This window comes from Gracilinanus agilis, chromosome 2 (assembly GCF_016433145.1).
Source record: "Gracilinanus agilis isolate LMUSP501 chromosome 2, AgileGrace, whole genome shotgun sequence".
NCBI lineage: Eukaryota > Metazoa > Chordata > Mammalia > Didelphimorphia > Didelphidae > Gracilinanus > Gracilinanus agilis.
Genome location: NC_058131.1, coordinates 630,570,315 through 630,714,493, shown reverse-complemented (window position 1 = coordinate 630,714,493; position 144,179 = coordinate 630,570,315). Strand labels below are relative to the sequence as shown.

The 144,179-nt window shown below is 34.9% G+C and overlaps 1 protein-coding gene across 1 annotated transcript; it reads left to right on the top strand.

The window, feature by feature from the left end:
* Positions 1 to 37,409: 37,409 nt before the first annotated feature.
* Positions 37,410 to 111,240, top strand: RAB11FIP2 (RAB11 family interacting protein 2). The gene is made up of 5 exons (XM_044662592.1): positions 37,410 to 38,079; positions 47,725 to 48,167; positions 49,334 to 49,802; positions 99,587 to 99,632; positions 110,850 to 111,240. The coding sequence occupies exons 1-5, from the start codon at positions 37,727 to 37,729 to the stop codon at positions 111,075 to 111,077; spliced, it is 1,539 nt and encodes a 512-aa protein (XP_044518527.1). The 5' UTR covers positions 37,410 to 37,726; the 3' UTR covers positions 111,078 to 111,240.
* The last annotated feature ends 32,939 nt before the right edge of the window (positions 111,241 to 144,179 follow it).

Here is a 144,179-nt window from a genome sequence, read left to right as displayed (position 1 = left end):
CTCCTGGCTCTGATGACTCTGCTTAGCTAATTTAGTTAATTTATCTCTAGCTCTAATATGATATTTCTGGTCTCTGCTTGAGTAGTGGCTTGCTGACTGACTTTTTCTCATTCCCTGGATCAGTGAATTTCAACCTATACCATGTGGGACTCTCAGCTCCCACCCACTGCATTCAACTGACCATAGGCTTAGGAAAGTTAAAAGAAATATGTAGGATAGTAAGGCTACAGGCCACCAACAGCCAGACTAGAGTCCCTAAAGCTTTAAAACCATCTTTTGATCATTGTTGGAAAAATATGTACATTGTTTTCCATATGAAGGAGGTCATTATCTCTGTATGTTCATCAAAATGTGTAAAACAAATTTCTGGAGTCTAATATTCATTTACAAAACCATTTAATTAAATTTTGTTTTAGTTGACAATAGAAAGTAATAAAATACTAGCTTGTCCAAAAAGACATATTTATAATAGCCATATTATTCCAATAAAGCATGAAATCACAAAGCAAGTTGAAGTCTCACTTTTCAAGAGCACTTTGTTTTAATTTACATTTTGAATGCATGCTAAAAGGCCTTGTTATCTTTTATGTAGCTGCCATTTACTATGCCAAGAAGTCATAATGCAATCTACTGAGTTAATGTTCTACATATCATATATGTTGTTCATCCAATTCTATGTAACAGGCTGCCTTCTGAGCATTCAGTCACTTGGAATTGAAGACATGGAACATGCATTACTCACTAAATGTATTAAATTATACAAAGTGATCTATAAACTGTTATTAGGAATTTCTGGGACAAAATGGAAATCATCTTGAGTGACAGGATCGTTGGTTGAAGAATGTACCCAGGTGGCATGAGCCAAGGCCAAAAGACAGTAGGAACCAACCCTATAAATACCCATCATGCACAGCACAGAGCAGCTCATTCTGAAGCATTCTCAGGTGGAGGGAGGTTCAAGAGGGTGGGTAGGCCTTTGTACCTGCAATCTAGCTTCCTTGCCTGAGAGACCTAGACAGCTGTCATACCTGCTGTCAGTAGAGCTGAGATAGAACAATACTACAACCATCTACAAGAACATTAATAGCCTTCCCTATCCTTTGGGTTGGCTCTGGCCTGGTTAAGCCAGGGTTCGTGAGAGGGTGAAGAAGCACCAGCCTATCACTGATCTACCAGCATCACCAATTTCTGATCACTTACTCTAAATTAGCTTAGATTTAGCATCCCTGAAATCTCTTACCTCATTCCTTGTTCCTGACCAAGCCTTGTTAAGTGAGAAAGAAACCTTGTTACTAAGTTCAACTAAAGATTGGAGTACCTTTCCTAATTAATGAACATCCAAAGCTATTAGGAAGGGGAACCTTATTTCATGCAGTCAGAATTTCAGTGTTATCCATCTGGCATTAATACCAGCCCGTACCAACAACAAACTCACCCCCAAGTCAAGAGGCTAGAGGAGTTATCAACACACTCCCAACTCCTTCTTGGCTACTTGGCTTGGACAACTGTTAAAGGGGACAGCTTGGCAGGCTCAGTCCAGCAGAGCCTGTCAGGCTGAGGGGAGCATAACCCTCTTCCATTACATAGTACTACAAAGCTGCTGGGCCTTATTGGGCTTCCCCTACCTTTTCTCCCTGTTTTAACAAAACTCATGTCTTTTTCTAAGTTCCTATAATTATAAAGTCTATGGCGGGAGCAAAAACAAAATGAAGATAGCATAAGATGTTTAAATGCATTTTTTGATGGTTGTGACCCATATTGTTTATAGCAAGAGTGATCAGAATATAGACAAAAAAAGAAAACATATTGGGATGCAGGATATGTTAGGAAGAGCTATGCATTAGAAGAGGTTTTAAATGGAAAATGTGAACCTAACCCTAAAAGAAATAGAATCGAATAGATCCAATTTGGGGTTGAGGAAAATATAACAACCTGTCACTATATACTTCACTAGTGACATTCCCATCCCCCCATGTATTAAATCATTGAAAAGTTTTAATTGGATTGTAGACTTATTTGATGATACCTGATGAAAAGGAAGAGTACTTGACAAAATCCCTTTTCTTGGCATATAATTTAAGGAGATCAAAGACAGAAATAGTCTATACAAAATTATTAATAGTAACACTTTTTTTGACAGTAAGGAACTGAAAACAACAGAAGTATTCATTAATTGTAGAACAGCTAAACAAAGAGTGGTAAATGAATAGAATGGAATATGTTTGTGCCTTGAGAAACAACAAATAGGAAGAACTCAGAAAAGCATTCATAACTCTGTATAAACCAATGCTGGGTAAAGTGAGCAGAACCAAAAACAAACCAAATAATAATATGCACAATAACTATATCATTGTAAATGGAAAGAACAAAAAATGAAAGCTGAGTCTTATATAAATATAATGCCCTAGGCTGGCCCTGAAGAAGAGTTACAAAAATATATCTGCTTTCTTTCATTTCAGAGGTGAGAGAGTATGGTTGTGGAATATGAAATATGTAATTGATATATGGATTCATTTTTATGAATTTTTCTCTTTCTTTTTTCATCTTTGTTTTAAGGAACAACTTATTGGTTAGAGGAAAATGATATATTTAGAAATGAATGTAAAATAGAAATAATAAGCATTAAAGATAAAATATTAGAGCAATAATTATTAAAGGGGATGTGGAATGACAGAATCCTAGTATATTATTGGTGGATCTAGGACTTGTCTCAATCATTTTTGAAAGCAATTTGGAATTATGTAAAAAGAATGAGTTATTATTATAAAAGAATGGCTCTGTCTGAGAGGTAGTAGGATGGATACATTGGCAAATGTAAATGATATAAAAATAGATCAATAAAAGTGATTTTAAACATAAAAACATGGAAGAGCCAAAATGACAGAGAAGGTACAGAGATCCAACTGTTATCTACCAAATCACCCTCCAAAAAACTATGATATAATGCTTTGAAATGAATTTTGGAGATGCAGAATCCACAAATAATTTTTCAGGTGAAATAATTGTTTAGTCCAAAATAAATTAGAAGGCTGACACAAAAGATCCAGTGCACCAGGGTATAAGTGAAATATAAAAGAGCACCAAGGCAGGTTCTGCCATGGCAATGGGTCTTTAGCACAGCTGAATTAGTAGCAAAGGCTTCCAATTCTTTTAGCCACAGACAGTAGTAAAGAGGAGTTGGAAAACTGCTCAGAAGGAGATTACAGGGTTCCCTTTGTTAGCTCTGGGTGCATTATTCCTGTTGCACTGCCCATATGTGGAATTGGGTCATGCCTGGGGTGAGGCACAGTCTCCAGGTGAAAAGGAGTATTAGCAGACACCAGCACTTTTAACCACATGGGAGCAGGGGACCTTTGTCGCTGTTTGAAGGGGGGTAGAGTATTTATGGTCACTCACAAACCAGAGCACAGACTAGGAGAATATTCATCATAACATCTTAGAAGAACTGAAAATAGATAGATTCTAAGAGCCAGTTCTGAAGGCAGGTGCACAAAGAACCTAAAGCTTGGAACAGTGTTCACTTCACCACAGTTACAGACCCAACTTTAACAGTTTGAGAGTTTTTTTAAGTTAAAAGAAAAGAAAAAGGCTATAAAATGATCAAACAACAAAAAAGAAACTCAACATAGAAAATTATTTTGGTGACAGGGAAGACCAAAACACAAACTCAGAGGAAGACAACAAAGTCAATACTAATGTATCCAAAGCCTCCAAGAAAAATACGAATTTTTCTTAAAGTCCAAAAAGAAATAATGGAGGAAATAAAAAGGGATTTAAAAAATCAAATAAGAGAGGTAGAAGAAAAATTGGAAAAAGAAATGAGAATGATATAGGAAATTCATTTTTAAAAGTGTAAAATCTTGGCAAAGGAGGCACAAAAAAAACCTGAAGAAATTAATAACTTAAAAACCAGAATTGGCCAATTTATAAAAGAGACACAAAAATTCAAAGAAGAGAACAACTCCATAAAAAGCAGACTAGGCTAAATGGAGAAAGATATATAAAAATAAACTGATGAGAAGAGCTTAAGAGGCAGAATTGGCCATATGGAAAAATAGATACAAAAATTCAGCGAGGAGAAGAACTCTTTAAAAAGTAGAATTGGCCAAATGGAAAAGGAGGCACAAAAATTCACCCAAGAAAATCGTGTCTTAAAAATTAGAATTAGGCAAGTGGAAGCTAATGACTCCACAAGACATTAAGAAACAACCAAAGTCAAAAGAATGAAAAAAAAGAAGAAAATATGAACCTATCTCGTTGGAAAAACAACTGACCTGGAAAATAAATCTAGGAGAGGTGATCTAAAAACTATTTGACTACTTGAAAGTTATGATAAAAAAGTGTAGACATCATCTTTCAAGAAATCATCAAGGGAAACTGCCCTGATATTCTAGAGCCAGAAGGCAAAGTAGAATTTGAAAGAATCCACTAATACCCTCCTGAAAGAGATCCCAAAAGCATAACTCCCAGGAATATTGTAGCCAAATTCCAAAACTTCCAAGTGAAGGAGAAATGTTGTGAGCAGCTAAAAAATAAACAATTCAAATATTGTGGAACCATGGTCAGGATAACACAAGATTAAGCAGCTTCTACATTAAAGGAATGATGGGCCTGGAATACAATACTCCAAAGGGCAAAGAAGCCAGGACTTCAATGAAGAATCACTTGCCCAGAAAAAATAAGCATAAACCTTCAAGGGGAAAAATATTCAATGAAATAGAGGATTTTCAAACATTCCTGATGAAAAGACCAGAGCTAAATGGAAAATCTGACTCGTAAATACAAGAGAAACATAAAAAGTTAAATAGCAATGAGAAATCAAAAGTTATTCATTAAAGTTAAACTGTTTACATACCTACATGGGAATATGATTCTTGTAATTCCTAAGTCTCTTATTATTGGGGCAGTTTAAGGAGTACACATAGAGAGAAGGCAAGGGTATGAGTTGAAGATGATGAGATGATATAACAAAATTAAGGCACAAGAAAGAGGAATGCAACAGAAGGAGGGGGAAGGGCAAAATAGAATGGGGTAAATTATCACACATAAAAGAGGCATGAAAGAGCTTTTACAGTGGAAGTGAAGATAGGGGAATTGGAGGGAGGAATATGTGAATCTTATTCTTAACAGAATTGGTTCAATGAGTGAAGAACATACACAATCAATTGGGTACAGACATTTATCTTACCCTACAGGAAAGCAGGAGAGGAAGGGGATAAGAGAAGGGGGATTGAGGCTGATAGAAAAGGAGGGAAATTAGGGGAGATTATGGTCAGAAACCAAACAGGAGGAAATAAGATGGAAAGAAATACATAGTTATCATAATTGGTGCAAAAATTTGTTTACAAGTCTCTCCAATAAAGGTCTCATTTCTCAAATACAAAGAGAAATGAGTCAGATATATAAGAATATAAGCAATTTCCCAATTGATTAATGGTCAAAGGATATGAACAGGCGGTTTTCTGACAAAGAATTAAAATTCTCTAAAGTCATGCAAAAAATGCTCTAAATCACTATTAGTGAAATTCAAATTAAAACAACTCTGAAGTACCACCACATACCTATCAAATTGGCTATTATGTCAGAAAAGGAAAATGACAAAATTTGGTGGGGATGTGGAAAAATTGAGACACAATTGCACTTTTGGGGTGTTATGAACTGATTTAATCATTCTAGAAAGCAATTTAGACCTAAATTTGGCTTTAAAATAGTACATTCCCTTTGACCTAGCAACATCATTACTAGGTTTGTATGCCAAAAGATAAAAAACAAAAAAGAAGAGAACATCTCTCTATAAAAATTTTTTAAACAGCTCTTTCTTTGGGGGCAAAGGGATAGAAAATGAAGGGATACTCATCAAATGGAGAATAGCTGAGTAAGTCATAGTATATGATAGTAATAGAATATTATTGTGTGCTGTAAGAGATGAAAAGCAGGAGGAACTCAGAAAAACCTGGAAAGACTTACACAAACTGAAGAAGGGTGAAATAAGCAGAACCAGAAGAACATTGTAGACAGTGACAGGAATACTGTACAACGAACATCTGGGAATAACTTAGCCATTCTCAGCAATATAATTATCCAAAACAATCCCCAAAGCCTCATGATGAAAAAAGAATGCCACCTGCTTTGGGAGAAAAAACTGATGGAGTCTGAATCCAGACCAAAGCAAAAATTTTTCACTTTTTCTTTAAAAAATTTTTTAGTTTCCTTCCACAAAAGGATTAATATGCAAAAATGTTTTATATGATTGCACATGTAAAATCTCTATGAGATCACTTATCTCAATGGGAGAGCAGACTTGGGGTGGGGAGGGAGGGAGGGAATTCTAAACTCAATATTCTTTAAAAATGTTGGAAACTGTTTTTACACAAAACTAGGAGGGAATTAAATTAAGTACACAAACATAAAAATAAAAAATAAAAACATTAATAAAAATAACTTTTAAAAGAACAAAATATCAAGAAATTTAAAAATCTTATATTTAAAAAAGCATTATAGAGGGATGATCCAGAGAAAGAATCTGAAAGAATCTTTACAAGAGGGAAAGGGACTTGTTAAGTCCTAGGGAAGACAGAATAAAGGATAGGGGGAAAATGTCATGGTAAAAGTTCAGAGCAAGGAACTAGGAAATCTGGATTTTAATGACACTTATTTTCCCAGCTCACTTGTGTGACCTCTGGCAAATACTTTCTGAGCAAGAGCATGATATAACGGACAGAACACTGGACTTGGAATAAGGATGACTTGGTTTAAATTCCACCTCAGATACTTTCCATATAATCCTCAATGTAACCTCTCTCTGGGCCTCAGTTTCCAAATCTGTAAAATGAGGGAATTGGATTATATGATTTCTGAAGTCCCTTTGAGCTCTGAATCTATGATTCTTTGATGTGAGCCTCAATTTCTTCATCTATAAAATGAAGCAGTTAGACTAGATAACCTTTTAAAATCTCTTCAACATAGACTATATTGTATGATTCTGTGGCTCAAAATAGAGAAAGAAATTTTAATGGGAAAATTAGAAAATTATATAATAGAGTCAACTTAGAGAGAGAGAAGATAAGAGGATGAGAGGGTTCAATAGGATCATAGATTTAGAGCTGGAAAGGAACCTAAAAAAAAAAGAGCAGTCATGTAACCCAATTTTCTCATTTTAAAAATGAGGAAACTAAGTTACAAAGAAGTTAAGGGATAACCAAGTTAGTTCAAATGGTGAGTGAGAGAATCAAGATTCAAGACCAGGGCCTCTGAGTCTAAATCTGGAGGGTTTTTTTTACTGTTTTTCTAGTGACAATTTATCTTTTTTTTTTTTAGCCAAGATAAAAATCACCCAACTCATTCATATGATATGATAGTCAGTATAGTATGTTTTAGTAAATTTGTTATTTGCTGTTATTTTAATTACAGTGACTGCATAAAATGGAAACTTTATTAATTGCTAGAAAATTCATCATCATAATGACATAATAAAGCATAGCATTCTGTTGCATTTTTCTGATCCCATCCTATATACTTCCAGTGAACTGACAATTCAAATACTTTATTCCTTACTATTTAGTTGTTCTTTCAAAGTTTGTTTTCAAGGGTGCATTTTGAAGGTAAAAGTTAATAAACTTTATAGGTTTCAGATTTTTTTATTTTAAAAAAGTTACAGTTGAAAAAATTGAAACTAATAATAATGCCACACCAAGTGATTTTAGTTCGGGAAAAATATGAAATTACTCAGAAGTTTAAAAAAACTATAGAAAGTAGAATGTGATTTCTGAAAAAAAAAACTGTTCATAAGCAGGCATGCATAGTCACCAGTACAACAAATGCATTTTAGTAAAATGTTTTTTAAATTCTGCTAATGTATATATGTATCAAAATACATATACACATTAGCAGAATTTCATATAAACATATGGACATATTTCATATATGCATATATACACACAGTTGTGATACATATATTATCATTAATGTTCCTGTCAATTGGTTTCATGTTTTAGTCATGGTGGAAGGAATGTTGGAAAAGAATTCAGGTGGCTTAGCTCTGCAATTCATTAACTGCATGATTGGATGATTCAAAAGACTTACCTTCTCTGGGTCTCAGTTTCTTCATTTGCCAAATGAATAGGTTGGATTAATCAATTTCTAAGGTTCCTTTCACCCCTGCAGTTCTAGGTTTCCAAATGCTAACTTTGTGTATGAATGCTGTACCAGAGTTCTATCATGTCAGACGTACAGGCAAAGATATCACTTTTTTTAAAAAAAAAAGTCCTCCCAACTAAAAGAGGTCTTAAAGGTCATCTATTCCAATCCTCTCATTTTATAGATGAGAGAATAGATGAGAGAATAGAGAAGGTGAATAACTTCTCCAAATCCACACAGTGAAATAAATTCACAATAATAAAATTCACAATAATAAAATGGCAGGGTCAGAACTGGACCCCCCCGCCCCGGTCGTCTTGATTCCTATTGCCTATATTCCTTCCACTTTGCAAAGTAGAAAACACTTTAAATAATCCCATATTGAAAAATGCATTTTAAAAAGTTAGTCCTTGTTAAACAGATGAGAACAAGAGATGCAAAAGAAAGGTGAAACCCCCATTATTATACACTCTTGCTGTTTGCGATGCCATTTATAGGAGGTCAATTGCGGCACTTTTAATTTTTTCTTTCTGGAGGGCAGCTTATTTTTTAAAATGCACAAAATAACTAGGTGTAATGGAAGGATTTATGTCACAATTGTCCCGCCAGTACATTGGCATGATCCAAGCAGGAACTGAAAGCCACTTATGAATGCATACAGTCTCTCTGTATAAAAGGTTACACTAGCTCTAGTTTCACGAACAAAAGGATAACAAGCTATAAGTGGTTTGCTATACAATTCCCATTTATTTAGTCACAGTTAAAATCTTTTAACGTTGTTGCATGTAACTCATATGCCGATATGACCATTTGTTACTGCGTTTGGTGGGTTTTATTATGACAAATACTGGTTCTGTATAAAGAAGCAGTGTTTTAAAGGCTAGCTAATCATGCTTCGTTTACATCTGAAAACCTTTTCTTTGAATGAAAACATGGAGTCTAGAAATAAGGATTCATTTCTAAGGTTTGGATGGTATAAAATATGCACAGTGTGCATGGAAATTCTATTTGGACGTTATGTTTCTCATCAATTTTTCCCCTCTGATTGTCTCAAGTTAATAAAAATGCCTTGTAAAAATGTACCTACACTGCAGTAGTTCCACAAACTCTACTAAATAAAATACATCTTCTTGATATAGTAAAGTTTCGAAGGCTCTGAGTTTTCTTTCCTATAAATGTATCATATTACATTTTACCAGGTAATAAAGTCTCAAAGAATGAGAGGGCCCTTCTTTTCACAATTTGAGCCTTTGTAAATGTACATGAACTTAACTCTGATCTCTTATGTGAGAAGATGCTGGAGACAGGAAAGAACATGTCTTCTTTTAGTCCTGGGCTTAGGATCAGCAGCAGCTGACTGTCAAGAGAGGGCAGCAGGGAACAGAAGGGACAGCTGGACATGCGAGGTTCCCCGCTGCTCTCTCCTACAAGCTCCTGCAGGTAGAGTTAATGAGGTTAATAAACCATGGTCAAAGCAAAGAAACCTATGGAGCTGAGTAGAACTGAAGAGGATATATAAATAGGGGCCAATTACCAGAATATTGGTCCACAGGGTTAGAACAAGAGCAGATATCAACCCCAAAGGTGAGAAATTTGGAAATCACAGGATTTAGAGGTAGTCTGGACCTCAGAGATCATACGGTCCAATCCCCTCAGGTTACAGAAGACAAAGTTAAAGAGATGCAGGGAGGGGAAGTGATTTGTCCAAGATCATACCTGTAATAAGTTTCAGAGATCTAATTTAAACCTAAGTCTCTTGACTCTAAGACATCCTTTCTACTGTACCATACTATGCTGTTTTGCCTACATCAAACTACCTGAGGAATTGAACTGAAATATGTCTTACAGAATATGAAACATAGGGAGCAACTCCTTTCAGGCATTTCTTGGCCTTTCTTATTAGCTATTGGGTAGTTAATTATATTTTGTTAGTGGAGAGCCTTAGGCTTTAGATCCAGCCCTTTCTGGGTTGCCATACCTAAAGAAGGAGTCTGACAGACTTATGTAGCCCCCATTTAGTTATGCTTGATGTTCCTTTCCTCTAAATTCCCCTAGAACTTTGTGCTTCTTGGATGCAATGATTATTTTCCCATCTTGTATTACGGTTGTTTTTGTATGTTTTGTGACTCCCCTAAAAGGTCTTAGCAGAAGGAGCATATCTTGTTTTTTGAGAGGCAGCATGAGGTAGAAAGAAAATGGGATTTGGAGTCCAAAGAGCTTGGGGCTTATTTCTCGAGATTTGAATGATTTTTAGCAATTCACTTAGTCTCACTGGACCTCAGTTTCCTATTCTGTAGAATGATGGAGATGGATTAGATAGCTGCTAAAGTCCCTTCTTACTCTAAATCTGTGATCTTGTATGAGAACCTTAAAACTAAGACCCACAATACAAAAAAATAATCCTCCTCAGCGTCTAGCACAATATCTCAAACATAGTGGTTGTTCAGTTGTTTTCAATCATGTTTAACTTTTCATGACCCTTTTTGGGGGTTTTCTTGGCAAAGACATCACAGTGGTTTTCCATTTCCTTCTGCAGCTCATTTTACAGATGAAGAAACCGAGGCAAACAAAGTTAAGTCATAGCCAGTTATTGTCTGAGGCCAAATTTGAACTCAGATCTTGATTTCAGCCCCTGGTACTCTCTATCCACTGCACCATCTAGCTGCCCCAAACATAGTTGATAAAATATTTAATAAATGTTGAATTAATAAGTGTACTGAATGTTGAGTCACTTGCACTAAAACTTGTATGCTCCACAGAATTAGTCACTTCACTGTACTCAAAAGGAATGTTTGAAGTAATAGTTCCCATGGAGTTTCATTTACCACTTACAAAAGCTTTTGCATTCAGCAAGTGGAATGGAATATCCTATACTCAGCTCAAAAGGGCTGCTCGTGGTCATGAAAGTGAAGCATATTGCCAGAAGGTGCAAAGCTCAGGAATCCTCTGCCTTTGATCCAGGTCTCTGTGTATCTTCCAGTTGACAGGTTGAACTTCCCAAACCTGATTCTTAGCCCAATTCTTCCTAGGAAGTTTGCTGCCTTGCAATTGAATTCTGCTACACTTCATGAGCACATTCATCAGGAGTTGTGCAGAAGGGACAGAGAAGAGGGTGTAGTCATCTTCTGATTTTATTTCTCAGGTCTTTTTTTTTAACTCTTCTGTCTTAATATCAGTTTTAAAACAGAAAAACAAGGGCTAGGCAAACAGAGTTAAGTGACTTGCCCAGGGTCACATAGCTAGGAAGGATCTGAGGTAAAATTTTAACCCAGTCCTCCCAGTTCGAGGCCTGATGATTTATCCACTGTGCTACCTTGCCACCCCAACTCAGGTCATTTTAAAGCACCGGTTGATAGAACAACTTTGTCTTACTTCCTTAAGTCACTGCCCCATCAACTTGTTGGGTTTCCCAAAGCACTGGGTCAAGACATTTTTCATTTGAGTATCCTAGATGAGGCTCTAGGTGGCACAGTGGATAAATCACCAGACTTGGAGTCAGGTAGACTCATCCTTTTGAGTTCAAATATAGCCCTAGATACTAGCTGTGTGTCCCTGGGCAAGTCACTTGAACCTATTTGCTTCAGTTTCCTTGTCTATAAAATGAGCTAGAGAAGAAAATGGCAGACCACTCCAGTACACTTGCCAAGAAAACGGGGTCACAAAGAGTCATACGTGACTGAAATGAGTGTACAACAAAGGAGAAGGCTTCAGCTCTAGCAAAACCAACATGTAGTTAGGGGTAGCAACACTGGCTAGTCTTACATTTGTTTCCATGAGTTGTCTGTTGCTCACAGACTCGGTAGTTTGCCAAAATCTTTGTGCAGTTAGGAAAGTATGAACTTTTTTTTTTTTAAAGAAAAAAATTTAAGCATAAAAAAGTTTCCCAGCAAAAATCTGCTTGGTGTGAAGTTGTGCCTAAATAAACATTTTTATAATGTTTGTGTCTCAAAAATATTTCACATTGCTGATATGTCTTAAATAATAATGACTAAAATTTAAATGGTACTTTAAAGTTTACAAAACACTTTCCTTACAACTGTATGTGGTCGGGGGTGCAAGTATTATTATCCCCATTTATGGATTAAGGAACTGAGGCTCAAAGAAGGCCCTGACTTTTCTGTGGCCACACAGTTAATAAGTAACAGAGCTGGTTGGACGTAGGTCTTCTGGCTTTGAGTTTAATGCTATAAAAGCACACTAAGTTGCTTCTCAGAATAGCTAAGATTTTATTGTGTCACCCATCATTTAAGGTCCTGATTAACACAAGTTTAATTGATGCAAAATTCTATTTAGTGCAAATAATATCCCGTGATGTCAATTACATTTAAGGAGAGCCAAAATTCAATTAATGTGACCTATGCAAGCTAGTTGAGGATTTCCACACCCTGCTATGTATTCAGTCTACACTTGCCTATGTTGAACATCATACTGTTCATTGCACTACGTTACCAATGGTGGTGTGCATTTGTTTAAAGTCATTGTTTAGTCATGCCTGATTCTTCATGACCCTATGGACCATACTGTCTATGGGCTTTCTTTGGAAAATTTCAATCAAAAATGCATTTCTCATAGTAAATCAGCCATTCAGACAAAAACTTCAAGTTTTTTTTTTTTTTGCAGAAAAAAAATAAAAAAGAAATGAAGTAGTTGGTTTTTTTTAAAAAACCCTTACCTTCCATCTTAGAATCAATACTGTGTATTGGTTCTAAGGCAGAAGAGTGGTACGGGCTAGGCAATGGGGGTCAAGGGACTTGTCCAGGATCACATAGCTAGACAGTGTTTGAGGCCAAATTTGAACTTAAGACCTCCCATCTCTAGGTCTGGCTCTCATCCATTGAAATACCCAGCTGCCCCAAATGAAGTAGATTTTGAAGAAACTTTTGCCATAAACTTTGATTGGTTCCGTGCCTTTAAAAATTAATTTCAATTACAAAATGTTGAAATGTTTTCAATGGTGCACCATTTACTTTTCTAGTGGATTATGGCAAGCAGAGGTTAGGTGACTTGCTCAGAGTCACAAAGGTAGTAAGTGTCTGAGGCTGGATTTGAATTCAATCTTCCTGACTCTAGGCCCAGCACTCTATCCTTCTATACAATGAGCTTCCCCCTATTTTAAAAAGCCCTTAACAAAATGTACAAAAGAAGAATACTTCAGATGGAAAAGCACCAAAATAAGAATCATTATTACATGAGTACAAAATTCATGAGTTATTATAGAACTATTTTATTACATGAGAACAAAAATTTGGAGCAATTGAATGTCACGAATGTAGTCATAGTAACTTGTTAAAATAGGATAAGATGTAGGAATGTCTGAGTCTCTAGTATGGAATATTATAAAACATGCAAGTGAAATCAAAGAAAAAGGCAGTTGCATCAGTTTTTTGTGGTTTGCAAACAACTACAAGGAAGAAAAATGTTTAAATGATAGAAATGGAGCATCTTTTTGCTGTATGAATTGAAAACTGCAGTCAAAAACCACATTCCTTTTAGCAGAGAAGCCATTCAGACAAAAGCTTCAAGTTTACGTATTTTCACAGTGAAAGAAAATGGAAATGAAGTGGATGTTGAAGAAACTTTTACTGTAAGCTTTGTTTGGTCCTTTGGCTTTAAAAACTAAGTTCGGTTACAAAATGTTAAAATTATGAGAGAGGCAGCCTTGCTAAGTATCTTGATGTTTTAAAGAAAATAATCGAATAAGATGACTACTCTGATCAGATTTTTAATGTGAATGAAATAAATGTGTCCTAGAAAAGGACGCCTTCCAGAACTTACATTTCTAAGAAAGAAAAGAGCTCAACCTGAATTTAAAGTGTCTTAGAATTGCCTAACACTTTATTGGGAAGTAATGCAGAAGGGGAATTTATATTAAAACCAGTACTTGTTTATTGATCTCCAAAATCCTCATGCTCTGAGAGGCTGCTACCATCAATCACTTCCAGGCTTTTGGTAGTCAACTAAGAAAGCATAGGTGACTAAAGAGGTTTTTGAAGACTAGTTTTCAAGTTGTTTTTTTCCCAGCTATTGAAAAATATTGCAAGGACAACAATATCATGTTTAAAGCATTACTGATTTTAGATAATGCTTCAGATCATCCAACTCTACTTGGCTTGAGTGAGAATAGAAGCATAAAAATTCACTGAGATGTGGATAAAACTCTCTGACACCTAGAAGCATATATAGGAAGATATAAAGAAAGGGAAGACAAGTCGCTCTGTGCTGCTAAAATATTTTAAAGAACATTAACAATATTTTTATCATATCATTGTAGGTTTACCTATAGGTATGATATTCAGTAATTTTTAAATTATCACTATTGCTTTGTAATAAACTTGAATCAGAACTACATTTTTTCTTATCCTTTTCTGCTACATTATGATAATAAACAGATAAAAAACTTATTTAAAATTTTTTTCATTGCATTCTTCCATTAGGCTGGAACCAATTACCATATTTTACACATAATTATAACTTCAAATAGTGTAAATTCAAATAATGAGACTACTTCATTGGATTTATTATTAGCATTACTTAGGACCCAGCTGCAAATAAGTTTTTGTCAAACTCTGCTATGTGCTTATCATGCAAAGTGCTTTGGGAGAGTTGAAAAAATTATAAGAAACAGTCCTTACCTTGAAGGAAAGTTTCATAGACTATTAGAACTGGAAAGTAAAGCAATAGTCCAACTCCCTTATTTTATAGGTGAAAGCGAAACCAAGAGAGGCTAAGTATCTTGATCTCCATCTTCTAGTGAATGAATGAATGGCAGAGCTTGTGTTAGTCATTGCTTTTGACTGATCAAAGTATAGTTGAATATTAGAACTCAAAGAGACCTTAGAGATAGTAGTTCCAATCCTTCATTTTATAAAGTGAAGGAGCTAAGGTCCATAAAGGAAAAATAACTTCCCAAAGTTCCATGGATGGTAAGTAAATGAGGGAGACAGACCTAGAACTCAGATATTCTCACTCTTTTCACTGGAAAGTTTACAATGCTTTTGAAGAAATAGGACACAGAGAGAAAACAATGCAAAATATATAATCGGGTATAATTTGTATAATCATACAAAAGCACAATATGCAGAAAATAAAAAGATACTGAAAGGGAAAATTTTGTTTTCAGAGCTTTAGTTACAAATGAAAAGAATAGAGGGAGAGAGAAAGGAATGGATAGAACATATTATGCCCTGAGAAAAGAAAAAGTCTACTTGGTTAAGTACTGCACCTAATAGGACAGTTGTACTATTGGATGTGATAATATGGAGTCTAAATTTCATATTTTAAAAGTGTAAAATAAAGAAAAATTTCCCTAAATATTTATACCTCATAAAAAAACCTGGTAGTTTTTAGAGTGCCTATGCAGTTACCCACAATCTTGAAATTCCAGTGAAGTATCAACAATGAATTAACTTTTGATCCAAGAGCAACTCTTTATTTTACTCTTTTTGTATAATGATTTAATAGTATTTCAATACAGTCTCAAAAAAATAGGCACTTCACCATTGATGTGGTTAGGTTCTGTTCAAGGTGTGAAATTAGTACGTGACAACACCAAAAGGGGATATTTCTTTTAATATTGTGCTTTCGTGACATGTCTAAAAGATTATTGTTCTTTGGGAAGAATCCAAAAAAGCATAGTGAGAAATATTTATAGCATATGAGTATAATAAAAAGTATTTAATCATAGACTAACAATAGCTTAAACTAGTAGGACATAGTTTACATTAGATCACAGGAATGAATATCAAAAATACAGGCAATATTTGAAACAACAACCAGCAGTGAAAAGTTTATTTATAATACAAACCAGATACTTCAAAATAATTTGTGGTTTGCTTAATTCTTACCGTTCATCCTATATTCTTTTGAATATGCCAAAGGAAGGCACCCGCGTAACTGCATCAGATGGTTTTGATTTAAGGTCCTGAATTTTCACTGAGATGAAAACTCACTGCATGAGAAAGAAAAACACATAATTTTTATAAACAGATTTTTCTCATCTAGCAATATTAATTGGGGGAATTATTATAATAAATCATCATTTCAGTATTCTATCATTATTTCTTAACGAATTATTGTATGTCCTACCAAAGACCTACCATTGCCTTGTACGAGCTCTGCAATTTGCTCTCATAGAAAATCATTAGAGTAACAAAACCAGCTGTATGTAATAGAAAACAAATGATTTATGATGTTACTATAAGAAACTACTTTATTTTATATTATCATAAAAAAAGCAGAACTGAATATTTGCATAACAAACATAAGAATCCAAGAAATTTCAAATCTATCTCATTTGGGAGATATTTTAATAAGAATTAACATTAGCAGGTGAATTGAAGAGTCTCCTGTGCTAAGAAATATTTCTAGTCTGCATAGCAATATTATTAGCAATTAAAACTTATCAACCGGCTCTTCATTTCACTGAAAGAGAAAAGGTCTAAATATTGATAGAAAATAGAAGATAGGAAGGAGTTTTTAGAGCAATATTTCTTTCTTTCCTATAATACTTATTTTCTAAGGATCTGGCATTTGATAAATTTGAGTTCAGCATATTTTCCCCTTACTTTCATCAAGAAAAAAAGATATAAGCATATTGTAAATTTCTGATTGAGGATAGAGTTTGCATTTGAACCAAACAAAACATATGCCTTTAAGATCAACTGTATTTTTAAAGCAGTTCTCCAAAGTAGAGGACTATTGGCTTTAAGCCTTTAGGTCCAGACATATGATTGAGATTAAGAGGACTCAAATATTTTTCCTCTCATATTGAACTTCTAAAATGACACCATAGCTTTAGATCAATCACGGGCATCTTGGATCATTGATCATTTGAACCTAGAACAGCAACTATACACCAGAGGTCAAGATCTTTGGCATTTTCTATGAACTGAGGAACATAAAAAAGCCCAAACTTTTTGTTATATAATTATAAAGAGGGATCCAGCTATTGTAGTAAAATCTTTGGCTTCTGGTCTTTAATTACAGTACTCTGGTATTATATCTACAAAAGTATTTGCCATATCAATAGTTGACTGTATAATAATGCTATAAGATAGGAGGTCATCATTCTGTATCTTGTAGAGACTGGTGTTATTTGGCCCAATAGTTAGGATGCTGGATCTGTAGTTAGGAAGACCTAGCCTCAGACATTTATGAACTGTGTGACCCTAGACAAGTCACTTAATGCTGTTTCCCTCCATTTCCTGAATGGAGGAAAATAATAATAGCCCATACCTTGCAGGGTTGTTGTGAGGACCAAAAGACATAATTTGTAAAAAGTGCTTAGTGTGGTGTCTGGCACATAGTAAGCCGATCTCTAGTAATGCTTGCTTCCCCCCTGCTTTGAACTCTACTCAGTAACATGGCTTATAAAGTGGCTAACTATCTTTCCCTCCTGATAACTGATCATTTCTAGTTAGATGTTTCAGGGCTACATCTGTCAAGTAAAAGTCAAATGACTCAAATAACTTCTTCCTTTTTTTTCTGAATCTCCATTTTTTTCACATACTCGTAAATCTTGAGCTTGATGTTGGATGGAGATACTTCATAAAAACATCCTGCCAAGAGGAAATATACTGACTCTTAATGAAGTGTTAAATTACTTTTCTATGCCTAAGATGGATATCACCTGAAGGTTATTTCTGTGACAGACTTAAAGATGAGTACAATAGCCAGTGATCCTCTTTAGTCGTTTGAGTCTGAGAAATTTACTTCGTTTTTATTCATCAACCATTATAACTCACATTCACATAGGGTTTTAAAAAGCACCTTCCTCAGAAAAACACTGTGGGAAAGATATTCTAAGTATTTTTGCCCCAAATTTATAGAAAAGAAAATGAATATTCATAGAAGTGAAGGGACTTGGCCAATATCATCCAGTGAGTAACAGTAAAGGCTAGAATTCAATATCATTAGCTCACATCTGGAGTATCAGAAGAGGTTTTCCTCACCATGGAGTTCTCATTTCCCCAAGGTGTAGTTAGTTTTCTGTTGGCCGTGTCACCAGTTTGAAGAAGTTATCATGCCAGGCTGCCACTCGCTGCTGAGGGGCCAGACCCCTCCTCTGCTGGGTCAGGTTATTAGATGGCTGCTGGCACTCTCTTTCCAACTCTGCCCTTCTGCTCAGGTGCAAGGGAAGGGTAAGATGGAAACTGATGCTTCGTTCGACTGTGGCTGAGGAAACTGAGGCAGACTGAAGTTAAGAAATAACGTTTTCAGATGAGAAGGCCCACAATGTTTTTGCCTGGGTCTATCTCTCAACATTGATGCTCAGTTACTTCTAGATGATGGTCACTGCTGCTACTTGTCTTTGGTGGATTCTTTTAAAAACTCTAATTGCTAGTGGACCACTAAAGGCACCTCTGCATCTCCTGAATTCTCACGGTCACCCACCCACCTCTTTTGGCATATTCATTCACCTAAAATCAGGAAATAAATAAAGAGACTAAGGTGTCAATGTGCTCACAGATAAATGATGACCAAATCAGGAATGTAGCCAGCTGTCCCTTCCCAGTCCAGCAGTTGTCAAGAAAGAGACAGAGATAGGTAGGTCACACCTTCTATATGTGTACTCAGGTCTATCTCAGGAATCTTCTGTGTTACCACTTCTTCCAATTCTGCAACCAATTAGAAGATGTTTCATCTTTACACAGAATCAACCCCTAAGTCATTCATGGCTGGAGACAGAGAAAATCTATGTATGTTACAAGGACTAAAACTAGACAGGTCGTCCACATATGTTTTAAAGATGGCTTTCATAGGCTATTTGTGCCCAGACAACTCCCCTACCCCTACCTCTAACCTATGTCAATTCTCTGTGCCTCAATTCCTATCCTAAGTTTGAGAGAATGCCTTCCTGTTGTGTCCTGGTGCATGCGTGTGTGTGTGTGTGTGTGTGTGTGTGTGTGTGTGTGTGTGTGTGTATCTATAGTAGGAGTAGGAGTGTGTATATATCCTCGGCTTCTAGTCTGTCTGGGGCTGGAGAGAAAATGCTAGAGAAGAACAGTTGTGGTGAGATGGATACTCCTAGACTTAGGTAAGTATTATTGTTTATCGGAAGGTTTTTTCCCTTCCTCTTGAAGATATGTCTATTTCTGAGGTCTTCATCCCTGACAAAAGTATTTATAGACCGAGTTTTTCTCAACAATTTTTTAAATAAGTCTACAGTCAATAGAGCTTGTAAAAGATTTTAAATCTGAAGTCTTGGTTTCCAGGTTCCTTGCTGAAAACTTGACATTAGAAATTATATTGAGGAATAAGACAATCAAATATTTTCCATTCACTTTGTTGCTGATGAATTGGGCAAGATATTTTAAACTAATCTAACTAGGGGCAGCTAATTGAGCAGTGGATAGAGTACTGGTTTTGGAATGAGGAAGACAAGTTCAAATGCAGCATCTGACTCTCCCTGACTTTGGGCCCCTGGGTAAATCACTTAATCCTTCTTTGCCTCAGTTTCCTCAACTAGAAAATGTTGATAATAACAGGACCTACTTTTTAGGGCTGTTATGAAGATCAAATGAGATAATATTTATACAATATATTGACATAGTGCAAGGCACATAGTAAGCACAATATAAATGCTTATTCCATTCTCTCTTACAGTGAGAAAAATGGCAATAAAATGGTTTCATATTAAGTAAGGGGAAGCTCTGAATTAATTTTCTTTATAATTGAACAACATGCTTAAAGGTTTTATATACTGGTAAATGGGAATTTATTTAAAACTGATTAATAGAATATTTAGATTATTGAGTGTGCTAAAGAAACTGCTTTTTCAGTAGCCAAAATTCACTTAGAAAATGGTTAAATGCTAAGTACCTAATGAATTAAATGAAGATATCTTGCATTATTCCTTCCATAATTTCTTATTCATCTTCCTAAAGAAATAGGAGGCATATAATTTTAGAGTCTTTGTTATTTTTCTACACATCCAGAATTTATGGTAATTCTTGTACCTTTCTTCCTATTCAGCCAAAAGATTTATATAGTAATATATGTATATATTAATATACATATGTAAGTCAATTTGAAATTCTTAAGAATTTATTTGTTTTTGTTTTAATGAGTTTGGCTTAGGAAGAAAAAGTTCTAGTTCTTTCTCTTATTAGCCACGTGTCTGTGGATAAGTAACTTAGAATCTCAGGACCTTATTTTCCTCATATCTAAAATGAAGCACTTGGCCTAGATTATATATTTCTAAGGACATATTGAGTTTGGAAGGATTTATGACTATAAACATGGTGTCAGGAAAGAATAACCTGAACAGCTACACTGAATTAAAGGCGAGGCAATAATGAAGAGGAGGAGGGGGAGGAGGGAGATTACTAAAATTTTATAGGTCTTAAATACTTATTAAGTGTTTTCCTCATAGTTCTGAAAGGTAGGTTCAGGGGTACTCTGGTAAATGTTTAACAACTTGCCCTCTAAAGGGAAAAAAAAGCATACTCATGATGCATTTTTAAGTTTAGTCTGAATTATTAACTCTTCTCAAGCTTAAATAATCAACAAAACAATAAATCAAGCCCTGATTTGCAGTGTTTGCAAGTATCCAATAAATGTTCTCATGGTCTCATAACTACAAAGTGGAAAAATCAGAATTCAAACCATAGTCTTCTGATTCCAAAAGTTGATTATTTAATATATTCAGATAGCAATGTATATTGGATCAGCCATAGCTAGAGATACAGACTACAATAAATCTACATACTTACTATGTAGTACTACAAACTTACTATGATTCCTAACTTCAAAAGATATTTACCGTTAGGACAAAATCTAGCAATCAAAAGACTTCTCCCTGAAAGCCCAGAGGATGATATCTTTGGAGAAGGCTTTCCAACTGAACCTGCAGTAAGTACAGGAGTACACAAAAGACTTAAATGCTCTGTAGCTTAGGTAATGATTTGACTTTTCTTTGGTGCTTTAAAAACCTAACTTCTACATGCTTCTTTCCAAGCACTGAATTCTTTTCTCCATTTGTAACATTTCCAAAGTATACACAGCAAAAAAAAAGGTGGTCTGTTCAATTTTCAATAATGATTTTCTGACATTTTGCTGTGTTCTCTCCCTTCCACCCTTTCCCCTTGCCCAAAATGGCAGGTAATATGATATTTATATGTATGTTATTTAGGTAAATCTGATGTATATGTGTTATGTTATATATATTTCATGTTCATCATGTTGTAAAAGAAGACACACATTGCTTACTTTAGGTTTAAATTCATGAAGGAAATACAGTGAAGAATGGCATACTTCAATCTGCATTCAGACGCCATTAGTTCTTTCTATGGTAATTTTCATCATGGTAAATATTTAACGACTTGCCCTTTGGAGAGAAAAAAAAAGTAGACTCATGACACACTTTTAAATTTAATCTGCATTATTAATCCTTAGAGTTGTTCTGTATGCTTGCATTTCTGATAATAATTGTCATTCACAGTTAACTGATCCTCATATCATATTGTTGTTTCTGTGTACAGTGTTCTTCTGGTTCTGCTCATTTCACTTTGTATCACTTCATATAAATCTTTCCAGGTTTTTTTCTGATTGATACTTGTCATTTCTTATCTTTTTTTTGAATTCTTAATGCATTGTTATTTGGTAAAGTGGATAATGAGGGAAAGTTTTTGATGCTTTCTTAATTTTAAAACTTAAGATAGTTGTAAACTTAAGTTTTCATGCACAAATAATTCAAGCTATTAGCCTCTTAGCATAGTAGACAGAATTATGAACTTGGATTCCAGAAGACCTGGATCAAATACCAGCTTTGACATTTAGTTTCTATATAAAGAGCTTTAAATGAAAAAAATGAGTGCTGATTCCAAGCCTCTGAACTATTACATTAATAGGCAACTAAGTGGCCCAGTGGATAGAGTACTGAGCCTGGAGTCGGGAAGATTTGAATTTAAATACAGTTCCAGGTTCTTACTAGCTGTATGACACAGGGCAAGTCACTTAACCTTTGTTTGCCTCAGTTTCTTCATCTGCAAAATAGAGATAATAATAGCCCCTACCACCCAGGATTATTGTGAGGATCAAATAAAATATTTTTAAAAGTGCTTAGCTTCATGTCTGAGACTCAGAAAGGTTGACTTGTTCATGATTACATATCTACAAACTGATAGTCAAATTTCAAACTTGTTTTTCTGATTCTAGAGCTTTCTGAGCTTTTTTTTGGGGGGGGTCATCTATAAAATGTAATAATCCCTATAAAATCCAACCTCTCAGAGTTATTAGGAGTCCTAGTGAGATATATAAAAGCTTAGTGTTTTATAAATGTTAATTACTATTTCTACTATCATTACATAAAATGAATGCTTTGGAACATTTATTCATTGTTTAGTCTTGATTCTTGTAACATCAATTTCTGCTAAGCAAAATGGAGAACAGGATGAGTGACACCCAACAGTTTTAGAATTTAGAACCAACACGGATGCCATGAACCAGAGGGAAAAAAAGCAGTTACTACCAGGACTATAAAAGAGAGTAACCAGATCAAAACTCTCTCATTCTTGAGGAGACCTGAGTGGCTGGATGGGAAGACCAACCAAACCTGTTTCAACAGTTCTCATATCCTCAACTTCTGGACAAAGCTATTCTGTATACTAATCATTTGAACATCAAGGAAGATTAATATCATCACTCAACTAAACTGGTTAAGGCCAAAGGTGCCTGGCCTGGGCAGAGTGCCACAGGTAGGGGAAACCTCTCCGGCAGACAGTCTCAACCTGATTGCCCTATGATTGACAACCTGATCATCAGTAGCCTAGTGAAGTTTTCCCATCAGTAGCCTAGTGAAGTCTTTCCGTAACCCTGATCCTTTCCCTAAATTTGTTATAATTAAATCTTAAAGCTTACTTAGGTGAATCTCTTTATTGTCATAAGGATCATACTTTATATCCTTGGATCTGAGGGAAAGGGATTGCTTAGCAAATTCAAATCGCAGTCACCTGCGTTATCCACTCAATCATATATTTTTATCCATCAAGCTAAATCCAAGATAAGAAGTCAGAGAAGCTGTGTGATTCAATTCACAGCTTCTTACTTGATCACGTAGTCCTGGGCACTATTAGGTGGGAGGTGGTGATTAGCTGAGCTTCAAATACTTTGTGGGACCTGGTGTTCATCTAGGCTTCTACCTTCACTCAGCTCAGGTCCTCATACCATCAGAGGACTTTGGACCATTCTCTACTAAGCCCTGTCCAGTATCACCATACCACCCATAGCATTCTCCAAACAGAGAACATGATTGCTCAGTAATTCAAAATTTCCAAGAAGCACAATGTGGGCAGTGTGAGACTACATAGCAAATTTAAAGTCTCAGAGCCTACTAATAATAGCTCCAGTTAATTTGTGTCAAAAATTTATTTCATTTTGATTCTATTCAATCAATGATCTCCACCAAAGTGACCTTGAAAGTACTTCATATTAATTTTTATCTACTTTCTTAAAATATACCTTGTATTTATTTCATTAAATATTTCTTAATTATATATATATAATTTTAATATTCATTTAAAAATTATGAGTTCTGAATTCTCTCCTTGCCTCCTCCCCTACCCCCACCCTTTAAGAAGACAAAGATTATATCTATTATATATGTGAAATCATGCAAAACGTATTTCCATATTAGTCATTTGCAAAGGAAAACATACACAAAAAGACCCGAAAAGAGTAAAGAAAATTTAAAAGTATACTTCAGTTTTCATTCAGAGTTCATTAGTTCTCTCTCTGGAGCTAGATAGCATTTTTCATCATGGCATTATCTTGGATCACTGACTTGATCATAGTAGCTAAGTCTTTTACAGTTGATCATTCTTACACTATTGTTATTACTATGTACAATGTTCCCCGGTTCCGCTCACTTCACTTTGCATCAGTCGGTGTAAATCTTCCTAGGTTTTTTAAAAATCATCTCCTTCCTCATTTCTTATAGCACAAATATTCCATCAGAATCATATACCATAACTTTGTTCAGCCTTTCTCCATTTGATAGGTATCCTCTTAGTTTCTAATTCTTTGCCAACACAAAATAAGCTTCTAAAAGTATTTTTGTCCATATGGATCCTTTTCCTTTTTCTTTGATATCTTTGGGATATAGACTTAGTAGCACTATTGGTAGGTCAGAGAGTATGCAGTTTCATAGCCTTTTGGACATAGTTCCAAATTGTTCTCCAGAATGAAGAGATCAGTTCAAAACTCCACCAACAGTTCATAAGTCCATCTATTTTTCTCCAACCTCTATAGCACTAATCATTTCCCTTTTCTATCATGTTCACCAATCTTATGGGTATGAGGTGATACCTCAAATTGTTTTAAGTTGCATTTATCCAATAAATAGTTGTTTGGAACATTTTTTTCATGTGATTAGAAATAGCTGTGATTTCTTTTTCTGAAAACTACCTATTCATATCCTTTGTTCATATCAACTGGAGAATGGCTCATATTTTTATAAATTTGATTCATTTCTCTATGTATTTGAGAAATGAAGCCTTTATCAGAGACATTTTTTAATTTTTCATCATTTTCCTTCTAATTTTGGCTGCATTAGTTTAGTCTGTGCAAAAAAAATATACTTATTTTTTATTTTCTTATCTGTATACTATATCTCCCCAAGATAATATAAACTCCACTGAAGGAAAGACTTTCATTTCTGTCTCTGTATCTTCAGCACTCAGTAGAATTTCTTGCATATAATAGGGGCTTAATAAATGCTTGAATTGAATTAAGACTACTTTGGTTAGAGTAGATAATATTGAAGAGTTGATTCTCTCCAGTTTTCAGCTGCTTATCTGAAACATGTATACCATTCCTCTTGGAAGCTATGTTGAGACACCTACTGTATCTGGTGCCCAAGTTCTTTACTTTTAGCCTTATGAAAGTTGGAGGATACCATATTTTTTGAATCAAACAAAAAAGTGTTTTTGATATGAATATTTGAAAAATTTAGCCAAGATTGGTGGACAATTATTTAAATATCTTAGAGTACCATAGCCTCTCCTAATGGCAGATCCTGAGATTTGCAAGGGAAAAGCTTTATTGAGTGCTATAGAAACGAGCTATTAATTTTTTAAAGCCTTTAATCTTATCAGTAATATCTGGTGACCATTTGTATTTTCTGTCAGAAAATTTGACCTATACCTGAGAGCCTCTCCCCTCACTCTGAAGTGGTTTATTGCTAGTGTGGGGCCTGAGATGAAATTTGGATCTAGAAGTATGGTTGGTTTCTTTCCAAAACAGCTGGTTCTAATTCTTGCTCTTGCTACTTAGCAAACTCCTTTTTATGGTTCAAAAAGATCGTATAAGATGAGCACGAGGGCAATGTATGTGCAGTGGAATTCTCTCATTATTATGTTTTGATATCTTGATGTTTTCACATCATATTTCTATTTGATATAAAATTATCTCTTGGAAAGATGATGGGACTGGCACTGGATGGTCATGTGGCCTAACTCCTTAATTTTACAGAAGAAGAAATTAAATAATCAGAGAAGCAAAATGACCTGGCTAAAATCATATAAGTCCTAAGTGGCAAAGCTAAAATAGGAAATGAGATCTTCTAGATACCCGTTCCCTTAGATAACCTTTGGTTAAATATATTTGCTTAGAGTAGATAAATAGTAGATTTGGGTGATATGGGTATTTAAGATTTTATGCCAGTGATCAAAATTTCCTGATGATACTAATAAATTGCAAATGCTACCATATCAAGCTTGGCTAATAGAGAAATATAACTGAGCATTTACTGGATTCTTCTTTCTTAAAGTTGAGCCCCATCCAACAAATCCTATTTGGGAGATAAGTTCCCAAGGAACATGTTAGGACTACATGCTAGGCATGCTCTGTTTTTATTTTTAGTGTGTTTTTTAAAGAGAGTAATATGTAGAAAAGGTTAGATTTACCTCATAGGACAGCAAGGTAAAGTGGGAAAAATATTCTTTTGGGAATCATTGAACCTGGATTCAAGTCCAGAGTTTATCACTTACTATGTGTGACTTTGTATGACCTTAGGTAGATAACAATCTACCCAAACCTCATTTTGTTCTTCCATTAAATAACAGTTGTAAAGCTCCAACTCAATGATTCTATTTTAAATTAAGGACAGGAAATGTAAAATTTCATTCAATAAAGGACAACATTTTAAAATGAGGCCATTTTCAGTGCTTAGCACAGGTCTCTTGATTTAAGTTGTATTTTTGGAATGAGAATATGGACAATACAGAAAGGCAAAGGGAGAAAAGTGTTGGAGGCAAAGGACAAAGGAATGAAGCAAGGAAAGAAACATGGAAGTATTAGAGAGAAGTGGAGACAGGTTATGAAATGTTGGTCAGCTCTTCTTCATTTTCTCTTCATTAATGTTTACTTGGACCACAGGCTTCTGAATACAAGTCAGTATCTTCGGCAATATGATAAACCTAGTTAAGAACCAATCACAGCTTTGTGTTCTTTTTTTCTAAACAAACAAACAAACAAACAAATAAATCAGAAACTGCTTTGAAAAGGATAACCATGGCAGACCACCAAGGGGGTAAATTAATTCTCAAAGTGATGGGACAGTTACCAAACTACATTGCTGGAAGGCCCCTATTCACAGTTTTATCCAAAAACTTTGAAAGTGGTCTCAGATTTCTAATTTTAGAGATTTTTCTGATTTTTTGCCTGAGTTTCAAATTTATAAATGTGTAAAATGAAGAACATAGTAGTTGATCTACTTTGACTTATAAGATGTCACAGTTGACATAGTAGGTTATACACACACACACACACACACACACACACATATATATACTTTACAAACATTATATTATTTATTCTTAACAAGAACTTTATGAGTTTTGGTGCTGTTATTACCTCATATTTTCAGGAGGGAATTGAAAGAGGCTGAGATTAATTGTGACTTAATCAAGGTCACATAGATAATGTTTGAGGCAAGATCTGAACCCAACTCTGAATTCAATCCTCTATTCAATATACTAGCTACTCCTTTTATAGGTAGTATAGTCCACTGTTCTTTAATAGTCCTGCTAGCAGGTGAAGAACAGGACCAGCTTGGGTAACTCATCTAGTGCCTCAGAGAGATCTGTGGAGGAGGGAGGGGATTGTCTACAGTGAATAATTTGTACAATCTGCCAAGTATAGTTGCTCACTAAGACCCCATTTTTTTGGTCAGGAAAAATTTAATAGGTGACATAAGAATGGATAGGGCTTCAAAGAATGAGCAGTGATCATATTTAGACAGGTATTTTTAGTATCATCTTTGCTGAAACCTTAATTGGCAGTTCACCCAATCTTTAAAGAGTTGCTAAGTACTTTATGCTTTTTTGACACTAGAAAGTTCCTAGTTTCCAGTAAGAAATATTAAGCTGAATAAACTATTGCCTTCTGGAGATCTCTTTAGGCTGAGCTCTTCTAAAAGCAAGAAAAGTCATCTTCCTTGCATCTACTGCATTGGATCCCCGGAAATGATGCTCCTATAGAATAGCTTGACATTTGGGTCAATGAGGCCATTGAGCAGAGGATTAGTTTTTAGATTCTGGTTTGAAGGTTTAGTGCTAATGTAGAGGTATCTTATTTTGGAAACTGACTAGTACTTTCTTATTTGTAAATACCAGCTTCTGAGGGAAGGGAATTTTTCAAGGGTCTGGAATGGAAAACATTTTTCTTTTCTTTCTTTTCTATCACGTTGAGCTTCTAGCCTCAATTTATACTTTGTGTCATCTTTATGTTTTGTGTCTGTTTTAGGAATTAGTCTTTTCTCCTATCAGACAATAAACATAGATTATGTACTTACTATGTACCAGGCACTGAACTAAGTGCTGGGGATACAAATTAGAAAAAAGAAAAATGATCTCTACCATCAAGAAGGTTACATTTTAATGGGGGAAGACAACTCACCAAAGGCTACCCAAAGTAGAGCAGCCAAGTAAGAAATGAATTTCTGATCTGAAATCCCTCCTTAAATGAAGGCTGTAAGTTCCTGATAGGTTATATTTTGTTTCATATAGAGGATGTAAATGAAAGGAGCAGTAATAGCTTAGAAAATATGGCCCAGTAACTCATCCTAGATAACTCAGAGGCAGTTGCAGATTGAATATAAGAAGTCCTAACTTTAGATGGCCTGGGGTCCTATTGGTGAGTATGTGGATTTTCATCAACTTGTGTACTATGACAATAGCTATGTAAGTAGAATAGAGGGCTCAAAATCATGTCTTTGGCATTTATTATTTAGTGGCCTTGTGCAAATTATTTAGCCTTTGGACCTCAGTTTCCCAAAATGGAGGGTGGAGTATTGAATTAACTAAGTACTTAATATATGAGGAGCACTATGGTAAGTACTATAGCTATAAGTTTAAAAAGCATGGTAGCCCCTGTCTCAAGAAGTCCACATTATAATTAAGGGAGATAACATATCCATAGGACCTCTGTAAAGCTGAGATGTCAAAGTAGGTACCACTTAAGATCCCTTTCAGTATTAAATGTAAAATCTGAAGAAGCTTTAAAGACCTAGTAGCTTCAGTATATTTTTCATATAAGGTAATATTGTTTAGTGGAAAGACTATGATGTTTGGGTGTAAGGCCCTACGTTTGAATCCAACCTCTGCTACTTATACTTCTTTGCATGATAGTGTGTATTTAATCTTTTGGAGACTCAATTTATTCTAACAAAATGAGGAGGTTGGTCTAGATCATCTTTAAAAGCCTTGACTAGTTCTAAAATGCTTTGAAGGTCTTTCTCAAAGTATTTCTTTTTGATGCTAAATAAAGCCAAAAAATCAATTTAGTGGGGAAAAATATCAGTGCTAATATATTGGTAGTACATAAATAAAGACATAGTTTAAAGATTTGCAGTATTACCTTGTGACAGTCTTCTTTATTCCTCTGAATAGTCACCTGGAGAATAGCAATTTCCACTATGAAATGTGTGTGGGAAACTTGAAATCCCTGAATCAGCAGGTTATTTGCAAGGTATTGTTAAACAGCATTTATTGCCAAGTGGGAAATGCTTCAGTAGTGTGTTGCATAGGTTCTCTTGGGAACTTTCATAGTGAAAAGTATGATATTAAGTAAATATCAAGAAATGTGATTGTTGTTCAGGAATACCTATAGTGCCTCTAAAAATTTTCCCTCTGAAACTCTTTTGACTGCTAGTGAATCAATTTATTGGTTCATTTTTATTTCTGGTTCAACCATTCTCATTCATTTCAGCAGAGATCTTACACTAGTAAGTTAAGTATTAATTTTTTTTCACTATAAAATACAGAATTTTCCCAAGCTCTCTTTTTTGGAATGGTCTCAAAAATTCCAGGACATATCATTAGTCACAGAATAATATTACTCTTTTCTATTTTGGCATCTTGTTATACATGCCATTCCTTTTCCTTCTTAAAATACAATTTCCTATGTATCTGAAATCAATAATCAGTGTTTTTAAAAGTTGGAAATGCAAAAGAATTTTGACAAACTTCTTTTCAAAGTGACCTGACACCAAAGCAGATATTTTGGCTGCCTTTCTAGAACAGTCTCTTTTACCCTGGGAAGTTTAGTGTAGTAAGTAAACTTTGAGCTGGTTCCAAAGACTACCCTGCCCTGCCTATCCAAGGAATCTTCAGGAATTTGAGGCTATGTTGAATACATTAAACACTCAATTCTCACAGGCCATTTTCAATCAAGCCACTGAAATAATTCAAGGGTGTATGAAGTGGAAGTTTAAGGGGACCTTGAAATATTAAGGTGTACCCTCTTTAGCCACTTTTTCAAAATATGACAGGGGAGAATCATCAATTAAAATGCAATGCTTTGGGGGCAGCTAGGTGGCTCAGTGGATTGAGAGTCAGACCCAGAGAGGAGAGGTCCTGGGTTCAAATGTGGTTTCATATACTTCCTACCTGGGTGATCCTAAGCAAGTCCCTTGACCCCCATTTCCTAGCCTACAAAGCCTTGAAACCAATACACAGTATTGATTCCAAAATGGAAGGTAAGGGTTTTTAAAAAAAATAAAATAAAATAAAATGAGAGAGAGAGAGAGAGAGGTGGGACACTGCCTTAAGTCATTGACCCAAGACAAATGCCCCAAAACTTAGAGATTATGACATTTTTACAATGGTTGGAGATAGTTCAGGGCTGGTTTACCTGGGAGAAACTGATGTTTTATAATGGATACAAGAGGATCATTCCAGCCAGGGGGCTTGAACATATGGGAGAAGCCTCTGATACAATGGGAGAAACTTCTAAGACAGAAGGGGTACTTCAGATTTGATCTATTAGGTACATCAAGGTCTAAGACAAGGTAAGTCTGGGATCTCCCTAAGGCAAGTTCCCAGACAAATTCCAAAGATGCAACCCAAAACACTTATAGGCTGTAAGGCCTTTGTCCTGCTGGGAGAAGGATGGGGTGAGGTAATCTTGTCCTGCAGAGAGAAGAATGTCTTGGAGGGACTAGGTTTACTAACTTCTCCTGGGATCCTAGGGGTAACTATTTCCTTGAGACTAACACACTGATTTCTCACTCCACACAAGGGTTAAGTGAAATAATTCCTCTGCTCAAGGATAGATGCACAACTTTGAACCAAGCAATCATATAGAAGTCACATCCTCCTTTCCTTTGGGAACATATAACTGGTCATTTTGTGTTAATCCAACATTTATCAGACTAATTACTCCCAATAGCATTTCTTCCAAATGAAGCATTGTTTTGTAGAACAGTTTTTCTTATGCCATGAGGTCAGCCTCTAATATCAATTTCTTCAAGTCCTTTCTATTCCCTGAGTATAGCCCTTTGGGGAAAATCCTTCATAATTTTGGTCAGATATTATCAGTTTATTGTTTTAATCACCCCATTAGCCTTATTTCATTGTATCATGTTGTTTGTCTCACTAGGTGCTCCCACCTATGGCATCTATGGCCCAATTAGAAAGTTTTTTCAGGATTGGAATCCTCAAGTTCCACTCAATTTCCCAAAGTAATCTGTCAAACTCTACATGGCATCTGAAAAAAAATTGTAAAAACATATGAGTTGACCTCATATGTTACACCTGCCATATCTAAACAACTTGATGATTCCTACCACCTGCCCTAGGATGGCCCAATCATTATGCTGATAGATGTTCCAGAATTTATCAGTAGATAATAGGTACCCCATTCCTCTTCAACCATCCTTAAGTACAGGGATGTTTTAGGGTTTCCAATCCATTCCCTCAATAAACTACATTTAATTCTAGATTCAAATGTCCAAATTATGAACAATATATGGAATATCCTATATCATGTCTCTGTCCTCCAACTTGATTTTCCATTTGGATATTGCTACTCAAAATGGAAACAAAGATCTGTGGTCAGGGATAGGAGTACACCTAGCAAACCCCCTCCCAAAATACATTGCCTGGAGTAGTGAATATTATCAAGAGAGCTATTAATTGAAAATGGAAGGTGAAGCAGAAAACTCTTCACATATATTTGCCAAATCACATACCAGAGAGAGTATCGATTATAACATAGGAAGAAAAATTGCAGTAACAGACTAGCAAAATTCATAGGAGATGAAATCTCAAATAGAACCAACAACTAAAATCATGGCCTCATGTGTTCATATACAAATTCATAAATTTTGAGAAATAAAGAGGGCGAAATGGAGATTCTAATGCAAGAAGACAAATTTGTTCTCACAAAACCAAAACTTAGGCAATGGGATTCATGGTTCTAATATATCTCTGAAAAGACCTACCTCAATCAAAAAGAAGAACAATAAGCAGGGTAGTAAAATGACATTTTGTAATATGAATTTATACTTGTGTAAGGAAAAAACCATGAGGGTGATGGGGAAATGTTAAAAAAAGCATCTTGGTAAAAATCAATGGTGGAAGAAACAGAAGTAACATTGTTGACTACCTAATAACAAGAGGAATTAGATCAGGAATTGTACCAATTTCCAGATAAAATAAGTCTATTGAGACTGGATTTTATTTCCAGTAAAATCTCAGAATGTATTAGTAAAAAGTAAAAAAAAAAAAGTGCTTTGTAATCATCTTAAAAAAGAAGTGGTGATCACTAAGAACCAGTGTGACAGCTCATGCCTGATAAAATTTATTTTCCTTTTTGACAAAGTAACTATTTTGACAGATTAAAGGAATGCTACAAATTTAATAATCTCTATGTATAAAACTTTAAAAAATAAGTCTTCCATATTATCCTTGACAAGATAAATATAACTACTTATTAGTATAGTCAGGTCAATCAAATAGTATAGTCAATCTCAAATAATAGTTATTAATGAGCTGGTATTGTCTCAGGAGGAGATATCTTGGGGTGTGTTCAGAGGATCTCTCTTTGGCTCTATCTGATCAACATTAAAAAAAAAATCATTGAAATGGATTGAATGGTTGTCAATTTCTCATGTGTCCTGGAGTGTGGAAGAATAATATATTGAATTGCTGATTCAGAAAACCTAGCCTAAATTCTACCTCAGGCATTTACTAGCTATGTGATTAAGGTTATTTAACTTCTTGGAACCCATTTCTTCTATCAAATGAGAATAAGACATGTATTACCTATCCCCATCCATTAGCCTTTGGTTATCAGAACCATCAAGAAGGGTCTTTGTAAAGAGTGGTATCCAGGATAATGATACAGCTGTGGATGAATTTTTGCCCTTAGGAGCAATGTTTCCATTCTTCTAGGTAACTTAATGGCCAAGATGTTTTTTTTTTTTCTTTAGGCAAAAAGACCTTTGCACTTTTCTGAACCTAGTATCTATTCTTTATTCATTTCTTTGAAGAGGCTCAAGTCTTAAGGTAGTGGCTAAGACTTAAAGTTTTCTCAAAGCCATCCTTCTTGAGCTTGAGCCAGGTTTTATGGATATTTGGGAACAGATACCAGCCTTTTCTGCCTAATTTAACCATTAGGAAGAGGTTCACCTCCCCACCCTCCCATATTCTCCATTCTATGCAAACTGGATTCTCCTGTGTTCTCCCACTTCTATGCCTATTTCTTCTATACCGTTGTTCTCTTTCTGGGAGAAGTTTTCTTCTATCTCAGTCAGCCAAGGTTCTACCCTTTCTTCAAGTCAGAAGCTTACACACCAGCACTTTAACGGAGCTCTTTCCTGAACCCTCCATGAAGACTGAAGTGATTCTTTATCTAACTTCCCTAGCACTTTGTATTTTTCTTTTGCAGTGAAATGTAACATATTCATCTGTATCTGTGTCTAATTAGCTTTGTTGGAGTGTTTTGAGACCAAAAGACCATGTATTATTTTATTTAGCATTTAGCACATTTCATGACACATAGTAGGTGTTTAACAAATGTTGTTGATTAATCTGCAGGGTCTAGAGTTAAGGTCTGAATTTGTCAAAACACAATTTCAAGTACTTTTTCTTCTGGTCACTACTTGGGAAGCCCCAAATGAAATTTAAGTGATATAAGAAAAGTGCTTAGAAATTCACACAGAGGACTCTTCTCTTGCCTTTTTAATCAGCCTGGAATTGTGTTAAATGTATGATTGCTGTGGACTATTTAGCACCTTATAACTTAGACCCTAGATGTGACTATACATTATTTCAGAAATGGGCAAAGTGAACTTTGAAAACATTTTATAAAGCTCATCTAGCAGTTAGTGTTTTAGAAACATTCAATATTATATAGCTAACTATTCTTTCTTGATGCATTATTATATCATAAAAGTGCTTATCAGACATCTGAAGGATAATTTCTTATGAATGTAATTTATATGTGCAATTTTCATTAAAATCAGATTTTACAAGATGTTTTTAGATTTTTAGCTATCAATTTTTTTAACTTAAATTTTACCATTGCACTGACCATGTAAAAATTTTTCTAGGAATCATGTTCTTTATAGCTGACAATTGCCCACTCTAGGACACAAATAACAGATTTGTACTTATAATTCACATTATTGATCTTTGTATTGATTCAGCTTTTCATACACAACCCCCAAGTCCTATCTTTAAAACACTATTATGCTCTCTAACCTGAATGTGTTATATTTTCCCTCTCCTTTTTAAGGTAAATAACAGAAAACTTGTTATGAATTATCTTTCAGTGTAGATTATGTTCTGCATTTTTCCTGTTTCATAGCTTGTTTAAACTGATTTGACTTTCTAGTCTTTTTTCTTAAATCCTTACCTTCTATCTTAGAATTGATATCACTTGCAAGGTAGAAGAGCAGTAAGGTCTAGGTAATTGGAGTTATTACTTGTCTAGGGTTACCCAGCTAGGAAGTATCTGAGATCATATTTGAACCCCAATCCTCTCAAATCCAGGCCTGGCTCTCTATCCACTGAGCAACCTAGCTGCTCTGACTTCTAGTCTTAAGTGAGAACTTCTTTGTGTTTCTACTCTGTGCAGACTACCTTGAAAAACTGTGTATAAGAGGTGCTAAAGAATTAGTAGATATGCCCTACACTTTCAAGGGAAATCTGTTCCTCAAGTTCTTCAACTCCCAAAAGCCTTGAAAGATTAGAAGATATGGACATGGTTGCTAGTAGGGTCTTTTATTTCTGTCATGCCCTTCCTCAAAGCAAGTACAGTATCTCTTCTTTTCCATGATGATAAAAGGGATAATTTTCTCTTTTCAAGTATTCTCCACTAAATATGCTTCACATACTTGTAAACACAAAACTTTTCATGTATTTAACATGCCTCTAACTTCTTTTGCTTCTTAAAGTTCCACTTCAATTCTATAGTAGGGGCCTGTGAACATAGTGCTACTGAAAAGAAGAGAAAAGGGGTCATTTAAAATTGTTTTATCTGAGGGCCTAAAAAGTTCTCAGATGGAAAGACTTTGATTGTTGTCAGAACCCTGGAGTAAAATCGTAACCTTTGAAGTTTTCAAAGTGCCTTCAAATCTTTTGTCACTGAAGCCTCTGGACAACCCTGTGATTTGGGGAAGAAATCATCAATTTCACAAATATTTATTGAATCCTATGACTTCCAAAGCTTTATCCTAGATGCTCGGAGACACAAAGATACAGGAAACAGTTCTTCTAAGTATGGAGTTTTTGGTTTAAGGGGGAAGATAAAGTAGCTTTTGCTGTACTTTGGACTTTCTTTATCAATCCCCTCCTCCCATTCCCCAAAGTCTTTCTTCACCCATTAGAATGCAAAATCCTTTAGAGTAAAGGCTGAGTGCTGTCCTGTATGGGCAGCTCCTTAGGATGGACTGTCTTCTATGGACTGTGTATGTGTGTGTGTGTTTATACCATTTTACAGGAGAATAGATTTACCTGAAGTCACCAGGTGAATCAGTGATTTGGCTAGGACTAGAATACAGATCTATTTATTTCTAGTAAGCCAAAGATATCTTCAAGCCCAAAGGAGGACAAACTTCTCCAACCATCCCTTTCACAGAGGCCTAACCCTAAACAAAAGAAACGCAGGAAGACTTTCTGGTATAGATATCATAGCCTGGGGAAGATCTTATTTATCTCCCGCTTTTCATAATGCATCTTGAAATCCATCACTAGCCAGGAATTTAGGTTATAGAATTTAGATGTTACCAGCTCTAACCTTGCCTAGGTTTTACAGAAGCTGAGATTCACCGAGGGGAAGTGATTGTAACACAAAGGCTAGGTCTTCTGACTCTAAATCCAGTTCAGGTTATCCAGGAAGCACAGCAGGAGCACAATCCTGTGAAGACCAGTACTAGACTTTTCACTTCAAGTGGGCTGTCAACCAGAATTATCTAAGCTTCGAATGTATCATCAAGCCTTTGCCAGTGTAGGTGATTTACAAATGTTTGTTGTTAGCATGAACATTTTGTCTGGTCCCCAAATTTGGGGAAATGGACTGGGTTTCTTTGAAATATAGTATGCTTGTTTGGGAAGGTTTGGAACTCTTACTTCATACATATTTGCATTTAGTTGGGGCCCAAGTTGTTTCCTGAAGGTATTTGTTTCTTGGGGGAAGGGACAGTCTAAAAAATTTTTTTTTTGTTTTTGTCTCCCATAATGCACCCCATAAAGTAGGTGATTAATATGTTTTCTGAATCGAATTGCCTAATCTTTTTGTTCTTCTCTGAGCATTGAAGGAATCTTTCCTTGTAGTCAAGGCTTGGTCAACAAGGAGAAAAAAAAAAAAGGTTTGGTGCCTGTTGAGGCTTCTTAGGGAAAATGTATATAAGTGCTTGGAATGGCGGATAGAAAGCATTGACTTGCAGGTTTGGAGGCCTGGGTGTCCATAGAGTGTTGCTTGCATATTGTTTCCCCCATTAGTCTGTGAGCTCCTTTAGAGCATACAGCAGGTGTTTAATAAATGCTTGTTGACACGACAGTCTCAGGTTTCTCTTCTCTATCAATGGAATCCTGGAGCTCTAAGGCAGCAAGTGGTGTTGGAGCTTGACCCCCAGCGCTGAGAAGTTTGGGGCTCCAGGGAGCCTCAGTTTCTCTATCTTTACAATGAGGACTTCAGGCCTGATGATCTTTGAGATCCTTTCTATTCTATAACTCACAAAGAGATGCTTGCTCCCTTCTCCAACCTATACCACCTCAAAGTCATCTCTTGGGCCTGGGCGGCCAATGTTTGCCATGGCAACCTGGGCGGTGCTTGACCCCTGACCTCCCCATCGCCACCCCCCACCCCCCCCCCGTCACGTTCCAACATGGAGAAGCCTAGACCGGAAGTGCCGTCCCAGCCGCCGGCCTCCCGCCCGCCCCTGGGTGCCTCCGGGCCCTAAAAAGACCCGAAAGCCCTGGCCCAGCCACACGTTCCGCTGCCGCCTGTCCCGACCCAGCCCCTTAGGTGACCATGAAGCGAGGGCCACAGTTCGGCAGCCCCTGCTTCTGAGAGGAGAGGAGGAGGAGGAACAGGCGAGAGGAGGGCAGGAGGAGGAGGAGGGAGGTGCAGAGAGAGAGACAGGGAGAGGGAGAGGGAGCCGCCCGAGCCCGAGCCGCCGGGGGTTCGTATTAGCGGGGGGCGGGGGGGTCTGGGGTGGGGCCCGGCCGACCAGAGGGGGAGCTGGGGTGAGGCGGGGGCGGGGGCCCGAGCAGGTGCTGCGGAGGAAGCCCTGGGCGGGCGCAGGAGGGAGCGGGGGCGAGGCAAGGGCGGCTCCGGCCTGAGGAGGGATACCGAGCCCCTAGAGCCCCGCGGCGAGCTGAGGGGAGCCCCCTCCCCGAGTCCCGCCCCGCCTCCGCACTTGGTGATCTGGGCAGGCCTCACCTGCCCCGGAGCCTCGGCCCCCCATGGAGATCTGACCCTCTCCTTCCCCCGTCCCAGAGGCCAAAAAGGGCTCAGTGGGCAAGGGGGAGCCGAGGAAAGAGCAGCCAAGTCCCGGCCCGGCGATGCCAGCCTGTGGCTGGGCCCCAGAGGCGGCAGCGGGAGGGGGCTTTCGGGGTCAGCTGTTTCGCCCAGCCACGAGGCAGGCAGGCCTTTTCTTTTTCTTTTTCTTTTTTTTTTTGTTGGAAAGGAAGCAAATAAAAATTGGGCAACTTTGAGCCCCAGGTGAGAGCTTCATTTTCTGTGAAATGCCCTTATTCAGTTATTGAAGACTAGCCTTGGGGAATTTCCATTTATTATTTTTTGCTGCTTGTGTCCCTTCTGTGTGTTGTATTGGGGACACCCCCCCCAAAAAAAAGACGAAATGATGTTGTCCGAGCAAGCCCAGAAGTGGTTTCCAACTCATGTGCAGGTCACTGTGCTTCAAGCCAAAGATCTGAAGCCAAAAGGCAAAAGTGGCACCAATGACACATACACTATTATCCAACTGGGCAAGGAAAAATACTCTACCTCTGTAGCAGAGAAAACCCTAGATCCAGTCTGGAAAGAAGAGGCTTCATTTGAGCTACCTGGATTGCTAATGCAGGGGAATCCAGAGAAATATATTCTATTCCTGATAGTCATGCACAGGTCTTTGGTGGGTCTGGATAAATTTTTGGGGCAGGTGGCAATCAGTCTGAATGACATCTTTGAGGACAAACAGAGAAGGAAAACAGAGTAAGTCGTGCAATTTATTTTCTTGTTTTTGCAGTGTGTAAGATATGTCTCATTTGTAAACAAAATACTTTCTATTTGAGAAGTATAGGTTTTTGATGTGACAACTTTTAAATGCCCCATTCACATGAATCTAAAGTATTACCCACAGGAGGAAACCATTTAAAAATAGCATTTCACATGTTTCATTCTATCATTTCCATTTTATTTTAAAGAAAGCATCTGCTTAGGAAATTCTAAACTTTTTTGTTAATGATTTTAAATGAAAATTTTTTTGGGTATGATTATGATTATTTGTAAGAAGTGGTCACTTTTAACCTGTTAAAATTAGGTAAGTATTCTTGTAATCTTGAAAATAGTCAATTAAAAAGATATGGGATAGTTATAGATAGCCTTTGGGGGGAAAATAGCTAGCATATTAGTGCAGTGTTTTAATATTAAAGTTAAATATAAAAAGCTTAGGATTTCTAATTTCATTTTAGGATTATGTACACAATAATTTTTCATGATTTTCCTGTCAACTGTTGCTCCCATCTCAGAACAACTTAGTATGTTTCAAAGTATTTAGAAACCTAGAATATCCAAATTACAAATATGTCTCATTTCTGACCTTCAATATTCCAATAACATTTCTTTATATTTTCATTATATCCATATTACTTCTGTGTAGCTAATGGCTACACAGGGCTATACTAAATGTCAGTACTTATGATAAAATAGCTTCATAATATCTTCATTGGAAACAGAGCCTTCTTAATAATGAATACTTAGTCATGAGATCTATTTTTAATATGAGCAATAGGATAAGTAAAAACCTCAACACAAATATTAAAATGAAATAAAGTACTTCCAGAAGTAGGCCTTTACTTCCTAATTCAACTTTTAACCTAAGTACACAAATGAGGAAGTATTAAGTGTTATATTTAGGAAAGAAGTACAGGTTGAATTGCAGGTCTACAAAGTTTTGAAAGAGACCTATAGAAAGTATTGAAAATATTTAATTCATTCATAACTATAATCAAATTTCTTTTAAAATCATTTGACTGGTATGAATTTGCCTAACATAAACACACATATTAAAAGTACACATTTTGCCCCAAAACTTACAGAAAGTGCTTTTTGTTTGGTTCATATCCCAGGTCTTGACCTAAGTTTTGTGTTAGTGAAAAGAAATGCCAAGAATGTATGGTGAATAGTATTAGTAAGTATTTTAAAATAATTAAGATGCAAATGCCATAAGGAAAAGGTAAAAAGTTAGCTCTGATTGTCTGTACTCTTAGTAGCATAATGAAATACATTTTGGATTTCCTTTTTAAAACAGTATTTTATTTTCCTTTGAGCTTTCTTCATATTATTAGAGGTTAAGTTTTCTAAAACCACATTTATGTGTATGTTAAAATTGCTTTATTTTATCCATGTCAGGTGATGCCTTAATAATAGTAGCTCTTTATGTTTTAAGCGTACTTTAAATGTATTATGATTGAATTTCTTATACTATGTTAGTTTTCACATTTTATATTGCATTTTCAAATATTTAATAGATCATGTGTTACCGACCTTTTATGAAGACTACATTTTCCAAATATAAATTGACCCAACTGCAAACTTAGTTTGAAATAACCCCTAGTTTTCTTTGATTCATGACCTTTCCTTAAGTGGTATTGTTTATTAAAAAAAAAATGGCAGTTGAACATCTAGTATTGTAGTTTCTACATTCAAAAAGTTTGAATGTGTATGTTGACTTTTAAATAAAATTGATTAGTATTGTTTGAAATAAAATTGTTGCTTTAAAGTATATTAACTAGACTTATAATGGATCCTAAGTAATTTTTTTATGTTGTGTATCCTTAAATTTTTTTGCTTTTTGTGGGGATGAATCGGGTCCAGGTTATTTGATGAAGTGTCTTTATTGGTAATATTTCTAGTTTTTTAATATATTTAATAGCTTCCTCTTTCCAGCACAGCTGTACATATGGCCTTGCAAAAGACAGACTTGAGTTGCTGGTGTATTACAAAAAAGATATTTAATATTCTACACAATGCTGAACCTTGTCAGCAATTCCCAAGTGTTTTTTAGAAATCAATATGAGTGATGAAGGCTACCAGCTGATATAGAATTCCCACAAAAACTACAGGGTGACACTTTTTCCCTCTTTGATACTGAACTAAAGAGAAATATTTACAGGTTGACTTATTCCAAATTGCATTATGATAGACAAAGGATGGGATTTGGTAAACTACTTCTGTTTTTCACTGACCCCACTCATCACTTTTTTCCCCTTAAAGGATGGAAAGAAAATGGCTGAACCTGAATAATTTAAGCTAGGGCCTGGAGAATACTTCTGTGTCTTCAAGTTTAATGGCTGGCTGGCGTGGTGCTGGCATGAGACTTGAGGAAATAAAACCATGTTTAATATAACAGAATAATAAAATTGTGCATGCTGTTATGTAATATCTATTGCTTTTTTACAGCAATACATTGTGTGTTTAATGCTTATGAAAATAATAGTGGTTGGAATCCCTAGAGTTATGTATGATGCAGCCATGAGCTTTTTAAAACTTCTCTGTGCATTCCTGCCAGTGCACCTGCATTCTGGCCTGTAGCACCTTTAATGCCAATCTTTTCCCCACTTCTGACCAAATAGCACCAATTGTTTGGGAATAGTTCCCACATGTGTGGTGATTTTTCTAACATGGACTGGTGCCCACTAAAAATTGAACTGAGGCCATATTGAGTTTAAATCCAGGACTCAAGAGATGAAAAAAAAAAATCAGCATTAATCCACTAAGCCCCAAATTCTATGTCTTCATTTTATCTTCAGGAAGCCTGGGAAAACAAATGATATCTCTAGAATGGCTCTTGAAGGCCTCATTAAGACTTCCATGTTATAGCAATGTAAAAACAACATCAAAGTAACTGAGATTACTTGTGTTTACACTTTTATTAGGAAATTTTATGTTTTAGTTTGTGGATACACTATTGATCTGGTGAGAAATTTATATAATTTCTAGAAAATACATACCCATCTCAGTTGTAATCTAGTTTATGTTAAGTGCCTATTTGTTCTTCTCATATAAAGCTTGCCTGAAGTTTTAGAACAGAGATTTTTATCCTACAATCAGTGAACTTAAAAAAAAAGATTTTCTGATCACTATTTTAACATATCTGATTCCCATTTTAATCTTACGTGTTTTATTCATTTAAAATACTATTCTAAGAGAAGTCCATAGGCTTTAGTGCACTGGCAACAGGATCTTCTATACAAAGAATATCCCTGTTTTGGAGTTATTTTAAAATCATAACTTGATTAATTCTAAAAACATAAAGTAAAAACACTCTGATATCTTTGACTTTTATACCCTGATATATTATACCAGTTTCCTTAGATGGATATATCTGTCCTATCCTGCAATAAAGGTGACCTAACTAATTGATAGCTGAATTTATTTGAAAAATGTTCAAAGGGAATTGAAATTCATCCTTTTTTTTTCCCCTTTAGTTTTTATTTAGCCCTGTGCAAGTTACTTTACCTCATTGGGCCTTAGTTTCCCATTTATTAAAATGTGGAAATTGACCCAGTCATATCTAGGTATCAGATGTATTCTATTCAACAAAACTTTTTGCTAGGATGGGAGAGGATAAAGAGAAATTGAAGTTTGTCATTATAGAACTTCTTGTCTAATATATATACAAAAATAACTTTCAGGACAGTAGAGTAAGTTAATATATTGGTGAAGGAACACTGGCCTTAGATGATATGACCTAGATTTGAATCCTGGCTCAGCCACTTAGTAATCATGTGACCGTAGGCCAGTAATTTTACCTTCTTCAACCTCAGTTTCCTTTTCTGTGTATAATAATGCTTTTGCAACCTAGCTCGCTAGGTTTTTGTGAGGATCGAATAAGATAATGTATATAAAGTGCTTTATAAATTTATAAATAAAGCTATATAAATTCAATTATCAATATCATTATTGACAGTTACATAATGCTTTGGATTGTAGAAGAGAGGAATTATTTCAAGGTATAAAATTATCGGGTTAAGGCAAAGACTATCAGTATAAAAGCAAATGAAATTATTTATTATGCTTAAATTTTATAAAGTTTCATATACTTGTTAAAGCACTCTACAGATTTTGGTTTTTATGTATAAATTCTATAATTCTGTTTTCCTTTTTACCCTTTATTTTCCTTATTTCATCGGATTATATTCTTTCCTGTGCTTACATTACACATCTACATATTTATCCATTATTACATTCTCAAGTGATGGATATTTGATGCTATATCCTTTCTGTAAATTATTACTTTTTTGATATGCTGTCTGTCAAATAGATTTCTCTACACAAATGTTAATTAATTGGTAATTAACTCCATAACAGTGTTGAGAAAGCAGTAGTGACCACATTTTCCATATTTTGTTTTTTCTTATATCCCAAGGATAAAGATTGTAGTGTTGCCATTTCCATTTTCTCGTTGGTATGTCATTGAATTTCCCCATTTGCTTCAGATTAGTGTTACAGGTTAGTTCTTTTATTTTAGAGCTTTTATTCCTTACATAACTTGTTTGACATTACTAGTTCTTAATTAATAATATCGTTTAAGTTTAGGAAAATTGTTTTCTTAATTTTTTGCTAACAGAGGCTAGATCTCTGTAGTTTAAGAATTTAAAATTTGTGGTACCAATTAACCTCATGTAAAAAGAGATAGAGAAAAGTTGCTAGTACACAAATTTTTGTCTTGATACAATGGTTTATATTCTTTACTTGGAAAAAGCCACAGACTGACTATTACTAACTTGTTCAGTGACCTTAGTTCAATCACTTAATTTGTCTGGGCCACCAGTTCCTCATCTGAAAATTAAAGGGACTGCTTAGAATGGTTTTTAAGGATCCTTTGGGCTATAACATTTTGTGAAAATTTGACAGGTTTCTTATATGTCAGTAATAAAGTAATTTAATAGTATATAGGGTATTTAACCTATTATCTCATTAGTCTTCATAATAACCTTTTCTTGTGACAGATCTGATATATCAATCTTCTGATGCCAAATCTAGACCTTTTTTTTAACTGTACCTCAGGTACTATACTTATCAGAGGAATTATTTCCATAATTAAATAGGAATTACCAATTTAGAGAAATATTCTGGAAGGTCTAGTTTTAGAGTAGTGATCAGTTCTCCCAGTGGTTGGTTTTTGTATATTTTTCTAATATATAAGAGATGATCTTCTCATAGTTAGGTCACACACTATGAAGTGATAGCTGTATCTACATAGATCTATATATATATATATCACTTTGAAAACATTTAAAGAATATATTTGTTAGCTGTCATACAGAATTTTCACTCATTCATGTTTTCTCGCTTGATCTCCTTTGTGTTCTGTGGCAGACATTTATGAAATTGGATTAGTATTGCAAACCTAAATGGCTCAAGCAGTCATGATTTTGGCTCTGGTGTCCTAAACAAATAACTATAGTCACACATGTTCTTATACATACATTGGAGAGATCCCAATCCTAGGAATATGTTCTTTCTCAAGAAGAAAAAAGACTAGTAGAATATATCGAGTAATTTATTTTTAAAGTCAAGGTCAATAAATGACAGTTAATCTTGCTTAGCTTATGTATAATCAGTGAAAATAGAAGAATGTATTTACTTCAATGGACTATAATTTTTACTTCAAAATAACTTATGCCTCATTGAATTTTATAGCATCTTGAATCATGTTACTTATGCACTAATTTTATTTCACCTTAAGGTTGTTTTATATGTAAAACATACTGACGAGTTCATTGAGTCAGTTGAAAGGAGGAAACAGAGAAGCTTGAGGAGACTAAACTTGCATAGATTCTTTTAGATTGGTAATGTTTTAAAAAGATATATTTACAAAATACTGCTTTAACATTCCAGTGCTTCCACTCCACTGTCAGGGAGAACTGGTAAACTCTCATTACTGGTATTATACAATGAAGATTGTGTTTGGTCTAGCATTTTCTGGAGTCTTGGGGCAACCATATGTTATAGCTCTATATACACTTTGGGCTTCTGGGCTTCATTTGTTGGAATGAGTCATGTGTGGACACCTGCAGAATTATTGTAATATCAGTTTTCCACCAGTAATCTTATGCATTAAGATATGTATCCTGCTTGAATTTCTTAGAAAAGCTATTGTGTCTAAGTAGATAACAAAGCATATATTAATAACAAAGCCTTTATGTATCTATTCTTCAGTTAGAAAATGTAAAAGTAAATATGTCTTCAGAGATTTTAAGTGTCATTACTTAAATTCATCAGAACATCACACCTTTTTTGTCCTTGTGCTATTTAAATATCTAACTCTAGGCCACTGTTATTTTAAGTATTATGCTCAGATGTGACATATTCACTTTACTTGTTTTGTCTAGTAGATGGAACTAAGTATTTGTTTACCTGGTACATAGTAAATATAGTAGCCTGTTTCTGGCATATTTTGAATGTGACCTATGTAAAATTCCTTTTTAACTAAAATAAACTTTTTAGATTTGACTTTATAGTTGTCTTATATAAAATACATTTGTCTTATAAAAAATGTCTTTACTCATCTCTACATGTACCCTTTGATCCTTTGAAACTGGCCTCATGTAAAACATTATCCCCTGATTCCAGGCATTTTCATTGGCTGTTCTTCATACCTGGAATTCTCTCCCTCCTCATTTTTGCTTTGGCTTTCCTAGCTTCTTTCAGGTACCAGCTAAAATCCCCCCTTCTCCAGGAAGCCTTCCTGGACTTCCTTTTATGCTAATGCCTTCCCTCTTGATTGCCTCCAATTTGTTATGTATATGTCTTGTTTGTACATATTTTGTTTTCATGTTCTCTCTCCCATTAGAGAGTTTCTTGAAAGCAGGGACATCATTTGCTTTTCTTGTATCCTAAGTGCTAGAGTGCCTGGCCCATGGTAGTTGCTTAATAAATGCTTGTTGATATATGGACTTGATTTTATAAAAGATTGGGGTTAGTTGGTAACAAAGGACAATATCTATACTTTTAGAGAAGTTATTTAAACACAAGAAGTATTTATTAAGTCCTTCCCTTGTGCCAGGTTATATATGCTCTTTTGCAGTGTATTATGGCTGTGTGCCTTCACAGAAGAACCAGTATTTTTTATTGTTAAAATTGCTATAAATGAAACCTAAGTAAACTATGCCTTGTGTACACCATTTAAATATGTATAGTATAATGGAATGAAATGTTTGAAAATACAAAACTTGACTCTAAATTAGATTGTAATATTTTTACTATATATTGTGTGAAGTACAAGCTTACTAGTAAGGAGTCATTTAAATTGATCTTTTTCAATAATCTTATCACAAATTATTGGTAACTAGGTTTCTTAGCATTTTGCTCAGTTCTCATATTTTATAAAAATCTATTGAACTCCTATGTATATGAAGTATTGTTCTAGGCATCAAGGATATTCAAATAGGCCCTACTGTCAAAGAGCTTAAAATACCATTTTCTGGAGGGTGGAAAGGGTTGGGAAAAATATATATGTATACAGATAATATAAAGTATAAGTAATTTCAGGGTCTTGAGGCAGAGAGAGCCTTAGCAATGGCACTTGAGCTGAATATTAAAGGGAACTTGGGATTCTAAGAAGCTTATAGAAAGGAGAATATTTTAGGTCCAGAGATCAGCTTGTTCAGGGACATGGAGGTGACCGATTGTCTTACACACATTTGGTTGAAACAGAGTGGCTGGGGTAATAAACATGAAATATGTCTGGAAATAAAATGTTGGAGCTAGGTTGTTGAGGCCTTTTGATGGCCAACAAAGAAGTTTGTATTTGATCCAAGAGGCATTAGGGAATCACAGAAACTCCTTGAGCAGGTGAGTTATATGGTTAAGGTTGTACTTTGGGAATTTCAATATGGCACTTGTGTGGAACATGAATTAAAAAGTGAAGAGACTAGAAGGATGACCAATTAGGAGGCTATTACAGTAGTTCATGTGAATGATGATGAGAAGGCCTGAACAAGGATGATGGCTCTGTAAGTGAAAAGGGAAGGTGGTGGTGAAAATGAGATGCTGAGGGAAGACTTTGATTTATTTTGGGTGAGGGATGAGGAAGAGTGAGGTGAATTAGAGTTGGCTCCAAGTTTACAAATCGAGGTTAATTGTATGATAGTGATCCTCCCCACAAGAAAACAGCCAGTTAAATGGAGAGCTGGGTTAAGGAGATAAAGATAAGAAAGCATTTTGAAAATGTCGAGTTGGAATCACCTCTGTGACTTCCAGGTGAAAATGTTCAGCAGGTAGTTGGTGATATGAGACTGGAGCAAACTTTTAAAAAAGGTGCTTTAATTGCTTTTTAATTTGCCTAGGGTCACATAGCTAGTAAGTATCTGCAGCTGGATTTGAACTCGGGTCTTCCTGATTCCATGGCCAGAGTTTTATCTCTAGTCCCAACTCAGATTTGGGGATATATAAATATTTAGGCATCTGTATAAAGGTGATAATTGAAGCCATGGGAGTTGATGAGATCACACAGAGAGTATGAAGGGAGAGCAAGGGACCAAGGAAAGATCTTGTACCTTGTTTTGATTTTCTATCTATGAATCTAATGTAAAATATAGCATAAGTAAATTGCATATATCCTCAAGTGCTCCCCAAAGTTATTAATCTTTCCTCATTAGGGTGAGATAAACATACATATTTTATCCAAGTAGTATTTTTAGTGCCGAAAGAGTTTGGGAGGCTCATTTTTTCAGACAACTTGATAATTATTTGTCATTGTAAATTGCCTAACTCAAAAAGAATTTTTATTGGTGAATGCTTTCAGATTCTCTCCTTCAGTATTTTTCAATGTCAGAAAGATTTACTTAGACCATTAGCAACTCTTATCACACGTGGAAACATGTTAGCTATTACTGATAAGAATTTTAAAGGATGAGTGGTTTTAAAGGCATAAAAGAAAAGGTCACTTAAAAAGGTATACTAACACTTCTGTTTTCAGGCCTATTCAGCTAGCTTCATGTCATAGCCCAGAAACATTTGCATAAACCTCTATGAAAATGGATAAACCGAGAAATGTTTAGTATAACAAAATTTGATAAATATTATTATTCCATGTTTAAATTGTTTTGAAATGTAGATTTATGAAAACAGCCATTTATTATATATGTGAACATTTAGGGATTCTGCTTAATGAAAAGAAACTACATGTTGCTGTTTTGTCTTTAATTTTAAAATCTTGTATATTTTTCTTATGTGGAATTTTTATATAGATTGACTTGATGGATGTATTTGGGAAAAGTTAGTATTCTTCATTAATTCTTTTTTTTTTTTTTTTTTTACTTCAGAACTTTAGGGAAGGTACTATACTTTATAATATCAAGAGAAGACATTTGTAGCCATATGACTACCTACATTCGAGTTGGGTCAGGAGTAGGGATGGTTACTATAAAAAACTGTATTTAAAGGAAAGCTAAAATATGCAAACTTTGCAAATTATATCTTATAGTTTTGTCAGCATTTTATAAGCTAAGCCTTTCAAGGTGCAAAGATACTTGACTGAGTATTCTGTGAAAATAATGAAATAACAACAACAAAAAAGGAAACTGTAGCTGAATGCCTGATCCAAACCATTTCCCCCTTCTTTTTAAGGTGGTTTAGGTTAGAATCCAAACAAGGAAAAAGAGCCAAAGACAGAGGACAAATAAAGGTCAACATTCAGTTTATGAGAAACAATATGACAGCCAGTATGTTTGACCTGTCAATGAAGGATAAAACAAGATCTCCTTTTGCAAAACTAAAAGATAAAATGAAAGGAAGAAAGAATGATGGGACATTTTCTGATACATCTTCAGCAATCATTCCAAGTACTCATATACCTGATGCTAACACTGAACTTTCAAGTAGTGAAATACAGATGAAATCCAAACCAAAAAAGCCTTTTCTTTTGGGACCTCAGCGACTCTCTTCAGCTCATTCAATGTCTGATTTAACTGCATCACATGTTTCTTCAGAGAAATTGAAGACTGCCACCATTGGTCATACACATCTTTTCAGGCGCCATTTGGATTCTTTCGAATCTGTTGAGGAAAGTGGTAAGTGAAATGTTTTACTAGATATTTTGGTGGAATTTTGAAACTACCTTTTGATTTTTCTTACACATGATTTTTTTTCTTTTTTTTTTTTAAACCCTTGTACTTCGGTGTATTGTCTCATAGGTGGAAGATTGGTAAGGGTGGGCAATGGGGGTCAAGTGACTTGCCCAGGGTCACACAGCTGGGAAGTGGCTGAGGCCGGGTTTGAACCTAGGACCTCCTGTCTCTAGGCCTGACTCTCACTCCACTGAGCTACCCAGCTGCCCCTTACACATAATTTTTTTAACTTACAGAGTGCTTTTATTTTATTTTTTGAAAAATTTTATTTAATTAATTGATTTAGAATATTTTTACATGGTTACATAATTCATGTTCTTTCCCTCCCCTCTTTTCCCCCAAACCACCCCCCCCTTGTAGCCAATGAGCAATTCCATTAGATTTTACATATGTCATTGATCAAGTCCTATTTCCATATTATTAATATTTGCATTAGGGTGGTTGCTTAGAGTCTACATCCCCAATCACTTACACATAATTTTTAATGTTAAAAAATACTTTAAAAAAGTTTTCTAAACTAAACACTTCTTAATTTTATTATTAGTAGGAAATGCAGTTTCATTTCTGCTTATAACAAATTTTCAGCATGGATTCTTTGGTTTAAAAGCTTCCTTTCATGGTCCAGTTCTTTTTTATTGCTATTTCTCCCATATTGAAGATGTATAACATTTAATTTTATATAAATTGTGTTATAGAATAATACTTTCTGAGATCAAAAATGTTTTTGAAAATCAGTCCTGCATGTTAAAAACAAATTTAATAATAAATAATTTTGAAAACCCACACAAATCCTTGGAATACTTTACTGCCTTCTAATGCCAAGAAGATACAGTAACACTACAGTTTGTTTACATCATGTTTTGTCTCATGTGAGGAACTTACTAAGCAGGTGTCTAGTAATGTAGTAATTGTCATTAGCCTAGAACCTTTATACCATTATATAGTGGCTTCTTAAAATGAATTATTTTACAAGATTATTTTTGAGGTTAATATCTTGAAATAACTAATTGCTCAACTTCTAAAAGCAGAAACAATGTGCTTACTGAATGTGTCAAATAGTATGATGTAATGTCTCACTGGCTATGTATTAACTACAAAATTGTTTGCAGGAAGTCTCAAATCTCCACATAGAAGAACATTAAGTGCTGATACTTCTAAAATCAACCATCCTGACAGCATAGTTGATGAAGGTGAATCGTCTTTTGGAACACAAAATGACCCATTTACAAATGTGACTGCTTCATTACCCCAAAAATTTGCAACACTGCCAAGAAAGAAAAATCCATTTGAAGAAAGCAGTGAATCATGGGACAGTGGTGTGAGTTTATTTTCAAAATCAGTTGATGTTAAAAAAGAAAATAAAAGAGAGAAAAGGGAAAAAGTTAGTCTTTTTGAAAGAGTGACTGGGAAAAAAGATAGCAGGAGATCTGACAAACTTAGCAATGGGGGATCGGACAGTTCTTGTGACTTGAAATCACCTAATGCATTTGGTGAAAATCGCCAGGATTATTTTGATTATGAATCTACCAACCCATTTTCAACAAACTTCAGGACTACAAACATGATGACATCTTCTAGGTAAGCTTAAATCTTGGAGGGAGTATAAAGTTTTGCAAAATATGCAAATGAAGGAAAAAATTCTCCAGATGTTTGAATATTTTAAATACTTTTGCTACTTATTCATTTAATTTAAATTTATGATTTTTTGTTTACAACTTTTTTTAACAGTATTTGTGTCCCATTGATGCCACTTATATCAGGATCCTTTATTTTCTAATTCCAATGGGGCAACAAATCTTCCTCTCATTTGTTCTGTTACATTAAAAAAAAATTGGAAAAATTTAAGAAATGAGTGATAATCTTTTTGATGAGATATAGTGATGATCCCAATATATTCATTTAAAATTTTCTGTTTTGAAGTAACATTGTTATATTGTAAATTTTAATGCTTTAAGAGACTCATGCTATACTTTGAAAGCAGAAGTAGACCAGTTGGAGTCTACAAACTACAATTTGAAAGTCACTACCATACATTTAAGGTTAATCTTCAGAGTGCTTTGATCTTTGGATGAATGACCACCCTTAATAGATGGCAATTTGAGAATATTTTTATACTGTAAGCATTTAATTCTTGTGATGTCTTCTGAGATTCCAAGTGAATAAACTTTTGCTAATATAAAATCATAGCACTATCAGTCTCAAAGCCAGATGTAGAATTCAGAATTCTTCATTCATATGTAATTTAGTAGTCTATCTTTATCAAGGAATATTATATGCATTTTATATTTTTAAGGAGGTATCATATGTTGGAGAATATGAAAATGAATTTATTTTTAGAAATTTACAGTAATCTTATATGGAAAAGCTGTGATGAGAGTTTTCTGTTAAAACTAATCATTGACTCATTTTCATCTGTTCTTTTCTTTGAGACCATTGCCTAATTTCAGAAGCTCTGCTTTATTTCCTATCTGTTGCCTGCCAGTCACCATACCCCATCTTTTTATTTAAAGAAATGAATGATTCTATGGGAAAAAATTGCATTATCTGTTATCTATGTTTGAACTCTGATGTATGGAAAGGCCTGCCGAACAGAATTGATACTAAAGATTTGGAGGGAATGTATACTTTTTATTTTTTGAGAAAGACTAGGTAGTTCACTGTGGTTTTAAAAATTGCAGTCTTTATAATGAGAACATGATATTTTGAAAACATTTGTTTTTATCATAGTATTGCCACTTCATTCTTTTAACATTTTTATTTCCTTTACATACTGTCTCCTTTCACTAAATCCTAAAGGATCTGTAAATAACATACACTAGATTTGTAAAAATAAATTTAAAAACCATAGAATATTAGTTCTAAAAAGGATTAATTTTATAGATGAGATAATTGAAATCCAGTAATATTTAGCATTTACATATTTTTTTTACATTTTTTTGCATGTTTATTTAGCATTTACATACAGCTTAGAAAAGGAAAAGTTTTGTAACTTCTAACTAATTCTAGGTTTTCTTTCCTTTACGCTCAGATTCCTTTCCCCCTTTTGCCTTTTTTCTGTTGTCTCTCATTCAACCTTTTATTCAAAAGTTTGGTGTGAAATTGGATAGACATTAAAGGGCTGAATAAAATTTGAGAAGCTTTAAATTCCAAAGAAGTAAAAAGAAAGGAAAGTAGTATGACAAAGATTTTTAAACTGTTAAATATTGTATGGCCCAGGTGAAATTAGTGTGTCACCAAATCTAGATTTGTGGGGCCATTTGCATCTAACCTAGTACAAAACCCTATTAAGAGCTTTGAAAGCAAGAATTTCACTTAACTAGATCTAGGCTAAGGTAATGCAGATTTCTTCATTAAAACTAAGGCTATTTTATAATATAGTTAATGTTTTACATAGATGAACTAGATTTTCTGTGATTATTTCCAGTATAGTAATGATGCTGAATGTAAAATACCATAGATTGATAAATTTGTTTGAAATCTATGAACCACTTCCAAAACTTGAGCAGAAAGAATTTTTTGGCTTTCAAGGAAAGAAGAGCAAAAGGGAATAAAAAAAAAACATACTACCGTAGAGCATTAGTTCTCAATCTCTGATTGAGACCCAAATCAGGGTTGCTGACTACTGACAAAAGAATCCTAAAAGGATTTTCAAAATTCAAAGACTACCTTGCTAGCCTTGAAACAATGTATTTTTGGGGGCAGATAGGGAAAATGAAGTCACAGTGACTAATGATTCCTTTCCATATTTCATCTGTTTCTTCTCCCTAGCTTTCTAATGAATCCTCCTTTTTGATCCCTGCATTTACTATTATTTTCTCCACCATGCTTCTGGGATTTGGTATTTGAGACTTACACTATCTTACTTCCATCTAGTTGCTTCCTGGATGAGTAGCACTATTTGGTACATTGGTTTTCTTTTCAAGTTATAATTAGAAAATATAAAAACATAACAGTAAAAAAAAACTGAAGGACATCTCAGTAGTTTCAGTTAAAATTTCCCTCAAGTGCCATGTCCCATGCTTGCAATTTTTCAAACTTTGTAGTGCAGCAAGGCAAAATATATAAAGTCATAGTCTTTGTCTTCAATATTATGATTTTTTAGAAATCTCATATAAAAATACATAGCAGAAACACAGTGTTATTGATAGTGTATGAAAGGTAGGGATATGAATCTAAGAATAAGATATAATCAAACTTTTTGGAAACTAGCCTTATATATACATTTAGAAATTATTTTCAAAAGCGAGGAAGGCCTTTCTTTAAAAAAAATTTCTTTTACCCATTTTCCTATCTTACCCCTCACAGCGTCAATATAAATTTAGTTGATTTTTCATATAAATGTGGTCTGTTCGTTGTGTGTTATGATTGTTATACATAATAACATCAAAATGTGTGCTTTGAATTGTTTTCTATTAATGTCAAAGGGTTAGCTGAGCCAGTCATATTTTCACAGATTTCTTTTTATAACTAATGATATTCATTTGTGAGAATGTTTGGCCTTGGGGACTATAGAACGGAGTACCTTCTGCTTGAAGTATCTAGTCCATAACTGTACTGAATGATAATAATAGCTAGCATTTATGTAGTGCTTTAAAATTTGGAAAGTGCTTGATGTATCTTATTTGATCCTCCCCAAATCCTATGTGGTAGGTGCTATTGTTATCTCCATTCTATAAATGAGAAAACTGTGGATTAAAGAGAGTAATTGACTGGCCCAAGGTCATGAAGCTAGTGTCTAATATGGGATTTGAATCCAGGTCTTCTTGACACTAAATCCAGTGTTCTATCAACTAGGCCTCTTCGCTACCTCTGTCTTAGCAGATATTAACCATAACAAGAAAAGTAGACGTTTATCTTAAGTGAATGGTACATTTATTTCGCTAGAGAGAACACTATGTACTAGCCAATTTGATCACATTGAAAACAAGTTTAAAGCATTTCCTGGTTTATCACTTCTTAGCCAGTAAAGTCTGCCAGAAAAAATGTCTTCAGATTATAGGATCATAAACTGAGAGCTGGAAGGGACCTTAGAGGCCAGGATGTCCAACCCCATCATTTCGTAGATGAGAAAATTGAAGAACAGAGGTTAAGTGATTTGCTGAAGGTCACATAGCTATAAGTTTCAGAGTACTTGGTTGTGTCTGTTATCATGGTGTTGCATAGTAATGATGCAAGTGATGCAGCAGAAACGGAGAATTTTCATCTAACTTGATATTACCCAAGTCACCTTTCTGTGCGGTGATGAAGGCAATGATAAAACTGTGGCATAACAGCTTGCTTTGGGATCAGGAACATGGGTTCAGGATGGCCTCTGACACATACCAGCTTGTGACTGTTTGAAAGAGGGAATTTCTTCATCCTTTTGAACTCCTTGAGGATAGGGGACTGCCATTAACCACTTTTTGCTTCCCTGGCCCTTAGTACACTGCCTGCATGTAGGCACTATTACTTGTTAATGTTGATTGACTTATTGGAGTTCCCTATGCCAATTAAATCACAAGTTCACTACTTATACCTATCTCTCCCTTTTTTTAACCCTTACCTTATTTCTTAGGATAAACACTATGTATTGGTTGGGGCTAGGCAATGGTGGTTAAATGTCTTCCCCAGGGTCACAGTTTTGAACCTGGGACCTTTCATCTCTAGACCTGGCCCCTGATCCACTGAGCTGCCTAGCTATCCTGTCTCATGCTATTTCAACTAGTCAGTGCTTTGCCAGGAAGGAAGAAGATGGAAATATAGTGAAACACAAATCGATCCCATTATTGGGAGGCCAGATTTGAACCCAGGGCCTCCACACCTCTGGTCTCCAGGCCTGGCTTTCTACCATTGAGGCACCTAGCTGCCCCCATTATCCCTATCTCTTATTTGACATACTTTTAATATTTCAGATATTCCTTGGATTTTAATTGTCACCTGAAAAATACTCTGCTGTGGTATGATATACTTAAAGAATGGATTGCAAAGTTGGAAATAGAGAACCCAGTAAATTATTGTTGATTTCTTTCTTAATGCTCTTTTGTAGTTACCAGTATAATTTTTCCTGCTTTCTTTAATCTTTCTTGGAGCCTTTTGGTTTTTTGTTACATTGTTTTTCCAGTTCTTCTCCCCTAGCTTGACTGATCATTCTAAAGCACTACATTTTTTTTTACATTTTCAAGAACCTCTATTTCACTTTTGCCTGTTATTTCAGATCTAAATTTCTCTTTGTATTTTTCAAGAGCCACTATGATTTAGTACCTGACTATTTAGTACCTGACTAAAATGATCTTCCTACAGTATAGATCTGATCATGTCATTCCCCTGTTCAATAAACTCTAGTGACTTCCTGTTGTTTTCAGGATAAATTCTTCAGTACTTAAAGTCCTTCATAACTTGGGTCCGAACTACATTTTCATGCTTTATAATCTTTACTTTATGTGACTACATGATCCATTCATACTGTCTTGCTTTTTTTCCTGCACATGACATTACATATTCCATCATTCTATCCTTTGTACAAATTGTACCCCCATATATGGAATTCATCCCCTTCTTTTAGGAATCCCATGTTTCTTTCAAATCTCAACAAAACATCAGCTTCAATGTGTGGCCCTCCTAATCCCCAAAGCAACTAATGCCTTCTTGTCCCAAAATTACTTCCATAAAATTAAGTCATTTAGTCAACAAGCATTATTGAGAACCTTCTGAGTATCAAGTGCTGGGTGTATGCCAAGACACAAAGGAAACAGATCCTACATATGGGGAAGTCAACATTTTGGTGTGTTATATATACAGAATTGAATATAGAATGAATTCAAGGTAGTTTAATGATGGAGTCATTCAGTAAATAAACACTTAAGTGCCTACTATGTACTGTGCTAATTGCTAAAGGAGGTCACTAACAGGAGGATCAGTAAGATTTAATATTATTGAATGGCACTTGAGGTGAGTCTGGAGGAAATCAAGGTTATATAGGAGACTGCTAATGAAAAGGCACAATGACAGGGTTTGTGGTAGTGTATATACATAACATGTAGACCAATATGAATAGACTATAATATGTGTGGAAAAGAATACTGTGTAATGAGATTTGAAAGGTGTAAGAAGGGGCAGGTTGTAAAGAACTTTGAATTCTAGAGAAGTTTATATTTGATCCTTAAAATACTAGGAAGATACTGGAGTTTATTCAGTTAGAGGGGGAATATTGTCAGACCTACCCTGTTAAATTTTATTTTCAATTGAAGGTCTACCTCTTCTCCTTTTTATGCTTATTGAGAAAACAAAACAAAACCATGGTTACAAATGTGTATCATCAAGCAAAACAAATTCCCTCATTGGCTATGTCTTAAAAAAGGTTTCAGTCTGCTCTCTGAGCCCATCACTTATCAGTAGCTAGGCTACATGTCTTATCATGAGTCCTCTGGAATTGTATTTGTTTAGTATGTTTAATTAGAATTTCCAAATCTTTCCAAATTTTTTTTGTCTTTATGATATTATTGTTGCTATATAAATTCTTCTGGTTCTGCTCACCTTTCCATCATACATACAAGTCTCTGGTTTCTCTGAAACCATGCTCTTCAACATTTCTTATAGCACGATATTCCATCAAATTTATATACTATCATTTGTTTAAGTTATTCCTCATTTGATGGTCCCTTTCTTAGTTTTCAGAACTTTGCTAACACTAAATATTTTTGTACATTTGGGTCCTTTTCCACTTTCTTTGATCATTTTGGAACCAGTACTGGTATTGCTGGGTTATAGGTTATGCACAATTAATAGCTTTTTGGTAGTAATATCAATAGTTCCAAATTACTTTCCAGAATGGCTGACCAGTTCACAGCTTCACCAACAGTGCCTTAATGGTACCTGTTTTCCCATGGTCCCCTCCAACATTTATCATTTTCTTTTTTTGTCACCTTTGTCAATTTGATGAGTCTAGAGGTCTAGGCTCAGATTATTTTGATTTACATTTCTCTGATTACCAATGGCTTAGAACATTTTTTCATATGGTTATTGATAGCATGGATTTCTTCCTGAGAAAACTGCCCACCATTTATCAGGCCTTTTTTATGAATTTTGAATACTAGCATGTTTTATTACCCAACAATTGATGGATGATGAACTTTTTTCTCTATATCCTACAGCATTGCTAAAGTTTATTGTTTTCATTGTATCTTTTAGCTGACTGTAAGATTCTTTAAGTAAACTATCATTTCATTTGCAAAAAGTGTTAATTTTGTTTCCTCTTTGCTCATGTTTATTGCCTCTTCAAGGGGAGAAATCATTGTGGAAAGGGGGCCCATCTTCCTCATCACCATCAGCAACAACTGCTGACCAACTGCCACCCAAAGGCAGATGGGCACAGGAGCCCTAAGAGTGTCAGTGCTCCCCAAATTACTAGTCTTGTTTCTTGTCCAGCCCTCACAAACACCATCAGGAGAAGCAATTCCTACGAAGAAAAGGCCAGTCATTTCTACCAACTGTCACTGATTGCCTCTTATGAAGCAGACAAACCAACCTGGCTGAAGCAGCTGGGCACTCAAAGAGAGAGATAAGGGGCAGCATGTGTCTGGCAAGTCAAACCACCCTCACCACTTTTCACCCAGAACTTGTAGATGGCCCAGGATTCTGAATCCAAGAGCCATGAGAGTAGCACTGCTTCCATCCGAGTCCCCTCAGCCATCATCCTGGGTAGCAGCCCTTGTGGACAGCTTGCAGTCTGGGAACTGTTTCTATACATACAGAAAGGAAAGTTCTTACACCAAAATCCTTGGCACTGTTAAATAGTTCGGCATCAGAAACTGATAAATGATTTTAGTAATGGCAATGACATTAAGGAGGCTGCACAATAAGAATCCTGGGACTAGCTGAAACCTTCCAGAGGTGCTATCTGCCATTAGAATGTGAGCTCCTTGAGAGCAGGAAGTACTTTATTTTTTTTTTATCCCTAGTACTTAACTTGGTGCTTTGCACATAGTAAATGTTTAAAAATTCTTCATTTCTTCTTGTCTTGTTTTTTGCCACTCAGTAATGGCGATAATGTACATTTTTGCTTACCTTTAATTTTATTTAAAATTTTTTATTCCCATTACAGATTATGCTTGCTCTTGGTTTTAGATATATGCTCTTTGCCATCTTTGATTTATTTCTATACTATCTAATGTTTTTGGCAGAAATGGGTGTTGTGTTTTGTCAAAGGTTTTTCTGCTTCTGTTTATATAATGATACGATTTTTGTTGTTCTTGTTATTAATTTAGTCAATTTGATTATAGTTTTCCTAATATTGAATCAGTCCTATAATTCTGTGTGAATTCAATATGATCATAGGCTATAATGTTTGTCAGTATTACTGAAGTTTCCTTTCTAATACTTAATTTTTTCATTGATATTCATTAGAGATATTGGTCTAGTTTTCTGTCTTGACTCTTCCTTATTTAGGTATCAAAACCATATTTTTGTCATAGAAGGTATGGCCCTTTTCCTTTTTTCTTCAAAGTTTATATAATATTTGAATAGATTGTTCTTTAAATATTTGATAAAATTTGCTTGAAATCCATCCAGTCTTGCTTTTTTCCCCCCCTTTTGGCATTTTATGACTTGTTCAATTTATCTTTCCAAGATGGAGTTTGAATCCTTTATTTCTTGTTGGAAACCCTGCCCAAAGACATGGCTTTTTGCAAATCCTTGCAAAACTTAACTTACATCTGCTAATCTAGGAATTTTAGATATTTATGAATATTCATCCATTTTTATTGGCATATATAGCTTTACTAATACTTTCTTTTTTTTCTTTCTAAATGGTTGTCAACTTTTTCATTTTTGATATTGGTCATTTGGTTTTCTTTTTTAAGATCTTGTTAGCTAAAGGCTTTTTTATTTTTATTTATTTTTTATTTATTTTTTTAACCCTTACCCTTCCGTCTTGGAATCAGTACTGTGTATTGGTTCCAAGGCAGAAGAGTGGTTAAGGCTAGGCTATGTGGGCTCTGTCTGTGTGTGTGTGTGTGTGTGTGTGTGTGTGTGTGTGTGTGTGTGTGTGTGTGAAGTGACTTGCCCAGGGTCACACAGCTGGGATGTGTCTGAGGCCAGATTTGAACCTAGGACCTCTCATCTCTAGACCTGGCTCTCAATCCACTGAGTTACCCAGCTGTCCCCTCCTAAAGACTTTTTTTTAAAAAAAGTTATTTATCTATTTAATTCCTTCCCTCCTCCCAATAAAACAACTTCTAGTTTTCTTTATTAGTCCCTTTTTGTGTTCATTGTTGTCAATTTTTGTTAATTTCTTTGATTTTTCATGATTTCTTTTTTGCTGTTTTATTGAGGAGTTTTAGTTTTGTTTTGTTTCTAGTTACACACCCAATTATTGATTTTTTTATTTATTAAATTGCATATAGATATACATCTTAATTTTAAGGACTTCTTTAGCAACATCCCCATAATTTGGTATTGTTTTATGAATGAAAATATTGTTTCTTTTATTTGCTTTCTGACTTCACACATTGCCTTTAATTTTTTAAATTAAAAAAAATGCAATTTACAGTACTTGATAAAGCACTATATAAATTACACAGTCTGGGAGCTGAAAGGTGCCTTGGAAATCTAGTCCCAATTCTTCCTCTTATAGCTTAGGAAACTGAGTCTTCAGAAATATCAAATGACTTGCCCAGTGCCACACAGAGGAGAATGAGTTTTGAACAGAGTATTTCTGGCCAACTCTAGTGTTCTTTCTACTGTACTACACTAAATTTTAGAATTAGACTCACCTGAAAGACATTTCAGAGGCTATCTAATATCAGCAAGAAATGGTGACCCCATGATTTTAGGAAATCAAATGTAATGTTTTTTAGAATGTCTCCAAAGGTTTAAGATCTCCTCTAAGACCTTATTACCTGCCAAGATAATATGTTTAGTTTTTTGATAGCTCCTAATCAAATTAGGAAGTTTTCCCTTTACTTTTAGGAATCCATTTTGCTGGAGATACATTGTTCTTATTCTGCCTTGTTGGGCCAACCAGAGTAAGTTTCATTAGCAAATTAACAGCCCTTCAGATAACTCGAAGACAATTATGGTATCAGCCTACTCTCCATCTGAGAATATTCTATAACTTCAAGACCTACTGCATATGGCTGAAACTGTGGACACAAGAGAATACCTGCTGACCCCGATATATATGTGCTCTATCTCCTGGCTCTTGCCCCGTGGCTCAGACTTTAGATGTCTCTCACCACCACCCCCTCCCAAAAAAAAAAAAGTGAAAGTGGAAGCAGAAGAGACCTTCTGCTATAGAAAGGCCAACTTCCAGACTTTTGATTTTACTTCAGATAATTGGAACTGCCAAAAAGGGGGCCCTATTATATTTGGAAAAAGACACTATGTTTAATATAATCAAAATTATTTCTTTTACATTTTGTAATTTTTTCTAATTCTTGCTTGGTTTTAAAATCTTTCCTTTCCCAGAGATCTGACAAGTATACTATTCTGTGTTCACTTAATTTACCTATAGTTTCCTTCTTTATATTCAAGACTTTCACCCATTCTGAATTTATCTTGGTATAGGGCAGGGGTCAGCAACGTATGGCTCTCGAGCCATATCTGGCTCTTTTGAGGACCAGATATGGCTCTTTCTGCAGGAGCCATAAAATAAATTTTTTTTCAGGTGCTGTTACAGGAGCGTGCACTGTGAGCACTGTACAGCTCTCATGAAATTACATTTTAAAAAATATGGTGTTTATGGCTCTTAGGTCCAAAAAGGTTGCCGACCCCTGGTGTATGGTGTGAGATGTTGATGTAAACCTAATCTCTCCCATCCTGTTTTCCAATTCTCCCAGCAGTTTTTTGTCAGAGTGGATTTTTGTCCCCAAAGTTGGGCTCTTTGAGTTTATCATACACTGTTTTGCTGACATCACTTACCCCAAGTCTATTCCACTGATCCTCCCTTCTGTCTCTTAGCCTGTTTTGATAACCACTGCTTTATAGTATAGCTTAATATCTAGTACTGCTAGGCCCCCTTCCTTCACTTTTTTTTCATTATTTCCCTTGATATTCTTGATCTTTTGTTCTTCCAAATGAACTTTGTTATATTTTTTTCTAATTCAGTAAAAAAAGTTTTTTGGTAGTTTGATAGGTATGGCACTAAATAAGTAAATTAATTTGGGTAGAATGGTCATTTTTATTATGTTAGCTCATCCTACCCATGAGTAGTCAATGTTTTTCCAATTGTTTAGATCTAGTTTTAATTGTTTGAAAAGTGTTTTGTAGTTGTGTTCATATAATTCCTGTGTTTATTTTGGTAGGTAGATTCCTAAGTATTTTATATTGTGTAGGGTGATTTTAAATGGTGTTTTTCTTTCTAACTCTTGCTGCTGCGATATATTGGAAATATATAGAAATGCTGATGATTTATGTGCATTTATTTTGTATCCTGCTACTTTGCTAAAGTTGTTGATTATTTCTACTAGCTTTTTAGTTGATTCTCTAGGATTTTTTAAGTAGACCATCATATCATCTGCAAAGAGTGATAACTTAGTCTCCCCATTGCCTATTTTAATACCTTCAATTTCTTTTTCTTCTCTAATTGCTACTACTAGTGTTTCTAGTACAATGTTAAATAATAGAGGTGATAATGGGCATCCTTGTTTCATACCTGATCTTATTGGAAAGGCTTCTAATTTATCCCCATTGCATATGATGTTTGTTGATGGTTTTAAGTATATACTGTTTATTATTTTTAGGAAAGGTCCTTCTATTCCTATACTTTCTAGTGTTTTTAGTAGGAATGGGTGTTGTATTTTGTTAAAAGCTTTTTCAGCATCTATTGAGATAATCATGTGATTTTTGTTTGTTAGCTTGTTGATATGGTCAATTATGTGGATGGTTTTCCTAATATTGAACCATCCTTGCATTCTTGGTATACAAAATGTAAAATAAATAATTTTGATTATATTAAATTAAAAAGTTTTTGTATAAACAAAAACAATGCAACCAAAATCAGAAGGGAAACAACAAACTGGGAAAAAATCTTTATAACAAAAAATTCTGACAGAGGTCTAATTACTCAAATATGCAAGGAACTAAATCACTTGTATAAAAATCAAGCCATTCCCCAATTGATAAATGGATAAGGGACATGAATAGGCAATTTTCAGATAAAGAAATCAAAAGTATCAGTAAGCACATATGAGACCAGGTTCTAAATCTTGAATAATTAGAGAAATGCAAATCAAAACAACTCTTACCTCACACCTAGCAGATTGGCTAAAATGGTATCTGGGGAGAGTAATGAATGTTGGAGGGGATTTGGCAAAATTGGGACATTAATGCACTGCTGGTGGAGTTGTGAACTGATCCAACCATTCTGGATGGCAATTTGGAACTATGCCCAAAGAGCGATAAAAGAATGCCTGCCCTTTGATCCAGCCATACCATTGCTGGGTTTGTAACCCAAAGAGATCATAGATAAAAAGACTTGTATAAAAATATTTATAGCCATGGTCTTTGTGGTGGCAAAAAATTGGAAAATGGGGGTATGCCCTTCAATTGGGGAATGGCTGAACAAATTGTGGTATATGCTGGTGATGGAATACTACTGTGCTCAAAAGAATAATAAACTGGAGGAATTCCATGTGAACTGGAATGACCTCCAGGAATTGATGCAGAGCGAAAGGAGCAGAGCCAGAAGAACATTGTACACAGAGACTGATACACTGTGGTAAAATTGAATGCAATGGACTTCTGTACTAGCAGCAATGCAATGACCCAGGACAATTCTGAAGGATTTATGGAAAAGACGCTACCCACATTCAGAGGAAGAACTACAGGAGAGGAAACACAGAAGAAAAACAACTGCTTGAACACTTGGGTTAATGCAGACATGATTGGGGATGTAGACCAGAAACAACCACATCAATTCAATTATCAATATTATGTAAATAAGTTTTGATTGATGACACATGTTAAAACCAGTGGAAATGCACGTTGGCTATGGGAGGGGGGATTTTGAGGGGGTGAAGGGGGGAATCATGTAACCATGGAAACTTTTTCTAAAAAGAAAAAAATTCTATTTAAAAAAAAAAGAAAAGAAAAGGACACTGGGATTTTTAACTCTTATTCAAGACCCGGTTGCCTTACTTATGCAGCCTAAAACTACATCAGCTTTTGGCGCTAACATCACACTTTGGACTCATCTATTGAGTTTACATTCACTTAAAACCCCTAGATGTTTTTCATAGCAATAGTCTTCTAGCTTCACATTCCCTTTTTACTTGTAAAGTTAATTTTTTTTTTTGGATTCAAGGTTTAAAACATTTCTATTCCATGTTATTAAGTTTGGGCAGTGTTAAAGTCTTTCAAGATTTCTTTTAACCTGTCATCCAACATGTGAGCTATCTCTCCATCCTAGTTTTGTCATTTGCATATTTGATAAATGTACTCTTTCATTCAAATTATTGATAAAAAGAATAAATTGCATAGGAACAGGGAAAAATCCTTGATTTATTCCATTATATACCTCCTATCATGTTGATGTTGATCTATAATGAAATATTAATAAATCTAGATGAATGTCTAGATCTAATTAGTGTTGATAATAGAGATCCTTGCAAAAAGGCCTCTTAGGTTTCTATTTATTGTGTAATGTTGGCACTTGGTTTTAGATAAATTTTAATTATCCTGTAAAGCACAGGTTCTATATTTTTTAGTATTTTTAATAGATAGAATATTAGACGGTAATAAGTATCTTGCCAAACGCTCCTTCTGCATCGTTTGATACAATACAGTTTTATTGTAGTTTATAATTTTGGTTATTATGCTGATAGTTTTCCTAATACTGAACCAACAATATATTTCTGGTATATCACTAACCTGTCCATAGTATAGTCTTTGTGTTATATTGCTATATTCAGTTTAATAATACTTTGTTTCTCAATTCTTTTTAAAAATCTTGCTTCTTATTTGTTCTAAGAATTCTAGTTGATCTTGTGACTAAGCTGTATATTTCTTCGTGACTTTATAGATTTTTGGAGTCTTTCTTTTCTTCTGAGTGTCTTAAATGGCCTTGTTTAATAGTTCTTTATAGCAGATCTTTTTATATTACTCATTCTTGTAGTTTTAGTTCCTGAACTTGAACTTTGTGTTAGGGCCCAGGCCTGTGTGCTTCTGGAGGGATTATATAGGACTAGTTTGGCCCTGATTTGTTTTCTCTGGGTTCCTACTGCTATTTCTCTAGGGCCGTAATGGTGAACCTATGGCACATATGCCAAAAAGGGCACTCGGGGCTTTCTTTGTAGGCTTGCCTGCAGTTGCCTGCCAGAGTTCGTTACTTCATTACTAGAAAGCTAGAGGGACTCAATAGCTGTTCCTCTCTCCCTCTCCATGCTCCTGAGGACATTCCTCACTTTACCCACCCCTCTGCCCAGTAGCTCAATGGGAGCGCTTCCTCCATCCCATGTCTGGGATAGATGGTGAGCCCCCTGCAGTAAGGTGGAGGGGACATGGTATGGCACTTGTTTGAGGGGGATGGGAAAGGGACAGGCAGTCAGTCTCTAAAAGGTTTGCCATCATTGCTCTAGGGATTCAGTGCTTTTTTTATCCAATTGCTTCATGGGCAGCTCAGGCCTATGACTTAAAATTTAAAGTTTGCTCAAATCAGTATGATTTTTAGTTCAAGTCTAATTACTAGCCTCCTGGTCTGAAATTTTGCAGATTTTTCTGACCATCCTTTCCCTCCAGTAAGGCTAGCAGTTTTTATGAATCTGTGTTTTCATTAAAGAGTATAAGGTTCAATGTAAATAAAAATAAAATATACAGACTTAGCTGAATGATGTTCCATTTAAGTTGTGGCCTTGCAGAAGCATTGAGAAAATGCACAGTCTTCCAGACTCGCATATGAATGACTGGGTATGGAATATTGCATATGTTGTAAAATAAAGTCTGTATTGGTTCATCTTGCTCAACTATTTTTTTCCTCTTTAAACTTTGTTTCATGAATTGGTTTACTGAGAATGAGAGGGAGTGGATTTTCTTCAGAAATGTGATGTCAAAATGAAAACTGAATACAAAGAAAATTTTTAAAATAAAATGTTATGAGATAGGATGAGAAAAATAAGTTCAGTTGGGAATTCATAGTAAGTTTGAATTGTTTGCAGTATAAGGGACATCTCATTACTTAGAGATTACTTAAGAGTTGTAGAACTTCTGGGAGATGATTTACCTAGAGGATTTTGCTTTGGGAACATGAATTCTATTTTTGATCTGGATAGGGCATATATCTGCTTAAATGTGGTTAAGTAATTTCTTAGATTCTGGATAGTTATAACGTGATCATCTTAAGGTGGTTTTACTTTGTAAATACTCTTGAATATTATAGTTGCTGACTTTCTAATATTCCCCTCCAACAGGATTGTTTACTTGAACATACATTTCTCTTTGCAATTTGCATTGATTGCTTATGGTATCCAAATGAATTAATTTTGTCTGTTTAATAATCTTTTGTTCACAGTAGTATAGAGGCCACAGAAACAAAATTTGTAACTGCTTCTTTGATAAGTTATATTTCCATATTTCAAACTGACAATTCCCCCTTCTTAGGGCCACAGTGACCTGTTAGATATGCTTTCTTACAGTTGATGTCTGTATGTACTTTTTAGATAGTGAGTTGGTATCCAGGATTCATATTTAAACAGATTTAAAAATTTTAAAACGTTGCCATATGACCAAGAAATATTTTAACTGTTATTTTAAAGTAATGTGTCTTTAACATTCATGTGAAAATGTTGGTTAAATCTATTGTATTAATTGAAATAAAAAACAAAAACAAACTTAAAATTAGACAAACTTTACCCAAAATCTTATTTTCATAGACGTTTAATAGATTTTTGTATTATAATGCTAACTTAACAAATTTTTTTCAAGATAGTAGATCTTTCTTTGGGCATATTGGTTTCAGAGAGAAATAAAAAAGCTTATTAATACTGTATTATAAGGCTAAACAATAGTTTAATTTTAATTAATAATTATTTTTCTCACACAATCCAAACCTTATGTGAAGAATGATTTGACTTTTTTCTTTGTCTTATGAGCAGATCTAATAGGAAATCAACCATTAAAAAATTTTAGCCACATTTAAAAACCCTTGTCAGATATGATGCTTAAAAAAACAAACAAAAAAACCCATTAATCCATTAGTGTCCAGGGATTTAAAGAATGTAGCCAAAAAAAATGATGATTTAAGACCATTAGTTCCCTTAACAGTAACCGGAACTTTTATGCATAAACTCCCTGGACACTACTTGAAACTTTTATTCTTTGTCATCCTAAAGCTCATTATAATAACTCTTCATTAATTGCTCTATTTCCCAGTGGGTTAATTTGCAGAAGACCAACCAGTCTATCCTTCTGCAAATGCAAATTGATATTTATATTCTTCACAATTGAAAGGAAAACAAAACAAAACTCTCTAACAAAAAAAGTCAAACTTTTTGTTTTTATTTTGCTCAGAGAAAAAGAAAGAAAACACACAAAAAAATCCACAAAACTACTGTAGTCTAATAAACTGATGTGAAAATTTCTCAATTTACAGCACTTGACAGGTGCTAAAAGAAAAGCATCTTTAATTTTAATGTGTTGTTAGGACCTCTTTAGAGAGACTCTACAAGTTATTAACAAGGTCCTCTGAGACAGGAGACGGGTAATTAACAAGACCTATGGAGATATAGTTTAGGTAATTAACGAGCTCTTATGCACTGGACACAGGATAACACATAGAGAGTCCAATAGTTAAAGTGAACAAGTTGTTACGATATGATCAGATGTAGGAAGCAAGTTCTTCCAGGTCTCAGATAAGACTTTTAAAAAATGCTTCAGACATTGATAATCCTTTGAAACAAGAACAATGATTCTTATAAATCAGTATCTTTCTTAAAATTGTTTCAGTAGAATTTAATTTTGATTTGGCTTCTAAGGGGAGTAGGGGAGCCTATTACATGTGTAGACTATTAGTCTTAGTGCTTTTTGGGAAAAATACTAAATTTAATTTTTTCCAATTTGTTTTATATGTTGTTGGCCATCTCTGTACTTAGCAGGGTTATCTTCTTTTGGGTTTTAATTGTGCACAATAATTCTTTACAGTACAATATCCATACTAAATAATGATTGTCATAATTCCATCTTAGATCCTCATTTTGATATAAAAGTACTTTTGGTAGAGGATATTATCCCTGAATGGAATAGCAAAACAAGGGTTTTTTAAATTTGGAAATATGTTATGATCTGCAACTATTTTGTTCTATGCCAGCCTGGTATATCTAGGTGTCCAGTTCTATATCTATTTTTTTTTCTCATTGCGTTTGTGGAAATAACCTGACTCAGAGTTGTAGAGGGAGTGAACCAGTGTTCTGTACCTAAAGGACTGTGAATATTTAATTTACAATACAAAGGTAAAATTTGAAAAAATTCAAGCTTTTCTTTTGATAACCCCTCCTCCCCACTTTAATTATAATCTACTTTTAAGCTAGTTTTATACAAATAGAAATAGCTCAACAATTTAGGCATGTATAAATCTTTAAGTGATATTATGTAGTCTGCCTTATTTAGGACTTATCTGTATTTTGTTTTTTTAATTGGATTTTCATTTTAAAATGCTTCTCATCCTTTCCACATTCTGTTTTTGTCCTCTTAGTTTTTTTTTTTTGTCCTTTAGCTTTTCCCATTCTTCAGTCTTTTCTGTTCTGTTTTTTCCATGTCCTAATTTTTAAATTTTACTTTTATCAGTATTTTTTTACATTGTCTTCTTTGCTAAACATATATCCTTCCTACCTCCCCTACTTTGAGTTATCACATATCAAAGAATTTTAAAAATAGAAGGATATAAGATCAACATATTCTTTGTCTGACAGTATGTACAACATTTTGTACCTATTTTACGACCTTTGTGGAAATGGGGGAATGAATTTCCTCAACATTTCTTTAGGACTAAGCTTGTAGTATTCAAGGTTCATTTTTTTTCTTTTTCATTTACATCATAGGTTTTCTGTATCTTCTTTCCTGGTTCTGCTTGTTTCACCCTGCATCAACATATTTATGTTTTCCCACGCTTCTCTGAATTCTTGTCATCTTTTCTTATTCTGGAATAATATTGTGTTATGTTCATGTACTGTGCATTGTTTAGCTATTCCCTAGGTGTCAAATACTTTGTTCCTGGTTTTTTATTAACATGAATAAGTGCTGCTATTCAGATTTTGCTATGAGTTGATACCTTTCTGTCTTTATACTATGAATATTTTGGTCAATTTTAAAACATAATTACAAATTGCTTTATAGTGTGGTTGGACCAATTCAGAACTTTAGGAACAGTGTTTCTTTGGATCTGCTTTTTCAGAGCTCCTCTGAAGTTGACTTTTTCCAAATACTTTGTCATCTATGCTAATTTGCAGGGTGAATGGTGAAATCTCGGTTGTTTTGATTTGCATTTATCCTGTTTTTGGTAATTTGAAACACTTTCATATAGTTATTAATATTTTTCTATTCTTTTGAGAAATATTCATATTCTTTGCAACTTAACAATTGGTAAGTGATTTTTAATTTTCTGTATCTTTTAGTTTCCTATATATCTTATATGACACACTTTATCAGATATCTGATACAAAGAGTTATTCACTATGTTTTCCCTTATACTAGACACTGTTTACATTCATGCAGAAGCATTCTAGATTCATAAACTAGAAATTATTTTCTTTTGTTAACATATCTATTTAAATGAATAAAGCATTCATTAAGCATTTACTTTATGCACTATGTTTAGTGCTAGGGTTAAAAAAAAAATTAAAGTACTTCCTGCTCTCAAGGAGCTCACATTCTAATGGCAGATAGCACCTCTGGAAGAGCTAGTCCCAGGATTCTTATTGTGCAGCCTCCTTAATGTCATTGCCATTACTAAAATCATTTATCAGTTTCTGATGCCGAACTATTTAACAGTGCCAAGGATTTTGGTGTAAGAACTTTCCTTTCTGTATGTATAGAAACAGTTCCCAGACTGCAGGCTGTCCACAAGGGCTGCTACCCAGGATGATGGCTGAGGGGACTCTGATGGAAGCAGTGCTACTCTCAAGGCTCTTGGATTCAGAATCCTGGGCCATCTACAAGTTCTGGGTAAAACGTGGTAAGGGTGGTTTGACTTGCCAGACACATGCTGCCCCTTATCTTTCTCTTTGAGTGCCCAGCTGCTTCAGCCAGGTTGGTTTATCTGCTTCATAAGAGGCAATCAGTGACAGTTGGTAGAAATGACTGGCCTTTTCTTCATAGGAAGTGCTTCTCCTGATGGTGTTTGTGAGGGCTGGACAAGAAGCAAGACTTGTGATTTGGGGAGGAATGATACTTTTAGTGGGGGTCCCTTTCAATGGTTTCTCCCCTTGATGATGGCTGGAAGTAGATGTGATGATTTGGAAGATAATGCTTTTCCCAAGGCTCAGGATCCTTAAATTGTCTCTATCAGGGTCCAAAAGAAGACTGGTGTTAGTGATGGCAGTGATTTGTCTTGCCTGGCATGTACTGCTTCCCTCTCTCGTTTAAGAGCTTTCCCCCTAGCTTATAAGTAAAAGATGGCTGTTCTTGTTTTCCTTACCATTTTAAACTTACAGTTAAATTTAAACATTACAATCTGTTTTAGCAGGAAAACCAAAATCTTTGTCACAGATAATCAGCCTGGAATGGCAATTCTGGCCAATAAGAGATATTTACTATTATATGTCTAAGTATATTTTCTTTTAACTGCATGCATGTGCTTACTTCTCACCCCATCAATTTACTTTAGCTGTTTTGCTGACATTCACATTTAGTTCAGTTTAAAGAAACGTTTCTTATTTTGTTTTTATTCTGCATTATTAACAGTTGATGATTGTTTTTTTCATCAGTTAAATTCAGCTAAAATTGTAGAATGGGGAACAGCAGCTGGGTGGCTCAGTGGTTTAAGAGCCAGACCTAAGAGATGGGAGGTCCTAGGTCCAAATTTGGCCTCAGATACTTCTAACTGTGTGACCCTGGGCAAGTCACTTAACTCCCATTGCCTAGCCCTTAACGCTCTTCTGCCTTGTTACCAATACATAGTATTGGTTCCAAGATGGAAGGTAAGGGTTAAAAAAATAAAATAAAAACAAAATAAAATTATAGAATGCTACAAAAATAGTTTACTTAAAAAGATTGAAAACATACAGAAAGATTAGTTGTGCTATATTGTATATCCTTCCTATCCTGTGCTACTGCTTATTTATACTGAAGACCTTAAATTTGAAAATGTTTTGCATGTGAAAAATTAGGCTCTTTCTTCTCTCATCTATATTCTGTATTCTACACAACTTTTTTCATGATTAAGATCTTAAGAAACAAAGTAATACAAAACTCTGTATGTTTTCTATCTCTGACTTAATTTTGTGTTTTCATCCTGATAAGTGTTTTCTTCCTGTAAGCAAACTTATTGATTACACTGAAGTAGAAGGTAAAATAGCAAATGATTATTGAATAATTATTACATAAGAACTTTTGTGAACATTTAATTATGAAATAATTTAATTTTTTAAATGAATTTGTTGAATTAGAGAGAATAAAAAAGCATAGGGATTTCAGTTGATAAGGGCTACATTAGTTAGCATGATTAATACTTTGAAATTTGCTAGTAGTAATAGATGTTGAGAATGATAGTGAAATTACACATTAGTTTAGCATTTTGGAAGTATTTTATGTAGTTAATGAAGATCTAACAAAGTAATGTTTTGCCTCAGCTTAATTCATTCTATATTTAATAATTGATAAGGTAGATAGAAAGATAAATCAAAACAGGTTACTTTCAATGAATAAATTAATATCATCAGTGGCAGCAGCATCTACATCTACTTATGCTTTTTGTATCCTTGTAGAAGATATTTAAATTTTCTGATCCTCATTTTCCTTATATGTAACATGAAAGGGTTGGACTTTTAAAATCACCTCAAGCTTCATTTCCTATTAATCATTATAAACAAAGAAAATCAACTAGTATACATTTAATACACACTCACCTCTGGTCAGTACTCTTTGAGGATATTGTACAAAATACCTACTATCTAATAATTTTTTAAAAATTATGTTGATATAGCAGAGAAACTCAACCAAAGCCATGGCAGCTAGGAAACAGCATCTTTTTGAGTTTAAATCTAGCCTCAGACACTAGGTGTGTCAACCTGGGCTGGTCATTTAATCTTGTTTGCTTGAGTTTTTTCATCTGAAAAATGAGCTAGAGAAGGAAATGGCAAACCATTTCAGTATCCTTGCCAAGAATGGGTCACAAAGTGTCAGACACCACTAAAAAACAATTAAAGGTACCCATAACATGTTTGTTAACTGCTTAAAGTTATTATTATAGAGTGAAAAAGAGAATCTGGAATAGTTACTTTGAACTATAATGATTATTTTATTTTCCGTAAAGCACTTAATCAGAGCTCAAGATATAGATCCTTATAGGATACTTTCTACCATAAATTTTTTTTTAAAAGAATACAACTTATATTCTTTCTTATATGTCCCCCAAACATGTTTGCTTTTTAGGAATCTAAAGAATCTACCATGATTCAAGGGTGAGTCTTGGTGACCCTTTTGGCTCTCTTTAATATCAGACTACTTCTAGCTAAGTGCAACTTGGACTTTGTGATCTTAGAACATGGTCCACAACTGAACGTATTCAGAATTCAACCTTTTAACCTTGTGGTGAACATATGCCTATCATCTTGGGAATATTATAATTCTTGGTATAATTTGGGTATAAAATCTTCCCAACTTTTGCTGTATTCCAAAAGAGGGAAAACCTGGTTTCTTTAAAGTCCAGAAGCATACTTCTCCCCATCTAGTGACTTTTAACAATTCATTTAGTTTCTCAAGAGTGTTGGTTTTGCTAACTTAAAAAACAAAAACAAATTTACCGATTGGTTCTAAGGCAGAAGAGTGGTAAGGGCTAGGCAATGGGTGTCAAGTGACTTGCTGGGGATCACATAGCTAAAGAAGTGTGTGAAGCCAGATTTGACCTAGGACCTCCCGTCTCTAGGCCTGGCTCTCAATCGACTGAGCCATCCAGCTGGCCCCTGTTTTGTCAACTTTAATGTGCAAATAAGTAACTATGTACCCTATTTCATAGATTAATTGTTAAGGAAGCACTTTGCAATATATAAAATACTTTATAAATGTAAACTATTTTTAGCAGTGAATAGATCAATGCTTTTATTACTTTTATTCTGCTTAGTATAAATTGACTAGACTCCCTCTGTTCCTCCCAACTGTCTTCAGATTGATTTTCTTTCTGGAAATATTTGAACTGTCAGTCTAAAAATTATAAATAGTCTTGAATTATAAGTGTCAGGAATTACATCCAAATTATAGTATCAAGGTATCAAAGGTTTTTTAAAAGCATTAAGGTATCAAAGATTTTTAAATAACTTAAGTTTCATGTATATTTACTAGAATTGTATGTTTAGAGACTTTAATGACTTTTGTTCTTGGTCCATGCATTTACTATATATCTCCGGTTTAATATTTTATTTGTAATTTTCAGTGTAAGAAGAGCCTTTCCATTTCTTTAAGTATATTCTTCATCTTTTATTATTTTCTTCCCTTCTATTTTTTATGTATGAGGTTCCTTCCAACCCTTTCTCTAACAGTCTTTCCCCAACAGGCCAATTTAACCAGTGCCCATTGTTATATTGTTATATTAAAGTTGCACATGTCTGAGTATGTTTGTTATATTACCATATATATCTAACACTGTTCTCTGTTGGTTCCCCTCCTACCTGTCTTGACTTTTTTTTTATGCTGTACCTTCATCTAGGTTATACTCATTAATGATGTCCCCAAGGCTCTGTCCTAGGCCCTCTTCATTGCTTCTCTCTAAGCTTTCTCACTTGGTGACCTTATTAGTTTCTTTGTCTTCAACTATTACCTCAGTTCTAATGATTCTCAGATTTATTTGCCTAGCCCTAACTTCTCTCCTCACCTCTAGTCTTGAATTTCTAACAGTCTGCTAAACATTTCAAATTAGATGACTCATAAATATCTTAAAGTTAGCATGTCTTGAAGAGTACTCATTTTCTCTTCAAATCCTTCCCTCTTCCTAATTTCTCTATACATTTGAATATTTTTGAGCCCTCTGTATCATCTAGGTATCATCCCCATCTTCATCCCTCCCAATAGCCTATCTGTTGCCAAGTTCTGTTGCTTCTACCTTTATTACATATCCATGCCCTTCCCTCTTCCACAGTGCCACTTCTCTGATGCAGGTCCTTATCACCTTATATCAGAGATTAAAGGAGAAATGCTATATCACATGCTAGTCTCCTACCTTTGAGTTAGGGGCAAAAGATGCCATTTCACTGTGCGAAGTTTACCTGATCTCGAGTCTCTTAGGGAAGAAGAGAAATGCCATTCTATCATGTTTCAGTCTCTTTCTTGATCTTGGTCAAAATCCTAGAGAAAGCAGTAAAATGCCATTCCATTGGACACCATTCTCCTGCCTTTGAGGTAAGGGAAGAAAATATTATTACATTGTGCTAGATTCTCTGCTTATTTCCTATCCTTTCTTGAGAAGAGAAACAAATGTCTGGTCTCCAGCCTACTAGAGGAAGAGAGGTGCCATTTAATTTATGTCTCCAGCCTGACCTCCTGCCTTGGAAGAAGGGGAAGTAATGGTATTCCTTTAGCTACCAGCAATTGTTCCCTTGCTAAAATGTATAAGACCCTGAGAGAACTACACTCAGATGCCAAATCCTATTGGACAATGAAACCCAACCTTAACTTATTCCTCAGTAATTAATAAACTACTCCCATTGAGTCTCTTCCCATCCCAGTGATTCTGAAACTCCTTTTCCCCACACTAGCCATTGTCATTCAGATCCAGTTTCTCTGTCCCCTTTCCCCTACCAGTATCTCACTTTCAAGCTATCTACCTCTTAGAATTAATGCAAATGTTCATCAAAATTAACCAGTACCACTAGTGTGAGGGCTTAATGAGTCCTTTTTAGGACTTCTTTCCTCCTTTGGTGTCTACCTGCCACCTAGCTCTCTCTTGTGATTCCCAGAAACTGTAGTATGTGCAGCAGCTGCACACTGGTAAATGGTCTTGGCAGGTGGGTGAAACCAGGTTGAAGGTAACTTGGAATCATCAGATCTATTGGTGAGTTAGGAGGATGTCTACCAGTATATGACAACTTCCTCCAGCAAAAGGGGCTCCTGAGAACAATTTGTTTTAATGGCCCTGAAGGCAGTGGAAGAAGCAGGCTCTGAGGTGTTTGATTTTGTCTTGTTACTGGACTTAGATGACTGGGAGAGGGAGGCCAACTTCTGTGCAGCTCTGCCTCACAAATCCAGTTTATCACCTGATGTCATTTTGGTACTCTTTGAATATGAAGGCCAACCACCAACCAACCTACCTCTTCTATTGTGCACTCTGGGATGTCTGTTCCATAGGCAACAAACTTGCTTTAGTCTTAAGTCTTTTCCTATTCCTTCAATCTTCTGGTTTCATTGAAGCTGTGGTGAGATAGTTTCCCATTCCAGCACTGACTACATTTTCCCCTATTTCCTTAAATTCCCTGGTCAAGGCAGGAGAGTTGAATAGTCCTTGCTCTTCATTGTCACTCCCTCTATTTCACCATCACTCAGCAACCTCTCCTTTGAGGTTCACTTACTCCATATCTACCACCCAATCAAAATCCTGGTGGTACTTGTCTTCATGGTCACTCCCCTTTTTTTCTCAGTGAATTCAGTCACCTAATTTATATTCTTTCCCCTCTTGCCCTCTTACTCAGAGACTTCATCATATATTGATACCTCCTCAAATACTCAATCTCTCAGTTTTTTGGCTTATTTCATAATCTATTCCTCCAAACTACTTCAGCCACACACAAAGATCATCATGTACTAGATCTTACCACTACCCACAAATTCCTAGTTATTCATAAGGAGTTTCTTCCACCATCCTCCATACCTTATGTCTCATGTTCAGTGAGGCCATCCAATTCCATCTCCACAGCATTTCTTCTCTCCACTCACAAACCCACTACTTTAATTTAAGACCTTATCACCTGACCCCAAGATTATTTTTTTTAACTTTTTTTTTAATTTTAAACCCTTAACTTCTGTGTATTGACTTATAGGTGGAAGAGTGGTAAGGGTAGGCAATGGGGGTCAAGTGACTTGCCCAGGGTCACACAGCTGGGAAGTGTCTGAGGCCGGATTTGAACCTAGGACCTCCCGTCTCTAGGCCTGGCTCTCAATCCACTGAGCTACCCAGCTGCCCCCTCCCAAGATTATTTTAACAGCCTCTTAAATGGTCTTTTTGCTTCTAGGCTCTCTCTGCTTTTTCTAATACATCTTCCAAACAACTTTCAAAGCTACCTTCCTAGGACAAAGTTGTGAATGTCAGTCACTTCCTGGTCAAAAACCTTCAGTGCTCTTTTGGCATCTTAGATTACATAAACTCAGCCAGGAATTTAAGGAACTTTACCACTTGGTTCCAACCCACCTTTCCAGGTTTCTTTTATATTACTCCTTTTCAGATCCTTTGATTCCAATCAAACTGGACTCTTAGCTAGCTACTAACCAATTCAATTTCTCCCACCATGACTTTGCATGATTGTCCCTCAATCCTGGAATGTTGTTCTTCTTAGAACCCTTACTTTCATTTAGGGCTCAGCTAAGGGACTACCTTCTCCACATAGATTTCTCTAATACCACCACTTGATAGTGTTTTTCCTCAAATTGCCTTGTATTTACTTAACTGAGACCATGCTATATCCCCCGTGAGGATAAAATCTGCTTGAGAGAAAGAACCACTTAGGCATTTTATTTGTGTCCCTAGCACCTACTGTAATGCATTGTACTTAATAAATGTTTATTGAATTAAATTACACTGATGAATGAATTCTTAATTAATGTATTTAACTGTATCACTAGGTAATTGGCATTAAAAAAGGTCTAGAAACTTAATAAGGGCAGCTAGGTGTTACAGTAGATTGAATGCTAAGCCTAGAGTCAGGAAGATTCTTCTTCCTAAGTTCAAATCTAACCTCAGTCACTTAACTGACTGTGTAATTTCAGGCAAGTCACTTACTCTTGTTTGTCTCAGTTTCCTCATCTATGAAATGAATTGGGAGAAGGAAATGGCAAACCACTCTCCTTTCTTTGCCAAGTAAACCCCAAATATGGGATCATGAAGAGTTGAATATGACTGCAAAGTTTGAACTTTGAACTAGAGATTTAATAATGATAGCTGAAATTTATATAGCCTTTAAGATTTACAAAGTATTTTACATACATTAGTATTAGTTTTAGTCATCTCCAACTTTTCACTATCCAATTTGGGATTTTCTTGGCAAAGATACTGGAATGATTTGCCGTTTTCCTCCCTAGATCATTTTACAGACAAGGAAATTGAGTTAAACAATTAAAAGTAACTTGCCCAGGGTCATACTAGCAAGTGTCTGAGGCCAAATTTGAACTCAGAAGGATGGGAGTTGTCAGGCCCAATATAGTATTCCTATGCCATCTAGGTGTTCATTGTGTCATGCTACAATCGCTGTATATTTGGTAATAATTGGCATAATTGGGGCATTTAGAAGGTAAACGCTCTGTCTCCTGTTTGTAAGAGGAACAGAACTTTTTGTTGTATGAGTGAACAGTTCAAAGATAATTTTTTGGTGGTTAAAAGCCTTTGAGAAACATTTAAAATGAAATCATCATCAAATCCCTTTTAACCTTATGCCTTCACAGATATTCTTATCCCGAATAAATCTTGTTCATTTTGTTTGCATGTTGTCTTCTTAATTGGACTATGAGCTTCCTCATGGTAGGATCTCATTTTTCTTTGTATCCTTAGTGCTTAGCACATAATCAGTGTTTATTGACTAGATGGACTGAATAGCTTGCTAGTTGATTTCTACTTAATTCTCTACCCATTCTAGTTTGCCTTCTACTCAGCTTTCACATTGATCACAAGTGCACAAGTTTGATTATATCACACTTCACCCCCATTTAACCAATTCCTTTGGCTCCCTGATGCTTCCAGGATCAAATATAAGACCTTCTTTTTGGCTTTTAAAGCTCTTCATAACCTAATCTCCTCCTACCTTTCTAGTGTTATTCCTTAACTCCACCCCCCACCCTACCACTCATTCTTTGATTCCATTACATTGACCCCTTTATTTTTTCTGGCACTAGATATCTCATGTCTCCACTCATAGCCTTTGCCCATGCTGCCCCCAGTTCCTCAAACTTTCCCACTTCATCTCTTCCTTCTTACTTTCCTGGCTTCTTTCAAATCTTATCTAAGATTCTACTTTCTATAAGAAACCTTTCCTAATGGATCCCCTTTAATGCTAGTGTTTGCCTTTATTATCCCTATTTTGTCTTGTCAGTATCTTGTTCAGGCATGGTTATTTGCATGTTGTTTTTCCCATTAGATTGTGCTTCTTGATGGGAGTAATTGCAAGTTTTATCTGTTTTTTTATCTCTAGCACTTAGCACAGTACCTGGCACAAAATAAGTGTTTAATAAATGTTTTTTGACTTTTTGTATTCCTGTTTGAACTCATGAGGATTGTTAAAACCTCGTACAGGGGTGACCTTTTTGTTATGGTTTGTGCTTTGTTGTTGATAATTGTACTTTAATAGTAAAACAGTTGATAAATATTAATATAAAATCACAGTTTGAGTTTTACCTAATTTTAGGTGGAATAGACACATTTTCATATTTTTTTCCTTTGGTTATCCTTTGACATTATTTGTTGAACATAATTATTTTTGGAGTTACTTTCTGTACTTGCCGCAATACTTGCCACAATGTATCTTGATACCTTTGGTGTGGGTGCTCTGTGAATTAGTACAGATTATAGCCCAAACTACCATATCATCATTTCTGTACTACAAAATACATTCAAAACTCAACCATAATGTGTTACAAAATTCATGAACCTAATTACTAAAGACTCATGAATATTATAATAGTCTTTAAACATTACTAGTTCGGTATTACATGCATTTATGTGATTCTCACTCTCATATACTATACTGATAACTATATCAGTTTTTATTCTGGAAGTTATGGAGTTTTACTCTCTAACATTTTCTTAGCTATTGTGAAGCTAATTATATCAACAGGGTACTAAATTTAATAAACTTTTTAAAAATAGTAAAGTTGTTGAATGAGATCTTTTGATGTAATTAAATATACTGATTAATATACAGCTGCCATATATATTTGTAATATTGACCTTTTAAAAATCAAGATAATCTATAAAATGCATTTAAAACTGAAAACACATGGTCCATAGTTATGCCTTTTTTTGATACCAAAGGCATGTCATAATTTTATATCTGGGGATCATTAATGCCAAAGAATAATTCTGGTAGAATTATTACTCAGTAGACAATACTCAGGAGCTTGATGATAGAGTGGATAAAGTGCTGAACTTGGATTTAGCAAGACCTGAATTCAAATCCTGCTTCAGACATTTATTGACTGTGTGACCCTGGACAAGTTACTCAGAACTTTTCTTAGCCTTAGTTTCCACATTTATAAGTGGGAGAATAATCTAAATGAGAATAATAATGGCAACTACCTGAGAGTAAGATAATTTATTTAAAGCACTTTGCCAGCCTTAAAACACTATATTCTTGTTAGCAATTACTATTAGCAGCTAACAAAGTTTACAGTGTTTGCACAAGGGCCACAGAATTTTCAGAGTTAGAGAAGACTTCAGAGACTAGTGATATTCCATATAGTTGATATATAATGCCAACTTTTCTAGAGACATAACTGTTTTTATTTTTGGGGACTTCCCACATACTCCCTGTGTAGGTACCACTTTCTCACCATCTCCTTTTCATCTACTTTTTCCACCATTGGAATGTTAACTCTTTGAGACCAGAGACTGACTTTCTTTTTGCTTGTATTTGTATCACCATTACTTAGTGCAGTTCCTGGCACATAGTAAGTGCTTAGTAAATGTTTATTGCCAGCCTGCCTGTTTGTTTTCCTGGAATTTCATTATAATTAATGAGTGCTTTTCTGTTTAAGAATAGGCTATAAGCACTTTTATTAATGTTCACTGGGTTTGGTCAATTATAAAGCTGTTAACTTTTCATTTATTTTTTATTGGGGAGAGCATGACACATCTTTTCTAATGAGTAAAATTCCTGTTCTGATAGGATAGAGAAAGCTTGACTAAAGTTACCATCAAAAAAGAGCAAGCATTACCATGCCATAGGTGTGATTCTCTATGTTCTCTCTTGAGCCTGTGTTAATCCACACGTTTATATAGGTATAATTGCATCACTTTTGAGTTCCTCAAGGAAAAAGAAGAGACATTTGTTATACTCATCTTTACAGTTGCATATTTTTATGTTATGAGTAGAGCAAAACACTTTTAAGATGGCTTGAACTTTCTTATGACAAATCTTTGAAAGAGGATGTTACCTGCAGTAGATAATAATAACTATGAGACTCTTGATTGGGCCTTTATTTAACAATATGTTTTCATATTTCAGATCATAAATTTCCCTTATTTCCTTTCACAGGAGTGTTTTGTGGGTGAATTTGTGGGTAAATTCAATTTTTGTATGTAGTCATGTTTTCATCTTACTACATCTCAGAATCAATACTGTGTACTGGTTCCAAGACAGAAGAGTGGTAAGAACTAGGCAAATGGAATTGAGTGATTTGCCCAGGGTCAAACAGCTAGGAAATGTCTGAGCCAAATTTGAACCCAAGGCTTCACATCTCAAGGCCTGGCTTTCGAACCACTGAGCCAACTAGTTGCCCCTTTAAATGCACTATTTAAAGGAACTCTATTGAATTTTGACATGATAGAGATTGCCATCTCTTAATTTACTTTGCAAATTCAGGGTTTTTAAAAAATTCATTTTACTGTTGAAATTCTAGTTCTGAAGCAGTTAACTATGCCTTTTGTCTGATTCAACTTCAGAAAATAGAGATCTTATTTTCTAGATGTTTTTTAAAAAGCACCAGTTGCCCCTCTAAATGAACTTAAAAAAAAATAAGCAAATTGTATTTCATAGCCTATACCAGGGGTCAGCAATGTATGGCTCTCGAGCCATATCTGGCTCTTTTGAAAGCCAGATATGGCTCTTTCTGCAGGAGCCATAAAGTCAATTTTTTTTTTCAGGCGCTGTTACAGAAGTGCGCACTGTGAGCACTGTACGGCTCTCAGGAAATTACATTTTAAAAAATGTGGCGTTTATGGCTCTCACGGCCAAAAAGGTTGCCAACCCCTGGCCTATACCTTTGGTGAATCTTTTCTGAGTTTGAGTGCCTGGAGGGCAAATTCAAGCTGTCTGTGAGCCCCTAGATTACCAGGGAGAGTTGAGGGAGAAAGTGCTTGCTTTGTGGGGCTGGATGGAGGGGTGGGGCATGTCCTCAGACACTGGGAAGAGGGGGAACAGCAGCTCCCTGAGTGCTGGCTCTGCACTGCACACCTGCCACATCTTCACAAATCTGTACTATACTATGAATATAATATGAATACTTCATTGTATCTGTCACCTAAATTGGATAGTTACCTGTCTCCTTGGTTAACTTAAGCAAATTTTGCTTCGATCTCCTCATCCTCTGTTGGTTTTGCTTTTTGCTCTTTTTCCCTATAGAAGATTTTGAGAGTTATTTGTATTTTCTGTTTAGTAATTTTCCCAGCCTTTTGTTGTTTTTGTTTTGCTTGTGGCCTGGGAATTCTGCAAGCTGCTTGCCAGTTCTCTCTCTTCTGCTGGTTTGCAGGATTAGGCAGGGTGAACTAATTTGCCCTTAGGGCTAAGTGTTCAATGCAGCCAGTTTGACCATGCCCAGCCAGATGGACTCTGGTCCTCCCTTTGAACTGGTGCCAGGTCTGGGACACTCTGGGTGGGGGCTGAGGTCCTCTGGGATCCTGAAGTTAGCCTACACTCATTGGCAGAACCTAGAGCTATATATAGGTGGTGGAGGTAGTCGGCCAGCAATTCTCTGTGTGCAGTTTTGCTTCTGGTTTTCCCTTATCCCATGAAAATCAACTCTCTCTCTGCCTGCCTTTTAAGTTGTGTTCGGTGGGAGAGGCCCATGACTGCTTCTTGATGTTGGATTTGGATTCCTGTCTTTTAAAATGCTTTTTAAAGATTGGTATGGAAGGATAGCCAGAGCGGTTTGGGCTTTTGCTGCTACTAAGCTGCCATGTTGACCCTTCCCCCCCCTTACCCTTCTTTAAGTTTGAGACATAAAGTGATTTTTTTCTAATTCAGTGGTCACTGGTTAGTTTTCCAAATTTCTTGGCATATTGAATGCAACACTTTTAACAATATCATCTTTTTAGGATTTTAAATAGTTCAGTTGGAATAATATCCCCTACACTAGCCTTCTTATTAGCAATGCTTCCTAAGGCCCACTTGACTTCATTCTCCAGAATCTTCTATCTCTTCTTACTCTCTTCTACTTCTGTTAAGTCTCTACTATTTTTATGTTTTATCATGCCCACTTTTGCATGGAATCTTTCACATCCTATTGTTTTTTTTCCTATTTCTTTGTCTTACACCTTTAAGAAAATCTTAACCCCCTTTGCTATTCTCTGGAATTCTGCATTTAGTTGGGTATATCTTTTCCTTTCTCCAGTCCTTTTTGCTTTCCTTCTTTCCTCAACTTTTTGTAAAGCCTCTTTAGGCAGCCATTTTGCTTTCTTGCTCTTTTCTTTCTTTGGGATATTTTTTGTTGCTGCCTCCTGTACAATATTTTGCAAACCTCTGTCCATAGTTCTTTTTTAGTTTTAAATTTTTCCATATTACATATTAGTGCAATTTTAAATAATTGTTTTCTGGCATTTTGTGACCCATGTTCTCTCCTTCCTTCCCTTCTCCCTCCACAAGAGGGCATGTAATATGATATAGCTTGTACATTTGTTCTCATACAATACATATTTCCATGCTCATTATGTTGTAAAGAAGACATATATCACTTACACTAACAAAAATTCATGGAGGAAATAAAGTGAAGAATGATATGCTTTCTGTCCATAGTTCTTTAAGCATTATCTACCAGATCTAATCCCTTAAATCTGTTCATTATTTCCATTTCATATTGATAAGGGATGTTATTTAAATCATACCTAAATAGTGTAATCGTTTTCTCTATTTTCTTCAATTTAAGTCTGAATTTAACAATTGGAAGCTCATGATCTGAATAACAGTCAGCTCAAGGTCTTGTTTTAACTGACTATATAGTTTCTTCGCCTTTAGCTGCAAAGTTAATAATCAGTTTGATTTTGATATTGACTATTTGATGATGTCCATGTATAGAGTCAACTTTTGGGTTGTTAATGCCCTATGATAAATGTGGTGGGGTTTTTTTGTTGTTAGTTTTGGAAGATAATGTAGGGTCTACATAGAACTGATCAACTTTGGCCTCTTTGGCATCAGTGATTGGAGGAACAGTTTGCTTTGGATTCAGATATATATCATTTCATCATTTTTGAGATTATATCCCAGTATTCCTTTTCTCCTCTTTTTATTGACTGAGAATTACTCCATTTCTTCTAAGGGATTCTTTGCCACAGTAGCATATGTGACAATCACCTAAATTAAATTTACTCATTCCCATTCATTGAAGCTCACTGACACATAAGATACTGATATTTAGTCTTTCTTATCTCATGTTTGACCATATCCAGCCTACCTTGGTTCATAGATCTTAAAACATTCCAAGTTCCTATATGTAATAGTGATCTTTACAACCAATCTTTCCATTTGTCTCCAGACATATCTACGACTGAGCTTTGTTTTTGCTTTAATCCAGATGCTTCTTTAAAACTGGAGCTCTTTCCTAATAGTTTGGACAATTTTCAGCCTGAGGGGCTCATCTTTCAGTGTCATATCTCTTATTTTAATATTTCCCATAGAGTTTTGTTGGCTTTTCCAACAAATTTCCTTCTCCAGTGGATAACCTTTTGTCAGAATTCTCCATTGTGACCCCTATGTCTTGGATAACCTTGCATGGCATAGCTTATTGCTTCATTGAATTATGCAAACTTCTCTGCCATGACAAGGTAGTGATTATTTAGGAGGGGGATAGGTAAGCAAGCACATTGTAAAATCAAACACTAATGAGGAGTATCAAGTAAGCCAAAGAATAGTAATAACTAATTTATGGATTTATGGAGAATTAAGCTCAGAATGAGTGATAAATTACATACAAGATGATAAAGGGAAAACCAGTATTAGGAGATGATAGTGACCAGCTGCAGTTTTCTTGGGACAGTAGGTAAGTAAGAGAGGAGAGCAGCCCCACACCTAACATTCCAATTCTGGTTTGGGAACAGAAAGGGAGAAGGTCCCACCAGGAAGCACTGGGACCTTTGACAATGAAAAAAAAAATAGGGATAGGAATTCTTAAGTGTTAACAGATGGAAAAGAAGGGAAAATTCCTTTGTGCCTGCTGTGCTGGGGTTAGGGATTGGGGTAGCATTCCTAAGTGGTCATTTGAATGGAAGTAATATGGATTGCCTATACTATAAAATAAGGACCTGCATATAATAGATTCAGTTAAATTTTATTCCTTAGAAGATCATTTCTCATTTAAAGAAATGAATGTGATCTCATGTCATAATCATGTGCTTATCATTGTTACTTTTTTATTAGGTAACTTTGGGCTATGTATATTTTGGGTTTGAACCTCCAATGCTAAGAAATTATTGCTATTCCTGGTTACATTTATATGCTCCTGTCACTACCCTCTTCTTTTTTTATTATTGACTGTTTTTTATTTTTAATTAATTAAAATATTTTTCCATGGTTACATGATTCATGTTCTTTCCCTCTCCACTTCCATCCCCTCTCCCAGAGCTGGTGAGCAGTTCCACTGGGTTATATATGTATCATTGTTCAAAACCTATTTCCATATTATTATTTGCAATAGAATTATCATTTAAATTCAAAATCCCCAATCACATCTCCATCGAACCATGTGATCAATCATATTTTTTTCTTCTGTGTTTCTGTCCATACAGTTCTTTCTCTGGATGTGGATAGCATTTTTTTTCTCATTAAGTCCCTCAGAATTGTCCTGTATCATTGCATCGCTGCTAGTAGAGAAGTCCATTACAATCGATTGTGCCATAATGTATCAGTCTCTGTGTACAATGTTCTCCTGTTTCTGCTCTTCAATTCCTGGAGTTCTTTTCCAGTTCACATAGAAGTCCTTTAGTTCAGCATTCCTTTCAGCACAAGATAGTATTCGATCATTACCAGATACCACAATTTGTTCAACCATTCTCTAATTGAGGGATACCCCCTCATTTTCCAATTTTTTGCCCCTATGAAGATCTTGACTGCTGTCTTCTTTTGACTCCTTATCCAATGGCATCTTACCAAACCTTAGCCTTAGATAACTCCTACCATCTACCACCTTTGTTCCTATTCATATGCTTTTGAATGTAGTTGGAAAAAAAATCACAGCTATTTTTACTTGTTCCACTACAAATTTATGTTATATAACAGTGATTGTGAACCTTTCAGAGATGGAATGCTGGTCCTCTCAACCCCCAACTGAGTGCCATGCCTTGTCCCCCCAGTACCCCCCAAGGTGTATTCCCACTTCCCCCACTGCCACCCACACAGGGGAAGAAGAAAGTGGTCCCATTGAGTTGCTTGGCAGAGAGGTGGGTGAAGTGAGGGATGTCCTTGGTGAATGTAGAGAGGGGGAGGGGAGGGACTCGAGTGCTCTGCCACCTGTGAGGTTTAACTCCCCCCTCTCAACCCCCCATTACCCTCTGTGCAGAGGGGCAGGTGATATGAAAAAATGTTGGGCATGGTGGAAAGGGGGAGGGAAGAAGCTCCATCCAAGTCCCTCTATTTTTCTAGTAATGAACTCTAGGAAGTGGCTGTGTGCCCATAGAGAATGCTGTGTGTGCCATCTTTGGCACATGTGTCATAGGTTTGCCATCACTGTTATATAACTTGTGCTGGGCTATCATTGCTGCTTAGGCAATCTTTCCCTTATGAAGTTTTACTTTCACTCTCTACAGCAATTCTTGTAAATCGTTTTAACCTCTCTTAGAAACCTCCTGTGGTTCTACTTTCCCTGCCCTCTCAATTTAAAACCTTACCTCATATTTTACAGGAAAAATTGAGACCACCTTCTCCCTATTTCTTTATCTCATATCACTTAGATGTCTTCTGCTACTATTTTCTCTTTTCACCCCTGACTTCCACAAAGAGGGAGTCTTACCCTTCTGCCTGCATTCCATGCATATCTCTAGCAGATTGCCCCACTCTGTCATCCCCACTCTATCACTTATAGTCTAAAAACATGTCCATGTTTTCCCTGCCCTCAAAAAACCTTGACTTAATCCCTTCATCTTGTTGTTATCCTATATCTCCTCTACCTTTGTGACCAAATTCTTCAAAAAGGACATTTATAATTGGTGCCTCTACTTTCTCTTCTCTTTACAATTATAGTCCACATTTTAAAGTTATCATTCTACCAAAATTGATCTCTCCAGTTATCAGTGATTTTCTAATTGTCATACCCAGTGGCCTTTTTATAATCCTCATTTTCCAAAACGACCGTGTAACCTTTTATACTGTTGATCACCCTCTTCTTATTGAAACTTACTTCTTTCTATGTTTTTGCAATACCACTATCTCCTAGTGGTACTCCTACATATCAGACCATACCTCAGTCTTCTTTCCTGCATCCTCATCTAAGACATTACTACTAACTACAAGTTAGTGCCTGTCCTGGACTCTGTCCTCAACCTTCTTCTTATTCTCTACTCCTGCATTTGATGATTTCATCAGCTCTCATGGATTTAATTATCTCTATTCTGACAATTCTCCAATCTACACATCCTGGCCTAACTCTTTTGATGATCTCCAATTTCTCATCTCTAACTGCCTTTTCAGAACTGAATGTCCAATAAACATTTTAAACTCAATATGTCCAAAACTGAACTCATTATCTTTCTCCTAAAACTTCCCTCACAACTTCCCAGTTATCTTTAAGGGCAAGACAATCCTCCCAGTCTCAGACCTATAACCTAGGTGTTGTGTTCTACTCTTCACTATCCTCCATCCCCTCAATATCTCTCTCACTCCCTATTTCTAATCTATACATAATAAATAAGCCTGTATATTTCATCTTTGCACCATCTCTTAAATAGGTTCCCTTCCTTTTATACTGCCACCACTCTAAATCAGATCTCAAGCTTGGATTAATTCCAGGAGCCTTCTGGTGATTCTGTGTGCTTTAAGTGTCCCTAATCCATTCCCCTAATTTTCCAAAAGCACAAGTTGGACCATGTATGTCACTCCCACTGCCTACCCCTTTCCCACCTCTCCCCTCCTCCTTCCCAGGCTTCTTATACTTTTCTTCTTGCTATACACTCTTTGATCTAGTGACAGTGGTCTTCTTGGTGTTCATCATACATGATATTCAACCTCTTGGCTTTAGTCATTTTCTCTATCCCTTGTGCTGGAAATACTCTCTCATTCCCCACTTATTACTGACTTCCCTGGCTTCCTTCAGTACTCAACTTAAATCCTATCTTCTTTAGGAAGCATTTCCCAATGCCTTATAATTCTAATGCATCCCATTTCTTAATTATTTCCTATTTTTTTCTATATATACAGTTTGTTTATATATGTTTGCTTTTTGTCTTCCCCCAATAGAATGTGAGCACTTTGAAGGCAGGGACTGTATTTTGCCATTTTTCTTCTTTCTTACTTGGCCCTTGAACTCCTTTTTGAGTTCTTCCAGAGCTTGTGACCAATTCTTTTTTTTTTTTTTTTTTTTGGAAAGTTTGGATGTGTTTGCTTGTTTCTCACTCTGCTATTGCTTCTGTATTTTGCTGTTTTTCTCCATAGAAATTTTTCAGGGTCAAGAGCTTTTTTTGCTGTTGCTTATTCCTTTTGCCCCTGGAGGATTGGTATTCTTGCATGTTGGTGGTCATTACTTTCTTAACTTCTGTTTTGCAGGGCTTTGCTTTGGTGCTATCTTCCCTTCCCTATCAGAAGCCTGAGTGAGGGCAGGTAGATCTGTGGGTGATTTTTGCCCTGAGGCTATCTTCCTCAGCTGCTGATGCTTGAATTTTCTGCTGGGGGGTGTGTGTGTGTGTGTGTGTGTGTGTGTGTGTGTGTTGCCCTGAGGCTATCTTCACTGCCCCTGTTACCAGGACCAAGCTCCTTATTTAGCCTGGAGTCTAGCTGCCAAGGCTTGGCACAGCCCTGTAAGTCTGGTGCTTTCAGCTAGCTCCTGAGAATTTAGAGATTGCTCTGGCTCTTGCTCTAAACTGGTAGGGTAGGTGGTGTGGGGGAGGGGTGGTCAGCTTGCACTTTGATTAGTGCAATTTTGTCTCCTTATAATGTGGGAATCACCACTTGTTTCCTACCTTTCACTCTGTGTCCAATGGAAGAACCCCTTTATTTATCCAGTTTTGATTTCTGCCCTTTTGAGACGCTTTGTAATGATCCTTTGGAAGGAGATTCAAAAGGCTCCTGATCCTATGCTGCCATCTTGGCTCCCTCAGGGACTGTATTTTGACTCTTGGTATCCTTAGTGCTTAGCATAGTGCCTGTAACATAGTAGGCACTTAGTAAATGCATATTGACCATCACTTCATCGAAATGTTTTGTAATTTAGCTCAAATAATATTATCTTACACATGCTTAAGTGCTTTGAAAAATACAAAAGGAATGAACTTCAAGATGAACAGTCTAATTGGGGAGATTAGATATATGTTCATAAAACAATATTGCATATAGTTAAATGCCATAATGAGTAGTATAGTTAATAAGTACAATATAAATTTAGAGAAGGAAAAGATCCTTGACTACTGAAATAGTTAAGGAGTGCTTTGTGGAAAAATTGGGGTTTAATCTGGACCTTAAATGATAGATAAGATTTGGAGAAGAAGAAGGGAAGGAACAAGGCAGTTCTCTTCTAAGCAAGAGAACCAAAATGGGAAAATGCACTTGGGAATAGTGAGATAGAGTTGGATAGGTGGGGTAGCTCAGGTTACTGTGAGTCTAGAATACTAAAAAGTTTTAGATCTCTTATCTATTGGGGAATGTCTAAACAAAGTCATACATACATACACAATTTACGAATCTTTGGTTTAAGAACAAAAAACCTCTTATCAAACATTAACATTTTTTACCCATCTATCTGAAGTACCTAAATTTTTTTTATAGGTTTTCAGTTTTATATAGTCAGTTATCTTTTCTTTTTCTTTTCTTTTTTTTTTTTAAACCCTTAACTTCTGTGTATTGGCTCCTAAGTGGAAGAGTGGTAAGGGTGGGCAATGGGGGTCAAGTGACTTGCCCAGGGTCACACAGCTGGGAAATGTCTGAGGCCGGATTTGAACCTAGGGCTCCTGAGAGTCTCTAGGCCTGACTCTCAATCCACTGGGCTACCCAGCTGCCCCCTAGTCAGTTATCTTTTGTAATTTCCTCTATTCTTTGTTTGGTTAAGCATGACTTCTCTAGCTATTTGTGTAAAAGAAATTTATAGTGCATATATACTCTTTAAGAATACCTCTATCCTGTTAATATATGAATGTCTGCATACCACAATATTCATTCTTTCTAAAACATCATTGAAATTACCAATAAGAAAAAACTGTCAAAATGATTGTGTTTAAATTCTTTTGAGAGTAATTCCAGGGTAAGGATTTTGCCATCTCCCCAGAATCCAGACAACGGACCTGTTTGGTGAAGACACCATGAAGATCCAAATTGAACTTTGGGGTGCAGTTGATTTGAACTATGTGGAGTTGAATGAGTTGAATGCATTTGTTTTGAATGTTCACTCTTATGCCAATAGGGGACTGCCTCAAATTGGCTTTTTGTCAATGCAGCTAAGTTTTATCCTTTTCTTTTATCCCCCAAATCCTGCAATTTAGAAGTTGACTATGTTTACAGATCCAGTGAAGAAAAAAGATCAATCTTTTTTTTGCCAGATCTCAGGGGGAAATGTGTGTTTGGAATTCAGGGAGGTGCCATTTAAAAGTATCTTACAAACTTCCTGTGGACATGTGGGGAACTTTGAGACTACATTTCCTGTGATCCAATGGGTTTCTGGTTTCTGATGTGATTACGTTAGAGAACGGGAACCAACATTGAGCTCGACTTAAATTCGGAGGCCGGGATTGAGAGGCTCTCTCTCTCTTTGCTACCTGAGCGGGCTCGCTGGCATACGAGACAGACAAGATGGCAGGAGATAGGTACTGGTGGGCATTCTGAATAGATTTCTTACAGGCACGTGGTCTATTTATCTCTATCAGCATGGCTTTAATTAAAATACTATTTTTCCTTATAATATTGGCCTTCATCATTTTTAAAAATAACAGTTGCCTGTCAGAAAAAAACAGAAAAGAATATTCTATGTGAATATTACTGTTTGGAGCATGTGATATTACACAAAGCAATAAATTTACTGTCAACAGAAATTTCATAGTCCTGGAATTTTACATCACTAATGAATGAAATAACCTGGCCCTCTGAATTAGTAAACTTTTCTGTTTATTTGGGATTATACCTGGTAGATTTCCTTGTTATGTAAATATTATTAAAATGCATACATTTTTCCTTTTGCAAATGGAAAAATATTAATCTTGAAGCTGTATAATTTTGAAGAAATATGCCTTATTTTCACAATTTCTTTCATTTGTTTCATCTTATGATTTGTATCAGTATTCATTGCTAAAGAAGATTAAAAAGGTCTACAGTTCTGAATTTGTTGTCCATTATCTTTACTGTTACTGACCACAAGTTTTAATTGTCTTGCCTGTGAGATGTCATAAAGCAGCTTATAGGGCTGTTTTTTCCTATGAGAATATTAATGAGTAATTACTGTTTTTCCCTAAGGGCTTTTATGTATTAGATTCTGTTTTGTCATCCTTTTGGGTTCATTGTGCATGCACAAACCCAAGGGACATGAGCACAATGTTTTAATCTATAACACTATTAATTTGGGCTGGTACTTAAGTCTTCTCAAAAAAAAAAAGTAACACACTAAAGATACTATCTCTAAAATTCTCCAAGGTTAATAATATATTGACATCTGTAGTTCATATTTATAGGTAATTTTTTGCTTTAGAGCCTTTGATTTACTGCTTAATTTTTATAAAATTTTAAACAGTGAGTTTTCAAGACATAAATTCATTTTACATTTTTGTGGGATGTGAACTCTGACCCCTTCCTGAAGGAGATATGTATCTTATTGAGATGATAAAGTACAACTTTTGGTCCTCAGTAATGGGAGTTAAAGCCAAGATAATTGAGGCATATACTCAGAAGAAACCATGTGTCACCATTGGTTATGGAAGAAATTTAAGAGAAAAATTACTCTTTTTCTAGGATTCTTGGACTTCAAATAAGGGTCAAGGAGGGAACTTTTCTTTCTCTTGTCCCTTTTCCTCCCCTTAGAACATTCGATTGTCTAGGCAAGCTTGAGCCCTTTACTACTTATTGCCCTGAATTGATTTTTTTTTAAACCCTTGTACTTCGGTATATTGTCTCATAGGTAGAAGATTGGTAAGGGTGGGCAATGGGGGTCAAGTGACTTGCCCAGGGTCACACAGCTGGGAAGTGGCTGAGGCCGGGTTTGAACCCAGGACCTCCTGTCTCTAGGCCTGACTCTCACTCCACTGAGCTACCCAGCTGCCCCCTGAATTGATTTTTGACTAAAACACAAGCCAGTCAGCAATGATATTAAGAATTTGGTGTTTGTTTCCAACCCTGGCAGTAATTTCATGGATTCAAGAGGTCAAGGGCCCCTGAGTCAGATGCTAACTCTCTAGAGCTAGATTTCAGCACTGTTTCTTAGAACAATATTACTTTGAGGGAGATATGAAAACCAAAAAGATTGTGAGAGTCCAAGACATTCCTTGACTAGCAGGAGTACTGGATCTTTTGATTTGCACAAACGGGTCATCTTTGAACATGAAATATCAATTTCTGTGTTTCTACAAAGTTGCCTTCAACATTTTGGACAATATAATTTGTATTTTAGGTTTTGTTTTGTTTCCATTTTTGTTAATGCATGCCTAGAAATAAATATCTCTCCAGACTTGATATTCATATTATATATTGAATAACTAGAAAAGACAATGCTACTCACTTTTGGAGGGATACCATAAATGTGACTCTAACTTGTGTTCCCAAAAAGCACTGTGCTACGAAAAACAGATTATTAAGAAATCATGGGACTTAAGTTAGGGCATAATGCTCAAAAGCTTCACCAATAACATAAAAAGATAGAAATTAATTAAATAAAAATGGTCATACAGTTTTATATATGTTAAATAGATAAGAAATACACAAATAGTATAATAAGCAGTAAGAAATACACAAATACAATAATAAACAGGGGTATCGTGGGTGGCCTCTGGCTGTCTACTCTGATGTAAAGATGGCAAAGTCTTACAAGTTGGACAAGTTGCATCCCTGGATTTTAGGCCTGAGGGCCAAAGCAGAAGGTGAAACAGGGAATAGCAACTCTAATCATAGCTCCTCCAGCACCAGAAGATATGTAGTTAGTTGCTTTATTGTAACTTTCAAGTTATTGTGAAGTGGTAAAAATTTTTTTCTGCATTCTTGCTTTTTTTCCCTCAGTGAAAGTCTTGCAGAAGCAAACTTGAAATATGAGTTACTTTTAAAGTGTTCCTTAATGTTAGTATGAATTCTTTAATACTATTAGTGGTTTCATTAACAAAAATATAGAAGTTGAGAAAAAGAACTGGTCCAATTGGGATGGAAATAAGTTTCACTTTAAGCAGATTTGAGTTTGAGATACTGGAAGAATATGCAGTTAGAAATGTAGAATCCTTTTTTTCTTCAGTTTTAGAAAATAATTCGGTAATGTAAGTATTAATTAGAGAAGCTGGGTGGCACAGTGGGTAGAGTGCTGAGTTAAGAGTCAGGAAGATGCTTATTCCTCCTGAGTTCAGATATGGCCTCAGACACTTAATGACTGGGTGATAGTCAAGCCATTTAACCCTGTTTACCTCTCATCTGTAAAATGAACTGGAGAGGGAAATGGCAAATCGCTGTAGTATCTTTGCTGAGAAAACTCTAAATGGCATCTTGAACAATTGGACAGGACTGAAAAATGACTGAGCAACAAATAGATGTTAATTATCCTTCTAAAATTTGGTTGAATTCTCCTATAAAGGTATTTGGATAAGAATTTTTTCTCTGCACTAACTCTTCCCTGCCAAATCCCACTCCGACTCCCTTTTGTAACTTTAGTTCCTTTTCTGAAATTGGATTGTGTAAGATGTCTTATTCTGAAATTGGATTGTTTAATATGTCTTATTATACTTAATTTGAGTATTTAATGTTGTAGATCATTTTTTTAACTTAAGTTTACTTGCATATAAATATGTTTAGTTAAAATAACTTTTGTTGTGATTACAATTTATGCATTTTTATCAATTTTCCTTCCTTTTTTAAGATAAAACTAGAGATTATCAATTTTGTTCATTTTTTCAAAGAGCCATTTGACAGTTTTATCAGACCTATGGTTCTTTTCATGTCCAATTTATGTATTTCTCCTCCAATTTTTAAGATTTCTTCTTTTGTGCTTTTGAGTTTGATGGCTTTCTAAATTTTTATTAACATTTAATTCAGAAAGCTTCCTTGTTAATGTATAATAATAAGAATAAGCATTTACATAGCATCTTAAGGATTTTGCAAAGTACTTTCTTTACATTTCACCCTCACATCTATCAGCTCTGTGAAGTAAAGGGTATTACTCCCATTTTACAAAAGAGAAAACTGAGATGGAAAGAAGTGTAATGATTTGTCCAAAGTCATTTAGCTGGGAAGGGTCTAAAGCAGATTTGAGCTCACTTTTTCTTGATTCTAAGTCTTAACCCCATATATATCAGAGCTGTCATTAGACTACATATTCTGAGGGATGTAATTTTTCTTCCGTGAGCAGTTTAGCCAAAATTTTGGAATGTTGTTTCATCATTTTCATTGTTTTTTACATAGCAGCTGTTTCTGGGATGTATTCTTAATTTATTTTATTTTAGGTTATTTTATTTGTGATAATATGTTCTTTAACCTATTTGTTTAGGATTAAGTTTCCATGTCACGGATGAGTCATATTACTGGGAAGATGGAATGATAAACTTTTTCTCTAGTTTCCACAAACTCCAAAAACCAAAAAACAACTCAAAAGGAATATACATCAGAGGTAGAGGAGAAAGGAGGAAAGGAACAAACATGTATATAGAGCCTATTATACACATCAGTCACTATGTTAATCACTTCAAACAAACAAACAAACAAATATATTATTTGATTCTCACAACTTGATGAGGTGTTTCTATTATTCCTCTTTTATAATTGAGGAAACTGAGGTGAAGTGATTTCCTTAATATCATATAGCCAGAAGTGGCTGAGGCCAATTTTGTACTTAGGTCTTTCTGACTCTATGCCTAATGTATCACTGACAGCCTTAAATAATAAAATTATAGCCATTTTGCAGGCAAAGAAACCAAAAAGACTACCTACATAAAATACAAAACCCCTAACATAATTGCTCAGCACCTTCTATACCCTGGCTTCTTGCTCTGGTAAAGTATGTAAACTTGTTTTCACAGATCTGTTTAGCAATGTCTCTGTTACTGCTGACATCTGCCCTCATCCCAGCATTCTTATATAAATAAGCAGTAGACCACAACTCTTCAAGCTACTTATAGAAGATGGGGAGGTATAGCTTGGTGGTATTATGCTCTGCCTGGGGCAACTGCACTTAGCCGGAGAACTGAAGAACTGTGGAACTAGCCTAGCATAGGGCACCATTGTGTAAAGTGTACCTTTCCTGAAAGAAGATGAACTGGCATTCAGCTGAGGCCATTACTGACCTTCCAGAAGTTACTTGGGGCAATTGCTGTGACTGATGAAAAATGAATTCCCCAAAGACGAGTGAAGGTTGAGACCTCTGAGGTCCTATTCTGGAAATGGAAATCAGAAAGTAAAGAGCATGAGGCAAAAAATCTCAAAACTTCAGTCCTCGGAAGGAAGAAAACTCAGAAAAATCAACAACTAAGATATTAAAATCAGAAAGAAATTTGGTACCAAAATATCTAAAAGATTACAGACATCTCTAAAAAGAGTAAGACAAAGGAAACTGACTCAACATATGTTAAAACATAAAATTGGATTTCTCAGAAGATAGGAAACTGAAGTGAAATATTCCGGTATGTTTCAAGAGATAAATCAGAAACTTGGGAGAAGAATTTATATGAGATCAGAGTGGCAGAATTTATGATCTATGCAGAAGAAATTATCATCAGAATAGAAAATGTGAATCTTTGCATAGAAACAGAAGAAAAACCAAAGCTTGAGAATATAGATATGCAATAGTGAAGGATAATCTGGAAGATGAGAAGCAAAACAGTAACTAAAATAATGCATAATTTTTAGTCAAGCATAATATAACAACCTTGAAAGAAAGATGGATAGAGATATCTTAAAGATCATAGACTTCCTAGAAGAACACAAGTCAAAAAATTGAATACCATAATGTAAGAAGTAATATGAGAAAACTGTCCAGACCTCCCTACCAAAACCACTCCCAAAATATCAATGAAAGACTCCATGGACTGCTAGTAGGTAAAACAGTAACAACAAAACCATGCTTCAAAATCCCAAGGCAAATAGAAATTAATGATACCAATGACAAACAACAAGTTACCAGAAGAAAGAATTTAAAATATAATAGAAAAGAAATTAAAGTAATACAAAACTCTTCTTTACCCTAAGGAAATTGCAGAAGAGAATGGAACATATTCTAAAAGGAGAAATGTGCCTGTCTCCAATTTAAAGTCTTTCTTTTGCTTAGGCCCTTTGTTTTGGTTAATTTTTTTTTTTTTTATCATAGAGAGATGACTTCCAAGTCAGAAAAACCTACCTTCTAGTTCTATCTTTGGCACTAGCTGAAAGACTCTTAGCCAGTTATCTAATCCTTCAGTGACCAAGACTGAAATTCTACAGAAGAATCAGATTTGCATTTGTAGAGGAAGGTTCTCACTGGGAACTCCTTACCCTAATGAAATCATCAGCCCGTTTAAAAAATAGTCTGTAAAAGATGTGGTTTGGTATTTTTGCTTTGCTTTTTATATTAATCTTGCATTTTTTTCTGTTCCTTTTTTTTAGATGGTCTCTTTTGTTTCAGTATTATGTGGTACCTGAGAAATTATATTTATTTCTACATATGGCTTTTTTTTTTAAATTTAGAAGAGGCTCTTAGTCTTTCAGCCCTATATCCTCCAACTGTTCAATTCTGTATTTTTTCTTTTGTTTATTATATTTGTTCAGCTTTGAGAAAGGAACATTAGAATTGCCTATTTTTATTGTATATAAGATACTCTTTAAATAACTTTACCCTTTTAAGAAAAGTTATTCAGTTACTTTAGAAAGCAGTCATTCCAACTTAGAAATTAGGGAAATTATTTTGGATTTAAGGATATGAATCAACTCAGACTACACTATATCTATAAGTATAAGTATATAAGCTATATACTTCAGTATAATTGGAAATTTGACTGGTTTTCTTTCCTAAAATGATTTCATTTATAGACTTTTAAAAAATGAATTTGTGTCATAGTTCCTAAAATATATTTTCAACCAGTGTAATTGTTCCCCTGGTAGAGCCATAGTTTTATAGAGCACTAACTCTTCATGATAAATAAGAGGACACATTCCATGAGCTATAAGTTAAGGTAATAATTTTCTTCTGATTATACATTTTCCATGCTCTCTTTGAGAATTGAAAAATAACTGATGGGAAAGAATGTTGTAATTTTGATTCCAGGAGAAAGGTTTTAGATTAGAAACTTTAAATAGAGAGCATTAACTTAATAGCATTAATTGTGTTGAGCTGTTAATTGCAAGTATTGCTTTATAATGCCAGCAATACTAAACTTCATAGATATGTGATCTACATTATGATAAAAATGTGTAATTTTTAAAAGTACTTTACTCTGGTACATGCTTAATAAAAGCTTAATAATCCTAAAACAGGAAATATGCCCTAATAAACATTTTTTTGGTTTTGCTTGTGTTCCAATTTTAGGGAATTTCTAGAAGACAATTTAATGCTATTTTATTCTTAAATATTTTTTATTATTTCCATAAAAGAGTGACTTCTTTGTTATCTCTTCTTTTTAACAAATTCATTCTCTTTTTTAGCTCTTTTCTCTAAAGAATTTTTAGGAAATCTTGAATTATAACTGTAGTGTTTTGACTATGTTATTTTATATCTATGTATAAAGACTATGATTCATCCAACTTACATAAAACACCTTATTTTTCTGTATTCATAAGTGGATCAACAATGCCAATTTAAGGACTCATTTTTTTTTAAACCCTTACTTTCCTCCTTAGACTCAATATTGGTTCCAAGACAGAAGAGTAGAAAGGGCTAGGTAATTGTCGGTTAAGTGACTTGCCCAGCATCACACAGCTAGGAAGTGTCTGAGGCCAGAATTGAACCTAGGGCCTCCTATCTCTAGGCCTGGCTCTCTATCCACTGAGCCAGCCAGCTATACCCCGGACTCATTATTTAAAAAAAAATTTTCTAAGGCAGTCTTTACAGTCAAACTTTTAAATTTCAAATAATTTTTAACGGAAATTGGAAAAGTTTTGAATTATAAAGTAAAAATTTCAACATCTTAGCTTGCTGAAGAATATTCTATTAATTTATTTGCAAAAGTCCTTTAGTACTTCAAAATTTAAATTTATTTTTCTAAAATTCAGTCTACATTTGTCTATTACCTCAGAATTTATTCTTTATACCATTAAAATCACCATTTCTTTTAATCTGTCAGCAACTCAGTTGAGCAGTCAAATTGTATTATTGAATATCTTGTCTGACATGAGGACAGCAGGCCAAAGAGAAAGATATCACAAATTGGTGCCACACTTCGATAAATAGAGACATTTTATTTTTCAAGCTAATTCAATCCAGTTCAGTTAACTCATTTTCCCCCCCTTAAGGACAGATCAAAAAAGGCAGTACATGAATGACTGAGTTCATCATGTGTTTGACACATCAATGTGAGAATAAAAAGCAGACTATGAGGGAGGAGGGTTCCTGTCTTTACACTTTAGACAATACTCAATAAAAGAGGCTTCTCAGTGAGACCTCCTTTATATAGTGAGCAGGGCAGAATGCCTCAGATCACTGTTACAAACAGGTATAATGGGAATTAACTATGACTTGATTCACTAGACACCTTTTCCCTTCCAGTTGTTACCTTATTGTAATATGATCATCCTGAAGTCTTCTCATGTTTCTGTCATGTCATTGACTTTCATACTAGCTACAAAATCCATAGGCTTAGATAGACTGAGCTCCCAATTTATCACTATTTTAAATTTTTTACTTTATAAATATATTAATTTGTAATATTCTTTTAAAAATATCTCAGATGAGCAAATCATTTTTTAAAAGATGTGGATATCGGTGACTATTAAAAGGTCAAGTAGATTGGGGAAAAAAGTGTAAGTACATCAAATTAAAGTTGCTTTTTAAGTTTTTATGGATCTTTTTTTGTTTTTACATTGTCTACATTTTGTCCTGAAACATTTCCTCTATGCCCTCAGCAAGAGACATCATTCATAACAGTGAATTTTCTTAAAAGAAAAAGAAGACAAAAAAAAATCAGCAGAACCAACCAATGCATTAAAAAAAATCTGACACATGCAGTGTTGCATACAAGTGGAACCATAAACTTTTCAAAAGAGATTAGGGGTTGATGTCCTCATATATTTGGATGCAACCTTCTTGCTTATAATTTCACAGTGTTGGTTTTCTGTTTTGTGATGGTTCTTTCCATTTCCATTGTAATTATTGCCAATATTTTTTTCTGGCTCTGCTTACTTCACTTTAAATCAGTTCACATAAAGTCTTTCTGTGCTTCTTTATATTCAGCATAGTCATTGGTTTTTGCAGCATAAAAATATTTCATTACTTTCACCTTTCACAGTTTCTTTAGTTATTCCCTCTATTGGCGAACACTTAACTTTTTTCCAGTTCTTTAATACAAGAAGTGCTGTTACAAATATTTTGGTTAATAGAGAGCTTTTTCTTTTGGTCAGTAGCCTCCTTGGAATATAGGTCTAGCATTGTAATATCTGATTAGAGGTTTTGGATATTTGTAGCTACTTTATTTGCATAATTCCAAATTACTTTCTAGAATGGTTATACTAAATTGTAACTCTTCCAACAGTCTATTAGTGCACTTGTCATTTGACAATTCCTACAACATTGATTACTTCCATCTTGTCATTTTTGCTAACTTACTGGGTATGATGTGAAATCTTACTTATTTTGATTCTCATTTCTGTTATTATTGTTCGTTTGGAGCTCTAATGAAATTTAAAATGTGAATTTTTAGTGATGCTTTCATCATTTTTTAGTGATAGAAAACTTACTATATTCAAGGGAGTTATTAAATGTATGAACAAACATGAATAATCCAATTAATTTGTGTATCACTCTTTTTTAATGTATATAAATATACTATTTGCACATAACACATAGCTGAGCACTAATACTAGAAAACTAGCCTGTTGCATCATAGAGCCAGACTTAAGATTTTCATTCTTTGCTCCAAAAGATGATTTCTTATGTTTCTTATTCTCTCACTCATATCTTTCACCCTTTTCAATCAAATCTGAATAATGTTAGCATCTCACTTTTGCTTTTGAATCCAAGGCTTCAGCCAATGCCTTAATTGTACTATAAGTATTACATTTTCTATTACCTTCTCAAGACTCCTTTGATTATCTGGTTTTTAGTTCAATTCTTGCACTTTTTCAAAAGATGTAGCACCTTACTACTCTCCACCTTCAATTCCACAGTTACATTTTTTTTAGGCATCATATATAATTTTAAATTTTAATCTGAATGTTAAATGTTGATTTGTCAGATAATTTGTCTATATTTTTGTTGTCCATCTTGAAATTTAATTGCCTAGACAGAAGAACATGTTAAGTTATTTGCTTTACATATTAGCTAATGCAACGTAGGCCAATAATAAAGCAATTCTAAACTCATTGTGTTGTTTTGGAATTGCAATGACACCTAACCTAGGCCTGTTAGAGATTCCTTATAATCTACTGGGAGTTAATGTATATATTGGGTAAAAAGTGTCATCATCTTGTTATTGAGGCTAGTAATAACAAATGAAACTTTAGAAAATAGTGATTTCTTTGGGAATTGCCATACCTTTACTGTATGCCATATACTTTTATAGAATGTGCTATATATAAGAGATGCATTTAAAAACAGAATGGTTTTTAGTTTATGTAGATTTAATATGATAGCCACATTTGTCATGTAAATCTCCCAAAAGTTAAAAAAGTAAAATTCCTAATTCTTATAGGATTTTGGTTCTAGTATACTCACCACCCATTTTGTTTAATTCAGTTATTAGCAGTAGTTTTGCTTTTATATATTATAAATAATTATCAAATAAGAAATTTCTTTAGGGGGTTCAGTTGTTACATTTAGTAAAGTCCAGTAGTTTAGTAGGTGCCCAAGGAAAATAATTGATATCTATAGAGTAGATAGCCATTTATCTCCAAAAAAATTTATTGCATTCAGAAATAATCCTAATTTTTATTTATTTTAGTCTGGATATTTAAATTTTAAGGCTAGTATTAAGAACTACTTATACTTCTGGCTTCAGACACTTCTTAGCTGTATGATTTTGGGCATGTCACTAAACATGCCTAGCCCTTACCTCTCTTCTACCTTGGAACTGGTGCTCAGTACTGATTCTAAGACAGAAGGTAAAGGTTAAAAAAAATAATACTTATCCTGAGAAGTGGTCCACACAACTCAGGTTTGAATCTTAGCAGAAGAGTTATATGTGGAATATTAATTTTGCTGAGACTTATGAATTAGAGGATTTTTGCCTCATCATTTGTATATTTTTGAAGGCACACGTTTACTTAATGCTTCAAAATTCAAAAAAATATCCTGAAATACATGCATTTTCTGATATTGCATATTTGGTATTAATGTTTAATGAGTAAATTTCATTCTTATAATAGCTCTGTAGTTAAAATTATTTGTACATTCATGTTTACTACTTAAGGAGCAATAGATTTGTCTTCATTTTCTGATATATACATAAATACACAAGGCTTACCTCCAAATTTTAAATTGTAAGAGAAATTTTGGGAATGCTATAATTGTTTTCTATTAGTTACTATTTAGGGTGTTATCACAGAAATTAATTTGATATTGGTATTAAAGAGTATAATTTTGTATCTAATAGACAATACTTACTATTTGACATTTGTATTTTTTCCCCTTAGTTTTCATATGAAACCAACAAGCAGTGAAGATCTCAGGAAAATATTGGTGAGTAACTGCATTATAGATTTTATTTCTTAATGGGAGGAAATAGAATAAATGCATTTATTATATAAACTCTTGAATTTTTCTTTATTACTAGTTAAGTTTCTGGCATTTAAAATAATGAATACAAAAAATAGCCTATGTATTTAAGCAAGAAGTGAGATATCAGTATCAACTATAAAATTTTTAGTAAGCAATGTTAATTATATTTTAAGAATTTTAAATACATATTTCATTTGTTTTGAAATTGATTTACTTATAGATATTAAGGTGAACACACAGAGGTATGAAATTCAAGAATGTGGATATCACAATTCCAAAAATGTTTTTGGTTATTATAATATGGGTAACTTTGAATGAAGGATAATGATTGAATACTTGAGTATCATATATGATAGGTATTGGATGACTTGGGCTCTGTTAATCTAAGAAGGCTACATCTTCTTGCAAATTCATTTGCTTTTGCTCTGATAGTAAAGATTTAAAAGGTTTTCAGCATTTGTTTTCCTTTAAAGACCTGTATAATTAGCTGTATATTTAGTGCCAATGGATGCTTTTTCTAGCTTTTAATATTAACATTTCCTCAATTTAATTCTTTTGGTTTTACTTCCTTTCTAAAGTAGCCTCTTGAAATTCATTGTTAGGTCATTGTTTAAAGTCACATTTTAATTACAACCATTTTAGCACAGGTTAAATAAGTGATGAGGGGCTTTAGGAAAATTATGGACAAATTTAGCCTTAATCTTGGTGTAAAAGTTCTCCTTGACTAGCTGAAACTAGGGCTCTAATCAAGAGTCTTGAAGTTAGTTTGTGTTTAATGTGTTTGACTGAGTTGAATAGTACTGATATTTTAAAAAAGTGATAAATCACAGTTTATATAATGAGATGCTTATAAAAAGTGATGAATTAATTGGGGCTTATTTTATAGACTACTCAAAATATTTTCTTTTTAATTCCCAACTATACAAAAATGTTATAGATGCAGTATGACTTTGTACTATTTATGTAAATGAATTATACATTTTGATGTTTTATAAAAACCCAAATTTCTATATGATAGTTTGATAGGAAATGTCAGAATATATGAAGTCAGCCTTTGATCAGATAGTAAACTGAATTCTATCTTCGAGTTACTTAATCTTAAACAAAATAAAACATCAAAAAATTGACTTAACATGGTAGCTATTGTTTCTAAAGTAACCTTAATTACATTTTCTATGTGCTTATAAATGTACTTCCCCAGTCATGTAATTCATTACTGTAAAAGCATCTTTAGAATTCTTTAAAGAAATAAAACATGAAAATTGTTTTATTTAAAGGATTTAAAGGTGATAAAAGAATTCCTTGATGTGTGATTATTTTTCTTTGGAATACTAACTATCCTTAATGACAGTTAAAGGATTACTAGGTGTTGTTAATTTAATGCAAGATATAATTAAAGGAGAATACGCTTCTTCATACTGGTTGGTGTTTTTTGAGGAAAAAGTATTTGAAAAATTTTTATGTTGAAGATTATAAGATGTTTGAAGTAATTTACATTAAGTTCTCCAATAATAGCAATCCACCAGGTTATTTTTTTCCCTCTGGACATAGTGTTTTGTAATTAAGTTTGTATGTCTTATATTCTGGTGCCAACACCTGTCTCTGAAAGCACAGTGTTTAAACAGGAGCAGTAGCCAGTTGAAAGGGCAGTGTGAGCTCTTTAAGGCCTAATTAAGAACTGAAAGGGAGATGAAGGGAGTAGGACAAAAGATGTGAAAGTAGCTGAGATGATATTCCCAGAGCAAAGTTCCTCATTAGAACAATAATGAGATGATCAGAGAATGCCAAGCCTTCATCTTATCTCTCTCTCTCTCTCTCCTCTAGTTGCCTTGGATGTCAGTTAGTACCCCACCAATATTTGGTTACCAGGACAACCTTTCTTTAAATCTTTAGCTATTTTGAGTTCTTGTAATTTGCTTTTGTTTAAATTTAAGTATTGAAATAGATACACATTTCTTAGTTTAAAATGTAGAATTTGCACATAAAGGGAAATATAGATTATCTAGGAAACCAATATCTTATGAATTTGTAGGTTAATATAAAAATTCTGAGTAGTTAACATTCATAATAGTTCCATTATTATTTCACCCCATTCTCCAATCCTTGAAATATTCTTATTGTCTCCATTTGGGCATTTTATTGGTAGGATGGGATAGGAGGATGGTTTTGAATTTCAGTATAAGAAAACATCTTAAAAACATGTGTTATGTGGCATAAACTAAGAAAAAATGTAGAACAATTAGGGATCTCATTGAATACTTGTTTTAGAGTTTTGCCAGATTATATTTTTCCTAAATTCAACTCTTTTCCAAAAATAGTACATAAACTATTTTAAGGTAATGGTTAGAACTTTGTATTTGAATTTCAGTTTTGCTTAATGATACTGTTAATATTGTTCTATTTATAAACATATTTATACCTCAATAGAGTGCTGCATTTCTTTTTTATTCATAAGTGAATTTTTTGCGTCTTTACGATAAATGAAATTTTTTCCCATGTTGACTATCAGAAAGGCAATATAAAAATCTTTTCTAAAAATAGAGTTTCATAGTTTTGTAATCTGGAATAAAATCTGGAACTAACATTCAACTGTGTTTTTAATTACTCTGTATTGTTTTCCAGAATATAGCTCATAATACATATGCTCCTAAGATGTTTTCTGACTACAAATACTTCTTGCAAAATATCTGGGGCAAAATATTAACTTAGACCTAAGAAAGCCCCAAAGACTACTCAGAGTTTATCTACTGGCAGTATTAACTATCTTTTTTGGATATGGTTTTACTTTCTAGAAGTCTGTCTACACTTAATATGCATTGGTTCTAAAGACTTATCAAGAAGTTCTAGAATAATTGTATTTGAAGAAATTAAATTTCCACACAGTAATATTTTTGTTATTGTTATTTTAAACTTTCTAATTAATTCAAACAATCTTGAGATTTATTATTACTTATTTCCATTTTCAGTGTCTCAAAGTCAGTTAAAAACAACTTTTCTTTATAATATGATATCAGTATTTTTGGTGTTATTGTAAAGGAATTTTAACATTACATTATAAATCTGGAAAACAGACTAATATATAACCCATATTTTGATCATATAAGCAAAATGTTGTTGGATGAATTCCATAATTTTTTCAGAATTAGCAAGAATAAAGCCAACTATTTCATGATGTATCCTGTGTAAATTTGTTTATTTAATCCACATACCTAATGATTTGTCACAGAATCCTTGAAAGTCCCAGGTAATAATAAACATTTTAGTGGAACAGTGAAATCTTAGGGGATTTTATTACTTTCATAAAACAAAACACAAATCATACTACCAGGAATCCTAGACTTAGAATGGAACTTAAACATCATCAAGAACAACTTACAACTTCATTTAACATGAAGAAACAGCTCCAGAGAGATTAATATTTCAGCATAAATTATTTTAACAAAAATGATCCATTTGAGGTTCAAAGTTTGAACAACTGTTTCTGAATAGTTTGTTAGGCACAATATAATATGCTTCTCACTATGGGAATTGCTTAGAACAATTTATATTATCTTGCTTTCAAATTGTGTTTGCTTCATTCTTTCCTCATTAAAATCATATCTTTAACAAAAAATCAACTCACAAAAACTAAGTTATTTTAGACCTGAAATTTTTTTTCCTAGATATATTTCATATGTATAGATAGATAAAACTATATATTATTTGTAATATGTATATATGGTTAAATATGTACGTAATATGTGGTTAGATCTTTTCAAAAGACCATTTAGAAACTCATCTAATATTAAATGTTTAGGCTATGAAATTGGTAGATTTCATTATTGTACAATGATTGATAGCTACTACTACTTGGAATCAAACTAGTATTTATATATATATATATATGTATATATATATATCACATACCTATTTGTATATATTCCTTAAAAGAAGATTGGTTACAAGGATAAGACTAAAAAAAAGTCAGCTAGTTGTAACAGTTTAGTCAGAATATTGACCTAGCAATAGATGGCACCCATAAACTATCTCATTTTAAATTAAAAAAAAGTTAATAGTTAAAATTTCATTATAATAATACTGTATTTTTTAATTGACCTATTTGAAAGAACATTTTTTTCCAAACTAAATAAATGTCACTTAAAATGTAAGATCTGTTAGCTTGCAATAAAAGAATTCTAGGTAAAAGGGGTATTTTGAATGTCAAACTCCAAAATTTCAATATTTTACACACAAAAGACTAATAAAGATGAGTTAGCCAATAAGCATTTTTTGAAAATCTACTTTTTAGTAGAATCTATACCAAAGGGATAGAGGTACAAAGAATGAAGCAATACTTAGAAAACATTTAATTTTGAGTGGAGAAAACTGTATGTGTGTGCATGTATTTAAACATTTATAAATATACATACACAAGTATATACAGAATAAATAAAAGGAGTTAAATAACAAGTTAATTGGAAAAGGAGGGTAATAGCAGTTGCAGGATGGGGCTATGTAGAAGATTTTACTTGAGCTGTATCTTGAAGGAATACCAGTTCATCAAGAGGACTATATGTATTCCCAGTATGGGAGACAACCATTGTTAAAGATAAGGAAAATACAGCATGTGCAAGTTCCAAAGAGAAAGCCAATTGGCTGTATCACAGAATGTGGGAGGCAGAAGTAATTTCTGTTGAGGCCACAGAGATAAATTAGTGGCAGGTTGTAGAGAGCTTTAAAATCTAAAAAGGTTTTATAGTTTAGCCTAGAGGCAATGAGTTACATGGTAAGATCTATACTCAAGGAAAATCACTTGGATTACAATTTATAAGGTGAATGGGAGTGATGAGAGACTTGAGGGGGGTCAGTTTGGAGGTTAAGAACCTTTAGTAAAGGGGTAGGTCTGAGTGGAAAGAAGGGGTCAGATTTTAGAGATAAGGTGGAAGTAGGAAGATTTGGCAACTGATTGGATACATGGAGTGAGGGAGAGTGAGAAGTTGAAGATGATGATGATGAAGATAGAGGAGTTAGGAACCTGGGAGACTCGGGGTGCCTTTGACAAGAGTAAAGAAATTGGGGAAATGGAATGTTTTAAGGGAAAGATAAACTCTGTTTTTTGTACATCTTGAGTTTGAGCTTTCTGAGGCATTAGTTTGAAATGTCCAATAGATCCTTGCTGATGTAAGACTGAAACTCGGGGAAGAAGGCAAAAATGTGTCAGTTTCTCTATCTGTAGGTAAATACAGAGCTAGATATGTATAGATCTTTATCTTGCTAAGGTGTGTGTGTGTGTGTGTGTGTGTGTGTGTGTGTGTGTATCACTGGTATATGGAGAGTAGATGAGGTCCTAGGATAGAACCTTGTTCTTCTTTTGCCAGCTGAATCCCCACATTTAGACTTTTTTCTAGGTCATATTTTTGATTGATTGCTTAGAAACTTAGAAATGTCACCTTCCCCATGACAACTCCCACTCTTGCTTTTTCCACCCTACCATTCTACTTTTTACACTGGATTCTCTGGTGCTGCCTTTGAGATTTAAAAGCTTTAGCCCAAGAGTTAATTGTAAGCACAGGTAGAATCCTATTTATTTTATATATTTCATAGACATTCTAAATGAAATTTCCTATTCCATCTCTTCCTGCTGAGTTTTGTTAGTAATATGGTAATACATTGCAATGCCAATAACTTATACATGTGTCTTAATATCCTGCTACTTTGTTTGAAGTTATTTTTCATTTAATTTCTAGTTGACTCAAGGGTCTCTAAGTAAAGCATTTTTTCGTATCATCTGCAAAAATCTATAATTTTATTTCTTCTTTGCCTGTGCTTATTCCTTCAATTTCTTTATCTTATTGCAGTAGCTAGCATTTAGAACATTCAAATACTTGTGGTGATAATGAATATCCTTGCTTTACCCTTGATCTTAACAAAAGACCTCCAGATATCCCCATTACATTACTATTATTTTTAGGTAGTTATTAATGATCATATTTAAGAGAGGGTACATTTATTCTTATGTGATCTAGTGTTTTTTGGCAGGAATTAGGTTTTTTTTTTTTTTGCTTAAAAAAATCATATGATTTTTATTGTCTTTGATTTTGATATAGTTTGTTATACATGTGGATAGTTTTTCTAATCAATCCCAAATCCTGGTCTAAATTCAACATGGCTATAGTGTATAATCTTTATGATATATTGCTTTAATCTCTTTCCTAATATTTAATATTTTTGTTCTTGTTCATTGGGGATGTTAGGCTATAATTTCCTTTCTTTTTTGACTGCCTGATTTAAATATCAATACCATAATTATATCATAGAAGGGGTTTAGTAGAACCATGTCTTTTCCTATTTTTCAAAAAGCGTTTGTAGTATTACAAATAATTTTTTTTGACGTTTAAGAATTCTTTTATAAAATTAATATAGACTCTAGCGTTAACTATTTGGGGATTTATTTATGACTTGTTCAGTTTATTTTTCTAAGACTGATTTATTTTAGCCCCCTATTCCTTTTTTTGTGGTTGTTTATTTAATTAATTTAGTATATTTTTACATTGTTACTTGAATCTTGGTCTTTTCTTCCCCTCCTTCCACCCCCCTCCCATAGCCAATGAGCAATTCCACAGGGTTTTACATGTGTCATTGATCAAGACCTAGTTCCATATTATTAGTATTTGCACTAATAGTCCCCTATTTCTTAATCTTTTAATGTGTATATTTTACTTAATTATAAACATCTATTTCATGTAGATTGTTTCATTGGCATAAAATTGGGCAAAATAGTTTAAAATAACTATTTCTTCACTTGTTAATCCACTTTTTCCATTTTTCTGGTAATATGGCTTTCTTCTTTATTTTAAAAAATCAAATTAGCTAGCTTTTCTGTTTTATTGTTTTTCCAAAGCAAGAACTACTAGCTTAATTTATTAATTACCTATTTGTTTCTTATGCTTTCAAGTTTGTTATTCTCTTTGATATTCAGAATTCTGTTTTGGTGTTTATTTAAGATTTTGATATGTTGGTTTTCTAGTTGTTATTTTCAGTTGCATATCTAATTCATTGATTTCTCTCTTTTCTTGATGAACATATTTAGAGATGTAATTTTTCTTCTAAGAACTATTTTGACAGCATCTCAAAATTTTGATACATTTTCTCATTGTCTTTATTTTTAATGAAATTATTTTTCCTGATTTGATTTTTTTTTTTGACCTACCGGATCTTTAGAATTAAGTCATTTGGCTTCTTAACTTTTAGTCTTTTCAGTGACCCCAAAATTGAATATAATTTTTATTCCATTGGGGTCATTAAACAATGAGTTTAGTTTTTCTGCATTTTTGTGAGATTTTTATGCTCTAAATATTCTTTTAGTTTTTGTAAGGCCTTTAGTACTGCTGAGCATATGTATTCTCCTTTCTTTTCTCATTCAGTAATTGCTAGAGATGTAGTGTTTATTTAAAATCTATTCAATACTTAACTCATTTTTTTAAATTATATTTTTCTAGGTCTGAAAGATGCACATAGAAGTCTTCCACATTAATGATTTTATTGCCTTATTTTTTTGTATCACATTTTTAACTTTTCCTTTAACTATTTAGGTGCATATATGTTTAATATTCCAATTGTACCTTTCAGCATAATGTAGTTTCTCTTTTAGTCAAGTCTTTTTTCTTTTGACTTCTTTCAGATCATGACTGCTATGCTGTCTTTTTTAGTGAAATTTGAACATAATAGAGATTGTACTAGGCCCTTTTACTTTATGAATCTTTTGGTTTCCAGTGAATTTCTTATAAGCTACATATTGTTGAATCTGCTTTTCTAATTCATTCTCCTCTCCTATTCCTTTATGGGCTAGTTCCTCTCATTCCCATTCATATTCACAGCTTTAAACTTCTTTCCTTTTTTCCTTACCCAGCACTCAGTCACAAATTCTTGTTACTTTCCTTTTAAACTCTTCTTTGAGATACTTCCTCCTTTCTATTTTCCTTATTTCCCTCTTGAATAAAATGTATTTCTCTACCCAAATATATATGTATATTCTTCCCTCCTTTGACCAGTTCACATGAAAATGAGGTTCAAGTGTCACTCCCTTTGTCTATTCCTTCATTTGTTCCTTTTTTTTAAGATCATCAAAACCACTATAAAGACCTCTCTTATGTGGGACCCTTTATGACCCTTGATGATAGCGCTTCTTTGATAAGTCCTTTATGATAGTTTGCTCATATTTACCATTTTCTGAATCTCTTTACTCCTGTATTTAAAAATTTATACTCAGCTTTAGGCTTTTCATCAGGAATTCTTGGAAGTCATTTTATTCATTAGAGGTCATTTTTTTTCTCCTAAATGATTTTACCCAATTTTTCTGGGTAGTTTATTAATGGCTAAACACCCATATCTTTTGTCTTTTGGAATATATTTTAAAAATCTGTGTTTCTTTACATTAGTGGTTGCTAATTCTTTTGAGATTCTATCTGTAGTTTCTTAGTAATGCAATTCTTTATTTCAGGTTATTTATAATAATTTCTTTCATTTGGAAGCTCTGGATTTTTTCTGATGTTTCTGAGAGTTTTAATTTTAGAGATTGTTCCAGGAGATGACCGGTTCTATTTCTACTTAGCACCCTTTGATTTTCATATATCTAGGTCAGTGATGGGCAAACTATTCCCCAAGGGCCAGATCCAGGCTGTAGTTTGCCCATCACTGTCTTAAGCAATTACCTAATCACTACATCTGGATGTGGGGGCCTAGTGATCTAGGTAGTTTTATGATTTTTTTTGAAATACGATATCTAGGCTCTTCTTTTTTTTCTCTTAAATAAGAGATACTTCTCCACCCCTAAGCCCCAACTTTTTCCAGTTTTGACTTTGTGTCAGTGTTTTTTGTTGTCCCATGATGGCATTAACTTTTATTTGATCCATTCTGATTTTCAAGGAATGTGTTGTTTGGATAAGGATTTGTACTTCTTAAACTAAGCTGTTAATTCTTTTTCCAAATTATTCTTTTATAGTGCTCATTTCATTTTTTTCATCTATTGCTCGGTTTTATTCATAAAAATAATTTTAAGCTCTTTATTTTTAAACTTTAGTTTCTTTTCTCTCAGGAAATTCTAGTTGAACTTTGTACCCAGGTTGTGTTTTCTTTGCAACTTTGCTTGAAGGTATTTTGGAATCATTCCTCTTCTATGTTTGTGTCTTAGGTGTTCCTGTAACCATTTTAGCTCTTCATGATGGGATTCTTTTTCTCTTTACTCATTCTTATAGCTTTACTTCATGAATTTGGACTTTGTGTTAATTTGTTCTCTTCAGAGTCTGGAGTGAATGAGTAAAATCTCATCTTTTACAAGAAGCCTTTCATTCTTTAATACTGGTACTCTTGCTTTGTTGATTATCTTCAATTTATCCAACTTGAATATGAGTGGTGAAAGATAGTGAGGAGTCCAGTAGACATCTTAAATTAACTTGTCCAAAATTGCACTCATCTTTCCTCCTAAACTCTCTACAATTTCAATGTAATAGTGAAGGCAACTCCATCTTACCACTACCTCAGGCTCAGTACCTAGATGTTATTTTCTCTTCCTTGCTATCTCCCTTCAAATTGTCCTTCTCCTTTCCAACAAATTGGATTATCTGTTGCCAAAGCCTATAGATTTCAACTTTGTAATAATCTCTCAAGTATACCTCCTTCCCACTTCTAATACTACCACCACCCTGCTGCAATTCATCATCTCATGCTTAAACACTGGTTGGTCTGGCTGCAGCAAGTCTGTCTCCTTTCTAGTCCATCATCCATTCAACCGTCAGAGTGATTTTCCTTTGCATGGGTCAGACCATGTCACACACATACACACACCTCCCCCTAATTAACTCTAGTGGCTCTCATTAACTTTTAGGATCAAATGCAAAACCTCCTGTTTGGTGTTCAAAGCTCTTCCCAACCAAAGCCTCCCTCTCCCCTGCCATTCCGTATTCTTGCAATTTATACTTCCCCATCCCCCACATAGTCTTTGATCCAGAGATATTTGCCTCCTTGCTGCTGCTCAGTGAACATGACATTCCTTTTCTCTGCCGTAGGCATTTTCTCTGACTCTCCCAAGCCTTCAGTGCTCACTCTCCTCCTTTCTGCCTCCTGGCTCCTTCAAGTTCAGTCTAAAAATCTAAATTCTACTGAAGCCTTTTTCAATCTCAATCCCTTTTAGTTCTAGTGCCTTCTCTCTTTTATTTCCTGTTTATTCTGAATGTTTGCTTGTTGTCTTCTTGATTAGATTGTGAGTCTCTCAGGGCCGGAACTGTCTTTTACCTTTCTTTGTATTTCCAGCTCTGAGCACAATGCCTTGTAAATAATTGACAATTAATAAATGCTTATTGACTGACTGAATGACCACTTGTCAGTTTTGTTGTAAGTATTCCTTTTCCAGGATAGTTTGGGCTAATTGGTCATTGGTTTCTTTTACAACTCCAAAATTCTATGGCTTTGTGATTCTCTAACCACAAATGTATGTTGCTATTTTTAACAAATATTTGGTACTTCTAATGTGGTAGATATCATCGATATGTTGGGTCTATATCTTTTGTTACATTCTAAATCAGGATCTTAAATTACAAATACTGCTTGTATCTTATAACTATAAAGGAATGAGAATGATATCTATGAGCCACTTACGAAAATATTATCACTTTTTGGAAAGACCATATATATCACACAGAGATGCCTCAGAGATAGACTAATCACTCTTTAGAGTTCCATTCTTTTAAAGTTTCTGCCTGTAAAATTATTTAGTAGCTTTAATATCAGTACTATGTTTCAGTTGATTATACCTTTCTAATTATGACCCATTTATAATTCATCATGGGAGATCTGCTCGTTGACAGAACAAAATTCATTTTGAAAAACAGTAATTGTAAAGAGGACATACTGTTATTGAATGAAAACAGCATACTGGCCAGATTGAAATTTAATTGGTTTCATTATTTTTCATGCAGATTTTAACTAGAGATTTGGTTAAGCAAATATATATTGGTGCTTTTTTTTTTTTTAAGAATAGTACAAAATAAACATTTTTCTATTTCAGGATTGATTGACAGTCATTCATTCCCATCTCTCCTTTGTTTCCCCACCATATCTTGATTCCCCAAAGCCTTTGTTTGGACCTTGTTGCTTACCTATGTCATAACATCTAATAAAACTAGTATTTTTATCCTGTTCCAGGATAGCAATCCTTTTGATGCCACTGCAGGGTATCGAAGTCTTACCTATGAAGAAGTAATACAAGAACTTGTGAAACACAAAGAACTACTTAAAAGGAAAGACACCCATATCCGTGAACTTGAGGACTACATTGACAATCTTCTTGTAAGAGTAATGGAAGAAACTCCAAGTATTCTCAGAGTGCCATATGAACCTTCAAGAAAAGCTGGCAAATTTTCCAAGAGTTGATAAGCCAATAATATTGCATTTCATATTTTAAAAAAATGCTAGTTGAAGACACTGCATAATAGGTTGAAATTTTTTTTGTTTAACTTTTCAAAAATCATTTTAAATTTAAATATTCATGGGGACTGCCAAAAAGTGTCATCTGTGAAGTGAGCCAAATAATTAAAAAATTTAAAGTTAAAAAGGCTAGCATCTCTAGGGTACGAAACTTTTCCCTGGATATAAATTAGACCTTCTAACCCCACTTCCTTACTTCCTGGTTAATCCATAGGTGTGAACATTTACCTTAGCAAATATTCATCTTCCAAAATGTCTGTCTCTTGGTGAGATTTTTCATTATTCAGATCTTACCCTCAGGAATATGATAACATTTTTTGATTTTTCAGAAATCAATTTGAGTATAATATTTAATGACAGAACTACTTTTACATACATGTACCACTAAGCATTTTATATTTGTAATTGGTACCTTTTAAGGCTCAATTCCCATGTCCTTTATTTGGTTGTGTGAATGTGTTTTATATATTGGTGTAAAACAGAAATGAATTCTTATTTAGTATTAGTGTTTATGCAGAGACTGTTTTAAATGAATACAAACCATGAGATATACTTGGTTTGAAAGTGAACTGCAATGTAATTTAATACTCTGATATCCATTCCTAGTATTCATTGGAAGTAATGACCCCAAAGTGGTAGAAAGAGTGTCATACATAAATAGTTTTGAGAATATTTTAGGCTATTTCAACTTCAAGATGTTAGTTATTTGTTGGAACTCATTTTTTTATCCTAAAATTTAAGATTTGTGTATAAATTAAAGTTGGTAATGAACTAATAAAATATGTGGAAGGTTTTGGGAGGGGGGTTTTGGTAAAGATATTGCATGCCTTTAACAATATGAACAAATTGTTAAAAAGAAAAATGTCAAGTTTCAAAGAAGTTGGAGGAATAGGAAAGATATAGTCAAATACTTGAAGAACTTATAATAGTGGGACACAGGATGTTTAGAAATGAGCATGAATGGGCTCTGTTGTAAGAATATCAACAAAAGAAAAATACCTTTTAAACATTAAGAGTTTCAGGTGGTGTAATTTTAAACCCTAAACAAGACTAGATAAAGGGATTGTAAGTTTTTAGTGCATGTCTTTTCTCAAAGAATAATATATACTTCAATTTCTTGAAGGTTCTTCAATTAGATGATTTTTTTTTCTGATAAATTTTTTACCCCTCTAGAAAACATGTTTAGTTACTTCTATAGGGCATTTTTAGATATTGTGAAATGCATGTGAAATTATCCCATCATTTCAAATGGAAATGCAGTGGTAAAAGAAAAAATTTAGTTTTGTTTATAATTTACCCTTCATTGACTTTAAAGGAATTAATACAGTGATAAATTAAGAAAAGGAGCTTTGTCTTCCTAATGTTAAGAAGTTTTGTTTCATTTGGGGATATGCCTTCTGCACCCTTTTGTCCCTGTTCTTTAATTATCTTTGTAATTTTTCTGACACAGCTCAACTTCACAAAAATATATATAATAAAGTTGATATGATTCATTAAAGAAGCAGGATAAATGACTTCTTTTTAATAGTACAATATTCAGAATTACTTTTTGGATCATTTTCGTATTTGGGGTCAGAGAATATTGAGTGTACTTATCCAAAGGATCTGGTCCTTTATTCACAGTATTGACTTATTTCTTCTAAGAGAATATCATTTTAAAATTCTGAAATAATTTTCCTAAATATTGTTTAGTTCATTTTCTAAAATTAGGAAAATAGAAATTGGAAATTGATATTGCCAGTTTTTTTTTCAAACTTACTATTTAGTGTTTAGAATCTACAGTGAATATACCTCAAATACCATTGTGTGTTTTTTTTTTTAATTTGAGATCTTGATAACAAATTTTTGAATCTGGTGCCAAAGGTTATGGTTTATAACAGTATGATTCACTTAGATTTAAAAAAGCATTTCTTAAATCTTTTTTTAAAAGATCAAAATATAAGGTTGGGAACTGCTAATTTTTCCCATGAAGATTCTCAGATATTTTAGTGTACTCTGGCCAAATATACTTTTATATAATATGTTTATTTTTGCCATAGGTACCCACATATTTCATATTAAGAAATGTGATACAATCAAATCTACTTTAAAGGGGAAGATATTTCCCTGCATAAAGAATCAAGAACCAATAATATAAAATCAATAAGCTATTCATTTTCTTTTTAAGCCAAAATGAGTATTATATTAAAACTTCATTTTAATTGCACTTAGTTCTACCTGAAACAATTTCAAATTATTGGTTACTATCACTTATGTATAACTTAGAACTGGATGTTATTTTCATTATAATTACATTATAATCAATGTAATTAAAAGAAAGAAAAAATTACTCTTCACATTTTTTTTACAAATCTAGCCCTGGTTGAAAGTAGAAACAAAACTGTCTTCAATTTCTAGACCCTTGATTATGCCTATTTTTGGGTCAGTAGTTTAGAAATGAGGGTAAAATTCATGAGTTTAACAGAAAGTATGATACTTGTATAAACACTTTTTTTTTCTTCTTTGGGCTGAAACACATCTATGAGCTCAAATGTATTTAATTGATCTTTTAATTATAAAACCATTTACACAGTATATCTCAGACCTGTTAAAAGCTGAGAAACTTTTATTGTATAAATTTAGAAACTTTTTAATTTTATAAAATCACTTCTATGTGTACAGATTTCATTTCAGTATTAAGTCCAATTTAGTGATGATAATAATAATGAAAATATTTGCCTACAGGTAATTATTTTAACTCTCATTAATGGGACAAATACCAGGGTCATATCTTAGAGTTTTAAATAAAATGGTAACTTATTATGCATTTGTGAAGAATGTATAACATTTAGATATTGCTTTTTGCTGCTATATTTTATATTGAGCTTTTTTTGAGGTCACCTTTGCATGCATGAATGAATGTAGCATTATCGATAGATTATCCATAACTACATCTACTGCTTTTGGTGGGAAATCAAAATCTAGTTTTAATTTTCCAGCTGTGAAAATGTTGCCTTGTTTTAAAAAAGATTTCTTGAATGAAAACCTAAGTAAAACAAAATTCATTAGTGAATGACATGCTTTCTTCACATGTACTTCCTGAACCCTCCTTAATTCCCTAAAGGAAAATACATTTTCTTTGACTTGGAGGATCTTAAAGAAAAAGAACTGCTCTCTTTAATATAAATACAGTAACTGTTTTACCAGAGGTTTTATTTTCTTCTACACATTTTAAGAAAGAGCCAATCTTGGATTTGTAAATCACACTGAAACTTTTTGATGTTCATGTAGTCATACATCTTGTAGATATGGTAGGTGTAAGTTGTGTGTGTTAAGATGAACTTTAAAAGCATGTTGATTCACTTACTCTCTTTGAAGTAAGAGGTGAAGGATTATGGCATTGCGAGTTCATGATACTAGATTTAAAGGTCTGTCAGCACTTCCATTGTAAACTCTATTTTAATGGATTTATAACTTTAATAATCCAGATGTAATCATTGGAAGTATTTAATATGCAATAGATAGCACCTTAACTAATCTGCATATGAAGGGTTTTCACATGCATTTATTAAGAAGTGTAGAAGCTCTTCAAGCATTAAACTAGAGTTGACATCATTTATTTCATTTGTTTTCTATGTCAAAGAATTTACTCTTATGTGGAATTGAAATCTGTTACAAATAATACATTTGGGCTTATTCATGTAGAACCTTCCAGATGTTTTGTATTTTGAACTACGAAAAGTTGCTGCAGGTCTTAGAATGTTGTGTATATTTAGCAGGTATGCAAAAGATATAAACATTCTTTATAACAGAAGAGAAAATACTTGTCTTATTAAAAATACTAGTAACTTATACACATTTTTGAAGGTACAAAACTCATATATTTAAATATTGTATAATGTGACACCTATCCAATTTATGTAATTTGATGCATGAAGGATCAGAATTTTTATATTGTAATAAGCATTGATTTATTATAGTTGATTAAAGTCTGTAATCTTAATATAATTGTCTATAATTTTATTTAACAGTGCATGTCTAAAATATTAATAAATTACCAAAGTACATCACAATAGCTTTTTTCTTTTAGTTTAGTACACACATTAGAATGTGAACTGTGTTTGTGTAAAGTATTTTATTTGATGTGTTCTATTAGAACTTGGATAAATAAGTAGGAAAGCATTTGAATGGCATTTAGAGAATAGTAAATGAATCATTTACCGATTTACTTTGCAATAGTGTGCATAATCCTTTAGACACTTCTGTTTGGATAAAACATTTCTTTCTACATTAGTGTGGAAGTACAGATTCAACAGAATTTACACATATTCAAACAGCAAATAGTCAAAAAGTTAAAGTCATACAGCTTAATATACTATATTTTGCACATTTCATAAGATCATAGATTGAGACTGATGTTGGACCTTGGAGACCATTGAGTCAAACCCTCTGGAAAAACTGAGGCTGAGAAAGGTGAAATGACTTGCCATAATCAGATTTGAACTTAGGTCTTCCTGTCTCTAAGCTTTGCACTGTGTCCACAGAGCTACCAGTTATCTCTAAATTTGAAAAACTAGATAGCTAATGAAAGTACATTGAATAATTGAGTTGAAAAGAGCTGAAAAGTTGTCCATTATACTACCTTACATTTTACATAGCAAGTTGCAGTTTACAGTGTTCTAATTTATATGGTACACTAAAGTCCTCAAAATGTCAAAATTCATTGGTTCCATTAAAAAATAATAATAAAGATGGGGGCAGCTGGGTAGCTCAGTGGAGTGAGAGTCAGGCCTAGAGACAGGAGGTCCTAGGTTCAAACCCAGCCTCAGCCACTTCCCAGCTGTGTGACCCTGGGCAAGTCACTTGACCCCCATTGCCTACCCTTACCAATCTTCCACCTATGAGACAATACACCAAAGTACAAGGGTTTAAAAATAATAATAATAAAGAGTACTACCAAGTTTGCTTTTGAATCTTTAGAGTATGATGAAAGGAAACGAAATAATCTTAGAATATTCAGGGGGAAATTGTGTAGAAAGAGATAATATAAAATTGTAACACCCTCTCCCCAAACTAAAAATGTATAGATTCCCCTATTTAATTTTATTATTCCTTTATTGTTGAGGTTACCTCTATCATCCCAGACACCTAGGCTGGTTTTCTAGAGATTGTCTTCATCTCCTCACTTCCAAGCCTCCCACATATCTAATCAGATGCCAAGGGCTGTCTATAGATTCTTGTTTTTGCCATATTTCTGGTATTCCTTCCCTTCTTTCTTCTGACACTGCCACCACTTTATGTGGGTTTCCATTACCTCATTCTGGGACTGTTGCAATAGCCTTCTGATTGGTCTCCTGCTTCAAGTTTCTTCCCTACTCTAATCTCTCATCCTCTGAGCTTTCAAATTGATCTTCCCAAAGTATAGTTCTGACCCTTTCATCCTCTACCCCCCATTCAGTAAACTCTAGTGGCCCCCTGTTGCCCCAGAATTAGATGTAAAATCCTTATTTTGGCTTTTAAAGGTCTTTATAACTTAGTGGCTCACCCTACTCCCCCTTCTCAAGTATTCTTATACCTTATTACTCTCCAGGGATTTTGCTATCCAGTGACACCGACCTTATTTATTGCTTTTACATAAGCCATTCCATTTCCCAGTTCCACACATTTTGATTAGCTGTCCCCCAATGACCAGATTCTTCTCCCTCATCTCCATCTTTGACTTCTTTCAGGCTAAAATTCTCCTTTTTCTAAGAAGTCTTCCCATCTGACTCAATACTAGTGCCTTTCCCCTGAAATAATTTATTCTGTCTATAATTTATATGTCGTTATTTTCATGTGGTTTCATAGTTAGACTGTGGGCTACTTTAGAGCAGGGATTATCATTTGCCTTATATCCCTCATGTTTAGCATAATTCACAAAGTGCATAGCAAATGACTATTAAGTATTCCTTATTATCTCTTAAAGAAATTGCCGTTTTAAAATTCCTAAAGCAGTTGGCTAAAACTTTGAAATCTTTTGTGTTACTCAGGAATTTGTTTTTATTAGGCCCAAAATTCCCAGTATAAATTGTGGTCTTGTCTTCTTGGCAAATACCAAACCATTTGTATTATTGTAGTTAGGCCCTTAATCTTAAGATTGCCTTGAATGAAGCCTTTCTATAGTCCAGCATATAAACTCTAATCAATGACTGCCAATGTGAGTGTAAGCATTCATTTTTCCCTGTTCAACCATGCTTTATATATCTCCCTAGTTGTTTTCCTGCCTTTACTTCATGTCTCTCTCACTTGCTTCTCTAGATCTAATTTAATTCAGTTGAACACTCAAAGTAGGTAACTAGAAGAGTCTTTTAGTAAACATTCACTATTTACTTGAGATGAGGCTTGGACAGAGTATCATCCTGAAACAAGAAAGACTCCTTTTCCTTTTTTCAAAGCTGGCCTCAGACACCAAGTTATTTAACCCTATTTGCCTCAGTTTCTTCACCTGTAAAATGAACTGGAGAAGGAAATGGCAAAGTATTCCAAGATGTTTACCAAGAAAACCCTAAATGGGGTCCCAAAGAGTGAGGCATGACTGAAATGACTGAGCAACAACAAATGATCTTGTACTAGGTGCTGGATATTACTTCAGTGAGGCAGCCTAACATAACAAAAATCTCACCCCTGGTAATTTTTTCAATGACTTCAAAATAGGGATGTTACCTATACTATCTATTTCACAAGACAGTTAGGCATACACTGGAAACAGGAAGATCCGAGTTTGAATCCAACCTCACAACTTACTAGCATCGTCATGTAACTCTTGTTTGTCTTGGTTTCCTCTTTTGTAAAACGTTCTAGAGGAAAAAAAAATGGTAAACCACTCTAAAATATATTTGTCAAGAAAAGCCCAAATGGGGTCATAAAGTGTCCAGCAGTACTGAAATGACTGAACAGCAACAACCTACTTCACTGAATTTTAAATGTGAGATTCTCTTTTTATTAATGGCAAATTACAATGAACCTGTGGCTTTTCATCCTTTTCTTTTTTTTGTCCATGATTTTTGATAGACCTTTCAGAGAAGGTCTATTCATTCTTGAAAGACTTTCTGGATATCAGAATAACATTTGGAGAGTTCATTTGTTATCTCTCACTTGCTGTTCACTTCCTTTTTTTTTTTTTTGGTTATATATTTACTATATGTTTTTTATGCCACTTCTTTTTTTCAACCCATCATTGGTCTTATGTTACTTCCTACTTTAAGGCCACCATATGTCTTTTCATTGCCATTTGAGTTCCAGAATCTGAATTGGATTTATTGGAATTTCTCTTCAAAATTCATTTTCTAACCTTTACTGTTTTCTCCTAAGTTTAATCCCTTCACTTTTCTCTAGTTTCTCTTAGAAATTAAACATTGTGTGGCAAAAGGGGATTAGAAAAAAGTGAAAGAATTGAGTTGAAGGAGAAGGAATTGTGAAAAGACCAGATATTGAATTTGGAGAGGAGAAATTTGGGAAATGACTAGACCCTGAAGGAAGTGGAAAAAGATGAGAGAGGAGAAAAAAGATTGAGAAGAAAAAAAGGGGTTGCTGGTAAAGCAAGGTTAGCAGAAAAAATAGGTCTTGGGAGTAACTCAGTTAAAAAAAAAAGAATTTAGCAGTGACTTGCATTGAGTTGCAATGTTTTTGTTTTGGGGACGACTAAAATGTAAACTTTTCTCCTACAAGATGAGGTAAAGGGTTTTGAAAAATATCATCTAAATAATTATTGAATAACTTTTAAAAAAAGAAATGGGAATGATAATCTAAAGCAGAAAGGTACCCTTGTATCTGAAGGTTGAATGATATGAATGACAGCCCAAGGAGAAAAGGAAAGACCACTGAACTTGCAACTAAAGTTAATAAAATAAATTTGAGGTTCCTAGTGGCTATTTTACCCTCCTGGAAAAGAAAAGTAGTTCTATAAATCCTTTTTGGGAAAAGGTCATCTGGTAGGATTCAGGCAAAAAGGAATAATGTTTTGCCTAGGATTATATTCTTCAAGATTCTGATGATCATAGGGCAAAGGTGGTATTTTCTTCCATGCTTCTTATTGAGGGACTGCAGAAAAGAAACAAAGATCTGGAGAGCAAACATCTGAAAAAGATGATTAAGATTTTGGATATCTGGACCACAACTGTAAATACAGAAATTCTAGTTTCCTAGCTGGGGATAAATCATACCTAATAAGGTGGTAAGATACTATTTACTTGGAATTTTAAAATCTAATCAAAAGGTCTTTAAGTTAGAGAGCATAGATAGTAGCTACAACATGGGAGAAAGAATGGCTTTTGAGGCATCCAAAAGTTCACAGGGGACATAATTTGAAAAAGGAACAAGTAGTAAAATCTTTGGCCATGAATGTTGAAAGCTGAATGCATTTATGTTAGCAGTAAGATGATGCAAAGGTCATAATGCAGTGAGGCAAATTTTATCAGTGAAGAATCACTGACATTTGATCAAATAAGACCCATGACTGAAATTTTATGGAGGGGTCAAGAGAAATGTCACAGAAAAAGGGGATAGCCACAACACTGCATATTGAGAAGAAATCCAGAGACCGGGGGGGGGGGAAGTATAATAGAGAACATTTAGGTGAAACTTGGTAGAAGTAGAATATAAAATGATTTTGCCATCTGGATATATTATAGGACCCCTGAATAGAAAGAGATAATAGGTTCCAGTAACCCAAACCTGGTGCAGAAGCATGACAGAATAGTGATGGGAGACTTCATTTGTCCAGACATCTCTTGGAACCTTTTTTCTTTTAAACCATTACCTTCTGTCTTAGAATCAACACTAAGTATTGGTTTCATGGCAGAAGGGTGGTAAAAGCTAGGCAACTGGAGTTAAATGACTCATTCAAGGTCACAGCTAGGAAGTGTTTGAGGTCAGATTTGAACTTAGAACATCCCTTCTCCGGGCTTGGCTCTTCATCAACTGAACCACCTAGATGTCCTTATGTTTTGGAACTTTTGCCAAAAGCAAAATGCTTACTAGTTTTTTTTTTAAACCCTTGTACTTTGGTGTATTGTCTCATAGGTGGAAGATTGGTAAGGGTGGGCAATGGGGGTCAAGTGACTTGCCCAGGGTCACACAGCTGGGAAGTGGCTGAGGCTGGGTTTGAACCTAGGACCTCCTGTCTCTAGGCCTGACTCTCACTCCACTGAGCTACCCAGCTGCCCCCTTACTAGTTTTTAATTGACTAAATAACAATTAAATCCTTCAAAATAGGTGGGGAAACCACAAGGGGGAAATTACATTATGAGTACATTCTCACCAAAAAGTTTAGTGGGAGTTGGTTACTATAGTAGTATAGATGGCAACCCTGGGGCAGGAAGTGGTCACTCCTTAGAGTGTTTGTCTGAAGAGAATAAAGCCAGAAAGTTTGGTATTCCTCCTAGATTTCTGGGGAATAGTTTTTGGAAATTTCAGTGGAAGGATTGGTAAAATCTGTGACATTCTTCAAGGTAGCATTAGAAGCTTTCAAGAATGAAATTTTGAAGGTACATTTTTTTAGATGTCAAAAATGTTATTTGCATAGTTGGATATGGATACACAGAAAACCTCTCCACTTTGATTTTTTAAAAGATACATATTGAAGCAAGGGCACTTCACAGGGTGAATACAAATGTGGGGCACTCTACTTGAGGCTGGTGTCAAGATTTCTAAAGCTGAGAATGAGCTGAAGCTGGTGAAAAGGATTAAAGGATCCACTGTCCAGGGTAGAAGTGAGAGCGATAATTGATAGAAACCTTCTCTGCTTAGATCCTGTTTTGGTTCTAGATGGTTTTTGTTTGGTTGGTTTTTTTTCCCCTGAAAAAGAGACTGCCATAGGTAAGTAAGGAGATAAGAGCATCTAGTTGCTCTTTCAGGTCATCTGACGCAGATGAACTATATTCTGAAGTCCTAAAATAACTGGCAGTGGTGATTGCTAAGTTACTATCAGGACTATTTGAAAAATCAAGAAAAGAAGAGACCCTGAAAGACTGAAGAATGAAAGGACAGTTGTTTCCATTTTTTAAAAAGTAGGTGGGAGATTAGAATTTACAAACTCTAGATCCACCAGCTTGATTTGAATTTCTGGTAAAAAATGATAAAAGGTTTTAAAAGAGATTGTTAGTAAATATGTGGCAGAGAAAGCTACAAATTAGCCAGTAAGCATGGTTTCATCATCAGGAACAGATCACATGAGACTATAATTTCTTTTATATATATGATGGCAGATAGGCAAATCAGGGACTACTGTAAACATAATTTATGTAAATTTTGGTGAAGCACTTTTGATAAAGCCTTTGATTTTGTGTGTGTGTGTAATCGTGGATGTATATAAACTTGAAGGTAGTACAATTTAATGTATTTAGAATGTAAGCTCTGGGAGAGTAAGGAGTGCTTGTTTCTGTATCCCCAATACCACATGAAAAGCTGAGATACTACATTTTTATTGAATGAATGAGCAGTTTATTGTCAATTTAGTGGAATGGTCCAGGGATCTGGGATAGGCTCTGTGCTATGTTGATGAACTTTTTGTTATTAGACATTTATTAAGCATCTCAGTGGTCCTAGGAGGTTGGGAATACCAAGGTAAAGCAGTGACTACCATCAAGGGTTTGTATAGGGAGACTGTCTGGACCAGTGGAAATACCTCTAGATATATAGAAGACCTAGATTCGAACCCTAGCTCATTTACCATTTGTATGACCTTCAATAGATCATTCTCACTGAGCCTCAATTTCTTCATCTATAAAAAGTATATTGCACTAGATGGTCTCTGGGATCTCTTCTAGTTTTAAACATGTTTCTATGATGCTAAACAAATGCCAAAAAAAACCCATGCAAAGTAAATAGAAAGTAATTTTGGTGGAAAACACAAGTTGTTAGGAGGAGGGCTAAGGAAGGCTTACTGTAGGAAGAACTGACCTTTGGGAAAAACTAGGGATTCTGTGAAGTCCAGTGAGGAGGAGATGTTTTCCAGACACTTAGGGGGCACTTTAGGAAAATCAGTTTGGAATTTATATGGAGGATGAATTGGAAATAGGAGAAACTTGAAATAGAGAACACCCTTAGGAAGCTCTTAGGATAATCCAGGTGAGAGGGGATGAGGCCCAAAATTAGGGAGGTGGCCCTGTAGCTAGAGAAGATGACAAATGTGAGGTTTGTGGTAGAAACAGCCACTTCAACAACTGATTGACTAGGTGGGGTGATGAGAAGTCAAGGATAAAATTGAGTTTTCAAACATAGGAAATTCGTCTTGAAAGAGCTTGATTGATTCCCTGCCTCAAATCTCTTCCTACTAAAGTCTATTTTCCACTAAGCTGTCAACTTTCACATTCTAAAGTTCATGTCATCTCAACTTAGTAAATCCCTGGGGTTCCTTATTTTCTGAAGATCAAATATAAGACACTATAAAAAGCTTCTAAAGACTTTCTTAATCTGAACCCTTCCTACCTTACTCTGAAGAGTGAGAATACTATTGGAGCAAGATGGCAACTTGTTAGGGCTTAGGGGAATCCAGATGCCCCACAAAAACTCCAGTTAAGCTCCAAAAAAGCACCAGAGGAACAATGTTAAAATCAAAGAGAACTAGCTAGGGATCTTTCCATTTAGGTTAACACAGGATAATACAAATTGAGATAGTTGCAAAGTGACAGGTGAAACAGCCAGATGCAACAATGGGAGACAAGACCAGAATAGGAACAAAATGGGATGACCCAAGGGCTCTAGCCAAAGAAATAGAGCCAGACTGGAGTCCAGGTAGACCCATGATCAGTCCTGCATCCATATAACCTGGGTCTAAACCGTAGCCAAAGACAAGAAATAAAAATTTATGCCTTTGACCTACTCCTACACACTGTACTTGGTATCCATCAGGACCTACCTACCCCAACCAAGAATATGGGACAGGAATTTGACCTAAATCCAAGTCCCCAGTTCAGAATCATGCTGAAATAGACAGTTTAATATGTCTTGGATGAATCTCAGGCCTGGTTTATTTCGGTAGGCAGACCTTGAATAGGAATACTTGGAATGTGGTCAGCTGAAAGAATTGGGCCCCAAATCTCCAGTCCCTTTAGTCACACTCCTGGAAATCAGACGGTGGCTTCCTTACACCCGTCTTTTGATACTCCACAAGACATTGCTATGACAACCCCAACCTTGCCCAAGGGGCAGATCACTTAATACTCCCCAAGAAGAATGGTATTCCCAATGATAGCAAAGGGTATGGGGGTCTGACTCCTCCTTTTTATGATAAAGGAACTGTGTCTATTAACTTAAGCCCCTTTGATGCTATTCTGGGCAATTTCCCTTTTAGTCCAAGAGGATTTTAGATGTTGGGAAGTTGGGTGGCTGTGACTAATGTCTCCTTTTGACTGGAAGGAACAAAAGAAATCTGAAAGAAGCAGCAGAAGCCCAGCTCCTTGCTAGGGGCTAAGATAAAGAGTGCTTTGTATTGACAGTGGTTTACCTTGGTTTAATCAGCTCTCCTCTGTGGGCCAGTACACCCTCCCAGGTCTGACTGATGTAGTGAATGAGGCTACAACCCTGGAATCAGTCTCTCTGGGAGTCACCTGCAATGTAAATCGGAAGCATCTTACAAGTTTGAGAGGCTTAACCTTCAAAAACCTAATGCTTTAGTGGGGGATTTATGTCTTCATTTGGAGTTATCTTTTTTACTGGAGACGTGGGGAAGAGAAATAAATTGTTTAAGGAGAGAAAACAGAAGTTGAGGCCCCACTTGAAAAAGAGGAAGCCTCAGGCATGCTAAAAAGTAGTTTGGGGGAAATAGCAACCTTTTACACTTAGAAATCTGGCCGATTTTTACCTGATCTCCCAGTGTTTCAGAAACAGAAATTGATGTGTCGCTGTCAAGTATTATTACTTTTTTTATGATTTTCCCTTTCTTACTTGAAGAACTCTAAAGAAGATAGATACTATCACTGGCAGGCAGTTGGAATATTGATGAAAGCAGTTGCCTGATATTTATGCAGAGTTGCTTCTGATCCTGTTTTGATCTTGGTTCCATCAAATGGGCTGAGAATTTCTGTTAGACTTAAAAATTTAGAAGACTAAGTTGTGGTAGGGATTATTAATATCAGTAAGAACACCTTATGAAATACCATTATTTACTATTATTGGGGTTATAACTTCAAAGTGTTCCACAGAATGGTTGGACCTAAATACTATTTTTATTAGTATGAAACACTATTATATTGTATATTATTATTAATAGCATGAAATACTAATAATATGAGGTAGTATTTATAAAGAGCTTAAGGTTTATAAAGCTTTTTATGAATACTGTTACATATTATTCTCACAACAACCTTGGAAATTAGCTGCTATTATTATCCCAATTTTACAGATAAGGAAACTGGGGCCGACTTGCCCGGGTTACATAGCTGTTAAGTGTTTTAGGGTGGATTTGATCTCAGATCTGTCTGACTCCTATTCAGTGTGCTACCTAACTGACTCAGTAACTCTGTCAACAAGAAAATATTATTATCAATGTATTTTGTATAATCCTTTTCTTCTGAATGATATATGTGAATATTTGATCTTTCTTAGATTATTGGATGGGAGGAATAGGAAGGTCTGAATTTGTAGTTTTACAAAGGTAAGGACTCTTATTTCCTCCTTTGAAAGAGTCATCAAAACTATTTGGTACAGGTTAAAAAAAATCTTGATAAATGGAATAAATTTGGTACTTACAAGACTCAGAAGCAAATTAACATAGTAACATAGTTTTCAATAAACCTAAAGTTACTGGTGTAAGAACTCATTATTCAGTAAAAATTGCTGATAAAACTAGAAAGTTGTCTGGGAGAAAATAGGTTTAGACAACTCACCACATAGCACATTAAGTTCCTAAATACAAAAGGTCATATTTCTTTTAAAAAAAAAAGAAAAGAAAGCTATACTTTCCATAACTATGGGTAGAGAAAGATTTCTTACCTAGATAAGAACATAGATGAGAAAATAGAAAATTTTCATTCTATAAAATGTAAAAGTTTTTGAATAAATAAAACTAATGCAGTTAAAATGAGAAAAGTAGATATGAAAAAAAAGTTGTGACAAGTCTCCCTAACTAAATCCTGATATCCAAAATGCATAAGAATTTATCATATAACATATACCCTACTCTCCAATAGACAAATGGTAATAGACTGTGATCAGGCATCCCTTAAAAGAAAAAAAGGGAAATATAAATAACCACATCAAACAATTCTTCAAATCAAAAGTATTATGACAAATGTAAACTATAACAACTTTGAAGTTCCTCTTCTAGTCAGCTTTTAAAAAAAAATAACATCTGTTGAAGGAAGGACTGAGGATGGAGCTGTGAAATGGACCAACTATTTTGAGAAACAACTTAAAGTTATATCCCCAAAACCATTAAGTTATATATATTCTTTGACCCAACGTTACCATTTCTAGACACATACCCAAGAGATGAAATAAGAGGGAAAGGACCAATATATACAAAAAACTTGATATAGTGTATATTACACTTTTTTGTAGCAAAAAATTGGAAATTAAGCAAGTGACCATCAATTGGAGAATGGCTGAACATACTATGGTACATTAATAGAATGCAATATTGTACCATAAGAAATTATGGAAGAAATAGTCTTTTTTTTTAAACCCTTCCATCTTGGAGTCATTACTGTGTATTGGCTCCAAGGCAGAAGAGTGGTAAGGGTAGGCAATGGGGGTCAAGTGACTTGCCCAGGGTCACACAGCTGGGAAGTGTCTGAGGTCAGATTTGAACCTAGGACCTCCCGTCTCTAGGCCTGGCTCTCTATCCACTGAGCTACCCAGCTGCCCCTTGGAAGAAATAAATTCATAGAAGTCTGGGAACATTTAAATGAACAGATGCTGAATGAGGCGAATGGAATTAGGGGAGTATGTAATACATTAAAAAAAGACCTGTGATAGGTAAGAACAATGACCAATATAATGACCCATTACAACTCTAGAAAGGTGAGGGTAAATTAGTGCCCATTCTTGGCAAAATTCTTATTGGACTAGAAGCACAAAATGAGGAATAAATACATCTTCAAACATAGATTTATTTTCTGGAACTACTCATTTGTTTCAAAAGAGTTCATTTTAGGTGGGAGAAATTAGGAAGAATTCAGTGGATAGTGACAATGATTCTAAGAAAGAAAGAAAAAGAACAGAATCAGTGGATCACTTTAGAAGATGGGCAACCAGGTTGCTCAGTGGATGGAGAGTCAGGACTAAAGATGGGAGGTCCTGGGTTCAAATTTGACCTCATAAACTTCTTAGTTTGTGTGACCCTGGGCAAATCTCCCAATTCCAATTGCCTAGTGACTCTTCCACGCTGGAACTGATACTTAGTATTAGTTCTAAGCCAGATAGTAAGGGTTAAAAATTAAAAAAAAAATAAGAGCAGTATTCTGGAAGCTTAAAAGGGGACATAGACAACCACTGTCAGAAACTGCAGTGTTAAATTTGAAATAAACTTAAAACAAATTTTATAGTTGAAATTCTCAACTTTTTATAAAGTCCATTTTTCTAATCTTTGTATATGGGAATGCTCATGTTTGCTGATTTTTTAAAGCTTCATAGTAACAGAAAGGAAAATTTTTATCACTAGATCCAAAAAGAGATTGTAATTGGCCTCATTGTCAAGTTTGCTAGCAGTATCTTGTCACATTTTATCATCCATTTTGTTTTAACAGGGCATCACCCAGTGGTAAGTACCCACTTGTGTTGGCCACTGATTGTCACGGAGGAGTCGCATCTCAGAGGCCAAGAAGGTGGTTTTCTTTTAGACAGCAAGTCTTCCAAATGCTCGTAGAGGCAGATGACCCGAGTGCTGCCTTCGTGAATGAGATCATCAATCAAGAGTCTCAGTATACAAGTATCGTTCAGACTCTAGAATGCATCTGAATGGACAACCAATGGAACTTATGAAGATGGAAAAACTGATATTGACATCTACATCTATATCTATATTTATTTCAAGCTTCTTTTAATGACTTCAGGCTTAACCCTGAAAGAAAAGCTCATCTTTCTCTGTATCTTTTGTATTTTTTTAAAATAAAATTTGTATATCTTTGATTTTTATGTCACTAAAATATCCTAATGTGTCTCTTCTCTGTCCTTTCCAGAGGGCCATCCTTTATAAAAAAGAATAAAAAAAAGAGTAAGAAAAGTTCACTAAAACTAATATATAAAAAACCCGGATATTTCATATAATATACCAAATCTCCAAACCCATAGTTCTCCACCTTAGCAAAGATGTGTGGATTTTTATTGCTATCACATAGATAGTCCTGGAGGTAGCAAGGTGACATAGTGGATAGAGCCCAGGACTCCGGAGTTAGAAAGACCTGAATTTAATTCCAGATCTTATTGGCTTATTGGTCGTGTGACCCTGCAGCAGGTCATGTAACCAGCTTCAGTTTCTTCTGCAAAATTGAGATAATAGTGGGGCCTACTTCATAGGGTTGTTTTGAGAATCAGGTGGGAAAATGAATATAAAGCACTTTGCAAGTGTTAAAATGATATATAAATATTAGCTATTATTTTTTTTTTGGAGCTGAGCTTGATCATTATAATTTTGCTTTGCTTTTTTGACTTACATTTACATTCTGTTCATTGTGATTTTTCCCTCCCAGTTCTACTGGTTTGTATACATGTTTCCAAACCTTTCTATATTAGTCACACAAGTCTTTTCCTATTGCACAATGATATTCCGTTATATAATATACTAGAATTTGTTTAACCATTCTTTAATATATTCATATCCAATTTGTTTCCAGTTTGTCGCTACTACCAAAAAAAGTGCTGCTACAAATATTTTGGTTTAATTTAGTCTTTACTTTTGACAGTGATCTTCTTGGGAAAGATCCCTAACAGTAGGATTTCTGAGTCAGAGGATAAAAAAATCCATTTTAAAAACAATATTCTTTTAATGGCAACTAGGTGGCTCAGTAGATAAAAATTTCAAATTTGTCCTCAGATACTTAGTAATTATGTGACCCTGAGCAAGTCACTTAAACTCTGTTTTCCTCAGTTTCCTCAATTATAAAATAGAGATAATAACAGCAACTATCCCCAGACTTGTTGCAAGGATCTAATAATATGACATTTGCAAATTCCTCACTTGGCACAATTGCTTGGCCCATTAATAAGGCTATTTTATTCCCTCTTTCCTCCTGGCTTTCCCTCCCTCTCTCCTTCATTTGTTTTTTCATTCCTCCTCTCTTTCTAGTGATATATGATTGAAAGTCATGGAATATCACAGTCTCCAAAGAACTGAAATGTCCGCCTCAATTTCCTCATCTGTAAAATAAGGATAATAGTAGCACCTGCATCTCTGGGTTCTTATGAGGATCAAATGAGATAACATTTGAGATAATATTTGTTTTACAAATCTTACAGCAACTATATAAATGCTAGCCATTATCCTGGAACCCTCTTTAGTTCCCATTGGAACCCATCTATCTAAGATGGGTGGAAACCTAGACTGTCAAGAGATAGGTTGGGTGGTTACAGTATAGACTTCCTTGGAGAGTAGTTTACAGATCCTTCCAGAAGCGGTCCTCTTATCTCAGGAAGCAGTTCTCTATTCTTCGTGTAAATTAGCCACAAACAATTCTGAATATTTCTCATGAAATGTTTGTGTATATAAATTTAACAACTCTTGAAAATTAAAAGGAAGTGGAATTTTCTGAATTAGGGTTGGTTCTATTATCTTTGCCCATTATCATGCATAACTGAAAGTCTAATTGATTGGCATTTCTAAGAAGCAAGAAAATTAAATGTCATTTTCTCACCCACCTAAGCTGGGGCTGCTAATGAGTAGGAAAAAATGGCAGGCAGATGGAGAAGAGAAGCAAGTAGCCTACATGATCTAAAAACCAAAATGCCCTTTCCCTAAATAAGTGAGATTATACCACAGACAAATGAAGTAGAAAAAAATATTGATGTAGCACAAACAGCTGTCGACTTTTTCAACAGCAGTATTTTAATGTGCTTTTAAAATATTTATGTTGGAAATGTCTTTATTAATGGATTGTTGCTGAGTATCATTTTTATGATTTACAAACTGTAAACTACTTTAATCCTTTACTCATTTGTTTACAAAACCATGTTTCACATAAAACTATAAAACATGTAGTTTTTAAGACCATCTGTTGAGTACATATGTATAATGTGCATTGCTGTGTATACAGTAAATACAGCATGAAATTTTAAAAAAAAAAAGTTTGCCTAGAAATCTTAGTCATGAATTCTCAGTGTGAATAACTTCCTCCTAAAATTAGTTTAATGAGCAATTTGGTCCTAAATTTATCTGCACCATCCAAAGCTGAACATCCTGTGCAAGTTAAGAATACACCATCACTATGACTTTTAAAATGGGGATGGTGGGGAGGGAAGGAGTGGTTGATCTCGATCTGTGATATTATCAACACCCATCATGCAAACTTCTTCCAGTAGGCTGATTGAGTGACAGCTTGTCTTTGTGGTATCCTGGAGGGGTACATACGTGACACGCAGATAAGCTGTGTGGGGAACACCTCTTCTTTACACAGCTTGAAAAGGTGGGGATGCTTTTTGTGGTGCACCGATAACAAAGAACTCAGTTTATTTCAAGAAACAATGTTCTGATGAGGATATGATTTTTCGGTACCTACTTTGGACAAAGCCATTTGAACCTGTGTAGAAGACATTGTGCTAGACATTAGTGGTAAAAAAAAAAGGAAAGCCAGACATAGTTTGATATATAACCTGTATTTTTAGAAAATAGATGTGAAAAACAAAGACAAAAATTAAATGCAGCTCTCATCTTCAATGAATTTTTTTGTCCTATCTGATAATATATAAATAACAGTCTATAAGCATTGGTTAGGATTCAGGGGTGTGCTGGTAAATATTTAACAACCAATTCTCCAGAAAAAAATTATTTAAGTTTATATAAGTTTAATCTGTATTAAGATTTTTCTATCACTTAAGTCTATATATAATGAACAAAATAATAAATCAAGCTCTGACTTATACATTTGCCTATTTCAAAAATGTAATCTCTCACTATAGAAATTTAACAATTGGCTGTCTCACACCAGTTCATTATGGTTCCATAATGCCCTATTAGAATGTCATATGGAAGAGAGATAATAATTTTTTTGTTTGGCTCTAGCAAGAAAAACAAGAAGTAAATTTAGCCTCAATATAAAGAAAAATATTCTAAAAAATAGATTCTCCTAAAAATTAGATTCTTCCTTGAGAGATGGTGAGTTCCCATCCCAATGGGATTCTTCAAATAAATTCTTGGATGATCTCTTATTGAGTAGGATGTAGAAGGTATACTTACTCAGGTATAAGTTGGACTGGAGTGGCCTCAAGTTACTTCCAACTATGTGATTATAAGGCAATTTTGAACTTTTAGAGGACAATAGGAATGATTAAATGATTAAGAAACCTTAACAAAAAAAGTGATTTAGAAACCTTAACTGAACCCAAGTGAAAACAACTAATAGAGATTTGCTATTATCATTTTACTGAGATATTATCTCATGTCATTCCCATTCCTTAGATTGTCTGACTTTGACCCCACATAGACAATGAGTTTAATGACAGATGGACCCCACAGCATTAGAAAGAGATCTGGTTTTGATCATCTAATTCACAGATCTCTTTTCACCAAGAGTTTAATTTTGCACAAATAATCATTTGTAAGAGTTGCTGTCACTGTGTCCCGAACTTAAAAAGAAAAGCTAGTGGGAGAGTGATGAACTTTCCAAAGATATTTCTGAATTTTTTAGAATTTATTTTTTCTCCTCCACCTCCCTCCTGCACCCCTGCTTTATTATAGCTATGTTGGGCACGACAGTTCTTCCAATTCCACAGGTTCATAACCTTAGAATCGTCTCAGACTGCTCACTTTTCCTCGCTCCTCTCCAGATCTCTAGTCACCTGCCAAGTCTTGATAATACCTCTTCTACAACCTCTCATGTCTTTCTACTTCTATCATTCACATGGTCACCTCTCTAGTAGGAACTCTAATCACCTCTCTCCTGGACTATTGTAAAAACTTCCTAATTTGTCTTTTTGCCTCAAGCCTCTCCCCTCTCAAAATCATATTCCACACCATTGCCAAAGTGGCAGGTATAACTCCTCAAATACGAGATTGATATTGTCACTCAGTAAGCACTAGTGATTCCCTATTGTCTCTAAGATCAAATTCAGAGTCCTCAATTTGGCATTCAAGATTTGGGCCAACCTTTTATAAGTCTTATTACAGTGCAATTCTCCTTCATATACTCGAAAGGTCTAGTCAAACTGGCTTTTCTGTGCTTCACACAGGACATTCCATTTCTTCTCTCTGTTCATACACAGGCTATTTCCTCTGCCTGGAATGCACTTCTGCCTTACCCTCAATGCTTAGGATCCCTTGTTTCCATGAAATCTTAAAAAGCCTTTCCTGATTTCTCTCTCCCTAAGCTGCTTAGTGCCTATATTCCATCTTGTACAAATACCTTGTCCTTATTTTTATATTTGATATGTATTTTGTATATTTGATATAGATATATATTTATATATGTACTTGTTATTTCCCCTGATGAGATCTAAGTTTCTTGAGGGTAGACATTCTTCCATTTTTTCCCCCTTTGTACATCTAGGGCCTAGCAGAGTGTCTGGCACATATAAATGCTTTTTGATTGATTTAATACTGGATAATTTCCAGAAATGAGACACTTTTTCAATTAATGTGTCTTATTGATTTTTGTAGACTCTTTATAATGTTTATTGAATTGACTTAAAACGCTGCAATTATAAGGGTAAAAAGTTGACTTGACAAAATATTGATGAGTTAAAAAAGAAGATTGTGTTCACGAATTATAAAATATTAGCCCTTAAGTCAAAATGACTAGTAGCAGCTTTAATTTACAACAAGGTAGAGATATTAAAGTGGGAATTGTCTAACCTACTACCCTAAGTGCTGCTACAGTGAAGTCCAGCTCAGCACCCATCAAGGGCTCCCTTCAAGTCCTGATCTCCATGTGGAAGTCCAGGTGGCATCTTCAGCCAGAAATCCACCAAAGCAAGCCTCTTCCTTCAGCTCAAGTCCCTCACCCAGCAAGCCTCTCCAGTGTAGAAAGCTGTAGCCCAGGATGAGTCCAGGAAAAGTGACTGCCTCCAAGAGTCTCCCTTCAGCCCCACTCACCAACGCAGAATGAATGAATGAATCTTCAGGCTGGCCTTTTTAAAGCAGTTTTCTCCAGTCACTTCCTGTCACTCCACCACTTCATGGGAAGTAATCAGAGCCTCCCAATTTGCCTAGCACTGCTGGGCTGGGGCAGTGGCCTTTGGAGATATGAGCTTTCTCTAGTAAATGACTTGTGAACTCTCTTACTTAATGGTTAACTAAGTGCTAAGTAGAGGTACTTTAAATTCTTGACTTGATTAAATTAAAGGTGGCTGATTGATTACATTAAAAATAAACTTAGAGAGTCTAATTCTCTTTTCTCATATTATCCGTCCCCTTATTGTCCACCTGGAATTTTCTCCCACAAAAGTTTTTACCCAAATCAGAAATAAAATAAGTAAAGAAAATGTTAAGGAAAAGAATATAAAAAGAAAAAAAAACTCTCCAATACCAATCTGGAAACATGAGTTATTTTTATGGGGGAGGGGGTGGAAGAGGGAAAAATAAATACCAAATGAGTAAATGGAAAAACATTACATGATTAAGAGTTTTAAAAGAAGGGGAAAATGTGTTTTCCTCTAGTGACTCCTGGGTGGAATAAAATTATTCCTGAAAAAAAGTGTTTCATAATTTGAATGATGGTAATACTTGGTTGATTTATCCTTGTTATTGAGCATGAGAAATGCCCAGGGTTGAAATGAATAGCTTATATTTGGTGATTAAAGCTCCATTGACCCCATTGATTTCAAACCTGGTATTAATAGTAGAAATAATGCTTAAATATGATTTTCTTGGTGGGATTTTGTATTCTGGTCCTTGACAATCCTAAGGAGACATTCTTTGGCTTGACTTGGAATATTTTGGATACACTGTAATGTGCAGACTATTTCTGAATGGCTGTCCTTTGTCTACTACCACCATTGAGTTTTTCTGAAGGCTGGAAAAGCATAATATAATCATTAAAGATCCAGACACAAATAGATTGGATTAAAAAATAAATTACTTGCTTCTGATCTTTTAAGAGAACAAATGGTTTGTGTATAAACAGCTCTAACTCCATCTGGAATCTCTTGACTTTTTTGACCTTGTACAGTCTCATTTCAAGAAGGGGTGGGCAGAAAGCTGCACACGTTTCACTGGTCAGGAGCTTTCTTCAAGTAACAAACAAAAGGCAAATTTTGACAAAGAAAACAGCATTTAAGAAACAGATCAGTGTAGGATTGAGAGCATTCAACAGGAGATACTCTCAAATAATATTTAAAAGAGTTAGTAGAAAATATTCTTAAATCATACCTAACTTTTAAATAAGTTAATTCATTTGAGGAATGACTTATTGAAGACCATGATTTAAAGCCACACTCCAGAAAGCAAGATAATATCTACAATAGAATATTTCCTAAACTGTGGCTAATTATAGGCAGTCATCAAATGATATATCCTATTGACTTCTGAAGTCAGCAATTTAATGTTTAACTTGGACACACTGATGACAGCTGCTTGGTTCCTATTTGCATTATCTACTCATGGCTCTGACCAGATATTTTCCCCTATAGTTTTTTTATAGTTAGAGAGCACTTTTACTCAGTCAGGATTAAAATTTTGCTTATGAGAGTCAGTTAGGTGGCTCAGGAGATTGAGAGCCAAGTCTAGAAACAGGAGGTCCTGGGTTCAAATGTGATCTCAGACAATTCCTAGCTGTGTAACCTTGGGCAAGTAATTTAATCCCCATTGTCTAGCCCTTACCCCTCTTCTGCCTTGGAATCAATATAGAAGGTAAAGGTTTTTTTAAAAAAAGATTTCTCAAATGATCCACCGGATCTGTGTCCTCATTGATGTGGATTGCTTCCCACACCAGCCCATCCAGACCTGCACATTCTGTATGACTTATTCTGTAATGCAGGGTTTCTTGCATTGCACCATTACCCTAGACAATCCTGTCAGTTATCAGAATGGAATCTTGCCGATGGCATGCACTATGGGGCAGGTGCTAACCGGCAGTTGGGCTGTGACTATATAAGGCCCTGCAAACCCAACCTTGGGGTTCTTTTTTCCCTTTACCTCACTCAGACAACTTGCTATCCCAGACCTTTCCCTTTGGGGCCCCTGATTGGGAAGGATGGAAGGGTGGTGGATCATGGGCAGGAACTTAGATAGTGTAGCCTATCTTTAGGGCCATCTCTAGAGCAACTCAACACATCATCAGTGAATGTAACTGATCAAATAACTCTAGATATCTCTGGCTGGGGGTTGGTTGCCCTCAGTCTGTCAAGATCCCTTAGGTCCTTTCCCAGAACCTGCCAGTTGCCCCTAGCAACAGCTTAGCAAACTTAAGCCCTCTTACCTTAGTTTTCCCTTTCCAGTTCAAATAAATCCCTTAGCCTTAATCTGTGAATTCTAACACCTTTAAGGCTAAGGAGACTAAGGGGAGGACAGAATTTTGAGAAGTAGGAGCTACTGTGGAAGTGAAAGCTAAGCCTCCATTGTTGGCAGGAAGTTGAGCCATGGTTTCCTGCTGGGCTCTGCTCTCACCCAATTGGGAGTCCATTACCTCACCAGGGAGGGGCCACCAACCCAGCATCTTAAAGGAGCCTGCAGCTAGCAGTGGAGACTCACTGGGCAGCTCAGCTGAGGCTGCTCCCTTCTGATAACATCAACTCCAATCTCCAGGTAGTTTAATTACTGGCTCCTGGGCCCCTGGTGACCCCCTCATTACCATCTCCTCATATCCCCTTATTACAATTCATTCTTTCCTGTAAATCTCGCACAAGGTATCTACCCCAAGTGCTGAGGGCCTTCCTCTCATTCTCTTGGATTGTATGGCTACTATTCAACATGTGGACTATCCATCAGGTATTCTTTCCTCTGGGAATGTGACTGGCCCTTCTTTTTGCTGGCCTACATTTTTCTGTTGACATCACTTCCCACGAAGGTCAATATTATTAGGCAAATATTTATATTACCCAATTTAAGCTTCCACTTTACTCTGAACCTGATGCGTCATCATATTATGGTGGTAATCTTGGGTTCTTAAAGGGTATACTGGCAGAACATAAACTCAAAACTCTTAGCAAGCTTGAACGAGTTCTGGATAGAACCAACAACATACTTTATGCCTATCATCTAAGGACGAGCCTAGCAAAGGAAAGGCAGGCTGAAAAAGGCATCATCTGATAATTTTTTTTTCTTGACCCTAACAATAAAAATTCATAACGATCATCCCATTAAGGATGAAGGTTTGCCATCTGCATTGGTAAAAGTAATTTCCTCTTGATGAAACTGAAATATCAATGAAATATCTCATAAATATTAGCTGTAACATTACCTAGTTTGGAGTTTTAGTTTTAACTGTTACCAAATATGATTTTTTCATTTGTACATAATTAATCATGCTATTGTTCAGCTTTCTATTACTGATCAGAAACTTGAAAATATTTTGTCTGACATTTAAAGCCTTTGCAATCTGGCACTAGCCTGCATCTCAGCTATATTTCATAATATTGTACTCTTCTTCTGTGTTCCATCCAGGACATGCTTAATCAATATGTTTTTACTCCAGTATTCCTTATGCCTGCAATTGCCCTCAGAGCCTCCCCACTTCTTACAGAAATCCTGCTTTCCCAAAGGAAGATAGGATCTTAGTTCTATATGGGATCATGTGGTCATTAGCATTTTCTAGATGAAGAAACTGAGGCTTAGGTGAGATTTCTTTTCCAAAATCACACAATAAATTAGTATTGGGACTAGATAAGATACAGCTCTAATGTTCCATTATACTTTCTGTGATCTTTTCTAGTCAAATATAATCAAAAGTTTTCGGAGTTAGAAAGGATCTTAAACATCTACATGAAAGAGTATTGAATTTCCTGAGCAATATACCTGAAACTAGCAATTCAGACTTTATATGAAGATTTCTTTTTAAAAATTATTATTTTTATTTTGTCCATATTACATGCCAATACAATTTTTAATAATCATTTTTTGACGTTTTGCAAAGTATATGTTCTTCCTCCTTCCATTGCTCCTCCGTCTTGAGGAAGTCAGTTAATATAACATAGGTTGGAACTTTGTTATCATATAATACATATTTCCATGTTGGTTGTCTTGTGAAATGACACATATTGCTTACATTAGAGAAAAATTCACAGAGGATACAAAGCAAAGAATGGTATGCTTCAATCTGTATTCAGACTCGTCTATTCCTTTTATGGCAGTGGATAACCTTTTTTCATTATGAGTCCATTGGAGTTGTCCAAGATCCTTGCCTTGTTAGTACTAGTTAAATCATTCACAATGGATCATCATATAATACATTCTCTTTGTTCTGCTCACTTCCCTTTGCATCTTCATGTAAGTCTTTCCAGGTTTTTTGGTGATCATCTTGTTTGTCATTTCTTATGGCACAATAGTATTCCCTTATAAGCATATACCACTACTTGTTCTACCATTCCCCCACTGATGGACATTCCTTCAGTTTCTAGTTCTTTAACACTGCAAAAAGAGCTGCTAAAAATATTTTTGTATAGGTAGATTCTTTCCCCCTATCTTTGATCTCTTGGGATTCAGACCTAGTAGCAGTATTACTGAGTCAAAGGGTATGCACAATTTTAAGTCCCTATAGAAATGGTTTCAGATAGCTCTCTAGAGTGATTATACCAGTTCACAGCAGTGTATTAATGTCCCAATATTCCCCACATTCCCTCCAGCATTTATCATTTTCCTTTTTTTTGTCATGTTAACCAATCTGGTTTGCATTTCTCTAATCAATAGTGATTTGGAGCACTTTTTTCATGACTTAAGATAGTTTTAATTTCTTCATTTAAGAATTGCCTATTCATATCTTTTAGCAATTTGTTAATAGGGGAATGCTTTGTATTCTTATAAATTTGGCTCAGTTCTCTACTTGAGAAATGAGGCTTTTGTCAGAGACACTTGCTATAAAGATTTTTATTCCAGTTTTCCTTTTATTCTTGGTTGCATTACTTTTGTTTGTGAAAAAACGTTTTATTCTTGGTTACATTACTTTTGTTTGTGAAAAAACGTTTAAATTTAATGTAGTCAAAGTTATCTATATTGTAATGTCTTATTTGTCTTGTTTTGACAAAATTCTTCTCTTATCCATAGGTCTTACAAGTAAACTATTTTGTGTTCCCCTGACTTGTTTATAATATCCCCCTTTATTTCTAAATCATGTATCCATTTTGACTTTATCTTGGCATAAGGCATTGATCTGTGCTAGTTTCTGCCATACTGTTTTACAGTTTTCCCTGTAGTTTTTGATAAATAGTGAGTTTTTCTTCCAAAGCTCAGATCTTTGAGCTTGTCAAACATTAGGTTATTATGGTTATTTACCATTGCGTGTTGAGTGCCTAATCTAATACATTTGTCCACCACTCTGTTTCTTAGCCAGTACCAGATTGTCTTGATGGTTACTACTTTATAATGTTTCTTGGGATCTAGCACAGTTAAGCTACCTTCCTTCATATTTTTTTCATTAATTCCCTTGATATTCTATGTCTTTTATTCTTCAGACAAATTTTATTATCTTTCTTGTTCTAGCACATGATTTTTAGAAAGTTTGGTATGGCACTGAATAAGTAAATTAATTTAGGTAGAATTGTTATTTTTATTATATTGGCTTGGTCTACCCATGAGCTAGATAATATTAAAGTCAAAATGTGAACCCAGGTCTTCCTTATTGTAAGCAGAGTCCCCTATCCTCTGTTGTGACCCACTGCCTTTCCACTCTGTATATAGTAGACACAACAAATGTTTATTGAATTGATTAAATTGTTCAATCAACAAGAATTTATTAAGTGTGCTAAACTAATTTATTAATGTGCTGAGCCCTGGGATTTGAACATGAATGACTATGTCTGTTGAGCAATTACAAAATGAGAGATATGTTTGGAAAAGATCATTTCTAAAACTTTCAGTAACTGTTTCCATTCAACAGATACAACTGCTTTCCCATACTTTTAAGGTATATTTATGTATAAGCTAGATATCACAGTGGATAGGACACCAGGCTTCAAGGTGAGAGGTCCTAGATTAAAATCTGGTCTCACACACTTCCTAGTTTTGCGACCTTGGGCAAGACACTTAACCCCAATTGTCTAGTCTTTGCTGCTCTCCTGTTTTAGAACTAATTCCAGGATAGAAGGTAAGGTTTTTTTTTAAGTATATTTATTTCCCTTTTAAAAGCTTGGTCAGATACTGAAGATGCCAAAGTCATCCACTGCATCCCTAGGCCATTGCCAGTGGTCCTGACTTTCATTTTGCCATTGAACTTTGATGACTGTGGAAGAGAGAAGATGACAACTTTGTATAGCTCTGTCTCGTTTATGTGTGAGTGAAACCATCACTCTGTGATGGCACTGGACCTCTTTGAAACAAAGAACAATTTCCCTTTTAGGTTTCCTACATTACTAATTTTTTTTCCTTCCAAGGAGGCTTTTGATGCTTCTTCCCTTCTTCCCTTTAACTCCCAATTTGATTCCACCAAGGTCTGTCTCTAGGCAGCCTCTCCATGTTAGAGGGATTGAGCCAATGTAAGAGGTTTCAAGCACAATCTTCAGTGGCCCCCTTCTATCTCACTCATCTTTTGTCTGCTTTGAGTTGGCTTCTGGTACTTCTGAGACCTCTTTCATTTCCTGAGTGCTTTGAGAGTTGTGCTTGGGCTTCCCAGTCCCCACACGGGATCTCTTCTTCCATTCCTTATATCCTAGAAGAAGCCTTTAAATGTAAGAAGTGACACCTGGCAGTCTTCCTAGGTCTCCTTTGAGGAGTTCATTTTTTTCTTTTCCTCTGAGTCCTTTGTATTCTTCATAGCAATCCCTGTGCCTTCTAGTCTCCCCTCTCCTTTCTTTCTTATTTTGAATCTGCAACTCTGGACCTAGATAAGGAAGATTTTAGTTTCAAATCAAGTCTCAAGAATGAACTAGATAGGACCCTGGTCAAGTCACTCAAACTCTCAGCCTCAATTTTTTCATCTTTGAAATAAGGATAATGTATCTCTCAGAGTTGCTGAGAGACTCAAATGAGATGATATATGTAGAAGTGCTTTGGAAACCTTAAAATGCTACTTGAACATTAGTTATCATTAATACTTACCACTGGGGCAGATGGGCAGCTCAGTGGATAGAGAGCCACAGTTAGAGATGGGAGGTCCTGGGTTCAAATCTAGTAATAGATATTTCTTAGCTGTATTACCTTGGGCAAATCATTTAACCCTGATTGTCTAGCCCTTATTGTTCTTCCTTGGAAACAAAACTTTAAAAAAAAGTATTTAGATTGTGGTTTAGCATTTCCTTCTCTAGCTCATTTTATAGATGAGGAAACGGAGGCAAACAGGGTTAAGTGATTTGCCCTAGATCAAATACCTAGTAAGTGTCGGAGGCCAAATTTGAACTCAGGAAGCTGCCCATTTTTTTCAAGCAAGAGACAATTAATAAGTAGAAGGATAAGGAGCAGTCTTCTGTAGGAGATAGCACTTGCATAAAGTTAGAAACCCTACCAGGTAGAGGTGCTGCATACAAGAGATCACTTATACAAAGGCTCACAAGTGGGAGATGGATAGTGATATAGGGAAGAGTAGCAGGGCGGTTTGGAGTTAGGAAGACTCCTCTGCCAGAGTTCAAATCTGGCCTCAGATACTTCCTAGCTGTGTGACCCTGGGCAGGTCACTTAACTCTGTTTGCCTAAGTTTCCTTATCTGTAAATTGAGCTGGAGAAGGAAATGGCAAACTGCTCTAGTATCTTTGCCAAGAAATCCCCCAAATGGAGTTGTGAAGAGTGGGACACAGCTATTATTCAGTTCGCCAAACAACAAAAGCGGACCACTTTACCTAGAACAGAGAGTATATGAAAAGGAATAATATGAAATAAGATCAGAAAGGTAGGAGGGAACTGGACTATGTAAGGTTCTAAATGCCATAATGAGGAGTTTGTATTTTATCTTAGAGGCATTAGGGTACCACTGGAGAATTATTTATTATGAAATTCACTATTTTCTCTTGTTGATGAAGATCATTACATAGATTTTGACTTTGAAATAGTCACAGGTTCTATGATTATATAATAAATTCTTGAAATATAAATTTTGATAAAACTTTTTTCCCATTGATTATCACCATACCTGGCAGTGAACAAATTTGATTATATTTGTATTCAAATATCTTTTACAAGGGAACCAGAAGGAGTGGTTTCAATAAGAAGAGGAGCAATCCTCTGAATGTGTTTTAACAAGTTTCCCCACTGATAAATAGAACCAATAGGTATAATTTCCAACTACAGAGACAAAAAGTTATCTGTTGTGCTGAAGAATTTGTACAATGCTCTGGGCAAGTTAAAGCTGGATCACCTTAAGGAGCTCAATCTTTTCTGGCAAATTACTCATAAAACCATTACTTCTATGAGACTTTTCAGTGAATTTAATCAATTAAAAGGATTTTCAATATTTCCTCCTCAAATTAGGTTAAACCAAACTATTTTTTTTGCAACTATCCAATGAAAGTAAAAAGAGAGAGAGAGAGAGGCTACACCTAGCCCTCAGATATTCTACAGTTCAACATAATACACATTTCTCTCTCTAGCCTTTAAGCAATTCTTTTTTAGATTGATGGGAAGCAGCTTTTGGAGCTCAAAAGCTGACAAATTTACTTATCATTCATGATAATCACTCCTGCTGCTTTGGGGAAAAAGTTTTAAGTACCTAAGCATTTGGGGATTACATTATGACATCCTAAAGAAGTCAGAAAATAGCTTATATGAATGATAAAACAACACAAGTCAGGAATCTGAATCAGATAATCATAATATTCTCTTTTAAAATAAAGTACCTTCTCAAGTTGCATAGTGTGTTTCATCTCAAATTGGGAAAAATACATTAAACATTTGTGACTTCTAGTTTTATTTCGACATTTCAAGTTGGGTTACTACACAGGTTGTTATGTTACTGACTTCATATGAAATTTTATTTTTAAAAGCCTATGAAATGACACTATGAAAAGTACGTATTATAATTCATATGTCAAAAATGTTATATTATCATTAACTTAGAATGGCTATGGGAAAGAAAAACACAGAAACAGTTTTTTTCTGTGTTCTTCAGCCTCATTTGAGTTGCAGTCTTCTTACACATGATAAATATCTATCCTTTTTTTGTTCTGTCCTTACAACTGCCCTAAAATGGACTTCAAACAACATGGTAAATATTCCTAGAATAATTCATTTTTGTTTTGAATATTTGGCTTTTGTGTGTATGCTGATGATAAAAAGAAAACAAGAAGTCTTTCCCCTTCTTAATTTTTGGACTTTTCTTCTGTTAATATTTCTTGTTTATCCTGTATGAATCTTGTTTCTTCATATTTTTTATTATTGTGATTTCACTTATTAGATTGAGAACTCCTTGAGGGCAGGGACTGATTTTTACCACTTTTTTGTATGTACAGTGCCTAGCAAAATACCTGGTACATATTAAGTGTTTTTTTTTAAACCCTTATCTTCCGTCTTAGAATCAATATAGTATATTGGTTCCAAGGCAGAAGAGCTAAGCAAAAGAAGTTAAGTGATTTGTCCAGGGTCACACAGCTAGGATAAGTATTTAATAAATGTTTATTGACTGAATTTGTATTTATATATAAAAATGAGAATAATCATTAACTTACTCTCCAAATCTATAGAGAAGTATATCATGGTAGAATATAAACTCCTGGGAAACAGGAGCTGTTTAGTTTTTGTCTTTGTAACCCCAATGCTTAGAACAATATCTAGCACAAAGTGAGCACTTAACAAATATTTCTTTAATTGAATTGATTTGAATTGAATTTCTTGAAATTATCAAGCAAAATAAGTACATATTTGATCCCGTACACTCTAAAATGACTAACATTTATTTCTTGACATTTGCACAAGGATTTTCAAAGAGCCAAGATAATGAAAGTTGTTACTTGTATAAGGCAGGAAAGTTCACCTGTTGAGTTGGGGCAGAAGACAACAGCAGAAATGAATCCCATTTCTTCTCTGGCCTCCACTCTGGGACTATGGCCATTACCAATCATTTCCACCCACCTTTCTTACATCAGCATGAACTTACTCCCCTACTCACTACTCTCCTTCCTATGGAGGATGGCTCTGAGTATATGAAAAGGAGAATAATGGACTGTGTAACTGCAATAAATATTGTCCCTCACCAGTTAGGAACTATTATTTTTTTTAACCCTTACCTTCTGTCTTAGAATCTATACTAAATATTAGTTCCAAAGCAGAAGATTAGTAATGGTTAGGCAGTGGGAGTTAAGTGACTTGCCCAGGGTCACACAACTAGGAAATGATTTGAAACTTTGAAATTTGAATTTTACATTTTAAAATTTTGAAAGGAAAAAATTTTTTTAAGGAAATTTGAATTCAGGACTTCTCTTCTCTAGGCCCGGCTCTCTATCCACTGAACCACCAGCTGCAAGATCCTATTTTGGACTAAGAGAAAAAAAAGACCAGATCCATGCTTTTACTTTAGGAATTTTGTAAAATGTTAACAATTAAGGTTCTCTCTCATCAGATCCTTTAGCAAGATCTTGGCAAAATACAGACAAAATATCTCTCTTCCTTTCTTGCCCTCTCCCCCCCAACAATGTTTCCTTTGTCTCTTTTCTCCTATAACATACTTCACTGTATTTCTCTTTCCTCTCTCAATCCTTCTCAGTAATGAAACACAGTAATGAAATGAAAGTGGCCATGATCAATCAAAATTATTATCTTGGTTGCATTAAAAACCAATTAAACAATATGTGTAACTTTGAAAGACAGAAACTTTAGAGTAGGAACTCTTTCTTGTAAGGGGAAGAGTAAATGGGGAAGAGAAGGGAATGTGGTAATGTCACGTATATTCATCTAGACAAACTCAGACAGCTATAGCCTCTCATCCCAGCCTCGGGTGACATACTCATGATTTAGCTCCTGATTATGATAGCAAATACAGGAGCAGTGGCTCCTATTTTCTCCATCTCTCACACTTGCTGTAGAGTCCACCCAATTTGAAGAACCTTCATCACCTGTTCTGAACTCACTTCTTTTTTATTTTTTTTTAAATTTTAAACCCTTAACTTCTGTGTATTGACTTATAGGTGGAAGATTGGTAAGGGTAGGCAATGGAGGTCAAGTGACTTGCCCAGGGTCACATAGCTGGGAAGTGTCTGAGGCCGGATTTGAACCTAGGACCTCCTGTGAACTCGCTTCTTAGTCTGTAGGAGAATTCTTCCCTTCCTTGTCCAAGATGAAGGGAGAGCATACTGTCTCCTCCTGGAACTGGAACAGTCCCCTGGGCTTGGTGTTGGGGACTTGAGCAGTCTAGACTGGCTTTGGGAATTTTATTTTGGTCAGCAGAAATTGATCTCCTTTGAACTCCTACAGGCATATAAAACTTGTTCACCCTTTGTTTTCAAAAAAGAGCAATGATTTTATGAAGGGACGGCTTACTTGTGAATGGATTTAAGTGAGGCAGAGCTGCACAATTATCAGCCTCACTCTCCTCTTCCAGTCATGGAAGTCCAGGGGGAAGAAAAAAAAGTCAAGAAGACTGATGATGGTTCAGGATTCAGTGTATGACTTTGATATCTTCACCGAATGACAGAGATTTGAGTGCTCCACAGCTGCCTTTATGGCCACTGGAACAACTTGTCCTCCTCTGCCCATTCTGCTGGGGAAATTTTCACGTGCATTCAAGGACTTGCTTTCTGCTACTCCCTCAGTTTTGAGGGCTTGCTGAGCCCTTTTCAGGGTTGCATATTCATCTTTGGTGTCCATCTTTCACCTAACTCTCACCTGTGGCTCCAAGAAGTTGTAACACAAACCAGGTCAAGAGTAACCAAGAA

Coding starts and splice junctions, on each gene's coding strand:
- RAB11FIP2 (XM_044662592.1), top strand. CDS start 37,727: ATGATGTTGTCCGAGCAAGCCCAGAAGTGGTTTCCAACTCATGTGCAG. Junction 48,168..49,333: donor CGAATCTGTTGAGGAAAGTG/GTAAGTGAAATG, acceptor AATTGTTTGCAG/GAAGTCTCAAATCTCCACAT. Junction 49,803..99,586: donor AACATGATGACATCTTCTAG/GTAAGCTTAAAT, acceptor TTTTCCCCTTAG/TTTTCATATGAAACCAACAA.